At 39.1% G+C, this 144,179-nt stretch overlaps 5 protein-coding genes and 1 pseudogene across 12 annotated transcripts in view; 1 reads left to right on the top strand and 5 right to left on the bottom strand.

The window, feature by feature from the left end:
* The window catches only part of LOC117719593 (olfactory receptor 5B3-like), a 6,481-nt gene extending 232 nt beyond the window's left edge, over positions 1–6,249 (bottom strand). The window contains exons 1-3 of one of the 2 annotated variants that reach the window (XM_076918025.1): positions 5,716–6,249; positions 3,808–4,036; positions 1–3,064 (exon numbers count right to left, since the gene is read on the bottom strand). The exon at positions 1–3,064 is cut by the window's left edge and continues 232 nt beyond it. In XM_076918025.1, the coding sequence (XP_076774140.1) occupies positions 2,101–3,039 (939 nt within the window). In that variant the 5' untranslated portion in view covers positions 3,040–3,064; positions 3,808–4,036; positions 5,716–6,249 and the 3' untranslated portion in view covers positions 1–2,100. The remainder of the gene's footprint in view (positions 3,065–3,807; positions 4,037–5,715) is intronic. The other variant, XM_076918021.1, reaches the window with a different exon arrangement.
* A 7,975-nt stretch (positions 6,250–14,224) lies between these two features.
* On the bottom strand, positions 14,225–19,250 carry LOC117694115 (olfactory receptor 5B3-like). Its single transcript, XM_034484879.2, has 2 exons — positions 18,637–19,250; positions 14,225–15,632 (listed from the first exon to the last, which is right to left on the bottom strand). The coding sequence occupies exons 1-2, from the start codon at positions 18,798–18,800 to the stop codon at positions 14,666–14,668; spliced, it is 1,131 nt and encodes a 376-aa protein (XP_034340770.2). The 5' UTR covers positions 18,801–19,250; the 3' UTR covers positions 14,225–14,665.
* Positions 19,251–35,087: 15,837 nt separating this feature from the next.
* LOC117723317 (glycine N-acyltransferase) lies at positions 35,088–51,947 on the bottom strand. 2 transcript variants are annotated; one of them, XM_034522866.2, is made up of 6 exons: positions 51,737–51,947; positions 45,502–45,596; positions 42,472–42,579; positions 39,801–39,927; positions 36,765–36,936; positions 35,088–35,809 (listed from the first exon to the last, which is right to left on the bottom strand). In XM_034522866.2, the coding sequence occupies exons 2-6, from the start codon at positions 45,580–45,582 to the stop codon at positions 35,407–35,409; spliced, it is 891 nt and encodes a 296-aa protein (XP_034378757.1). In that variant the 5' UTR covers positions 45,583–45,596; positions 51,737–51,947; the 3' UTR covers positions 35,088–35,406. The 2 variants fall into 2 exon arrangements, with proteins under 2 accessions (XP_034378757.1, XP_076774125.1); XM_076918010.1 differs by lacking the exon at positions 51,737–51,947 and adding an exon at positions 50,038–50,240.
* Positions 51,948–57,395: 5,448 nt separating this feature from the next.
* LOC117695227 (glycine N-acyltransferase-like protein) lies at positions 57,396–83,747 on the bottom strand. The gene is made up of 6 exons (XM_034486079.2): positions 83,590–83,747; positions 78,567–78,662; positions 74,443–74,550; positions 69,396–69,522; positions 68,407–68,581; positions 57,396–58,794 (listed from the first exon to the last, which is right to left on the bottom strand). Exons 2-6 carry the CDS (start codon positions 78,642–78,644, stop codon positions 58,392–58,394), a joined length of 891 nt encoding a protein of 296 aa, XP_034341970.1. The 5' UTR covers positions 78,645–78,662; positions 83,590–83,747; the 3' UTR covers positions 57,396–58,391.
* A 9,972-nt stretch (positions 83,748–93,719) lies between these two features.
* Fam111a (FAM111 trypsin like peptidase A) lies at positions 93,720–112,159 on the bottom strand. Of its 6 annotated transcripts, none has more exons than XM_034497405.2 (4): positions 111,975–112,159; positions 111,742–111,835; positions 99,333–99,535; positions 93,720–96,681 (listed from the first exon to the last, which is right to left on the bottom strand). In XM_034497405.2, exons 3-4 carry the CDS (start codon positions 99,411–99,413, stop codon positions 94,921–94,923), a joined length of 1,842 nt encoding a protein of 613 aa, XP_034353296.1. In that variant the 5' UTR covers positions 99,414–99,535; positions 111,742–111,835; positions 111,975–112,159; the 3' UTR covers positions 93,720–94,920. The 6 variants fall into 6 exon arrangements, with proteins under 6 accessions (XP_034353296.1, XP_076774094.1, XP_076774097.1 ...); XM_076917979.1 differs by having other exon boundaries at positions 99,333–99,455; XM_076917982.1 differs by having other exon boundaries at positions 99,333–99,443.
* Positions 112,160–130,804: 18,645 nt separating this feature from the next.
* LOC117723683 (serine protease FAM111A pseudogene) lies at positions 130,805–132,532 on the top strand (annotated as a pseudogene).
* The last annotated feature ends 11,647 nt before the right edge of the window (positions 132,533–144,179 follow it).

Below are 144,179 nucleotides of genomic sequence, written 5' to 3'. Positions count from 1 at the left end.
ATGCTACCGTAGTCACTGTTGCTATGTACGTACATCAGTCCTGTCATGTCTAAAAGTTACCCATTACCTCTGGTTCTTGTAATATTTCCACTTCCTCTTCTACACAGATCTCTGAGCATTGAGGGAGGAGTGTGATGATGACATCCAATTTCAGACCAAGTGCTTCAAAGTCTTTCACACTCTGTGCATTGCTCAATTGTGGGTTTCTATAAGTTACCATTTACTACAAGAAGAAACTGTTCTGATGAGGGCCGAGCAAAGTACTGATCTACAGATATAGCAATATGTCATTGGCAATCATGTTATTGCTATGCTCCTTTAGCAGAATAATAATCCTTTCCCTCTAGACCCATGACCTATTTGGTCTCAGGTTCTTGGCCACTCAGCAATGCCAGGCATGGGTGACAAGCAGGCACACATAATTAAAATAGATCAAACTAATGCTCTTACGTAGATTTAGATTCCAGCTGAGGTGCTGACGAGCACTGTAAAGACAAGGCAGAGAGGAGGGACAGTGTACATGGGAGGGAGGGTAATGCCTGTCTTATATGGGAGTCATGGAAGTCTCCTAAGAGGGCTAGCATCTGTTTGAGCAAAGAACTTAATGTAGTGAAATAAATGTCCATGCAGGGGAGCAGCAAGCTCAAGTACCCTGAAGTGGGGACATGCTTGCAGCTGAGAAGAACATCAAGGGGATCAGTGTGAATGGGGTGAAGGGACAGACTGTGAGTGACAAGAGATGACGCACCTCTATTAGCAACAAATGAACATGGAGAACATGAATGACCCAGGGCATGTTCAAAGCAGTGCATATGAGGGTATTCATGTGCAATAAATCCCTTTGTTTTTACTCCACTTTCACTATGTTTTGTATAATGTTTCCTTTAGAAATATTTAACAAATACATTTCTATAAATTAGCTTCATCAAAAAGAAGTATTAATTCACTTAAGATACCCTTTTAAAAGCTAAATTTGTATAAAATACTTTGATCTCAATCACTCAATAACATACTCTTAGTGTTAAGAGTATGGACACATGTGTCTGAACCTGCATCCAGTTATGCAAACTAAATGAAAACAACCATAATTGATATTCCAGTACTCTGATGAACTTACTGTATCTTATTTTATTGAATACTAGCAGTGTGTCCTGGAATACAGATAAAAGGATACAGCACTTACCATGCAATCATGAAGACCAGAGTTGGAATAAATACCACAGATTCTCATAAATTTCCCTAAGTGTAGGAAACAAATATGACAAAGAAGGCAGGGCAGATAATGAATCTTGCATCTCACTGATGTAGCTATCAGAGCAAGAGAGAATCATGACTTCTGGATCATCACAGAAAAAGTGATGGACCACATAATGATGTAATGTCACAGAAATGATGGCATAGGGGTCCACCTGTAATACCAGCACTGAGACCATAGAGCTGCATCTGTAATGCCAGAACTCAGAAGATGGAGGTGGATCCCAGAGGAAAGACACTATCTAGACTAGCTATTTTGCCAGGTTGTGTTCACTTGCCTACTATGATAAATAATGTGGAGAACCATTGACAAAGATGTCCAGCCTCTGGCCCCTATATCTGTATCAGCATTCACACATACATCCTCACATATGAAAACATGCAAATATACAAGCACACTCATCACACACAGATGCAAAAAAGCAAGAAGAACAAGACACCCATAAAGTAGTATTTCTTTATGTTTGAATATTTTTCTACCTATGAATGTGTGCATGCCCATGAGTTCACAAGTAGATACTTCTTCTCATGGGCTTTTATTTTGCCCTTTGGTTGGCAAGTATGTTACTAGTAGCATGTAGAAACTGCTTGTACAAATGGTGAATAAATGGTCTGTTCCACGAATGTTTAGGAAAATATACCAACACATGCTAAACTTCATGTTAGCCATTCTAAAACAGATATTACATTTACAACACTGTTTCTATTTTCTAAAAAGCAAACATTTGAAAAATAAGAGTATTGATTCTTCTACTTAATATCAGTGTGACCTGAAATCTCACAAGGTACCTAGGGAAGATGTAATAGGCATGGAGCTGCACTACAGTGCACCATACAAAGTTAGACTCAAAATCCTAAAAAACAATTTGCTTTCTCCATAAATTTCTTGAATGCACTTTTCACCTCCTTGTTCCTCAGGCTGTAGACCACAGGGTTCAGCATGGGGATGACCATGGTGTAGAACACAGACACGATTTTGTCAGTGTCCATGGAGTGGCTGGAGCTGGGTTGTAAGTACATGAAAATGAGAGTGCCATAGAAAATGGAGACAGCAGTGAAGTGAGAAACACAGGTGGACATAGCCTTCTGGTATCCTGCAGCTGAGCGCATCTTGAAGATGGTGATGAAGATGAATATGTAAGATATCAAAATAACAAAGAGTGCAGAACAGATAACAAAGCTTGCTCCATATAGAAGGACCATCTCACTGATGTGTCTATCAGAGCAAGAGAGAACCATGACTGCTGGAACATCACAGAAAAAGTGATGAACCACATTGGACTTACAGAAGTAGAGTCTGAACGTATCCCCAGTGTGGATGGAGGAATTCAGGAAACCACCAGCATAGCAGGCCACAGTCAGACATGCACACATAGTTGGAGTCATGGTGGTGGTATAATGCAGGGGTTTGCACACTGCTGCATAGCGATCATAGGCCATTGCAGCCAGAAGAAAATTTTCTGCTGTAGCAAAGACAACAAATAAGAACATCTGAGCAGCACAAGCATTGTAGGAAATGGCTTGGTTTCCTACAAGAAGTCCAGCAACAGCTGTTGGGGTAACAGCAGAGGAGTAAAAGATGTCCACCAGAGATAAGTTACCAAGAAAAATGTACATGGGAGTGTGGAGTCGGGAGTCCCAGAGAATCAGTACAAGCATCCCCAAGTTTCCAGCCATGTTGATGAAGTAGATGAGAGTGAACATGATAAAGAGTGGGGTCTGTAGTTCTGGGGCATTGGTCAGACCTAGAAGGATGAACTCTGTCACCTCTGTCCTGTTCTCCATCACTGTTATTTTGGAATCAGTTGTCCTATTGTAAATAGAAGAAGGCCGTATTAAGTATAGATGAGATTACCAAGAAATCGATGTCTTCATACCAATGACAGGGATTAGTTCATAATAAGAAGCACATAATAACAGTATGTGCTTCAATTTTCTTTATAAGCAGACCCATTGAGATGAGTCAGTGGTTAAAAGTGCATGCCACAAAGCCTGATGACCCGAGTTCAATACTCAGATCTTACAATGTGAAAGGAGAGAACCAATTCTCAATAGATGTGTGCTGGCCTCTATGGATTGACCCATATACTTCATACACACACACACAGTCCTGATGAAAATGAAAGATTACCTATAACTAAAGCATAAGCTTAATACATTTTTTGTCGAAGTATTTCAGACAATTGAGTGAATTCTTTTTAGAGGATATCACTTCACTTAACTTAATGAATTACTCAACATTTCCAAAGGTTGTAAATCAGTCAGTCACTCACCTTTCCCCCATCCCCATGCATATACAGACTTCTCTGTGTGAGTAAATGTGCGAGGGACTGCTCTCTAGACACTTCTATACACATATTCCCATGTTTCTGATCAAATTTGAATAATGGACACTTTCTCTTAGATTTCGGAACATCAGAGACTAAGATTTATATATACTTGCTGATAGAACTAACTTGCAAGCCAAGACAAACTGATTATTGAGTCCAATAGTGTAACCTAAGTTTAAATCTAGTTGCAATTAATAATTAACCAGTGTCTTTGCTGGATCACCTCAGTCTTGGGGTTTCTCCCAGTGAACTCAGGGCATAACAGACATAACAAGATGACTGGAGCAGAAGGAGCTTCTGTAAAAGCAGAGACAATTATAATGAAGGTGGGCAGGATACCAGGCAGCACTGGGTAGAAAACACTTAGTTCTGGGGAGAATTGTATGTCAGCCTTACATTTGCAGCCTAAGAAACACTGCTCCTGGCTCAACTCTAAGCCATGCTTTCTATATCTGCAAAATAAAGATGATAATATGTTGAATGTTTAGATATTATTGTCCAAATTAAATGAGAAAATCTACTTTCTAAGTGCACAAAACACAGATGTTTAGCTGAGTTGAATGATTGCTACCTATAGCATCATCATCATTGTTGTCACCACCATCACCACCACCACCCTCATTATAACCAGGTATCAGAATCAAACTCTGCCCTTCCTCAAATCCTAGAAAAGTTTATGGCCACATATAGGGCATTAGGTGTGGATGAGTATTGAAGTCTAAAAATCTCATTCCCTTATTTCCTTTTCATGCAGTCATTCCTGTGCATCTGCCCACTGGATTGATTATTCTATGTAATCCATGTCAGCCACTCCTTTGTTTACTATTTCCTTGCAAGTCTTTATTTCAGCTTGAGTTCCTTTTCCTTCCTTTGCTTAGGGTTGCCCTAACTTGATTGAATCACAAACATCAGGAGTTGAAAGTTTGTGATTGTGAGCTATATTGAAATTCATAACTTGTTTGAGTGAAAAAAATCCACATTTGAAATTTTGTTTTAATCTTTTATAATATAAACACAGCATTTTAAAATAATTTCATTGGAATTTTAAGCCCTTAAAAGTATATCTACCTTTTACCAACTATGTCTTCTTAGATTTCTTTAGCCATTTCAGCATCTCCCCTGACAAGCCTAGACAATAAGGCTTTATGTAAACCTTAACACACATGACCACTTTAAAATATACTTGGTGCAGTGAATACCACAAGAGCCATGTGAAGAAGCATACGTGTGAGTGCATGTGTATGTAATTCTTCTTATATGTGGCTGAAACATATTACCACATTTTGTTTACTGTTTGTTGTTTCTGAAATTACCCAATAGCCTAGTTTCTCATAACTAGTTCAAACAGTGGTGATTCTGTATTTAAGCAGTTTTATCCATACTAAAAAGCTGTCATTTTTTTACTCAAATGAATTATCTATGAATAAATGTATGTGGTTAAATTTAAAATGAGAGTATGGGATTTAAGTGGGGATCACTAAAATAAAGATTAATTCTTTGTCTCACTAAGATATAATCATTTCCCAGCAGTGGTGGCACACACCTTTAATCCCAACACTTGGAAGGCAGAGGCAGGTGGATTTCTGAGTTCGAGGCAAGCTTGGTCTACAGAGTGAGTTCCAGGACAGCCAAGGTTATACAGAGAAACCCTGTCTTGAAAAACGAAAAAAAAATAAAAAAGATATTTTTTATTTTAAAAATATTACTTTTTTAAAATAAAAAATATCTTTTTTTATTTTAAAAATATTACTTTTTAAATAAAAAAGATATTTTTTATTTTAAAAAGATTTTTTTAGTTTAAAGAATGATCATCTTAGTTTATATTTTTTAAATTTTCAGTGAGTTACCAACAGATAATAAATAAAATCAAAATAATACCTGACCAGGCATTGCATCATGTCTACTGTTTGCTCTAGAATTCTTAGAAAGTAGGACATTGATTATTGTATAAACACCATTCTGATCTCCATTGACAAACTTTTAATATTTGCAAGACAGAATTAACTCTGCATTAAAAAAAGTTTCAAGACTTCAGACTCCATGCTCAAATGACTCACAGTGATTCTGCTAATGCTACCTTTCTGTGAGCTTTACTTTTCACTAAAAGCATATAGTGAATACAATACCTTACCTTGCTCTTTGAACAAGAGTGATAGTCAGTTCTGAACAGAGTTTGCAATAAGAAGTCCTCCCATGGAATAACACACAGTATCATCATAGGGTCTCTCTTGCAGGGAATAATTAAATAGTGTACAGCTTTCTAAAGCAACAAAAACACAGAAAAAAAGACACTCAAACATTAAAAAGGACACTCAAACATGTCCATCCATGAATTTACTGTGAACTCCCAGTGTCCTTAGAAGAGTCTCTTAGCTTCCTCCTTGCCTGTAAAAGAAAGATTATAGCATTGCCTCTCTCATATAATCCACAGAGAGGTATCTGTAGGGTGTAAGTGGAGGAAGGTACACAGGAAAGCTGACTAACTGGTCACTTCTCTGAGGTTGTTTAATACAGTTTTTGTCTTGGGTATGTTTTTCAACCATGGTTGAAGAATCTTAGGAAAATTTTCAGTTCAGAAGAAAACCAATGTGTATGGGAAAATATTAACATTCAGATGGCTCAGTGATGACCAAACATGATCGCTTTGCCATCAAGCTCTTCTAAAGTTATTAACTTTAAAGGGCAGTTCACAAGAGCTAGCCAGGTATTATGGAGTCATTGAGCTCTCTGGGGCTGGTCCCATGAGGGCAACTGTAGGTCCTCATTGTACCTTTCATAATGAAAAACCAAAGTCTCTCTGGGTCTAAGATAAATTGTTTAAATGTATTTGTATTATGTGTTATTTTCCTCTTTTATCCAATTTATGTTAACTTATAAACACCAATATTTTAGTATAAGTCTTTCACAGTTTGGCAAAGGTATATTCATGTTACCACTCCTATGATCATCCATCATTAACTTTTTTCAAGCTCTTGGAGGGTGAGCTATTCTTTCATACAATAGACCTTAAAAATACCAAACTTTTTTGTGGGTATAACTTTACCTTTGTGATAATGGCCAGCTGTGTTTCCATTTAATGAGACATTTCTATTCCATGATTTGTTTCTCATTAAGATGTCAATGAACAATTATGGAATTTGTTTATTTGTTTAATAAAGATGAATGAATCAATTAATGAATAAGAGACTGTGAATCTCAAATTTCTAAATAACCAGAAGAGGAGATCACAAATGGGAAAGAGTGAATTCAATGCATAGCTGAGTTAAAGCCAGATATTAGCATAAGTTTGTGTCTAGGTTAACATCTACAGGACCATGAGATACAGAAATAAGTATAGTTGTTTGTATAGACATATAAATATGCATAGTAAATTAATTAGAGACCAGTTTGCATTCCCACCAACAATGGAGGAGTGTTCCTCTTTCTCCACATCCTCGCCTGCATCTTCCATCACTTGAATTTTTATTTTAGACATTCTGACTGATGTGAGGTGGTATCTCAGGGTTGTTTTGATTTGCATTTCCCTGATGACTAAGGATGTTGAGCATTTCTTAAGGTGCTTCTTGGCCATTAGAATTTCCTCAGTTGAGAATTCTTTGTTTAGCTCTGTACCCCATTTTTAATAGGGTTATTTGGTTGTATGAAGTCTAATTTCTTGAGTTCTTTGTATATATTGGATATTAGCCCTCTATCAGATGTAGGATTGGTAATGATCTTTTACCAATCTGTTTTGTTGCTGGTTTGTCATATTGACATTGTCTTTTGCCTTGCAGAAGCTTGGCAATTTTATGAGGTCCTCTTTGTCAATTCTTGATCTTAGAGCATAAGCCATTGGTGTTCTGTTCAGGAACTTTTCCCCTGTGCCTAAGTATTCAAGGGTCTTCCCCACCTTCTCTTCTATTAGTTTCAGCATATCTGGTTTTATGTGAAGGTCCTTTATTCACTTGGACTTGAGCTTTGTACAAGGGGATAAGAATGGATTGATTTGCATTCTTCTACATGCTGACCTCCAGTTGACCCAGCACCATTTGTTGAAAATGCTGACCTTTTTCCACTGGATAGTTTTAGCTCCTTTGTCAAAGATCAAGTGACCATAGGTGTGTGGGTTCATTTCTGGATCTTCATTTCTATTCCACTTATCTTCCTGCCTGTCTCTGTACCAATACCATGCAGTTTTTATCACTACTGCTCTGTAGTACAGTTTGAGGTCAGGAATGGTGATTTCCCCCAGAAGTTCTTTTATTGTTGAGAATAGTTCTCTTGCTATCCTGGGTTTTTTGTTATTCCAAATGAATTTTCAAATTGCTCTTTCTATCTCTATGAAGAGTTGATTTGGAATTTTGATGGGGATTGTGTTGAATCTGTATATTGCTTTTGGCAAGATGGCCATTTTTACTAAGTTAATCCTGCCAATCCATGGGAGATCTTTCCATCTTCTGAGATCTTCTTCGATTTCTTTCATCAGAAACTTGAAGTTCTTGTCATACAGATCTTTCACTTGCTTGGTTAGATTCACTCCAAGATATTTTATATTATTTGTGGCTATTGTGAAGGGTGTCATTTCCCTAATTTCTTTTTCACCCTGTTTATTGTTTGAGTAGAGGAAGACTACTGATTTGTTTGAGTTGATTTTCTTTTTTTCTTTTTTTATTAGATATTTTATTTACACTTCAGATGCCATCTCCTTTCCCCATTCCCCCCACTTAGAAAATCCCTATCCCATGCCCCCTTTTCCTTTTTGCATTTATACATTTTTTAAAAAAAATGTTAATCATAGGCTTTGTAAGTTTGGTATTGTTCAATCAGAGGTGTAAACCCACTACCCAACCTAGATATAACAACTATTTTTGGCTGGTGGAGATACATGAACATCTGCCTCCCTGTCTCCCCCCTCTTTCTCTCTTTCATCACCTGGCTTCTCCTCTCCTTCTTCTTCTCCTCTTCTTACTCCTTTTCTTCCTCTCAGTACTCCTCCTACCTTAGCTCCTCCTACACATCACCCTTCCTGTTAAAATGAAACTTTTCTCTCAAAATACAATTAGAGCATAATTATGCCAATTTGTACCCATAAGGTACAAGATAGTCCTAATACCCAGTCCATCCTTTTGTTGACTAACCAGCACCTCTGTCATCTGATCAAAGTTTCCCAATTGAGTTGATTTTATATCCAGCCACTTTGCTAAAGTTGTTTATCAGGTTTAGGAGTTCTCTGGTGGAAGTTTTAGGGTCACTTAAGTATACTATCATATCATCTGCAAATAGTGAAATTTTGACTGCTTTGTTTCCTATTTGTATCCCTTTGACTTCCTTTAGTTGCCTAATTGCTCTGGCTAGGACTTCCAGTACTATATTGAATAGATAGGGTGAGAGTGGGCAGCCTTGTCTAGACCCTGATCTTAGTGGGATTGCTTCAAGTTTCTCTCCATTTAGTTTGATGTTGGCTACTGGCTTGTTGTATATTGCTTTTACTATGTTTAGGTATGTGCCTTGAATTCCTAATCTTTCCAAGACTTTTATCATGAAGAGATGTTGAATTTAGTCAAATGCTTTCTCAGCATCTAGTGAGATGATCATGTGGTTTTTTCTTTGACTTTATTTATGTAGTAGATTACATTGATGGATTTCCAAATATTGAACTATCCATGAATTCCTGGAATAAAGCCTACTTGATCATGGTGGATGATTGTTTTGATGTGTTGTTGGATTCGGTTTGTGAGAATTTTATTGAGTATTTTTGCATAAATATTAATAAGAGAGATTGGTCTGTAGTTCTCTTTCTTTGTTGGGTCTTTGTGAGGTTTAGGTATAAGCATAATTGTAGTTTCATAGAATGAATTGGGTAGTGTTCGTTCTGTTTCTATTCTGTGGAATAGTTTGAAGAGAATTGGTATTAGGTCTTCCTTGAAGGTCTGATAGAATTCTCCACTAAAACTGTCTGGTTCCAGACTTTTTTTGTTGGGGAGGCTTTTAATGACTGCTTCTATTACTTTAGGGGTTACGGGACTGTTTAGATGGTTTATCTGCTCCTCGTTTAACTTTGGTACCTGGTATCTGTCTAGAAATTTGTCCATTTCATCCAGATTTTCCAATTTTGTTGAGTATAGGCCTTTGTAGTAGGATATGATGATTTTTTAAATTTCCTCAGTTTCTGTTGTTATGTCTCCCTTTTCAGTTCTGATTTTATTAATTTGGATACTGTCTCTGTGCCCTTTAATTAGTCTGGCTAAGGGTTTTTCTATCTTGTTGATTTTCTCAAAGAACCAGCGCTTGGTTTTGTTGATATTTTGTATAGTTCTTTTGTTTATACTTGGTTGATTTCAGCTCTGAGTTTGATTATTTCCTGCCATCTACTCCTCTTGGGAATAATAGCTTCTTTTTGTTCTAGAGCTTTCAGGTGTGCTTTCAAGTTGTTAATGTATGTTTTCTTCAGTTTTTTTGTATGCACTTAGAGCTATGGGTTTTCCTATTAGTACTGCTTTCATGGAGTCCCACAAGTTTTGGTATGATGTGTCCTCCTTTTTATTAAATTCTAAAAAGTCTTTAATTTCTTTCTTTACTTTTTCCTTGACCAAGTCATCATTGAGTAGAGCGTTGTTCAGTTTCCAAGTGTATGTGGGCTTTCCATTGTTTTTCTTTTTATTAAAGACCAGCCTTAGTCCATGGTGGTCTAATAGGGTACAAGTGATTATTTCAATCTTTTTGTATCTGTTGAGGCCTGTTTTGTTACCAATTACATGGTCTATTTTGGAGAAGGTACTATGAGGTGCTGAGAAGAAGGTGTATTCTTTTGTTTTAGGATGAAATGTTCTATAAATATCAGTTAAATCCATTTGGTTCATAACTTCTGTTAGTTTCATTGTGTCTCGGTTTAGTTTTTTTTCCATGATCTGTCCATTGCTTAGAGTGAGGTGTTGAAACCTCCCACTATTATTGTGTTAGATGTAATATATGCTTTGAGCTTTAGTAAAGTTTCTATTATGTATGTGGGTGCCCTTGCATTTGGGGCATAGATGTTCAGAATTGAGAGTTCTTCTTGGTACATTTTTCCTTTGATGAGTATGTAGTGTCCTTCCTTATCTTTTTTGATTACTTCTGTTTAAAAATCAATTTTATTTGATATTAGAATGGCTACTCCAGCTTGTTTCTTGAGACTATTTTCTTGGAAGATTGTATTCTCACACTCTGAGGTAGTGTCTGTTTTTGTCAGAGAGGTGTATTTCCTGTATGCAGCAAAATTCTGGGTCCTGTTTATGTATCCAGTCTGATAGTCTACGTCTTTTTATTGGAGAATTGAGTCCATTGATATTAAGAGATATTAAGAAAAAATGATTGTTGCTTCCTGTTATTTTTGTTATTAGAAGTGGAATTATGTTTGTGTAACTATCTTCTTTTGGGGTTGTTGGAAGGCTACTTTCTTGCTTTTTCTTGGTTGTAGTTTCCCTCCTTGTGTTGGAGTTTTCCATCCATTATTCTTTGAAGTGCTGGATTTGTGGGAAGATATTGTGTAAATTTGGTTTTGTCATGGAATATCTTGGTTTCTCCATCAATAGTGATTGAGATTTTGCTGGTTATAGTTTTGCTGGCATTTGTGTTCTCTTAGGGCCTGTATGATATCAGTCCAGGATCTTCTGGCTTTTATAGTCTCTGGTGAGAAACCTGGTGTAATTCTTATGGGTCTGCCTTTATATGTTACTTTGTTTTTTTCTCTTACTGCTTTTAGTATCTTCTCTTTGTTTTGTATATTTGATGCTTTGATTATTATGTGACAGGAGGTATTTCTTTTTTGGTCTAGTCTATTTGGGGTTCTGTAGGCTTCTTGTATATTTAAGCACATCTCTTTCTTTAGGTTAGGGAAGTTTTCCTCTATAATTTGGTTGAAGATATTTACTGGCCTTTTTAAGTTGGGAGTCTTCACCTTCATCTATACCTATTATCCTTAGGTTTGGTCTTCTCATTGTGTCCTGGATTTCCTGGATGTTTTGGGTTAGGAGCTTTTTGCATTTTGCATTTTCTTTGACAGCTGTGTCAATGTTTTCCATGGTATCTTCTGCACATGAGATTCTCTCTTCTATCTCTTGTATTCTGTTGGTGATGCTTGTGTCTATGACTCGTGATCTTTTCCTAGGTTTTCTACCTCCAGGGTAGTCTCTCTAGAGATTTCTTTATTGTTTTTACTTCCATTTTTAGATCCTGAACGGTTTTGTGTAATTCCTTCACCTGTTTGGTCGTGTTTTCTTGCATTTCTTTAAGGGCTTCTACCTGTTTACCTGTGTTCTCCTCAAATTCTTTGAGAGTGTTGTTTATGTCCTTTTAAAAGTCCTCTATCATCATCATGAGAAGTGATTTTAATTCTGAATCCTACTTTTCCGGTGTGATGGGGTGTTCAGGACTTGCTATGGTGGGAGAACTGGGTTCTAGTGATGCCAAGTAACTTTGGTTTCTGTTGTTTACATTTTTATGCTTGCCTTTCACCATTTGGTTACCTCTAGTGCTACCTGCACTCACTGGTTCTGACTGGAGCCTGCCTTTCCAGTTATCTTGGTTGTGTCAGAACTCCTGGGGTCCGGATGTCTCTGTGATCCTGAGCTCCAGCTGTTCTGGGTACAGTGGCTCCTCTAGGATTTCTCACGATATGGTGTCTCCACAGTAGTAGAACAGCTAGGTGTTTGCTGCTCTGAGTGTAGTCATTCCTCTAGGATGCCTCAAGATATGGTGTCCCCTGCTCTGAGGTCAATGGCCTCTCTAGGATGTCCCCGGATGTGGTTTCTACAGCTCTGAGGGCAGTGGCCTCTCAAGGATGTCTGCAGCTCTGAGGGCAGTGGCCACTCTGGGATACCTCCGGACATGGTTTCCACAGGGGAGCAGATCAGCTGGGTGTCTGCTCTAGTCACTGCAGTTCTGTGAGCTGTGGCCTCTCTATGATGCCTCCGGACGCAGCTTCCACAGGGGAGCAGATCAGCTTGGCATCTGCTCCAGTCACCGGGATCCAGGCGAGGGGCATCTCCACTTTTTCAAATACATTACATGTCTACTATAAAACCTTATAAAGTTTTATGCTATGTTTATCACTATTAGTAATCTAAACATTTTATTATACATCTGGACTGAATTTTATTTATTTATTTATTCATTTAGTAAATAAGTATGGAGCATCTACAATGGGTCAAAATTGTATTCAAGTTCAAAGCAGTAGTGTGTAATTAAAGTAGATCAAGCTAATGCTCTTGCTTAGGTTGAGGTTCCAGCTGAAGTGCCAATGAGCAGTGTGAAGTCTGAGTAGAGTGGAGGGCCAGTGTACATGGGAAGGTAATGACTGTTTTATATGGGAGTCATGGAAGTCTCCTAAGAAGACTAGCATTTGTTTAAGCAGAGAACTGAATGTAGTGGAAGAAATATCCATGCAGGAGCAGCAAGTTCAAGTACCCTGACGTGGGGGACATGCTTGCAGCTGAGAAGAACATCAAGGGGGTCACTGTGAATGGGGTGAGGGGACAGACTGTGAGTGACAAGAGCTGATTCAAATACATTGAAGATAAATGGGCATCACTGAGTACTGAAAGCACTTGCAGATACAGTGCATGGAAAACATACATGGCCAGGACACCTTTAAAGTAGTGCATCTGGGGTTAGTCACAGGCAACGTGGATAAGTCCTTTGTTTTCACTCTACTTTTATGATACTCAGCATAATTTTACTTCTGAATCATATAAAACAAAAATTAACTCTCTATAAAATGACCCAGACATTTATAAATAAATATCAGTTCATTTAGGGTACTTTATCTGGAAACCTCTAAGTAAAATACCCAAAGAGAGTGAGGACATATTTAAACTTATATTGCTTGAAGCATCTGGAGTAGTATTTCAATTGGAGAGAAGTAAACATAAATTGATATTCTATTACCCCCAAATAAGTTATTTATATTACTTGTGGAAAATTAATGGTGGATTTAGGGAGGTGATCTAGTGGGTAAAATAAATATCATGCAAACATGAAAAAACAGAGTTGTGGATCCTCATAAATTCATAAATGTGAAGGCGATTTATAATTCCAGAATTGGGGAAATGAAAGCAAGGAATCACAAGAGAAAACTGACTAGCTAGACAAACTGATGGGAAAGATCTTGGTTTAATTGAAAGATCTATCCTCAATCAAAAATGTAAACAGCTAGTCATTAGGAAAGACTGCTATATCACTTGTAGGGGTCTGTACATAAACACAGACACAAACACACGTAAACACACATGTACCCAAACACATACAAACATTCTGTGTGTGTGTGTGTGTGTGTGTGTGTGTGTGTGTGTGTGTGTGTGTGTGTGCATGCGCACATGCATGCAGGGCATGGATCCATACACCTTCAAAAGGGAATACTAGCAGGATGCCATTGTACTCTGTATATAGTTCTACATCCAAATGTCTGTGCCCATGTTTGTCACAAGCAGAAACTTCTCATGGGCTTTTCTTTTTTATATATATAATTTATTTTTATTGGATATTATATTTACATTTCAGATTTTATTCCCTTACCTCCCCTCCCCCCACCACCCAGGGACCTTCTATCCCATCCCCCCTCCTCATGCTTCTATGAGGATGTGCCCCCACCTATTCCCCCCCACTCCCACCTTCCCACCCTCGAATTCCCCCCCACTCAGTGTTCATTCTTCATGGGACCAAGAATCTCCTCTCCCACCTATGCCCGACAAGGCCATCCTCCTTTTCATGTATAGGTGGAGGCATAGGTCCCTCCCTATGTGCTCCTCATGGGCTTTTCTTTGCCTCTTGTTTTAGATATGCACTGCTATTGGCATGTAGAAAATACTTGTAGAAATGGTGATTAAACAGTCTGGTCCACGAATGTTTAGAAAAACATACCTAACACATGCTAAACTCCATGTTAGCCATTCTAAAACATATATTGCATTTACAATATTGTTTCTATTTTCTAAAAAGCAAACATTTGAAAAGATAAAGGTATTGATTCTTTTACTTAATGTCAGTGTGACCTGAAATTTCCCAAGGTACCTAGGGAAAATGCAATAGGCATGGAGCTGATTACAGTGCACTATACAATGCTAGACTCAAAATCCTAAAAAATATTTTGTTTTTTCCATAAATTTCTTGAATGCACTTTTCACCTCCTTGTTCCTCAGGCTGTAGACCACAGGGTTCAGCATGGGGATGACCATGGTGTAGAACACAGACACAGTTTTGTCAGAGTCCATGGAATGGCTGGAGGTGGGTTGTAAGTACATGAAAATAACAGTCCCATAGAAAATGGAGACAGCAGTGAAATGAGAAACACAGGTGGACATAGCCTTCTGGTATCCCGCAGCTGAGCGCATCTTGAAGATGGTGATAAAAATGAATGTGTAGGATATCAAAATCAGTAGGAGTGCAGAACAGATAATGAAGCCTGCTCCATAAATGAGCACAATCTCACTAACATGTCTATCAGAGCAGGAGAGAGTCATGACTGCTGGAACATCACAGAAGAAGTGATGAACTTCATTGGACCCACAAAAAGACAGCCTGAATGTATCCCCAGTGTGGATGGAGGAATTCAGGAAACCACCAGTGTAGCAGGCCATGGTCAGACAAATACACACAATTGGAGTCATGGTGGTCGTATAATGCAGGGGTTTGCACACTGCTGCATAGCGATCATAGGCCATTGCAGCCAAAAGTAAATCTTCTGTAGTGACAAAGGCTGAAAATGAGAACATCTGAGCAATACAAGCATTGTAGGTGACAACTATGTTTCCTACAAGAAGACCAGCCAAAAGAGTTGGAGCAACAGCTGAGGAGTAAAAGATGTCAACCAGAGACAGGTTAGCAAGGAAATAATACATGGGAGTGTGGAGTCGAGAGTCCCAGAGAATCAGAACAATCATTCCTAAGTTTCCAATCACATTGGTGAAATAGATAAGGCTGATTATGATAAACAGAGGGGCCCTAAATTCTGGTGCATTTGTTAGTCCTAAGAGGATGAACCCTGTCTTCTCTGTCCTGTTCTCCATCAGTATTATTTGGGAATCAGAATATGCCCTGTGGGAAAAATAAGGAAAAAGAATATATCTAATGTAGAGAGATTGACAGGATATTGAAATGAGTTTGTACCACTATCAAGAATTATTTTATTATAATGAAAACCTAAATTCCAAGAATTCTTAATGCTTAGAGCCAGTGAGATGTTGCACTGGCTAATAGTACACTTCAATCTCAACTGACTTGACTTCAGTCCTAAGAATCCACAGTAAAAGGAGGAAAGTAACACATGCACTTTGTCCTCAGATATCCCCATAAATGCTATATCATGCATCAAACACACACACATACACACACACACACACACACACACACACACACACACCTTAATTATAGCAATACTAATAATAGAAGTAATACTAATTGTTTGAGGCCAGGTCTCAGTTTTGATCCCTGCTTGGCCTGAATCTTCTTAGGTAGGCCAGGCTTACCTGGAACTCCTTAAGATCTGTCTGCTTCTGCTCAGGGGTTAAAGGCATGTTCCATCATATCCATCAATGATTGAAGTTTTGTATATCAATTTTTGTAGGAATTCAGTCAATTGAGTGAAGCATTGTCAATGCTCACCACTCCAGTTTTTAAGTCTTACGTTTTTGTGAACTAATGTTTTGAAAATTTAATAATTTTCAAGGCTTGTTTTTATGTATATGTCTATTTCTGTGCGTGGTTATGTGCATGGGTGTGTTAGTTCTTGTGAATTTCAGAGTCTTCAGTGCCCCTGGAGCTGGAGACATAGGTGATTGTGAACAACCTGATGTGGGCACTGACATCAGAACTCACTTGCTCTACAAGAGCAGTATGTGCTCTTTATGGCTGAGCTATTTCTCCAGCACAATTTTGACATTTTAATGAAGTATCCAATGTATCACTTCTGAAACTAATAACTCAATTATTTTATCTTTTCCCATCCTCAGGCACTGGCACACTTCTGTGTGTGCATTGTACCACGGACTGCCCTGTGGAGGGGCTTGCATATATTTTCCCTGATTTCTCAACACATTCAAATAGCAGGTTCTTTTTCTTAGATGACAAAATGTCAGTGGATGAGTATTACAATTTTGTTTAAAAATACACTAATTTTCAAACCAAACTTTGGTCCCAGACAAAATTGTTATCAATAGTGTAACCTAAGTTTAGATCAAGTTGCAATTTATAATTAGCCATTCTCTTTGATGGATTACCTCAGTCTGAGGTTTCTTCCTGTGAGCTCATTGAGAGACACATGTCCAACAGATCTAGTAAGATGACTGAAGCAGAAGGAGCTTCTATAAATGCAGAGATTATTCTAATGAAGGAATCCAGAATACCAGGCAGCAACAGGCAGAGAACTTTGATTCTGGGAAGAATTGTATGTCAGCCTACATTTGCAGCCTAAGAAACACTGGCCCTGGCTTAACTCTCTCAAGACAGATTTTCTATATGTACAAAATAAAGGTGATAATGTGTTCAGTGTTGAGATACTGCTGTCTAAGTAAAATGGGTACATCTATTTTCTAAGTGCACAAAACACTATATGTAGCCAAGTTTCATGATTGGTAGCTGTGTCTTCGTCATTGTCATCATCATCATCATCATCACCACCACCACCACCAGAATGGAATTCTGCCCTTAAGATCTGAAGGAAGTTTGTGGCAACATGTAAGGCATCTGATGTGGATAAGTGTTGAACTCTGTAAATCTCATTCCCCAAGTTTTTCTACACATGTTCCTGTAGGTTTTTATGTGGCACCCAGTTACTCATATTCTGTTCATCTAGTTGTTTTATGTTTTCCATGTGGGTCACTCTTTTGTTTAAGCTCTTCTTGTGAATCTATATTTCAGCTTGGGTTCACTCTTTCTTTTGCTTATGTCTGCCATGACTTGATTGAAACATAAACTTCATCAAAACTTGAAAGTTCATAGATTGTGAGCTATACTTAAATTCATAAAGTGTTTTTATAAAAAATATGTGTTTGCAGTTTTTGTTTGAATCTTTCCTAAGGTAAACACGATACTTTGTAACACTTTTATTTGAATGTCAAGCTCTTCCATGTGTATCTCTCCTCTAACAAGCATGGCTTCTTGTTATTCCTCTCCTACACCTTTTAGTGGCTCACCTAACACATCTAGCCCTGGAGAGCTACATGTAAGACTAACAGTGCAATCACTTTCTGAATATAGCAGGGGATCCAAAATGTAATAAGGAATTGGTAGAAAGGTAACTTGTGAGCATGTGAGCATGCTTGTATATGCACAAAACTTATATTAGTATTCCTTATTTACCATGAAGGCAGTTGATTATTATGAAATTAAGTAACATTTCCACGGCTGTTCCAAAGTGCCAAGATTCAATATGAAAATCGCTTTCATCCTAATTGCTTTTATTTATATGGATGGTCTATGATAAATGAGTGAGAGAAGAGAGAAATAAAGCTATGCCATTAAAGAAAATCTTTTTAAAGTTAAAACGGAGGTCAAGCCTTTTGCTTATTCATGTGTAATCCGTTTTTTTAGATAGAAATATAATCATTTTATGTTCCTCTTTTATCTCCAATGTAGAGTTGGTACTGGAGAGATAACTCAGTGTTTAAGAGCACTGAATACTCTTCCAAGTGACCCGAATGCAAATCCCAGCACCTACATTGCAGCTCATAGTAATTTTTAACTCCAATTCCAAGTGGGGCTTTCCTGGCTTTGACCAGCACAAGCAAACTACCCATATACATAAAAATAAATAAATCTCCAAAAAGAAGTCTCCAATGACACAGATAACAAAATCAATTGAACACCCGATGAGGCAGGACATTATCTTTCTGTTTATTCTAGGATTCTTAGAAAGCAGGACATTGCTATTTCATAATCACTATGCAGCTCTCAAGTGACAAAATAGATTTAACCCTGCATTTTAGGAAAGAACTTAAGTCCTTGAGCTCTGTGCTCAAATGTCTCACAGTGGTTCTGCTAATGCTACGTTTGTATGAGCTGTACTTTTCACTACAAGCAGTTGGTGAATACAGAAACTTACCTTGCTCCTTGAACAAGGATGACAGTCAGTTCTGAATGGTATGTTTGCAATGAGAAGTCCTTCCATAGAGTAATAACTGGTTCATCAGAGGTGCTCTCTGACAGGGAATTATCAAAAGGTGTTGAGATTCCAACGCACCAAAAATCAAACCAAAACAACAACATCACAGAAAAAGACACTAAAACTGGCCAGCTATGAGATTACTGTCCATTTTCTATCTTTACAGAGCATTTTTATTTTATCCTTCCTTGTAAAGGAAAGATTATAATATTGCCCCTGCTATGTAATCCACAGTTTTGTGTCTGTGGAGCACAAATAAAGAAAAATATGTAGAATAGCTCTCAAACTAGTCGCTTTTCTGAGGTTCTTCAGTACTGGTTTTTATCCTGGCTGTTTTTCTCAAACATGTTTGTAGATTCCTAGTAAATCTCTAGATCAGAAGGTCAATGTGTATGCATGAATGTCAACATTTAGATGTCTGAATGACGACCAAAGATGGCCAGTGTGCAATCTGGTCCTGGTCTTTTAAGCTAATGTTGGACTTCAGAGAACAATGCATATGAACCAGCTTGGCATTATTGATTCTTTGAGCTCTCTGGAGATGTTCCCCATGAGGACATCTGTAGGTCCTCATTTCACCTTCCTAAGAAAGGAACAAACTCCCAGCTGGTACCAAGCTAGAGGATTTAAGTGTGTCTATGTCTACGCATGTTTGCATCATCTATTATTTTTCTTTTTTGCCTAATTAATGTATAAATTATAAACAGCCCAACTTTTTAAGTATAAAGACTATACAATTTGGTCAGAGGTATATTCATATTACCCTACCATGACTATCCTTACATGTTTTCAAAGTGGTCATGCTCTTCTACCTGCTCGGTCTGAAAAACACTAAACTCTTTTTGTCCATACAATTTAATTTTTGTTACATTGGCTTTACCCATATTCTAAAATATGGTAAGCCATAAACTAGAATATGTAACTGTTTGATTCAGTGTTTTCTCTTAGAATGTTATATTTCAAGTCTGTTTATATTTTTCTTTATCAGTAATAAAATCTGTTTTGTAATGAAGTTATACTTCATAATTTAAATTTGTATATTATTTCTTCCATTCAGCAGTTAAGAAACCTTTGTGCTTTCTCTCTCTCTCTCTCTCTCTCTCTCTCTCTCTCTCTCTCTCTCTCTCTGTGTGTGTGTGTGTGTGTGTGTGTGTGTGTATTTTGAATGACAGACTCTCTATAGCTCTGACCATCCTTACCCTTCTGAGTACTTGAACTACAGACATGTACCAGCTTTCTTACCTGTTTCCTATCTGTTGATTGAGAATGAAGCTAGCCTGATTTTACATCTCCTTTTTTTTTTAAATGAATACAGATACTACTAGGGACTCCTTCTTTTCTCATTTTATGATGTCAGAATTTCCTGATAAAACTCCAGTCAAAAATATGAGGGAAATCAAATTATAATCTCTCTTTAATATGTATTTAGCAACACAAAAATATAAAAATAAATTCACCAGTGCTTAAACACAGTTTCTTTGTTAATTTGAATGATAATGGTCCCTATAGGCTCTTTTATTTTAATGCTTAGTCACCACGTAGTGAAATTGTTTGGAAAGGATTAGGAGATATGGCCTTGTTGGAGAAGATGTGTCACTGGGAGTGGCCTTTGAGGTTTCAAAAGCCCAACCTCTCAGCTTCTGCTTCAGCACCATATCTGTCTGCTTCTTACCATGATGATCAGAGACTAACCCTATAAAGTTATAAGTCTCCAATTAAATGTTTTTTTATGAGACTTGCCTTGGTCGTGGTGTCTCTTCACAGCAATAAAACAATGACTAAGACTATTACAAATCACTAATTTGTATTCCAAGAAATGTATATGTACAGTAATATATAAAAAGCCAGTCATGTAACAATATAAATTAATATAATGTAGAGAGCTGCTATAACATATAAATAGCAGAGGACTACCTGGTCTGGCCTCAGTGAGAGAAGATGCACCTAACCCTTGAGAGACTTGAAGCCTCAGGGAGTGGTGAGGCCTGGTGGGGTGGAAGTGGTTGAGGTCATCCTCTTGGAGAAGAAGAAGAAAGGGATGAGGAACTGTCAGAGGGCAGACTGGGAGTGGATAACTATTGAACTGTAAAAAATGATTAAAGATAATTTAAAAAAAGAAAAAGTACAATAAACTTATTAAGGCATGATTGATATAAGCTATGAAAATATTTTTGTAAGATAAAGTTGGTCAGACAGCTAGTAATAAAAGTAAATTTTACAAATTATACAAACAATTATTAAATCTCATAGTTAATGTTACACTCAAGAGAGACCTTGGGTCCACTGCAAGTGCAGAATGTGCTGTTACCTACTGATCTATCTTTCTAGCTCCATTTAGAAAATTTAATGGATTATCCAGTGTGACATTTATGAAGCTAGTAAGAGGAAAAGGAAGACAGCCATTGTGTAAGTCTACCCACAAGATGAGATCTTTTGTTTTCATATGTTCTGCTCAAAACTCTTCCAGAAGCATCTATCCAGAGCAAGCCATCAAAAAAAATCAATTAAAAAGACACAATTAAGAAAGATTAAATGAAACTAAAGCTATTCTTAGATGACAAAATATTTCCCCCATGTTTTTATTGTTTGAGAATTTCATGTCCCGTGTTTTCATCAAATCCATCCCATTCCCCTGCCACTAAATCCTCTCCTGCCTCCTCCAACACTTTCCCTTTCCCCTCTCAACATCACATGCTTGGGTTGTTTGTTTTTTGTTTTGTTTTCCCGAGTACTGCCTATATGCCTATGTGCATGGGTGCAGGACCACCTACTGGAGCATGGGTAGCTTCTCAGGGCCACATCCCTGAGGATAACTGACTTTTCTCTCTCCCTTAGCAGTCATTAACTACCAATAGCTCCTCAGCTCTCCGTCGTCAGGGCTGGCATTCTTGCTGGCTTAATCTTGTGCAGGTCATGATCATGGAGACACAGATTCCGTTAGTTCCTCTGTGCAACAGTGCTGGCATGTCCAGAAAATGCTATTTTGTTTGCAGACATCAACTACCTCTGGTTCTTTAACCCTTCTCAAGCAATGTTTCCCAAGCCTTTAGGGAAAGGACTGTGATATAGATACTACATTTAGAGCTGAGAACTCAACTGTTTCTTATTCTTTACATGTTGACAGTTGTAAGTCTCTGTATTAATTTTACAACTACTGTGAAAAAAAGGTTCTTTGGCGATGTTTGAGAGATGCATTATTTTATTAGCATAAGCGTAAGAACTTGGCCAGGCATGCTAGTGCATGCCTCTGATCCCTGCACTTTAGAGGCAGAGGCAGAAAAATCTCTGTGAGTTCTAGCCAGCCTGATCTACATAGAGAGCTCCAGCACTTCAAGAACTACATAGATACACCCTGCCTCAAACAAACAAAAATAGCCGCTTTGAAGGCTATTTATTACTATGTCCATTTAATAGCATTAGGTTCCTCCACAATACTGGCTGTAATCTAGCCAGCTAGGTGTTTTAGAAATATTTACAAATACACAAAATATTTTAAAGTAAAATTTTAGAAATGGCACAATTTAAGACCCTCCACATAAACTCTTTCTCTCTACTCACATTAAATACTAAAAAAAAAAAAATGATTACATTATTCCATTTAAAGTGCTAACAATCTATTCCCAGTAGCCTACACATTTATACAGCAAGCAGAGACAGAGGTGGGTGATTCTCTATCAGTTCAAGGACGTGCTATATTGTGAGTTCCAAGATAGCCAGGCTTCCCAATGAGACCACGTTTCAAACAAAACAAAACACACACAAAAAACAAACAAAACCAAAGAAGATCAAATGGCCAAAGTTAATCAAATATTCAACCATAAACGTAGCCAAGCATCTATAAGACATATACTTGAAAACCTAAAAATGCTGATATAAAATGTCTTAATACATATAAAGGCATCTTTTATCCATGAATTGGAAAACTGAACACTGCTAAAAACAATGCATCCCATTGCATTCATGAACCAGCCATCAAAATGCCAGTGCCTGGCCTACAGGAACAACAAACAGGTATAAAAATGTATATTGAATTACAATGGGACCTTACTAGCCCAAATAATTTTGAAATGAAAGTAAAATAGGCTGGCCCATACTTCCCAGTTTTATAAACTATTATGAAGCTTAAGTATTCATGACAGTGTAAATCCAGACTAAGAACAGAGAAATAGACAATTGATCAGAACAATCTAAAAATAAGAACCCATGCACAGTTCTTATTCTTATTATTTTAAAGTTAATTTCTTATCTTTAAATTTTAACTTACATATTATACAAAGACAGCAAAAGTGAAAATGGAAAGAAGAAATCTAATTAAGGAGAGACTTGTATTAACATTTATTTTAAAATTAAAACAGGCTGGAGGCAAAGTCTTGTTAGTGAACTACTTGCGGTAAAAACATAGGTGTCTGAGTTCAGTTTCCAGCATCACCATAAACAAAACGCCAGGCTCTGGTGCTCCATGTTCATTATCCCAGCACAGAGGAGGTAGAATCTGATGCACCCCTGTAGCTCACAGGCCAGTCATCCTAGCACCATCAGCAAGTTCTAGGCCAGTGAGTAACCTTACCTCAAAACCAAAGTGAGTAGTGGAGTGAGGGGCAACATTCAAGGTTGAACTCTGACCCCTGGCCATGCATGCTTGCACAACAGCACACATGTGTTTGCAGGCAAATATGCAAATATGAAGACAAAAAACAGTCAAATGAAGTAAAAAGCACAAATGTCAATATACTAATAAATGTGGCATTTGAATGTTTCCATTATTCTAATGATTGACACAGTCCTACATTTTGAAATAATGTATAGCATAATTAACAAGGATTACTATTTTGTTGAACAATTTAAGGAATTTTTTAAAATTTGTCTACTCTTATTTATTTTATTTTATCTTTGAGATTATAATACACAGCATTTCTTCCTTCCCTCCCCTCCCTCTAAATCCTCCCATATACCTCTCCTTGCTCTTTTTCAAATTCATGACCTCTTTTCATTAATTGTTGTTATACGCATATATATATGCGTATAACAACATATATATTATATATATTATATATGTGTGTATAACAACAATTAATGAAAATAGGTCATGAATATATATATATATATATATATATATATATATATATATATATATTTGTAAATACAACCCAATCAGTCTGGATGATGTTACCTGTTGTTACCTGTACTTATGTTTTCAGGGCTGGCCATTTGGTGTGGAATAACCAATGAGTATGCTCTTCCCTGGACACTAATATTTCTCCCACTCTCAGCATTCCTTAGTTGTCTGTAGTTCTTTGTGCAGGATTAGGCTTTGTGCTCTGCACTTCGGCATATTTATCAGTATTGTCCTTGTTCAGCTAGTGTTTAGACAGTCATGCTGGTGAGATTGTGGATGAAGCTTCTGGCATTACTAGGAGACACAAACTCACAATAAATGTCCTGGTCCTCTGACTCTTTCGACCCATCTTCTGCAATGTTCCTTGAAACTTTAGGTGTGAGAGTTGTTTTCTAGATGCATCCACTGGAAGTGAAATCACAACTCTGTATTTTGATTGTTTGTGATTTTCTGTAATATTCTATAATTTGTGATATCATCTTGCAAAAAGAAGTTTCTTTGATGAGGCATGAGGACTACACTTATATCTAAAAATCTGGAGACAGGAATCTCCAATGAAAGAGAACACATGACTTTTCTGTTTCTGGGTCTGAGTTTTTTCTAGTTCTGTCTATATACCTGCAAAGGTCATGTTTTCATTTTTGTTTACATCTGAACAGTATTTCATTGTATATATTTACTACGTTTTCATTGTCCGTTACTCAGTTGATTCCATTTACTAGCTAGTGTGAATAGATGAGCATTAAACTTGGCTGAGCCAGTATATGTGAAGTAGGATGCCAAGTCCACTTCTACTCTCAGCAGAGGTATCATATCAGGCCAAATGTTGTACAGGGCCTGTGTATGCTGCCTCAGTCTCTGTGTTCATATGAGCTTCGATCACAATGATTTAGGAGACCTTGTTTTCTTAATGTTCTTGAAGACCTTCTGGCTCTAACACTCTTTCTGCCTATTCTTCCACAAGTTCCATGAGCCCTGTGAGTAGGAAATTGATGTAGATAACTAGTTTAAGATGTTTCAAGGTCTCTCACTCTTTGCACAAAACTTAGTTGTGGTTCTCTGTATGTATTACCATACACCACTGCAGGAGGAATCTTCCCTGATGATTGCTGAGTAAGACATTGGTCTGTGAGTATAGTGGAATGCTGTTAGGAATCTTTTTATTGTTAGGTTTCTTTAGCAAAACAATAGTATTTGGTTTTCCCTTAGGTCCCTGGCCTATCTAGTCTCAGGGTCTTGGCTGAGTAAATATTGTCAAGTATGAGTTCTAGCTCATGGAGTGAATTTTAAATACAATTAGATATCAGCTAGTCCAACAAGCTTTGTGCCATTACTGTACTAGTGCATCTTACGTGCAAGTCACTACTGTAGATCAAAGAGCAAAGGTTTAGTAGGTGGATTGGTGTTTATCCTTCTCCTTTGGTAGTATGCCAAGTACCTTCCAGTACTCCTAGTCAGTAAGAATGAAGGCTCTAGGTTGGCAACAGCATGGCTTCTCCAAGTTCAACATGTTATATAGGTGTTGTCTTCAGCAATACTGACATTACCATCAATTTGTGGAAAGGAGGCAGTAGCATTGTCAGCATAAGTTGTTGGGGGTTCCCATGGGGCCCCTTTGGCCAAACACTCAATTAGATGTAACCCATTCCTGGAACTGGTAGCTGCATTTGGTCACAAGAGATGTCCACTTGGGGATCCATCTCCCCTGATATTTGATTATTTCATTTAGCTCACTTTCATATATTAAGATACTTCTTTTGTATTAGGTTTCCATACAACCCCTAAAATGGCCCTTAGTTTTAGCTGTCCATCCCCATATTCTCTTCCTCATCCCCCTCTTCTTTTTCTTCCCTGTTTGATCCTCCTTTTCCAGTACCCCACTGTCAATCCATAATTATTTATTCAATTTCCCTTCCTAGAGTAAGCCAATCTTTTCTCTACTCCCTTACTGTATGCCTAACTTTTCTCCTTAGAGATCTTCTGGACATATTGGCCAGGGAATCAGGTAGGCAACTTTCATTCTCCTTTCTATCCTCCAATTCCAATTCACCAGTTTCATCCCCTTCCCTATAGCACACCACCTTCAGGGGCCTGTCTTCCCTTTTTTTTCTCTGTTCCCTATAGACGTCATAGTTCCTCATGGCCTACTCAACTTTTCTCCCTCCAATGGACCCTCTCAGCCCTCACCTTGCTTAGCCCACCCCTATTGCTGCATGTCAGCTTCCAATATGAAAAAACAAGTTCTACCTGGGACCCCAGTGGTCACACCTGCCATGGAATCAGAAGTAGCCTTACCAAAGAACCCATAGCCATCACATGGTCCTAAGATCCAGACAGGGCAACAGAAACTAAAGACCATAACCCTAGCTCCTACCAGAGAGGGGTATAGAGACTGAAGTGACCACCTCCTGTAGCCAGGCAGAATTTCCAGATGAGGGAGGGAGACATCATCATTCCACTCATAAAACCTTCAACCCTAAATTTGTCTTGTCTATAAGATATGCAGGGATAAATTTGGAGCAGATACTGAGGGAACAGCCAACTAATGGCTGCCTCAAATTAAGACCCATCCCATGTGAGAGAGCTAACCTCTGATACCATGGATGCTATCCTGTTATGCTTGCACACAGGAATCTAATATAACTTTCTCCTGAGAGGCTTCATCCATCAGTGGATGGAGGCAGATACAGGAGCCCACAGCCAAACATCAAGCAGAACTCAGAGTCTTATGGAAGAGTGGGGATAGAATTGAGCAATCTGCAGAGGTCAAGGAAACCACAAGAACCCACAGTGTCAACTAACTTGGGCCAATCGAGGCTCACAGAACCTGAGCTACCCACTAGGGAACATTCAGAAGCTGGACCTATGCCTTCTACACATGTGTAGCAGATGTGCAGCTTAGTTTTAATGTGGGTTCCCTAACAAGTGGTGAGGGTGCTGTCTTTGTCTTTGTTCTCTGCCATTGGATCTCTTTCCCCTACCTGGACTGCATGGTTTGGCTTCAGTGGGAGAGGATGTGTCTAGTCCTGTTGGGACTAGATATCCCAGGGTGGCACCCAAGGGATCTCCCCCTTCTTTGAGGAGAAGGAAGGAGACAATGGAAGGAGAAATTTGTAAGGTTGGGACTGGGAGGAGAGATGGAAGGCAGCTGTGATTGGTATGTAAATTGAATAAAAAATAAGTTTTTTTAAAAAAAATATAGCACATTTGGCAAGAGTTGAAGAAAAGAAGAGAGAGAGAGAGAGAGAGAGAGAGAGAGAGAGAGAGAGAGAAAGTCCAACAATAACCCCCTAGAGGCAAAAAGGCAAAGCCAGATAATGACACTGATAATGACACTGAGACAATCATCCCCAAACTAGATGTCTAGATGCAAGCATTAAAAACAGCCAATAACAGTGAGGACAATATGTCTCCACCAGAGCACAGTAACTCCACTACAGTAGGCCCTGAGAAATACAATAAGCACAAAGCCCTGAAGCTTAAAACAAGGACTTCAAAATAGTTATTAAGAATACACTCAAGGACTTTCAGGAGGATATGAATAATCCATTAATAAAATCTATATAAGCATAAACAGTGGAATGAAATAAAGAAAACTGTTCAAGATATGAAAGCCAAATAATATTAATAAAGAAAACTGAGAGAAAACTAAAAATTAAAAAACATGAACTTAAGGCAATCCTCACCAACAGAATACAAGAGATAGATAAGAGAATCTCAGGGACTGAAAACAAGGTGAAGAAAAATGTGAAATTTAAAAAACTCCAAGTACAAACCATCTGAAAACCTAGAACACTGAATAAAACAAATCTACAAATAAAGGAATAAAGGAAGGAGAAGAAACCCAGGTCAAAGACACAGAAAATATTTTCAAAAAAATTATAGAAGAACAATATTCTAATTGAAAGAAGGTGCCTATCAAGATATAAAAACCACACAGAATACCAAATCAACTGCAGCAGAAGAGAAATTTCCCAGAGCCCATAATAACCCAATCACTAAACATACAAAACAAAGAAAGAATATTAAAAGCTTCAAGGGGAAAAGCGCAGATAAAATAAAGGTGCACCTATTAGAGTAACATCTGACTTTTCTTTTTCCCCTTACATTAAAAATATCCTTTTCCCATACAATCTATCCTGATAATATTCTCCTTCCAATTCTTCCCCACCTCTTCTCCCATTCAGATCTATTCCCTTTCTGTCTTTCACTAGAAAAGAAGAGGCTTCTAAGAGATAACAACCAAACATAACAAAATAAAATAGAAGATAAAACTAAAATCTACCACATCAAAGTTGGACAATAACCTATTTTAATAAAAGGGAAAAATCCAAGTCTTTGAAAACTTAAGGAGAATGTGTTTATTGTTGGATCAGAAACACTGTCTCCTTGAGCACAGACTGAGGTAAATCATTCCCAGACAAAAATGGCCCATCTACTGCTTACCCAGTGTTTCAAAGATGTCTGTGGTGAGGATGGACACTGGAAATCCACACAGGAGAAGATTCTCCCTAGGACCCGCCTTACTGGCCAGACACTCCTGCTTGCATTTTGCCTTGTACTTATTAATCCAATCCAGGACTCAGATTTTTCTTGAGGGGCTGAACACTGATAATTTCACCATGCTTTAGTGAATATATGAGCAACATAAAATGGACTTGGTATTTTTCTTCTTTTGGGTGTGTTAGGGTGGGGAGGTGTGGGGTGGACTTGGGAAGACTGGGAAGTGAGTGTGACTAGGGTGCATTATATGAAATTCCAAAATAATCACTAAAAATATCATGCTATGATATTTTTTAGGATAAAAAAAATACTAAAAAATAAATTGAATCTCAAAAAAACCCTATCTCATGAGATAGGTTCTGTGGAAAACAACTGGGCAATTACTCACTAAGGTAAATTAAGATATCACAGAGGATGGCCTTGTCTGACATCAATGGGAGGGGTGGCCCTTGGTCCTGTGGAAACTTGATGCCCCAGCATAGGGGGATACTGGAGCAGTGGGGAGGGAGTGGGTGGGTGGGTGGAGGAGCACCCTCATAGAGGCAAAGTGGAGGGTACAGAGCAGTGGACATGGGAGGGGGATTTGTGGAGGGGTAACCAGGAAGGAGGATATTATTTGAGATGTAAATGAATGGAATGAGCCATAAAAAGGGAGATATTGCATAGTCCTGTCACTCCTTATTATATACCCAATGATTTAAAAATAATAATTCAAATGAAGTTTCTTTGTGATGATCATGATTATTCACCATCTCAAAAAGGCGTGTGAAGTCCACGTGTTATCATTTAACACCAAGACAGAAATAATAATTTACATAAGAAGCATTAACTATGTGATTCTCAGTAAAACATGTCCAAAAAAAGTATATTTTACTTGAAATGACACCCGCACTTGTTTTCAGATTGATTTTAATCAAAGAAACTAATGTTAAGAGAGCTAGAGAGATGACTCAGTGGTTCAGAGCCCATACTGCTCTTGCCGAGAACCTGAGTTTGTTTCTCAGCATGCATATTGGTGACTGACAGCTGCCTGTATATCCAGCGTCATGGGTTCTCATGCCTCTGACCTCCACAAGCACCCACACACTGCACACACACACACACACACACATGGGCACACACATGCACACACAGGTGCACACACATAGTTGTAAAAGTATTAAATAGTCATTTAAGAATGAATAAATAATAGATAAATATATTCTAGTATTTGATAGTACAATTAATATTCTTAAGTTATTTCTAATGCAAACCAGCTACTTCCATTTGTCTCTGACAAACTTCCCACATGCATGTGCCTCTGTTTTGGGTTTTGACAGAGGGCATGTTTGTATTGATGTGTGATAGAAAAAGATACAGGGGAACAAACTTATAAATCAAATGCAATCAGTAAGACTACTGACAAGGAGCATTTGCTTCATGGAACTACCATTGGGACATTACATATCTGGACATAAAATTTTTCTCTAGATGGCAAATTTTTGAATAGTAAGACTCTCAACATACGAATGTTTTAAAGTATTTTGGGACTTGAAGAGGAATTTGTTTCTTGAGGAAATTCTGAGCTAATTGAAATGAAGGTAGTGTGTACCCTATATGTTTATGAAGGTTTGTATATGCGTGGCCCAGGGAGTGGCACTATCCAAAGGTGTAGACATGTTGGAGTAGGTGTGTCATTGTGGGAGTGGGCTTTAAGACCCTTTTCCTGGCTGCCTGGAAGCCAGTATTCTGCTAGCAGCCTTCATATGAAGATGTAGAACTCTCAGCTCCTCCTGCACCATGCCTGCCTAGATGCTGTCATGTTCCCACCTTGATGATAATGGACTGAACTTCTGAACCTGTAAACCAGCCCCATTTAAATATTGTCTTTATAAGAGTTGCCTTGGTCAAGGTATCTGTTCACAGCAGTAAAACCCTAAGTAAGACAGAAGTTGGTACCAGGGACTAGGGTATTGCTGTGATAGGCCTGACCATATTTTGTTTGGAAGAATGCGTATTTGGAAACTTTGGATTTGGAAAGCAGTGGGATGTTTTAACTGGGGCTTAATGGGCTGTCCTAGTAGAAATATGGAAGACTTTGTTACTAAGAATGATTTGAATTGTGCAAACCTGGTCCAAGAGGTTTCAATGGAGAATTTCAGTATGTGGCCTAGAGACTGTTTTTGTAGTATTTTGGTAACGAATGTGACTACTTTTGCCCCTGTCTAAAGAGTCTGCCTAAGGCTAAGCTGAAGACACTCAGATTAATTGCATTGACAAAGGAAGTCCCAGAAATGCCCATTATATACTCACACCTAACCATTAATCTGATCAAGGGTTTCTAATGGAGAAGTTAGAGAGAAGACTGAAGGAGCTGAAAGGGTTGGTGGACCTATGAGGAGAGCAACAATACCAACCAACCAGAGTGCCCCAGGGTCTAAACCACCAGCCTAGGAGCACATAGGGAGGGCCCCATGACTCCAGCTGTATATGTAGGGGAGGATGGCCTTGTTGGGCATATGTGGGAGAGGAGATCTTTGGTCCCATGAAGGCTGAACACTGAGGGGGAAATATCATCTTTATAAGAGTTGCCTGAGTTTTAGAGTTTAGAATAGAAGGAATTACTGGGACAGTTGATGCTGGTTAGCTGGAGCTGAGAAATCATTGCTGATTAAGAAGAGACCAACATCACTGAATTGAAGACTTCTGGGAAGTGTTTTCTGAGAACCCAAAGAAGCTGTGTTCCAGAGATAGCCAAGGTTGTACCTCATGCTACAGCTGTATTTGGTAATGTGTAAGAATCACCCAGGTAGTACTAGTTTTGAAGGCATGAAGAGGTCATGAAGAACAGCTGAAGCTTGGCACTCATGGAGAAGCTGTGGAAGGCCATTGATGAAGGTTGTACTTGATGGCCAGTACTGAAGGGGTCATGGAAAGGCGTTGAGGCTTAGCACCATGAAGATAGCCTAAGAGAGGCTATTGGTAAAGCCTAGTTGCAGTGGAAGACTCCAGCATATTGGAGATTCCAGTATCATGGGATTATCACCAAGAACAACAGCAGCAGTGGAGTGGATCAACCTGAGCTTAGAGTGCTACAGAGGGCAAAGTGACACTGGAGAAGTGACCCAGCCCTTTGGAGGAGCCCAGAAGATCATGTGTGGATCCCAGACATTGAAACAAGAAGCTATAACTTTGAAATTGCTGTAGATACTCCAAGATGTTCAAGATGCCAGAGCCTTGGGCTATCTGTTGAGGAAAACTGCTAACAGGGAGTGGAACCAGCCCAGAAGAAAGAAGTTTATTATACTCAACAAAAATGAAAAAGGAGTTGGAGAACTGAAGACTGCTTTGACATCAGACATGGAGATGCAGTTTGGAGTTTGCCCAGCTGGTTTCCTGCCTTGCGTTGGGGATTACAGTTAAGCGATAGGATGAATCTCAGAAGAGACTTCGAACTTTGGACTTTTAACATTGTTGAGACTGCTACAGACTATGGGGCTTTGTAAGTTGGACATTTTTATTATGCAGTGGGTATATTTGGCCCCCCCATAGACTCATGTGTTTGAACAAGTCTATGGGGGCCAGGGAGTGGAATGTGATGTTTTATATATGCTTGGCCCAGGGAGTGGTGCTATTTGAAGGTGTGGACCTGTTGGAGTAGGTGTGGCCTTGTTGGAGTAGGTGTGCCACTGTGGGAGTGGGCTTTAAGACCCTCCTCCTGGCTGCCTGGAAGCCAGTATTCTGCTAGCAGCCTTCACATGAAGATGTAGAACTCTCAGCTCCTCCTGCACCGTGCATGCCTGGATGCTGTCATGTTCCCACCTTAATGATAATGGACTGAACCTCTGAACCTGTAAACCAGCCCCATTTAAATATTGAGTTTCCTTGGTCATGGTATTTGTTCACAGCAGTAAAACCCTGAGACAATGTTGTAATCATAATCCTGGAGACAGCTTTTACCTCCTGGACACTTAGAAAGCCTGTTTGTTAAGTTCAGACCACAGGAATGACTTATGAAGCAGCTTCCCAAGTCATTAATTTTGTATTTAAGTAAGTCACAGGGATAGGGAGTGACTCATCCAAAGTCACATGCCTATGTGTATGTGTGTATGTGTGTGTATGTGTGCAAATATGCATGTGTGTGAATGTGTATGAGTGTGTGTATATGTGTGCACACACACACACTTTATTGTTCTCCACTTTATTTCTTGAGACATGGTCTCTCAATAAACCTGAATGTAACTGACTTGGCTAGGGATGGCTAACAGCGAGTTACTTTTTCCTTCTCATTCTTTCCTCAGTGCTATGGTTACAGGTATACACAGCCATGCCAAGCTTTTACTTACTTGCCGGGGGATTTGATTCTAGGTCCTCTTGCTTTCAAAACCTCTCACTCACAGAGCCATTTACCTAGGTACTAACAAGAGTTTTAAGTCTCATAGCTTGTACTTCTATGTTATGTGCTAGGTAGTTAGTCATTTAATCCTCTAAAACCCATTAAATTGATTAGTCACTGGGTCCGTTTTTACATTAATTAATTTGTTAACAAAGAAATTGGAAAATTAATTCAGAATTATGCAGACTGCCAGACAGAACCAAACTTTAGATCTAATCAGGGTGTTATTCATCTTAAACAATGTTAATAAATTTGAGTCAAATTTTTTTATTCAAAAGTTGAATAACAAGTTTAATTAAAATTAAAAACAAAATTATTAATCATCAAAATTTATAGAATATAAATTTGGAAATAGTTCAGAATACTAATCTAGAATTAAAGCAAGAGTGTAATCTGAGGTGACACTTCAATAAGATGGACTTTTGGTACGTGGGTCATGATGGTTTATCAGTTCATGTCACAAGTGCAAATATTCTCATGAGCAAAGAGTAGGGCACCAAGTTTTTCAGTGTGTAAGAACAGACTTTCACATAACTCCTTCAAGAAGTTGAGTCGATTTTTTAATTTCACTTAATTATTGTCTCCATTTCCAAAGCTTGGTGCATGGGGTTGAATAGTAAGTAGAGCAATTACTTTAAAAATGAATGCCTAAAATAAGCAGTGGATAAAGGCTGCATTTCAGCAACACACAAATAGTGAAGCCAATTCTGAAGAAAATGTGTGGCTTTTGGCTTGAATCTAGGGTTTTGAGAACAACTGCATTCACACCAGTGTATACACAGACTCTTTTTCTTCCTTGGAGAAATTGGCTCCTTCTTTAAGCACCTTGCTTAAATACATCACCTTATGTTATCCACCAGCAAAATAAAGGCAGTCTGATACCTCCCTCCAGACCTTTCTATAAGTGTTATTAATAATGTATAACTAATATTGTAGTGTGTTCATCACAATGTCATCACATTGGGTTCATCACAATGTCAGCCAGTATTAGCTGTGGCACTGTTATGTAAACAAGAGTTCTGGGTAGATGCTACAGAAATATATGAGGATACAAAATAAAGATATTAATAGTGTGCAAATCAGGATAGTGAGCTTTAATAGCTCTCCTTTAAATTTATGGAATTATTAATGAAACAATAAAGAAATAAAAACAGCATAGTCTGTCAGTCCACTGGAGATAAATGTGGCAAACATGACTTCTGTTTTGGACCAAAAAAAAAAAAAAAAAAAAAAAAAAAAAAAAAAAAAGAAGCCTTCTCATAATGATAATGGATTGAACCTCTGAAACTGTAAGCCAGCCCCAATTTAAAGTTTTTCCACAGGGTCCCCATTGGGGTCTCCTAATGGAGGAGTTAGAGAAAGAACTAAAGGAGCTGAAGGGGTTTTCAACCCCATAGGAAGAACAACAATATCAACCAACCAGGACCCCCCCCCCCAGAGCTCCCAGGGACTAAACCACCACCAAGGAGCACACATGGAGGGACCCATGGCTCCAGCTACGCATGTAGCAGAGGATGGCCTTGTCAGGCATCAATGGGAGAAGCAGCCCTTGGTCCTGTGAAGGTTTGATGCCCCAATGTAGGGGAATTCAAGGGCAGGGAGGCGGGAGTAGGTGGGTGGGTTGGGGAACATCCTCATAGAAGCAGAGGAAGGGGTTTGGGACGGGGGTTTCGGGGAAGGGCAGACCAGGAAAGGGGATAACATTTGAAATGTAAATAAAGAAAATATCCAATAAAAAATTAAAAATAAAAGAGTTCATGGTGTCTCTTCACAGCAATAAAACCATAACTAAGATGTCCACCAACACACCTTCCCATGACACAACTCTGTGTTTAATGGAATTCAAGCATCAGAAGTAATGTGGCAAGAAGAGATGGGACAATAAATGCTCAGGCTTGTCTTCTCTGCCCTCAGCTCCTACCTTGATGCATCCATAATTTACTCTCTGTATCTCACCCCTTGCTCTCCTTAGCATAATCCATTTAGCTTATGATTGTGCAATCAACTGCAGACTCTATTTTCTCCTTTAGGGTGGCAAGAGGTTAGAAAGCCAAGCATTTGAAAGGCACATTGCATCATTTGCTCACGGCAAAAAGGCAGTGGATAACCAAAATTAGTTTGTTCCTTAGTGTCTTCCTTTGCTCTTTCACATATATTGTGTTTAACTTAATAAACTATGTGATCCATGTATAATGCATTTAATATATCTATGAAGCACCCAGGAAAGGAGCAGCTATTTTCTAAAGACCTGATAAGGAGAATCCATTTGCTGATCACTGAGGGGAAGGCAATAGACAGAGAGTAACAGGAACTATAGCCAGAAAATGTTCTCTCCCTATGACTAGCAAGAGTAGCAGAAGTCTTCAAGTTTTGCACTATGGTTTCTAGGAGGAGCCATTTGTAGCCTTTTGCAGTTGATAAAGGAGTGTCACATAAATCCCAGAAATGTGAAAGGGCCAAATTACATTGAAGTCACTATAGAAGGACATAGGCTGCTTCAAATTCAGGATCTTAAGGGGAGTCTAGGAGCAATTTGACAAAAGGGAGCTATGGCGATCTGTTGGCCGTTCACACTGCTTCCCCGGAGCACAGACAGCAGCTCTCTTTTGCAGCTGGTTGCCATTTATTCTATATTTTCAGTCACCTCCACTCTTTGTCCACTATCCAATTACATCCCCGGGCCCCACCCAACACCATCTTATGTTTGAGCCCAGCTTTACATAGGCACACACTTCCATTGGTTCCAGGCACAGGGCATGGGGAGATGTTGCAGCGAGTAACTCATTTTTTGCATAGCAATATTACTTTTGTCAGTGTGAGAATAAACAGGAAAGCCATGTTTCTTCATATTCTGTTCTTGTGAATAGACAACAAAGGAGACAAGACCTTGGGTCCGGTACTCAGGCAGGGTGCCTCCCATTCGCATCTCTCCAGTTTGGTCCATTAGAGTCCAAGATGCAGGGGTTCCCTCAGGCCCCAGGACACAGGAACTTGGAAAGTTCTTTATGCAGCGTTCAATGTATCTCTGACTCCTCTCGTTTCCACCAAAAAGCCAGAATTTATTCACCAAGGCAGCATGGGTAATATCCAAGGATGAAAGTTTAAACATGTCTTGATTGCTATAGAAGGCCCAAGAAGAAAAAGCAAAGTCTGTGAGTAGAAGGGTATATGTCTTCCTATCCCTACTATCTTGAGGGACAGAACATTGGAAGCAATAAGTGCAAAGTCCTGGAATATACATGGGTTTATGCTAGAGGGACAGAAAGGCCAGTGTGGTTGGAGGAAGTGAGTGAGAATAATAAAGGTCAGAGCAGTGGACAGAGGATTTTGCTCTTATAATGGTGTAAACAGAAAGGAATATGGTCTGACTTATACTTTTATAAATTATTCTGATAATTTTTCATTTCCCTCCTTTGATAATTAGGGTGGTGAGTACGAGGGTATGAATATAAACACACTGGAGATCAGAGCATGCGTGAGACATGGTTCTCTCCTTTCACCATGTTGGTCCCAGGAATTGAACTCAGTGGTCAACCTTGTCCATCAAAGCCCTTACTTGATGAACTGTCTTGCTGGCACTATTATAATTGCAACTTTTAAAAAGTTTAATGTGTGTGTGTGTGTGTGTGTGTGTGTGTGTGTGTGTGTGTGTGTATAATATGTTGGTCTTTAGACACTCTTAGTTACCTTCATTCTACTCTTCTTCCCACACTCTATTGGAAAGCTTCTCTCCTTTCATTTCTTGTGTGTGTGTGTGTGTGTGTGTGTGTGTGTGTGTGTGTGTGTGTATAATATGTTGGTCTTTAGACACTCTTAGTTACCTTCATTCTACTCTTCTTCCCACACTCTATTGGAAAGCTTCTCTCCTTTCATTTCTTGTGTGTGTGTGTGTGTGTGTGTGTAGTGTGTGTGTAGTGTGTGGGCAACTGAATTTAATTAGAGTTGCTTGCATGAGCATGGATGGGGATCATGTACTAGATCATGGGCAGCAAAGACTAGGGTAAAATTAGGGTCAGGCAGTGAGGTTGTAAGAGAACAATGTGAGGACTATACAGCAGGTTTTGTCAAACTCACATGGCCTTGGGCTTGCCACTTCCTGGTGATAAATTCTCTGTATCCGGCATGGAAGGGAAGAGTTTCTTGATTGTCTCTAATGTCACATAGAGGATGTTTTCTGAATGTTTGACTTGGAAAGATTGGACTCTTGCAAGATTTTGTATCATCTTATTCAGGTGGGACTGGGAACCTAGATGAGGTTATAAGGAAACACATAGTGAAATAATAGGGAGAGAAGTAATGGTTGGCACACCCAGTGGGCTCTCTAATGGGGTAGAAGTGTGAGATTTAAGATGGCATCTTGACTGTGACCGTGCTGCTGCTGCTGCAGGGAGAATGACCATATATAGTCATGGCTGACAGAACACTCCCTGTCTTACAAAAATGAAAACACAAAATGGAATGAGCCAATTCATAGTCATTTTGTGAGCAGGCAAAGGCTGAAATGACGTTTTTTAGCTACATAATTGTGTAGTCTTAAAAAATCAAAGAGGTTGAGTTTTAAAATATGATAGCCATCATCTTCAGAGTTATGCCCCCAATGTGACTGATTATTGAAGCAATGATTCAGAATTGAGCCATAATTCCTGGCATCTGTTTCCTGGTGTACTCTCTCCTTCTATATCTCATATGACCAATGGGAATAACAGACTTATGCAAGGAGAGGCTTAACAGTATTAGATCTTGGGCTTTTTTCTTTTTGATCCTATTACCTTAAGATCAGCTTCATTTAAACTAGCCTAGGCTAGCTAATAAGAGACACATTGTGTCATCATCACAACTAAGAGCTGTCACTGACTGGCAGCCAGAACAAACATCTAGACATGTGAATGAGTTTATGGTGAAGCAGCAAGTAAAGAGTCATCCAATCAGCATATGATACACATGAACAAATATACTAGAGACCATCAATTAACCGCCTGCAATGCCCAAAGTGGATTGCTGCTCCTTAGTATGAGTTTTCTTTTTACGGCAAACATTAACTGAACTATCCCCCTGTTCTAGTTTCATACTGTTGCTTTTATACAATACCATAATGAAACTCAATTCAGGTCAAAAGGGTTTATTTGGCTTATATTTCCAGGTCAGGATCCATCACTGCAGGAAGTCAGGGCAGGAATTCAAGGCAGGAACCACGGAAGAACTGCTTGCTGGCTCATACATATGCTCTCATTCAACTAGTTCCTTATACTCTTCAGGATCACCTGTCTGGGGATGGTACTACCCATAGTGGCCTGGGCACTCCTACATTAATTAACAATTAAAACAGTGCCCTAAAGACATGCTTACAAAGCCAATCTGATCTTGGCAATTACCCAAATGAGGCAACTCTTCCCAGGTGACTTTGGCTTGTATCAAGTTGGCAATTAGGGCAACCAGAACACCCAGCTCTTCCTATTCTTGTGTTTTGGAACTGTTATTACTCTGATATTTGCACACAAAGATACAATCTCAGAGTGGTCAAGGCGTAAGGATCAGATAGAGGGGATCAGATAGATACCAACTTAGAAAGTCTGACACTAAGAACATGCTTACCACCAGTACTGTTGTCATCGGTGACCGGAGAGGTGCCCTGTGATACCATGAACTGTCAATCTCACTACTGACATGGGTTTCAAAGGTAAAGCTGCACTGCTGCACCCACTTTACCTAAGGATTCTGGATACATATATAAAATATGCCACATATTTCTGGGAGTAGAAATTATTGTGATGGTTTGCCTCCGTTGTCAACTTGACAACATTTAGAACCACCTAAAAGATGGTTCCTCTGAAAGAGTCTGGAAGAGTATTAACTGGGGGAGGAAGACTAGTCCTCAAAGTGGTTTACACTTTTATGGATAGCCAGATGAAGAGAGGTCTCAGAAAACAAAACAAAACAATGTCTACTGTCTACCATTGTTGCTCTAGTCCTCTGCTGACATCAGACTTGGTCTCTTCAATCTTCCAAAGTGAACTCAATACCTTCCAATCTATCAGCACTGAATTGCAGTTGTCAAAGTCTGCAGCTTTGAGAATTGGGTAGCTATGGCACCATGAAGGTTAGCCTGGTTCCCAGTTGAGCTAAGGCTAGAAGCCCTGGAGACCCTGAAGGGACTGTAGACACTTCACCTATTCTTAGACACCAGGCCCCTATCACTAGCTGCAGCCCCCCATGGATTTGTGGCCATTGGTCATGTAAGGGCAATGCCCCAAGCCCCTCTACATGTAGAGGACATGACTTGTGGTCATGTAGGCTCAAGACAGATCTCCATTTTAGTGAGGTAGCTAAAGACCTGGAGGGCTTAGCCAATAAGCTTTTCTTCCCAAACATTCCTTCCTACAAAAAGGTATTTAATCTCAGGCTCACCTTGAGAAGTGGGTATGGTTTTACTCATCCACTTTCTGCCATGACAATAAATGCCTTAAAACCATCGACTGCCTCTTTCCATCGGGATCCGCTGTGGGGAGCCATGGAGAAGTCCTTCGCCTATAGACCAGCCATCTAACCCCCTGTAGAAGGCCTCTCTGCGCTCTCTGCCATGACTGCAACCAGCCAAGCCCAAGCCTGGATGTCTAAGATCCTGGGAACCCCACGACCTGGCCTCCTCTCAGGCCCGGGGACCCCAGAGACAACTCCAGCTATCCCGAGCCTCAGACTGCACTTCCCCACCCCCGGATCGATGTCCCCAGGTTCCCCTAAGTTCCAACACCTGCCTGGTGCATGGGGTAAGCCCAGTCAACTCCTGTGTCCTGCCTCCCCTAGCAGCCAGTGCCTTGTGGTGGAGTGGACACAGGACCCATAACCCTACGGGTAGCTACTGATTTCTCTGCCTCTCCAAGTACAGAAATCCATTATTGGACTACATAGTCTGTTTCATGTGAACCAAGCTAATAAGTTTCCTTTTACTGTATATAAATATAGATGTATTCAAGGTTCTGTTCCTCTAGAGAACCTTGTCTAGTAGTTTCCTTTTTACAAATCTGTCTGAGGACATGGACCTTGGTGAGGAAAGCATGGAAACCCTCTGAGACAAGACACAAAAGGGAATGACCCATTTCCCGTTGCTCATACTTTGAATCTGCAAATGCTGTTTCCAGTTAATGACTTCTGAGGAGTCCAGGAATTCCTGACAGCTCTCGGGGTCTTTGGAGTAGATTTGGTAAGTATTGGTGTAGTAATCAAGGTCATCTGCCATTTCCTATTATCACAGAGAAAGGAGAGATAACACGCATTGTTTATCATTTATGATTGCAGTGCTGGTTTCATTATACTTAAAAATTTTAAACTTCACTTTATTATTTTATGTGTATGGGTGCTTTGCTTGCAAGAGTGTCTGTGCAATTCGTGCATGCTTGTTATCAAGGAGGATAGAAGAGGGCATTGCATTTCCTGGAACAGCAGTTATACATGTAAGCCACCATGTGCATGCTGAGAATGAAATCAGCTTCCCTGTAAAAGCAGCCAGTGCTCCTAAGCACTGTGCTTCTCTGCTGTTCTGTACTGTAATGATTTTAAGTAACAAAAGGTCACTCCTTTCATTGGTACGATCTTATTATTTCTGAAGTAGTTAAATTGTGAGATCAAGATCAAAGGTTCAAATATTCAAATTAGGTTAGAACATTCCAGAATAATATTATCTGCTACAAATGTATTACATTAACATTTTAAAACAAGAGCACAGATATTTAAACTGTAGTTTTTGTTGCAAGATTGAAGGAGAGCTTCTGTTGTGAGATGAAGTTTTACCAGAAGTCAGATATCTTCAGAACATACAAATCTAAGCATTTTAGCCTTAAATTTGACACAGATAATTCTGAGTTAAAAAAAAAGTTTATATGTAATAAAACCAAAGAGGAGTAAAAAATAACAAAAACTTCCTTTACAAAGTCTAAAAGGTGGAAGAGGAAAATATTAAAACAATTAGGGTAGAATTAGAAAAAAAATATTTAAAGCAATAATTAAACTACAGAAGTAAAAACATATTTACAAGTCAGCAATAATATGATGTGCTTTGTTACTTAAGATCAGATATAAAATTAGTTTTACTTCAGTTTTGTTTTTTTTTTACTATTAATGCAAATTTCTTTTATTGTTGAATCTAGGTGCTTATCAATATTCTGCTTCATACTAAAGACATAATACATGTTTATATTTTATATTCTCTTCATCTGTATGTCATACACTTTTAATCTTGATGTTTTGAAATTATAGATCAAATTGTTTATGGCTTTTATGCACATCTTGAAGTATAGACAAACATTAAGATGGGCAATGTGTTCTGTAAAGGGAGGTGTCAGATACTTTTGTATGATGAGTAATGTAGTTTATGATTACAGGAACCAAATGGTTACAATGCTGTTGAGAGAGAGAGAGAGAAAGAGAGAGAGAGAGAGAGAGAGAGAGAGAGAGAATGTATGTGTGTGTGTGTGTGTGTGTGTGTGTGTGTGTGTTGTATACGTGTGTAGTTAAATGTGGAAAACAAATGAAAGCCTTGGGAGTCCTTCCTTAGGTGTCATCCATGTTTTTTCCCTGAGGTCTATCACTGGCCTAGAAAATACCTAGCAACTTATGTGGCTGCTTAGTAATCCACCTGTCTTGTCTCCCTAGCAATAGGGTTACAAGCACACATCCACACAGGATTTCTGAGTGGGTTCTGAGGCTCAACCTCTGGCCCTCATGCTTTCATAGCAAGCACTTTACCCATGAAGCTATCACCCTATCCTAGTCAAGGTACTTTGATTGGGCTATTGCCATACAATTGGTCTACCATATTCATTGCAGAACATATGGCTATATGTATATATACATTGTGACATATATACATTGTGATATATATACAGTTGTAAAATTTTGGTATAAATGCTTTACATCTTTCTCACCAGTTTCAGAATAAAATGTAACCAGTCAAAATGCTGTACAATAGATCTCTTCAACTTATTCTTCCCCGTTAACTGTAATTTTGTAACTTTTCATGAGTATTTTCCCAATTTCTAGTAGCACCTCAGTCTCTAGAAACTACTGTTATAATCTTATACCCTTGGCTTCTGTGGAATCAACTCTGTTTTCAAGATAATAATATAACTACATTTCTTCTCTTCTCTTCTCTTCTCTTCTCTTCTCTTCTCTTCTCTTCTCTTCTCTTCTTTTCTTCCAAGTCCTTTCATCTACTTCTTTTCATATTCATGGCCTCTTCTTTTCATTAATTTTTATTATACATACACATGTATATTTACATACATGTATATTCTTTTTTATTGGATATTTTATTTACATTTCAGATGCCATCCCCTTTCCCCATTCCCTCCCCCCAGAAAACCCCTATCCCATGCCCCTTTTTCCTTTTTGCTTTTATACACTTTTAAAAAAATGTTGATCAAAGGCTTTATAAGTTTGGTAATGCTCAATCAGAAGTGTAACCTAATATCAACTATCTTTGACTGGTGGAGACACATGAACAACTGCCTCCATATCCCCACCTCTCTTTCTGTCTCTTTCTCTCTCATCACCTAGCTTCTCCTCCTCTCCTTACTCCTTCTCTTCCTCTTGGTTCCCCTCCCACCTTAGCTCCTCCTACATATCACCCTTCCTGATAAAAAAAACCTTTCTCTCAAAATACAATTAGAGCATAATTATGCCAATTTGTACCAGTGATGTATATTCTTAAATATAACACATGAGAGGTTTCATTAAATTCTACTTGAATGACTACAAAAGTGTATTTGTTCCACACCTGTCACTTTACCTGTTCCTGAGGGCGGACAACCACTGTGTTAAAATCAGGCCACTTGTCGACTAGGGCTTTTAGGTTGAATGGGTTTCCATGGACCATGTGATAGACGGTCCCATAAACCTGCAAGGAGGTGAGATGACTTGTTGGTTGAGAGGAATGGAAAATCACCTTTTGTAATCAAGACAGAGTTATTCCTACGAAATGATGACAGTTAGTAATGACAAGAAGCTAAGGAAAAATCCAGGCTTAAACAACCTCATACATACATTATTTTTTTAACTTCAATTGATGAAAATTTTGTCTTAAAATATGAATCATAACATATATACTAAACTATTCAGACAAATAAAATGAACAATTTTTAAGAACAGCTTTCTATGTGGAAATTTCAAACTTCCATTAAGAGAAAGTGTGTGTGTATGACTATCAAGTGACTAAAGAATTAAGTGTTCCCTTATGAAATCCAAGAAACTAAAAAAGCCACCTTGTCAACAAAACCACTGAAAAACACCCAGAGTTGTCTCAAAATGTTTGACATTCACTTTTAACATAAGCAATGGAGAAGCTTACACTTTATAATTCTATATAACAAAGCATGTAAAAAAGATGGTTAACCTTCATAATTTCTGAAAATAGTTGTTTAGCATAAAAATATTTCATTAGTTGTCCATAGAATGTCAAATGATATAATTTCCAAGAAAAATTTGCCTTCTCTCTGGGATATTTCCTGACTTCTATGGATTGCCAAGGTATATAGAAGATCTTGGCTAATATCAGTGGGCTTTATTTACTAAAATTAGAAGTTTTGGTTTTAGTTTGACTTGACACAGATTTATTTAGGTAGTAAATAACAGGATTGGTTCTCTCGTTAGTCTATTGCTAGTAAATGAAAATTTTAAAAAGCAATCTACAAATAAGGAAATGCTAATACATTTCATCTTTATGAAAAGGCAGTGGCAAATCTGCTAGAGAAAGAGAGAACTGAATTTACTCATATTAGATGGATGCTTTTCATAGGAAATTTATCTTATAGAGTAGCACAAATCTGGAAATATTGTTTTCTTTAAGGCACACACATGCATGCATACAAAAGCAAACATTCATATGTTCACACACATACATGGGCACAAACACCCAGAAATATACATACAAATAAAATACACTTGACCTATCTTACACATGTATAAATGCTCACACAAGAATACACATGCAAACATACATACATACACACATACATCACATACACAAACACACACATATACATACACAGCACACACAAACACAGTTATACTGAAGCTTCACTGAAGTGAACTTCATTTCATAAACACAATCAAAGACCTGAACTCACCAGTAGGGAAATGTAAGCACTTCTATCTATCTATCTATCTATCTATCTATCTATCTATCTATCTATCTATCTATCTGAATTAGTCAACCCTAGGGTCTTGTAATGAGTTTTGAGTTGTAATGAGTTTTGAGTTGTAATGAGTTTTGAGGGTAAAAATAGGAGCCAACCCCCAAACAGATTGATATACATTAAGTTCAGAGCAGCAGAGTCAGTACTAACTTCAAACACACTCAAGATGCTTTACCTTTCACATGGCAAGCATTCTTCTGAAATGAATTTATTAAACATTAATATGTACCTTCAGTTGACTGAAGAGGAAATTACCAGAAAATCTCAAGGTCTGCTAAGGAAGGGATCTTGAGAAGAAGCAACAGGAAAATTTCAGTGAGCAGAGGGTAAAGTCCATGTGTGCACACAACTGTGCTACACCTCACCGCTGGTGAGACATGGTGCTGCCCCTTCTTATTCTTACATTTGGTTGATTGATTGATTGATTGATTGATTGGTGAGATATGGGTTTCTCACAGCATGTGTGTGGAGGTTAGATGATAACTCTTAGGAGTTACTTCTTTCCTTCTACCAAGTTGGATTTGGAGATAAGACTGAGATTGTCAGGCTTGTAGGCAATCACCAATCTCCCAAGAAGTCTTGCTTACCATAATATGCTAAATTGCTTATTTATATCTCCATATTCATTTTATGGAGTTAGGATTTCACTATGTATCCCTGGCTGACCTAGAACTCACTATGACATGATGGCCTTGAACTCACAGAGAGCCACATGTTTCTTGACTCAAAAGTGCTGAGATTAAAGGTATGTATTCTCACATCTGACTCTATCTCCAAATTCTTAACTAGTGACACAGATATAGTGGAAAACACATTGAAAACAAAAAAAGTAAATTAAATGAGAAAATTTTGAGATATGGGTTTGCTCAAAATATCTCATAGGGTCTGGGGAGATGGATTAGTAGATAAAGTACTCACCACCCAAGGGTGAGGACTAGAGTTCAGACTTCTAACTCCTGTACTCACATAAAAGCCTAGTAGTTCTGACAGCCTACTTGTAATCCCATTGCTTGGAAGGCACAGACAGAGAAATTTCCTGGACAACCTGACTAGCTATACTAGCTGATTGCTGACCTCCAGGTTCAACAAGAGATTCTGTCTCAATAAAAAGTGGAGAGTGATTAATGAAGATACTGGACATAAACCTTGGGACTCATGAACATATTTTTCCATGTATGTATATACCACACACATCAAGCACACCACACATGCATGTATGTACACACATATCAATCACACCATACATGCATGCATACACACATGCATAAGTCACACAGCACATGCATGCATACACAACACACACATCAATCACACTACATATGCATTCATACACACCACGCATATGCATCAATCACACCACAAATGCATTCATACACACACATACATAAGTCACACAGCACATACATGCATATGAACACATATTAGTCACACTACACATGCACACATATTCACACACATCAATCACACTACACATGTATGCATATTCACACACATCGATCATACCACACATGCATGCATACACACACACACACACACACACACACACACACACACAGTGAAACATAAATGTTAAGCTTCTTTCACATACTCTTTCTCTTTACTGAGCTTAACATTTTCTAAGTCACCTTTAAGGATTCAGGAAGGCACTTCCTCAAGGATTTCTCCAGCATTTGTAGCATCTGTGCACCTTGTAATAGAACAGTCATGAGGACACTTTAGCCTAAAGAAATAATAAATGGACATTTATTAATGATAGAAACAAAAGTTCTGTATAAATAGCCAAATCTCCTCTTCAATAACATTCTTACCAGCTCCAAGGAAGCTGGTAAAATCATAAGACTTTCAGGGAGCAGAGGAGTTTCTCTCTGACTTTTCAGTTCCCCCTTTTGCCCTTGAATTCATCATATATTGAACAAGTGCATTTTATTCTTTTGAGTTTCTGTTGCATCAGTGTCTCTCCTGGCATCTCTAGTAATGGTGTTACTTGGGAAGTTGTCTAGCCTCAGTGCCTTGATTTCATAAAAGGTAGATGGGATGATAGCTCATGTGGGTCACAGAATGTTTATGGGACTGAATTGATTAACTAACATACAGTGTATTCAGTAGAAAGTTGGTCATATAAGCAATGCTCAACTGTGTTATTTTATTACTAGTGTTTCTCTTCCTCCTCTTTCTTTTCTTCATGTGGGTTAATATTGCATGACATTTTGATGTAACTTTTAATGTAGGTTCTTTGACATGTTTTAGATACAAACAAGAAGCTTTTATAACTGTTGCATTCCAGCTGTCATTCACATCCCATCATTGTTCTGTGGTTTTCTTGTATAGTTCTTTCTCTAAGCCTCATCCTTGAATCTATGATATATGCTAGAAAATACTATGTAAAGGCTTGCAAGATGGCTCATTGAGAAGATGCTTACTGATGATTAAATTTTGATCCACAAGATCCACATAGTAGAAGAAAAGAGAACCAATTCCCATAAACAAGTTCTACTTTTACTTCAACTAGATGTTGGAGTGTGTCTCAGTCAAGGTTTCTATTCCCACACAAACACCATGACCAAGAAACAAGTTGGGGAGGAAAGGGTTTATTCAGCTTACACGTCCACGTTGCTGTTCATCACCAAAGGATGTCAGGACTGGAACTCAAACAGGTCAAGAAGCAGGAGCTGATGCAGAGGCCATGGGAGGATGTTCCTTACTGGCTTGCTTCCCCAGCCTTGCTCAACTTGCTTTCTTACAGAACCCAAGACAACCTACCAGCCAGGGATGGCACCACCCACAATTCCCCCACCCTTGATCACTAATTGAGAAAATGCCTTACAGCTGGATCTCATGGAGGCATTTCCTCAACTGAAGCTCCTTTCTCTGATAACTCCAACTTGTGTCAAGTTGACACAAAACCAGTCTGTACAGAGTGTGAATATCATCTACAATCAGTCAATCAACTAATTGATCAATCAATATTGACTCACCACATCATGTTGGTCCCATAGCAGCCTAACTATTTATAAAGGGAAGGAAGTCTATGTCACAATGTTCTGTAATGAAATAGTGATGTTTAGAATAAGTAAAAATAACTTCTTAGTGAAGGCAAGAGGAAAGTACACTGGAAAGAATTAGCATTGAAACCAGACATGCATGAACTATCCGGCTCCAGGCCAGAACAAGACAACCATGTGGGTTTTTCAAAACAGGTGAAAGGTTTTCTGCTTCTGAGCAATAGGATCTAGATTTATCTTTTTATCTGAAATACTCACAATTTAAATAATGTTCTAGTCTGATTTTGGTCATCATAATAAAACACACCAACCAAGTGCAATTTAAGCAATGAGCAGTTTTGTTTCAGTTTACAAGTTACTGTCAATAGCTGATGAAAGTCAGGGCACAAACTCAAGCAGGAGTTTGAAGCAGAAACCATGGAGAAATCCTAATTGCTGGCTTGCTAACAGGTCCATGCATTCTTATCCATTCCAGGACAATGCCTAGGGAATGGTGTGGCCCACAAAGAGGTGCCTTCCTGTATCAATTAATAGTAAACCTTATTTACCATAGACATGCTCACAAGCCAATCTGATCTGGGAAGTTTTCCCTTAGATGACTCTAGACTGTGTTGAAGGTTGGCACACAAGTTGCTAAATGGTATAGGATTATGATCTTGGAGAAAGGAAAATAACAAGAGGCTAGAAAAATGGTTCCCTTGCCAAGCTCCTTGTCTAGTATGTATCAGGCCCTGGACACTGCTCCCCACAACCAATTGCATCAGCTTAATTTTTAAAGAAGTTTACAGTTTCAGTCACTGGGTGATAAAAGAGGAAAGTGACAACTTGGGTATATGGAGATTGGAGTATGAGGTGAGTGTGTGTTTGTTTGTGTGTGTGTGTTTGTGTGTGTGTGTGTGTGTGTGTGTGAGAGAGAGAGAGAGAGAGAGAGAGAGAGAGAGAGAGAGAGAGAGAAACAAAGGAGGAAATAGAGACAGAGACAGGAGACAGGAGACAGAGAGACAGAAGAAAAAAGAAAAAAGATCATTAGCTAAAACAATAAATGAAAACAAAACCTAGAATAGAAATATTTTAAAGGACCAAGATAGAACTCATGAAAATGAAAACAATGGAACATTAACACATAATGGAACAAAAACACATAGCATGTGATCAGCAGCAAATTAGACAGTGACAGATAATGATCAATAAATTCAAAGACATTATTGAAAGTATCCACAGTGGAGCACAGAGGGGGAATTTGATATTCTTAATTGTGAAGATAAGGAAAGGAGAGAAGTTTCAGCACTTAAGCTTCTCCTCCAGAGAGCCCAAATTCAGTTTACAGCACTCATGTCAGTTCACATTTGCCTGTACCTCCAGCTCCAAGGGATCTGACACCTTCCTTTCACCTCCATGGGATCCACTCATGTGGCACATGCACAAATACATTTAAATAAAAAACAAAATAAAATGTTATTATCTACAAGTTGATCTAATCAATCATGGAAACCCCTCAGGTTCCATTTACATTTGTGGGATGGGACACAACTGCTGATGAAATTCATGTAAGTGCAAGCCTGACTAGTAATAGAAAACTGATGCTATCAAGACAGAGTACCTTGGCATAAGGATAAACAGGTTAATGCAGTAAAAGTCCAGAACAGGCTGCTTAGTTGTGAACAGAAGTTCTAGGAAAACACCACAAGAAGTTCCAAGAATACTCCACAAGGCTGGATCAGAACTCTGTGGTTGTGGAGAACTGAAATATTGTAAATTCAAAGCCAAAATTATATCTAGCTATCTTCAGAATCCTTACAGCCACACATTTCTCACCTTTGTCTCTGACCCAAGACTCTGTTGAAGTTTTAACTGTCAGGAAAACCTTTGGAAATATATTTAACTTAGAAGGCTCTGACATCTATTTTCTAACCTAAAGGCTATGATTGTCATCAGATAGCATCTGAGACCTATAGCAGAGATGTCTCCACTTTGCTGTGACCAAGCCTACATGATGTTTTCACCCACATACTTGGAAACTGCCTTGACCTATGGCCTTTATAGTTCTGTGACCGTAGAACTTCATGAAATGTTTTCTATGTCAGAACGTGTTATTTGGGGTAACCTGAATCTGTGTTCCCAGGTCGTGGACACATATTTGACTCAAGAATGAATTCTCTTTTACTCCCTTTGAGGTGACAGCTGTATTTTGCATGGTCGCTGTAATTGCTTGTCTTGTCTATGAAGACATCGAGGCAGTTTGGTGGAGGTATGACACTAGACTTTTCAACAGCGGATGCCAATTGCCATTGCTAAGTAGTCTGAGTGATTACTATTAGGTTTAGATAGTGATACATTTTCCACTGTGGGATTTAGGAGAAAGACTGAATCAATTTGCTCTTAAACTTGTTTTGGTCTTCCTGAGTCATTTATTTAAACAAAGCTTTCTATTCTATTTTCTGTAATTCATTGTCTTAGATTCTTCTTCAGTTGCTAGGATAAATTATCCCAACCAAATTAACTGAAAGAAAATGGCTTTGTTTTGGGTCACTGCTCAAGGTACAGTCCAACATGGTAGAGAAGTCACAGCAGTGGGAACCTGAAGCAATCGATCTCATTGTATCCACACTTAAGAAGCAGAGAAGGATAAATGCATGCACAGTGCTTAGCTCTTTTTCTATATGTACAACCCAGGATTCCCTGCCTGGGGAATGGTCTCACCCAGAGTTAGTTAACATAATCAAGATAATCCCCACAGGAATACTTCAAGATCTATCTTCCATGTGGTTCTAGTTTCTGCCAAGTTGACAACAGCAATCATCACGTTTAAGAATTTGGGAGAACAATGTTTTAACAGAAAAGTGACACCAGATAAGGCCATAAAGGAGTTAGACCAAGAACAGAACAATGAACCTCATATCCTATCTAATAATCAAGTTTCAGCAAAGACCAAAATAAATATCATCTGTAAATGTAACCAGTACCCCTGTCCCAGGCAACATAGTTAGTTCACATGCAGCTGTTACTTCTATACCCTCTGTGCTTCAGAAGAAAAGTATTAGAATCATGGAAATTATGACAGGACACAAGCTTGAGGCATAGTAGTCCACTTGAGTGCTTCCCCAAAGCACTCATCTCAAGGCCTACCCACATACTTGTTGAGAGTATACCATACTTCACCTGGTTTGCTGTTTCTCTTGCAGGGACAGAAAAGAAACCCATTTCATCAGATTGCAGTTACATTCCAGAAAGTCCAAGTCTAGACGTTTTCAACAGACTTAACCACTAAAGAATGAGGTCAGGCTGTTCACTTTGACTTCCCAAATCTCAGCATTGCCTCTTTCATGTGCTTCCTCAGCAACACTGGCTATAACAAGAGTTACATGAGACTAAGAGGCCAGTGTAGCTTTATGTTAAATCTTTGATGTGTCAAATCGCTGGGTTTTGCAAATAGTGTAATTTGGAACCAATTTTGAGGAAGTACCAAGCATGAAGCCAAGTAAACAGGGTGAATTCAGAGCTGCCAATAGTGATATTTCTCAAGAAGCCGAACACACGGTACCCAGTAGCACTGAGTAACTTATAAATGAACTCTGGAGTTGCTGACCCTGCTATGCCAGGAATGGAAATTAATATGATGAAAGAAATGTAAAAGAACAGAACAGTCCTAAACAGAATGTTATAAAGTTACACAGACAGAGGTATAAAACACAGCTGAATAAAATTCCAACTTTTAGATATAAGGGAAGCAAATCTAAAATACAAGCTAACAATGTACAACTCTAAAGCATTGACCCCCCCCCCACACACACACCCCCCACACACACACACGCTTGTGGGAATAATGTAGAGTGAATGCAGACATGGAGAAAGTATTAAAGTACAATCAAAAGATGCAGGAAAAGACATAAAATAGCTTCTAAATAATACACAAAACATGAGTTTCAAAGAAAACAGGTGAATTCAAAATTAGACTGTCTTCAGATGCAACCTTGAACATAAAGTTTGCTTGACATTTGATTAATAATTAAATCATTGAGGTGTGAGTTCTTCCTTTTTGACTTTGAGCTTAATAACCCTCTTGTCTGTCATGTGCACAGAAACCTACCTACCCTGTAATGAAAATGGAAGGAACAAGCACAGTGATATAGTACTTCCATACCATAGGTCCTATATTCACCCACTTCCAAAACCCACACAAATATTTCCACACTTAATTACACAAAAGAAGCATCTAAGAATTTTTCATTGCACTTGACAAAGTACCTTTTATAGAATACATGCATGCTACCTATTTCTTCAAGTGAAATTGCTAATTTTTCCCTTAGGCATATTTGGTACATATTCTGGGATTCACGTAGTGTGATCATTTTTTATATCATTCACTTGAGAGGCAGAAAATTTTAAAAAGCACCAATGGCCTTTTAAAAAACCCATTGCTTTGTGTGTGTGTGTGCTGTCAAAGTGAAGCAATTAATATTCATGATTTATGCAATAGATACTGAGAAACTTGTTTGTATGTTTGACTAGCACAGCTGACACCCTGGCCTGAGAAGATGGCTCAGCAGACAGAGGTACTTATGCACAAGATTGGTGATCCGAGTTTGATCTCCAAAGTCCACAAAAAGTTAGTAGGAGAGAATCAACTCTACAGAGTTGTCTGTGCACTATCCTTCACAGGTGGGGCTGTGGCACATGTGCCCCCAATAAAAATAAATAAGAGACAGACCGATAGATGACAACTATTTTTAAAGAACAGCTAAAATCTACCATTGCCTATGTGTCACACACAACCACTTTACGATCTAGAGTTCTCATGTGTTAATTTGACCTCCAGACATTCATCTTACAGATCTGCTACTCTGAGACAAATCCTCACCTGGAAAGCTGTCTCAATGGTCTTCGTAAAAATGGACTTCTGGGAGACGAAAGTCCCTTCCAACACAGCAGGCTCAGTGAGAACCTGAAGAGTGAGTGAGCTTTGGTGTCTCTCTTCCAGAAATTAACTGAGATGAGGCAGAAAATGTGGACTTTGCTCTAAGCACATTGACAAAATCTTCTGCTCGTCAGCTCTCCTGAAATCTAACCCTTCCCTCCTTCACTGGTCTCGTGTTGTAGGAATTGGCTCTGCAAGATGAGGTTGACATTTGCCCTCTCAAATAGTACCTTGCTCTTTGTTCCACTTGGCATTAATATGCAAACCAAAGGTACAATGACCAAGCAGGGTGGAAAGGAGCAGTTAGGTAAGCAATACCCCCTTCCTTCCCATTCTCATCATCAAATATCTGCACTAGCAACAAGGCAGGAGGCCTGATTCATAGAGCTCAACATTATATCTCTTTTTCTATGCATGCCAGAAAGGAACTTGTACAGTGTTGGCATAGTGAGAACCCCCTTTTCTCAGTGCAAAATGTAGTTCTGTTCTGCTCATTTTGAGGATATAGTTAAACTTCTAATGATCTGGTGTAGGACTTCCTAACTTTAAGACAAATTTACATCTATTTATTTTACATGATATGGGGCGGGCATGGGTCAACAATATGTGTAGAGAACAGAAAATGGTTTGTAGGAGTTGGTTCTCTCACTACACCGTTCCCTGGGTCCTGGGGAACCCAGCTCAGACTGTCAGGCTCACTGGCAAGCACCTTTACTCTCAGGCCAAACAACTAGCTCTTAATGGCACTTTTATGGAGACAGAAAACAAAGACCACTGTGGTGAAGATGGAAAGATATTTAGTCCACAGATCTTTTATTCTTTTAAAAATTCAACAAAGGGGCTTTTTTAAATTTCCATAAGGTGTAAGATACATTTTGACTTTCCACAATAGAAAATTATCTTCTATATTAGCCTCTCTATTACCCTTTCTTAACTTCTCCCCCTTTTCCTTCTCCAAATCTCCTACCACACCTCTGTTTTAGTCTCACTTATAGCTTCCAGATATGACAGAAAACATTTACCTTTAGGGATCTGCCTGTTTCATGGATGGTGTTCATCCAGTTCTGCACATTTTCTTATAAGCATAGTAATTGTGTTCTTATTACTAAATAATGCTCTGTTGTAAGTGTATATAACATATTCCCCTCATCCATTCAACTGTTGATGGCTACCTTGTCTATTAGGAATAATGTAGTGGTAAACATAGATATGTGGGAATCTCTCTAGTAAGCTCTGATTCTTTGGGTTTGTTCCCAAAAGTAGTATGAATAGAACATGTGGAGTTGTTTTTAATTTCCTTCAGAAACATCCATATTGAGTTCTATGGTGGCTGAACTAGTTTATACTGCCAGCAGCAGTGTATGAGTTCCTTGGTCACTTCATTTTTTGCTAGAAATATCGGTTTGAGTCCTTGATGTAGTCATTTTGACTGAAGTGAGATGGAATCTTGACATAATTTTGATTTACATTTTCCTGGTGATAAAGGATTTTTTAAAAAAAAATAAACTGTCAACACATATTAACACTTGCTCCATCTCTCTAAGAACAGACAAAGTCATTAAAAAGTTTTCGGTCCCAAATCTGCTATGTGAAACCACTATGGAGGGAAGTTTGACAGTCTAGGGTCTTTTTGATCAGGACCATTTTCCCAGCTGCTCAGGGTTTTTGCTAAGGAAAAAAGAGATGTTCAAACTAGAGGACCAGAGAAAGGGGTAGGTAGCTATTATCTACATAGATAGTCAAAAGAGCTTGTGTGTTTTTTCATTCAATGGACTGGCATTATGCAAGCTTACACATTTTTTTTTTTGTCTTTAAGAATCCTGAGTCTTCTAGGCACATCAATTCCCCTTTCCAACACTTATGATTTGAAGACATTATGATAGGCCTTGAATTTCTCCATAACAAAGCTACACTGAATTGTTTTGTTACCATTAATAGGGTAAACCCATCAATTATGAAAATCACAAAGACTGACTGCAACAAAGGAGTGGGGGTACAGTTTATCCCAATTTCAGAAGACCCTTCCTCTTCTATCTTCTTCAGCTCACTTACTTAAACATGTATCCAGTCAAAAAACAAGGAATGTCTCCACTCTCCTCTTCCTTTGGACATGTCTTTTAACTTCTCTGATGTTTGGGAGGCAGCTGTGTTGGGGAAATAAAGGCAGTTGGAGAGAGGGAGTTGGGGCAGATATTATCAATAAACATTGTACACATAAGTGAAAGTTTCAAAGAATAAAAAACCTGTTGGCTTGGGTATGGAAATGGAGAACTGTTCTGCATGGTTTGTAGGACTGCCGATTGGTACAGACATTATGGGAAATTATATGGGTACTTAAAAAGAGTTTACAAAACAGAATTACCAGAAGTTCTTTTATTGTACAGGATTGTTTTAAACTATGCTGGGTTTTTAATTTTGCCGTATGCAGTCAAAAATTGCCCTTTCAAGGTCTATAAAGAGTAGTGCTGGAATTTTGATGGGAATTGCATTGAATCTGTAGATTGCTTTGGGTAAGATAGCCATTTTTACTAAGTTAATCTTACTGATTCATAAGCATGGGAGCTCTTTTCATCTTCTGATATCTTCTTCAATTTATTTCTTCAGACATGGAAAGTTCTTGTTATACAGGTCTTTCACTTGCTTGGTTGGAGTTAAACCAAGATATTCTATATCATTTGAGGCTATTAGGAATGGTGTTTCCTCATTGTCCTAAATTTTTCTAATTTATTGCTCAGTTCATTTCTCATTTGAATAAAGGAAAGCTACTGATTTTTTTTAGTTAATTTTGTATCCAACCACTTTGCTGAAGGTGTTTATCAGCTGTAGTTCTTCTCTGGTAGAATTTTGTGGGTCAGTTATTTATACTATCATATCATCTACAAATAGCCAAACTTTGACTTCCTCCTTTCTAATTTCTATCCTCTTGATCTCCTTTAGTGGAAACATTACTTTATAGCAAAATAACTTCTAGAGGTATAATCCTCACTGGTTTCAAGCTATACTACAGAGAAATAGTAATTAAAATAACATGGTATTGGCATAAAAACAGACATATAATTCAATGGAATAGAATTGAAGACCCAGAAATAAATCCATACACCTATAGTCTCTTGATTTTTAACAAAGAAGCCAAAATAATCCAGTTGAAAAATGAAAGCATCATCAACAAATAGTGCTGGTTTAACTAACTGGATGTCTGCATGTATAAGAACACAAATAGATCCATATTTATCAACTGGCACAAAACTCAAGTCCAAGTGGATCAAGGATCTCAACACAAAACCAGATACACTAAATCTATTAGAAGAGAAAATGGGGAATAGCCTTCAACCACTGACTGGTACAGGAGACAATTTCCTGAACAAAACACCATTAATGGGTGAGGCACTAAGATCAATGATTGATAAATGGGACCTCATGAAACTGCAAAGTTTCAGTAAGGCAAAGGACACCATCAATAGGACAAATGGCAGGTTGTAGATTGGGAAAAGATGCTCCACCATACCCCAAGGATACTTGCTTCACTATGTACATAGCAGCTTTATGTGTAATAGCCAGAAACTGAAAACAACCCAAATGTCCCTCAACCAAAAAACAAACAAGGATAAAGAAAATATGGTATCCAACCAAAGAGTACACATGGAATGACCCATGGCTTCAGCTGCATATGAGGCAGAGGATGGCCTTGTCAGGCATCAATGGGAGGAGAGGCCCTTGGTCCTGTGAAGGCTCCATGCCCCAGTATAGGAGAATGCTAGGGCAGGGAGGCAGAATTGGATAGGTAAGTAGGGGAGCAGCCTCATGGAATCAGCGGCAGGAGGATGGAGGATGGGATAGGGGATTTCCAGAGGGGAAACCAGGAAAGGGGATAACATTTGAAATGCAAATACATAAAATATCCAGTAAAAAAGAAAATATGGTATGTCTACAAAATGGAATACTCAGTTTTTTGTGTTTTGTTTGTTTGGGTTTTTTTGGAGTTTTTTTTTTTTTTGTTGTTGTTGTTGTTATTTTTTTTGAGACAGGGTTTCTCTGTGTAGCTCTGGCTGTCCTGGAACTCACTCTGTAGACCAGGCTAGCCTCGAACTCAGAAATCCGCCTGCCTCTGCCTCCCAAGTGCTGGGATTAAAGGCGTGCGCCACCACCGCCCAGCGGAATACTCAGTTTTTAAGAACAAGAACATCATGAAATCTGCCGGCAAATGGATAGAACTAGAAAATATCATCCTGACTGAGGTAACCCAGACCCAGAAAGATGTGCATGGTATCTACTCACTTATAAGTGGGCATTAGCCATAAAGATCAGGATAATTATGCTACAATCCACAGGAGCTAAGTAACCTAAAGAAAACTCAAAGAAGCTAAGTAACAAGGAGTGTCCAAGGGAGGATGCTTGAAACTCACTCAGAAGGGGATATAATATAGATATCAGAAGTATATGAAAAGAGGGAACTAGGACTGGAGAAAGGGATTGGAGAGGAGAACTGGGATGTGGATCATGTGTGGGGACGGGGGTCGGGAGGGGTTTGGATAGATAGTGGAAATTGGTGGAAACATCTCTGGGACTAGCAAGTTACTTGGGATAGGAAGAGGCACCCAGGAGCCTATGTGATGTCCCTAGCTGAGATTTCTGTTAGCAGGGAATATAAAGACTAAAGTGGCCACCTCCTATAGCCAGGTGGGACTTTCAGTAGAGGAAATGGGACATCAACTCACCCACAAAACTTTTGACCCAGAATTTGCCTTACAAAATGTACAGGGATAAGGATGAAACAGAGTTTGAGGGAATGGACAATCAATGACTAACTCAACTTGAGACCCATTCCATGAGAGAAAGCCAACCCTTAACACTATTAATGATACCATAGCTATGCTTGCAGACAGGAGCCTAGCCTAAGTCTCTCCTGACAGGCTTCATTCAGCAATGAATGGAAACAGGCAGAGACCTACCTCCAAACCTCATGGAGAGCTTGTGTAGTCCTCTGGAAGGGTTGGGAGACATATTGAAGGAGCCAGAGAGGCGTAGGATATCACAAGAAGACCTACAGAGTCAACCAACCTGGGACCATGGGAAGTTCACAGAGACTGAACTACCAACCAAAGAGCTTGCAGAGGCTGGACCTAGACCCTCTACATATTTGTTGCATATGAGAACATGAATATGTTGGTCTTTATGTGGGTTCCCTAACAGTTGGAGTTGGTGCTGTCTCTGACACTATAGCCTTTGCATTCCTTTTTCCTAGCTAAGCTGCATTGTCTGGTCTCAGTGGGAGAGGATGCACTTAGTCCTGTTGTGACTTGATATGACAGGATGATTGGTACCCATGGGAGGTCCTCTCTTCTTTCAGGAGAAGGGGATGGGGGTTGGGGATGGAAGTGTGAGCGTGGGACTGGGGTCAGGATGTAAAGAGAATAAAAACAAATAAAGAAAAAAACAGCACTACCAAGTTATCTATGAATCCTTCTTTGGAATTTGTATGCAATGAAGACAATTATTTCATAAAGACAAACTCCTTGTGCTATCATTCATAAATTGCCAAGATAGGGAAGTAACCTAAATGTCTGCTGAGGAACAAATGGGTAAAGAAACTGTGGCATCAAAATTACATATCACAATGTAATAATATATTTTACAAGAACCAGTTTCTACTATTTTCCATAAAATGAATGAACTTGGATAATGAGACAAGCTATTTGAGATGAGCTCTATGAGACAAGCTAGGCAGATAAGAACCAATGCATAAATTCAACTATATATTGAATTTAAAACAACAAAATGCTAGTCACCAAGGTTAAGGATGAGGTGAAAGAATATGTGTATCAGAGAATTACAAAACGTAAGACATCTTAATAAGGAAATCTGGAGATCTACTTATAACATGAAAATCATAATAACATTGAACTATATGAGATTAATACTAAATGAGGTTTTAGCTACTCTTAATATCAAATCAAAATATGGTAAATATCTGACACGATGAATCTGTGAATTGGTTTCACTATAGAAAACATTTTCACTATCTACCCATACTCCCAAAGCCTCATGTCGTACACTTAACATGTACAACAAATTTTCTTAAAAATTAGTTTTCCAGGTATCATCCAACTACTATCATATATTTATTCATGCATTATTCTGCATGGTTATCAAACAGAGATCAAATGACTTTCAGTGAAGTTATCATTTCAAAGTACATGTTGATGAGAATTATCCTAGCTCCTAAACGAAGGAGTGCTGGGGAAGAGTACACTAGTTCCCCATCAGCACCACATCCCAACAAAACCGATCATGGGCAATGATCCACATGAGGATAGCAATGTGCAGTTGAATACATGTGTCTGATATCCAGAATGTAGAAAACTGAACAAAGACGGTGGCTCAGTGGAGAGGTCTGGGCATTACAGGTCTGCTGGATATAAAAGGTAATATGAGGTCAGGGACCATGCTATAGTGTTGGCCATTCACATTGCTCTCCCAGAGCCCAAGCAATGCCCATCCCTTTATTCTTTATTACAATCTGTATTTTCTCTGTGACCACTTTCCACTCCTCCAGATTTATTTTGGCCTACCCAACACAGCCTTATGTTGAGCACCAGAATCACAGAGGTGCACAGTTCCACTGATTCCAGTCACAGGGCATGGGGACGTGGTGCAGAGTATGACTCATCTTCTGCATGACTTTGTTCACTTGTTCTGTATGGTTATACACAGGGTAGCCACGTTTATCCATAACCAGTGTCTGAGCATAAATAATGTGAGAGATAAGGCCTTGTGCCCGGTAATCTGGCACTGTGCCCGCCATTCGAATTTCTCCGGTTTGGTCCATCAGAGCCCAGGACACAGGAGTCCCTTCAGGTCCCAGAAGACATGAGCTAGGAAAGATCCGGATACAGCGCTCAATGAATCTCTGGCTCTTCTCATTACCACCAAACTGCCAGAATTTATCCACCAAGGGAGCATGGATAACATCCAGTGATGAGAGTTTAAACATTTCTTGGTCTCTGAGGGGAAAAAGAAAAAAGAAAAACAGCAGCCCTAAATATTGTATACAGTGTGAAATATTTGTCCCTCCTCATAAAAGTCTATTGTGAGGCATGAGAGCACCATTAGTGTTATGCATTAGCTCAGCACTGTCTGGCTAGTCTTGTGAGATCAGGTAGCTAACCTAACTTACCTTTCTGCCTCCATGTTATTCTCTTTAGAAAGGATGGCTAATAGCCATTTTATCAAAAGACAGAAATTAATATTATAAAAGGTTTTGTCTTACAAGTATCCAAGACAGTGCCACAAAAGCAATTAAATATTTATAAAAACTTTGTGCTGTTCTCAATATTGTTCTGACCCACTTAATCCCCATAGGAAATATAATTGATGACATCATAAAGATAGGAAACATGGACAAATGGAGAATAAGTACTCAAAAGCACATACTAGTAATCAGTAAAGCAAGACTTTAGGATCATGAAATTATGTATATGTATGTGTGTGTGTGTGTGTGTGTGTGTGTGTGTGTGTGTGTGTGTGTGTGTGATGTTGGTAGCTTTTCTCAATCTTGTTCAGCCTCACTCACTAAAGCTGGAGTTCATCAATTTGTTAGCTTACCAGTGATCAGGGTGATCACTGGACAGCTACTCCACCACAGAAGCACTGGAAAAACCAACACACTATCATCTCTGGCTTTTTATGCATATTCAAAGGAATCTCAACTCAAATTTTCAGAATTGCATACCAGGTACTTTAACAGACTAAGCCTTCTCCCCAAACCACATAGCATGAAATCTTCAATACTTGTTTCTGAGAGTCCTTTGCCATATTGAATACAAGGCAAAGAAAAAGTCTAAACGGTCAACAACATGGTACACAGACAGCTCCTTTTATGTATATTAAAGGGAGAGAAGCCCTTCCGCCCCTCGCCTGGGCCTGCTGCCTTCAGCAGACACCCGCCTGGTCTGCTCCTGTGTAGATACTGGATACTGAGACATCCTAGAGGGACCACTGAACTCAGAGCAGCAGGTAAGAACACTCACACACTGCCCTAAGCCTGCCCCAGATCCATAACTGGGTGCAGGCAGCTCAGATTCCAGCAGATACCCAAACCCCACCCCTGTGGAATACCACACCCCTTCCGCCCCTGGCCTGGGCCTGCTGCCTTCAGCAGACACCCACCTGGTCTGCTCCTGTGTGGACACTGGATCCTGAGACATCCTACAGGGACTACTGAAGCCAGAATAGCAGGCAGCTCAGGTTCCAGCAGACACCCAAACCCTGCCACTATGGAATACAACTCCCCTTCTGCCCCTCTCCTGGGCCTGCTGCCTTGAACTGACACCTGCCAGGTCTGCTCCTGTGTGGACATTGGATACCAAGACATCCTAGAGGAGACACTGCACCCAGAGAAGTGGACACTTAGCTGGTCTGCCACCATGGAGACACCATATCCTGAGACATCCTAGAGGAGACACTGTACTCAGAGCAACTGGAGCTAAGGATTAAAAGATCACAGAGACATCCAGGCCCTGAGAAGTTCAGACACAAGCAAGATAACTGGAAAGGCAGGCTCCAGTCAGAGACAGTGAGTGTAGGCAACACTAGAGTTAACCAGATGGTGAAAGGCAAGAGAAAGAACATAAGCAAAAGAATCCAAAGTTACATGGCATCATCAGAACCCAGTTTTCCCATCATAGCAAGCCCTGAACACCCCATCACACCAGAAAAGCGAGATTCAGAATTAAAATCACTTCTCATGATGATGATAGAGGACTTTAAGAAGGACATAAATAACACTCTCAAAGAATTTAAGGAGAACACGGGTAGACAGGTAGAAGCCCTTAAAGAGGAAACACAAAAATCCCTTAAAGAATTGCAAGAAAAAACAACCAAACAGGTGAAAGAATTAAACAAAACCATCAAGGATCTAAAAATGGAAGTAGAGACAATAAAGAAATCACAAAGGGAGACTACCCTGGAGATAGAAAACCTAGGAAAAATATCAGGAGTCATAGATGCAAGCACCACCAACAGAATACAAGAGATAGAAGAGAGAATCTCATGTGCAGAAGATACCATGGAAAACATTGACACAATTGTCAAAGAAAATGCGAAATGCAAAAAGCTACTAACCCAAAACATCCAGGAAATCCAGGACACAATGAGAAGGCCAAATCTAAAGATAATAGATATAGATGAGAGTGAAGATTCCCAACTCAAAGGACCAGTAAATATCTTCAACAAAATTATAAAGGAAAACTTACCTAACCTACAGAAAGAGATGTCCATAAATATACAAGAAGCCTACAAAACTCCAAATAACCTAGACCAGAAAAGAAATACCTCCCACCACATAATAATCAAAACATCAAATGTACAAAACAAAGAAAAAATACTAAAAGCAGTAAGGGAAAAAAGGTAAAGTAACATATATAGGCCAACCTATAAGAATTACACCAGACTTCTCACCAGAGACTATAAAAGCCAGAAGATCCTGGACTGATATCAAACAGACCCTAAGAGAACATAAATGCCAGCCCAGATTACTAAACCCAGCAAAACTCTCAATCAATATTGATGGAGAAACCAAGATATTCCACGACAAAACCAAATTTACACAATATCTTACCACTAATCCAGCACTTCAAAGGATAATGGATGGAAAACTCCAATACAAGGAGGGATACTATAACCTAGAAAAAGCAAAGAAAGTAATCTTCTAGCAATCCCAAAAGAAGATAACTACACACACATAATTCTACCTCTAAAAACAAAAATAACAGGAAGCAATTTTCATTTTTCCTTAATATCTCTTAATATCAAGGGACTCAACTCTCCAATAAGAAGACATAGACTATCAAACTGGATACATAAACAGGACCCAGAATTTTGCTACATACAGGAAATGCACCTCTGTGAAAAAGACAGACACTACCTCAGAGTAAAAGGATGGAAAACAATCTTCCAAGCAAATGGTCCCAAGAAACAAGCTGGAGTAGAGATTCTAATATCAAATAAAATCAATTTTCAACCAACAGTAATCAAAAAAGATAAGGAAGGACACATCATATTCATTAAAGGAAAATCTACTAAGAGGAACTCTCAATTCTGAACATCTATGCCCCAAATGCAAGGGCACCCACATACATAAAAGAAACTTTACTAAAGCTTAAAGCATACATTGCACCTCACACATTAATAGTGAGAGATTTCAACACCCGACTCTCAGCAATGGACAGATTATGGAAAAAAAACTAAACCGAGACACAATGAAATTAATAGAAGTTATGAACCAATTGGACTTAACTGATATTTATAGAACATTTCATTCTAAAACAAAAGAATATACCTTTTTCTCAGCACCTCATGGTACTCTCCAAAATAGACCATATAATTGGTCACAAAACAGGCCTCAAAAGATGCGAAAAGATTGAAATAATTCCTTGTAACATATTAGACCACCATGGACTAAGGCTGGTCTTTAGTAATGACAAAAACAATGGAAAGCTCACATACATATGGAAACTGAACAATGATCTACTCAATGATGACTTGGTCAAGAAAGAAATAAAGAAATTAAAGACTTTTTAGAATTCAATGAAAATGGGGACACATCATACCAAAACTTGTGGGACTCCAAGGAAGCAGTACTAAGAGGAAAACTCATAGCTCTAAGTACCTACAAAAAGAAACTGGAAAGAGCATACATTAACAACTTGACAGAACACCTGAAGGATCTAGAACAAAAAGAAGCTAATATACCCAAGAGGAGCTGACGGCAGGAAAAAATCAAACTCAGAGCTGAAATCAACCAAGTAGAAACAAAAAGAACTATACAAAATATCAAAAAACCAGGAGCTGGTTCTTTGAGAAAATCAACAAGATAGATAAACCCTTAGCCAGACTAACCAAAGGGCACAGAGACAGTATCCAAATTAATAAAATCAGAAGAGAAAAGGGAGACATAACAACAGAAACTGAGGAAATTTAAAAAAATCATCATATCCTACTACAAAGGCCTATACTCAACAAAATTGGAAAATCTGGATGAAATGGACAATTTCCTAGACAGATACCAAGTATCAAAATTAAATCAGGAGCAGATAAACCATCTAAACAGTCCCATAACCCCTAAAGAAATAAAAGCAGTCATTAAAAGCCTTCCCAACAAAAAAAGTCCGGGACCAGACAGTTTTAGTGGAGAATTCTATCAGACCTTCAAGGAAGACCTAATACCAATTCTCTTCAAACTATTCCACAGAATAGAAACAGAATGAACACTACCCAATTCATTCTATGAAGCTCCAAATATGATCATACCTAAACCCCTCAAAGACCCAACAAAGAAAGAGAACTACAGACCAATCTCTCTTATGAATATTGATGCAAAAATACTCAATAAAATTCTCGAAAACCGAATCCAAGAACACATCAAAGCAATCATCCATCATGATCAAGTAGGATTTATCCCAGGAATGCAGGGATGGCTCAATATTTGGAAATCCATCAATGTAATTCACTACATATATAAACTCAAAGAAAAAACCACATGATTATCTCACTAGATGATGAGAAAGCATTCGACAAAATTCAACACCACTTCATGATAAAAGTCTTGGAAAGATCAGGAATTCAAGGCCCATACCTAAACATAGTAAAAGCAATATACAGCAAGCCAGTAGCCAACATCAAACTAAATGGGGAGAAACTTGAAGCAATCCCACTAAGATCAGGGACTAGAGAAGGCTGCCCACTCTCACCCTACCTATTCAATATAGTACTGGAAGTCCTAGCCAGAGCAATTAGACAACAAAAGGAAGTCAAAGGGATTCAAATAGGAAAAGAAGAAGTCAAATTTTCACTATTGGCAGATGATATGATAGTATACTTAAGTGGCCCTAAAACTTCCACCAGAGAACTCCTAAACCTGATAAACAACTTCAGTAAAGTGGCTGGATATAAAATCAACTTAAACAAATCAGTAGCCTTCCTCTACTCAAAGGATAAACAGTCTGAAAAAGAATTTAGGGATATGACACCCTTTACAATAGTCACAAATAATATAAAGTATCTTGGAGTGAATCTAACCAAGCAAGTGAAAGATCTGTATGACAAGAACTTCAAGTCTCTAAAGAAAGAAATTTAAGATCTTAGAAGATGGAAAGATCTCCCATGCTCCTGGATTGGTAGGATTAACTTAGTAAAAATGGCCATCTTGCCAAAAGCAATCTACAGGTTCAATGCAATCCCCATTAAAATTCCTAATCAATTCTTCCTAGAGATAGAAAGAGCAATTTGCAAACTCATTTAGAATAACAAAAAACCCAGGATAGGGAGAACCATTCTCAACAATAAAAGAACTTCTGGGTGAATCACCATCCCTGGCCTGAAACTGTACTACAGAGCAGTAGTGATAAAAACTGCATGGTATTGGTACAGAGACAGGCAAGAAGATCAATGGAATAGAATTGAAGATCCAGAAATGAATCCACACACTTATGGTCACTTGATCTTTGACAAAGGAGCTAAAACCTTTCAGTTGAAAAAGGACAGCATTTATATATATATATATATATATATATATATATATATATATATATATATATATATATAAAGATAAATGTGGCAGGGGTAGAACAGCTAGAAGAATTGTATCATGGATCCTATCATTTGGAGGGAAAAATGAATGCTTGGTCTCACTTCTACGAGATAAAATGGGGAATGATTTAATCATACAATGTTTAAATAAAGTTCTTAAACAAAAAAAGAAAAAGGACAGCATTTTCAACAAATGGTGCTGGCTCAACTGGAGGTCAGCATGTAGAAAAATGCAAATTAATCCATTCTTATCTCCTTGTACAAAGCTCAAGTCCAAGTGGCTAGATGACCTTCACATAAAACCAGATACACTGAAAGTAATAGAAGAGAAGGTGGGGAAGACCTTTAAATACCTAGGCACAGGGGAAAAGTTCCTGAACAGAACACCAAAGGCTTATGCTCTAAGATCAAGAATCGACAAATGGGACCTCATCAAATTGCAAAGCTTCTGTAAGGCAAAGGACATTGTCAATAAAACAAAACAGCAACCAACAGTTTGGGAAAAGATCTTTACCAATCCTACATCTGATAGAGGGCTAATATCCAATATATGAAAAGAACTCAAGAAATTAGACGCCAGACAACAAAATAACCCCATTAAAAATGGGGTAGAGAGCTAAACAAAGAATTCTCAACTGAAGAAACTCGAATGGCCAAGAAGCATCTTAAGAAATGCTCAACATCCTTAGTCATCAGAAAAATGCAAATCAAAACAACCCTGAGATACCACCTCCCACCAGTGAGAATGGCTAAGATCAAAAACTCAGGTGATAGTAGATGCTGGCGAGGATGTGGAGAAAGAGGAACACTCCTCCATTTTTGGTGGGATTGCAAGCTAGTACAATCATTCTGGAAATCAGTATGGCGCTTCCTCAGAAAATTGGACATAGCATTACCTGAGGATCCAGCTATACCACTCCTGGGCATATACCCAGAAGATGCTCCAACATATAACAAGGACATATGCTCCACTATATTCATAGCAGCCTTATTTATAATAGCCAGAAGCTGAAAAGAACCCAGATGTCCTTCAACAGAGGAATGGATACAAAAAATGTGATACATTTACACAATGGAGTATTACTCAGCTATTAAAAAAATGAATTCAAGAAATTCTTAAGTAAATGGATGGAACTAGAAATTATCATCCTGAGTGAGGTAACCCAATCACAAAAGAACACACATGGTATTTACTCATTGATAAGCAGATGTTAGCCCAAAATCTTGGAATAGCCAAGACTCAACACACAGACCACATGAAGCTCATGAAGAAGAAATACCAAGTGTGGATGCCTCAGTCCTACTTAGAAGGACTAACAAAATACTCAGGAGAGCAAATATGGAAACAAAGTGTGGGACAGAAAGTGAAGGAGGAGCCATCTGGAGACCATTCCACCTGCGTCTCCATTCTAAGTACAGTCACCAAAGGTAGACACTGATGTGGATGGCAGGAAGTGCATGCTGACAAGAGCCTGATATAGCTGTCTCCTTAGAGGTCTGCCAAAGGCTGACACATTCAGAGGCTGATGCTCATAGCTAACCATTGAACTGATCAAGGGGTTCCCAGTGGATAAGTTAGAGAGAAGACTGAAGGAGCAGAAAGGGTTTGTGGCCCTATGAGGAGAGCAACAATACTAACCAACCAGAGCTCCCCAAGGTCTAAACCACTAGCCTGGGAGCACACAGGGAGGGACCCATGACTCCATCTGTACATGAAGGGGAGGATGGCCTTGTCTGGCATAGGTGGGAGAGGAGATTCTTGGTCCCATGAAGGATGAACACCGAGGGGGGGGATTCAAGGGGGGGAAGTGGGAGTGGGGGGTAGGTGGAGGCACATCCTCATAGAAGCATGAGGAGGGTGGATGGGATAGGAGGTTCCTGGGTGGTTGGGGGAAGGGAGGTTAGGGGATAAAATCTGAAATGTAAATATAATATCCAATTAAAAAAGAAAGAAAAAAAGAAAGGGAGAGGACTCCTGCACTGAGGTAAATACTCAGGGTGCATAACCAGAAGATTCAGACCCTGGTCACAGTAACACCCTTCATCATCCTCATGATGAGCAGGCTACTCCACCATAAGAGCCTTCTTTCTGTTGTGAACCATAAAATAAAGTCAGATATTGCCTCACTATCCTTTGAGAAACGGACCCAGTGCTACTCTGAATGAGAAGGTGCTCTCTGGGCTGCCATGCCCTTCACAGTGTGAGCAAAGTTCTTCCAGGCACACTGAACCACAGGGCCCGTGGGATTGAGCATCTGTACATCAAGTTCCCATCATCAGATTTCAGTGTTGCTCTGTGCTATTCTAGAAATCAACAGGAAAAATACATACTTTGCCCAAATGTTTTTAACTGGAAATCATTTTCTCTGTGAAGTAGATCAATTAAACACATATTTATTAAGAACCAACATCAGTTGACATGCTAACATGGAAAGGGAAAAAGTTCATGGGCCTACAGGTAGCCAGGCATGGTGGCTGCACATCTTTAATCCCAAAACTTGTGAGGCAGAGGCAGGGAGATTTCTGTGAATTTGAGGCCAGTCTTGTCTACAAATCGAGTTCCAGGTACAGCCAGAACCAGTACACAGAGAAACCCGGTCTCAGGAAACAAACTATAGGCAACTAAGGAACACTAAGAGCAGTAGAGTCTTCCTGCTATTAAAAGGAATGCACCTCTTAATAGCAATATCTAATAGCGATTGGTCAGCTCTGAAATTACATCCATACAAGTAACACTGAACTGACTGAGCACATTGTGTATTTGTGTGTGTAATAGTAACAGTTAAAGAAAATGAATCCATAAATTTGAGAAGGAGCAAGTACAGAAGGAAAGGAGGGAAATTATTATATTGAGTTATTATATTGAGGACTTCTTCCTGAACAATACTAAAAGGATTCTTGCTCTTTAAAGAAATGACATTTATTTATTTATTGTTGGGGACACGTGTGTGGAGGTTAGAGGACAACTTGTGAGAGTAGGTTTTCTCCTTCTACCACGTGGGTCCCCTGAATTGAACTCAGGCCATCAGCTGCACAGCAAGTGCCTTTGCTGACACAATTTACTTACTTGAAACTCTTGACCTTAAGGAATTCTGAATATTGTGAGCAGCTTCTAGCAACACATAGGTAGATATATTTAAAAATTAGCTGTTTCTAGCTAATAAAAGTACAATAAAGGAAATAATAAGTCTCATAATAATTGTATCTTTTGATGGGGTTCTCTGAAAAAGAAGTAATGGAAATAAAATGAGACTATGAGAAACAATGGCCAGAAAAGGGAGAGGAAAATGCATTAATATTGGATGAGAGGACATTTCATACAAGCAGAAAAGCAAATGCACTCTTCCAGAGGCGTGTGTGAACATATGAGGATCAGGTTGCAGAAGGACAGTGCTTCTGGGAGGGGGATAGATGTCCAACAAGGGATTAGTCCTTGTCTTATGGTGACCAAAGTGAGTTAGAATTTCACTGAAATGTACTGAGTTAATTAGTGATAGGATTAGGCAATAGTTCAGTCAATTAAGTCCTTGCTGCATAGAGAACATGGGGTCCTCAATCTGATCCCCAGACTCATGTTTTTTAAAAACTAGGTATAAAAGTACAAGTCTGTAATCATAGCTCTAGGGAACTGAAGACCTGGGTATTCCTGGACCTGGGTGACCAGATAGCCTATCCAAACCACACGAATCCCAGTAAGTGTCCTTGACTCAGAAAAGCAAGGAAACAAAACCACAAAGCTGGATGGTGCTAAGGGAAACAACCCTTGAAATTGCCCATTGACTTCCACATGTATGTACACATACTTATAAACACATCAACACACACACATATGCACAAACCAAAAGAACAAATCCTGAAAACAAAGAACCTGAGAACAATTAAAGAACTGTTTGTGGCATTTGCAGAGACAGATCATGCCATCCGTGTTATTTTTTTTTTAAACAATCATGTTGGAATTGGGCTATGTAGGAAGAGAAGATAGGGAGCTACTTCTCTGGGAGGAACAAAGCATCTTCAATCCAACTCACATAGCCCGGGGTCTGCCAGATTTATGATCTAAGTGCTCTGCATCCTCCAACAGGAAAGGAACCAGTTTCTTTGCTGTCTCGGGCATCATGTAGAGAACGCACTGTGTTCTCTTGACCTTGACCATCTTACCAGCTGCTACGTTCATTATTGCTTCATTTAGGCCGGATTGTGAACCTAGGAGGGAGTGAAACAGGCAATAAGTAACCATCTATGTAGATCAAGAAGTGGTCCAAAAATGTATACAAGATTTAATCAGAAAACTTTGCCTCAATTGTAGCTCCTGTGTATCCATTCCTAACGTTATTCCCTGGACGTGTTTTCTCTCAGGTACTGCAGAATACTAAAAATACTATATCTCCATGAACAGGAGGAGCATATTCAAATAGTAGGCAATCTTGTTTGAATATGTTATATGTCCAGGCATTGGTCTTATGCCTCACTTAATCTTGTCATTGATTCTACATCTTAGGATCTTTTAATATCAGAATTATTTTTTACATATGAAGACACTGAGTAATGGAAATGCCATTTGCTCAAGAATCACAACTTGGGGGCAGAACCAGGAAGTCCCCTGTGGCTTTAACTTCAGAGGGCATGCTTGTAACCACATTAGATATAAACCCTGGTGACCTGGCAGGTACTCTGCGTCACAATAACCTACCATTCTTGTACCAGAAACATGTCAGAGGCCAAGCCCTGTCTTCTATCTAGTTGTCCTCAGAGTTCCTGAATACATCTTCAAAATACATTGTTAACCAAAATTTATCTAGTTCACTGTTTCTTCTAACAATGCCATAGTCTTCAATATTTGAAATTGATTCCACTGTAGAGGTGATGGAAAACAGTCCAAAGAATGTTCACTAGGTTAGGATTTGGAAGTTTGAAGAAACTAAGAAAGATTGCAGAGCGAGGTGCCAGGATAAAGAGTAATCCTACAGATGTGCACACAGAAGGTCACAGCAGCAAACACACATTCCAGTCTCCTTACTTTGGATCTGCAGATGCTGTTTCCAGTTGATGACATCTGGTGTGCCAAGGAATTCCAAACAGTGCTTAGGATCTTTAGAATAGATCTGGTAAGTGTTGGTGTGATGATCAAGGTCATCTGCCATCTCCTATTTGGTTGGTCAATATGGAATACATAATATTGGTTGTATTGTGTAATTTCATTTTTTAAAAAATTTCATTACACTCTTTGTCTTATTTTTAATAATTAAAATTTCAGGTATATATGTATATATATTGCATTTAGTCACATTTATCCCACTCTGTTGCTTCAACACCTCCAGACTCCTCCTGATATATTTCCTCTCCAAATTTACATATATTTTTTAAATGATCATTGAATCTAATTGGCACTGTCCAGTTGCTATGGATGGATGTGGGGTCACCTACAAGAACATGGACCTCCCCTTCTCTCAACAACCATTAGCTTCAGCTAGGGCTAGAACTGCTTTCCCATCTTTGCTGGAAATTTCTCTCATAAATCAAACCTAAACAGTGATGTTTTCTTCACATGCCAGCACCACTCCTCAATTGTTAATATCACTAAACTATGTCAAAATTCCACTCGATGTATGGTAATGATTTTATTAAACTTTATTACATTTTATATATAGGTACCATTGTGATTTACAATCCATTAAAGATGGTTTTTGAAACATCTTTCCTAAATCAGTAATACTCAGGAAAAGAAAAGTGAGAAGGTCAAAGGCCTTGAAAGAACAAGTCTTCTTGTTCTGAAGAACTTCAAGGTAATTGTGTGCTTTATCTCTCTCTGTGTTTGCAGCATGTGTGTGCAGGAATGTGGGGTGTGGATGGAGGTCAGAGGACATCTTTGAGGGCCACTTCTCACTGTCCACAATGAGACAGGGACATTTTTTTTTTTTTTTTTTTGCTGATGCCAATCTAAGTCTAGCATCCTGTCAATTCCAGAAATTCCCCTGTCTCCCAAGTTCCACCTCTTTGTAAGTATGTTGGGATACATGTAAGCATGTTGGGATTCTACACATACACTGCTGTGTAGAGCTTCATGGAGCTTCTAAGGATCTGAACCCAGGTCCTCAAACTGGCACAGCAAAGGGTGTACCCCTTAAGCCTTCTCTCCAACCCATACATATATTTTAACATGACAATAGTGAAACTGACAAGATGATCTTGTGTATGGACTTTTATACATCCACACTAAAGCCATTCACAAACAAAACATGATGTTTTTAAACTGTAAAGCCCAAAGCACCCTTTAAAAATGTGTATTTCTGGCAAAATCATAACATAATTTGTTCAAAAAGCTTTTCTCTAAGTTTATAAATGACAGCTGGAATTTTTGAACCTAAAGGAAGGGACTGAAGGACAAATATTCAGCTAGGGCAGGCTGGCCAAAAAATTGCACACAAATACCTTTGCAGCTAGGCAATACTACAATTGACAATCCATCTTGTCAACACAGTTGAAAAACAAATATTATTCCATTTTTATATTTTGAGTAAATTTAAATTTGCTTTATATTGTATGCTGTTTGATGAGTTTTTTCAAAACAATAAGGGCTATTGTATATGTTTAAGATACATGTGATATTATGAAAATATACATATGATAATAATGATAATAATAATGAGAAAATATTTACTATTATACTAAAGCCAATTAGCAGATCTATTGTCTCACATAATTATTATTCTTTCATTGGAAATAGTATCAAATTTAGCAGAAAATATAGTAAAATTTCATGTTCTATATTAGATCTTTATGCCTCTTTGATACCTTATGCATGTATCTCCTTGTTTATAACCATCAGTTACATAGTTCAATAACCCTTTTGTTTTCTATACATCTAACTTTTAAATTACTTTTGTTATTATTTATTTATTATTGTTAACATTAAGTGAGAGTATTATTTTTTTCTGTGACAGCCCATTTCACTTACCACAATGTCTTCCCAGTTAATCTGTATTTTAGAAAACAGTAAGACATCTTTTTTTATGCTAAGGAACATTTCATATAAAAATCAGTTTTGTATATTGGTATCTGTGCCCATTCATCTATCTCTGGGTTCCGTGATTATTTCTGCATTTTAGGTAATACAAATACTTCTACAATAAATGAAGCAGTATAGATACTTGCAGCGCTTCCTGACTTTATTTCACTTTTTTACATGCCCGGAAGAGGTATGACTAGGGCAAATGACAGTTCTACATTTGTGTTGGGGTACTTTCTTCCTATAGGTAGATTGTTAAGAAGTTTTGCCCAAAAGAGTAATAAATTTTGTCAAAATGTGTCTCTTCCACTGACGTGGCCATGTGATATTGTGATGGACTACATCGGTTCATTTGCATACACTATGCCAGCCTCACGAGATAGTTAATATTTTATCATATACTGCATTAATAAATATCCATAGAAAAAAGACCAGAAATTTTCTTGCCTTTTATAACTACAAAAGTGATAGTGCCCTCATAAAATATATGAAGAAGAATTCATCTAGGTCTATATTTTGTAATAAATAGTAATAAGTTAGGGATGGTATATGATGGTGCATGGCTGTAATCCCAGAACTTGTGAGGCTGATACTGGAGGAAGAAGAATTTAGAGACAGGCTTCAATGTACAATGAGTTCCAGACCACAGTGGGTTATATAGCAAGATATAAAAATGAGTCCTAGTGGTGACCCTTCTCGGACTGTTTGTAGTAATTAGCAGTAAACCATGTGCTGTTATACTGTGACTTGTTTAGGTTTTGTTGTTTCTGTTGTTTGTGATTTTTATATTTTTAAATTTTGTACATATAATATATTTTGATATTTTGTATATACTTTGTATATAGTCAAAATATTTATACAATATTATGTATTGAATCTATTCAAAATACAATATATTCTTTCTTCTCTCAGATTTTCCTCATGTCCTCACTCATCCAACTTTATTCTTTCTGCCTCTCTGTCTCTCTGTCTCTCAAAAAGCCACACAAAAGGATGAAAATCAAAACAAACAAATGAACAACAACAAAGAGAAAATGATGACCAAAACAAATCCAAAAAGCATACTAAAGAAAACAAAACATCCAATCTGTTTTGTATTGGGCAAGTATGAGAGCCATGGTCAGGAGTGTGGTTGATATAACATGCCATTAGAGAAAATAGGTTTTTCCCTTTCCCAGGAAGTATCAATTGTGAATAGATCCTTGATAAAGGGTGGGACTTTTGTCTGCTTTTCCTTCTCCATGCTGGGATTTTGTCTGGCTTAAACTTGTGCAGGTCTTGTGTATGCTGTCACAGTCTCTGTGAATTCTTATGAGTATCAGCCCTGTTGTTTCTGGAAGATGTTGTTTTAGGGGATCATCCACCACCTCTGTCTCTTACAATTTTTCTGCCTCCTCTTTGGAAATAGGTTTGGAGGTTTTTGTTGCCTTCTTCAGTTTCTATTTGTTATTGGTCTCTTCAGTCTTTCTGTTTGTTTTTCATTCAGTCTTTGTAGGATGTAACTTTCCAAACAATTTACATCCTTTGGATCACCCAGTGATGGGCATATAAATATTCATAAGAATGAGTTCATGTCTCAGTTCATTTACGATGTCTGCTGTAGTATCCTCACTTTCACTTCATTCAAATGTGTCTTCTCTCTTTTCTCCTCAAACTAGTAAAAAAAAAACTTGCCAAATTTTGGTTATATTTTCAGAAAAAAAATATTTTAAAAACATTCTCTCAGTAGATTTTGTATTCTCTTGTCTACATCTTTTCTGATCCTTGTTATTTTCCCCCAACCAATTGGGGTCTAATGTGTTCTTTTTCTAGAGTCTTGGGATGTAATGTTAACTATTTATTTGGGATCATTCTTTTCCATATAAAATTGTCAGGAACTTCCCCTTACAACTGTTTTTTTTAAATATCTATTTTCAGAACAGAATAGTCTGGAATGATTCTAAATATAATTTCAATTTAGTGTATGGAATAGTATGAAGAATATTTTTACATGTACCAGAGGAAATGTGTATTCTGTTGTTGTTGTTGAAAAGAAGTTTGGTGTGTGTTAAGTCTGCTTTGTCTAAAATTTAATCCAAATACAGTGTTCTTAGTCCCTTTATGCCTTGTTGACCTGTCTACTCCTTGTTGAATGTGATTTTATTGATGCATTTTACACTTATTGAATTGATATCTGTTATTCTTACTCTGTTAATATTTGCTTTATATGTTTCTAGTATTCATAAACTACGTTTTTTTATATCTGTCCATATCCACATGTATTTTTTTCTGAAAGTGAGTGTAGCCTCTTGTATGCACCCTATACCTGAGTCATGCATTTTTGATTTTTAACATCTACTCTTCATCTTTAGATTGAAATTTTTATTGCAATTGATTTTTAATTCTTCTCTCATATATTATAATATATCTCAGATATATAAATTATTTATCTGCAATTTTCCCTTACTCACTTTTCTACTCTCCCTGCAGGCTCTTCCCACCACCTGCCCTCTACCCCAGACTCACCTCTCTCTTCTGCCTCCCCTCATAAAAGATCAAGTTTCCCAAGGACATCAACCAAACTCTGCATAACAGGTTACAATAAGACAAGGCACATAACATCACATCAAAGTTGGACAAGGGAACCCAGTAGGAGGAAAAGCATTCTACAAGTAGGCAAAAGAGTCAGAGACAGCCATAACCTCACTTCCCACCACCAGGATTCTCAGAAACACCAAACTACTCAGCCATAACATATATGTAATGGACCTAGATCATACACCTAAAGACTCCTGGATCTTTGTGATTTACATTTGAGAATAAAATAAGAGCTTATTACTGACATTTTGAATTTATTTCTTCTTTTTTGTTTTTGATCTCAAATTTTTTTCTTTATCTCTTATTTCTCTTTGTGGTTTTTCAATTTAGAGTCTGTGTGCTAATCTTGTTTCTGTCTAGAGGGACCCTGGCATCATCAGGGGTTATCTTTGTTTCCTTGGCGTCTGAGCATTTCCAGGTTCATGTTAGACACACACCAATTGTAAACTTAGAGTTGTATTCATTCCACAATATAACTTACCTGCTCCTGAGGACGGACAATCACTGTGTTAAAATCAGGCCACTTGTCCACCAGAGCCTTGAGCTTGAATGGGTTTCCCTGGTTCATGTGGAAGACAGTTCCATAAACCTAAATATTTCAACAACTGAATGGTCAACTCATTACCAAGGAACAGTAAAAGCATTTCTTTTGTTACCAGAATGATGGTGATTTCCTTGAAATTAGTGGATGTAAATCATACAATATCTAGTTCAGTCTTCAAGTAATATTTTATTATTCCAAAGTAGATGGAAATTTCAAATAAAATCATGATACTATTATAATAGTTAAGTATGCAGATAAGTTAAATTATTAACTCCGTCTTTCATTATTTTTTCCTATAAATTTCTATTTTCTGCCATATAAATATATTCCCATATAAATTTATAAACAATACACTTTCCTAATGTGTATGAATTTTATGTATAATATACAAAGACACATTTTCATGTCAATAAACAGAAATTTATAGGTTTCCTTAATTGCCTAATATTTAATATTTAGAATGAATTGCAGTTGACATGTGTGTTAAACTATTCAATATTCACTGTTTACAAAGAGACTCTGTTGCTAGCTAAAATACATGTACATTTCTGCTACTTGAAACTTTAGTAATATTGATTAAAAAGGACTACAAAAATATTTGCTTCTCAACTTTACTCATTTTGTATGCAAGCATACTACCCCCTGACATTATTGAACTTCTGTAATATAGCCCAATGAACTTTTTGATCAAAAAATTTAAACCTGGATCATGTGATCTATCATTTTGATAGCTACCTTTCCTGTCTAATCAGAAGGAGTGGTGACTTGGAATGAATGAGAGCTATGCAGGTTTTCAGAGAGGCTGGGGAAGTAAATAGGATACTTTGCTATTCATATTTCTCATCCTCACACTCAGTGTAACAGTTGTATCAAACATACCTTCTTCCTGCTGTCCAGAAGAATCCAGGTATAGCAGTAGTTAACAAGAGAAAACATAAAACAAGAGCCTCTACCTAATGCTTTGCAAGGTTGATGTGTGGTGGAGATTTTTAGCTTTTTGTTTGTTTTGTGCTATTGTAAATGGTACTTATTTTAAATATTGGATTATAGTTATTCATTAATTGATAATGTATATAAATAGAATTGAATTATAGAACTTGGATATTGATCTTGAATCCTTTAATCTTGTCCAGAAAATTGTTTTGTAGACTCTTTAGATGATCATGACTTCTGAGAACACACTACACTTTACTTCCTTCCTCCCCCAATAGGTATTACTTTAATTTCTCTTTCTTGACTTATATGCTAGTTAGATTACTAATGTTTCATTAAATAAAATTAATGACAATGGATAACACAGCTTAATTACCCATGTTAAGCAAAAATATTCCATTTCTTTGCTATAGAGAAAGATCTTAACTGTACATCATGCCTATGTGCTTTTGTCAAATTCAACAAATTCTCTTTCTTCCTAGTTTTCAGAGTTTCATATTCAAGACTATTATATTTCGTCACATTTTTCTTTACCTATTAATAAAGATCAAGGTGTGGTGGTGCACACCTATAATCTAGGCACTCAGAGAGATGATGTGAAATGATGGTGATTTAAAGGCCAGCTTGGGTTACTTGGTGATATCTTGTCTCACCCAGTCATGGAGGTTTATATCAGTAATTGCAGCATTTTCGAATCTGAAGCAGACAACTGCCATGAGCTGAGGCCATCGTAAATTACTTGTAAGTTGTAGGCAGTCTAGGCTACATTGTGAAATTCTCAGAAAAAATAAACAAGAAAATGATCATATGATTTTTATTTAGTAGTATATGAACATGGTGATTTGTATTGATTAAGCATGAACCAGATCTATTATTTAAATATATCTTGTATTTTTGAGGACTTTTGTATTTACATTAATGATGAGTACATATCTATAGTTTTCTACTGATATACAATTTTGCTTTTGTTTTCAGGGTAACTCTGACTTCATAAAATGAATTTGGAAGTACTCCCTCCTCTGTTACATGCTGACTAGTGTTCTGTGTGGTTGGTATTATATATTTTCTATGAGTGTTATATAAATACCCTGTGAAGCCAGCTAGAGAAATCATTTCCTTTGTCACAATGTTTTCATATACATATGTAGGACTATTGAGATTGTATATTCTTCTTTAACAAACTTTTTAATTTGTGCTTTTCACATAACAACAGCATATCTGAAATCTATGAGTACATTGTCAATTACCCAACATTCCTGTTACGTTTATAATGTTTACTGGAATTTTAGTGATGTCTCATTCTGCATTTAGGAGATGTTTATCTTCTCTATTCTAGGTCAGTTTGATTATAACATTATTTTCTTAAGATTTTTTTATCACTCATATTCATTTCTTCCTGTTTGAATGTGTAGTTTTCCTTTTATTTTTTTTAAGTGTACACAGACCCAGTCAAACTTTTTTTTTCCCCATGAGACTCGGGCAGAGACAAACGGGACAGAGCAGGATTCGAACAGGCAGACAGAGAGAGACAGCACAGAGGGCCCGCGCCCTCTGCAGGCGGCCACCTTAGCCACTGCGCCACCACCGGTTCTCTTAGTTTTCCTTTTATGATTTGCTTTTTTCTGCTTGCTAGTGGGTTTATTTGTTCTATAATTTTTCTAGTTTCTGGGGTATGAACAAATCAATTAACTTAGTCTAAATTCCCTTTTACTTTAAGTACAGTTTATTTGTTATTGTTTTTCAATCATTTGCAGAAAATTTGCATGTACAATTTTCAATTTTAACCTTAACTCTTTGTGAGTGTACTTATGTACATATGTGTATGAATGTTTGTGTGTGTGTGATATGTGCAGACGTGCATGCTAATATGTCTGCAGAGGTGAGAGAACTGCAAGAGGACACTGAGTGTGCTGCACTATCACTCTCTACCTTGTCCCCTTGAGACAGGGTTTCTCACCGAATCTGAAGCTAGACTAGCAATTAATAAGTCCCCATCATCCTCCTGTCTCTACAGCACAGAGCCCTGGTGATATAGGTGTACATGGCCATGCCTGACCTTTTATTTGAGTGCTAGGGATTCCCTATGCTTATTCTTACATGCATAAAAAAGCACTCTTACTTACTGAGCCATCTCCACATTCCCCAAGTTCCATTACTTTTAAGAAAACATTTAATATGATTTGAATAATTTTAAACTCCTATTGTGTGGATGTGGGGGGTCTGTCTTGGACAACATCTTATGAATACTCGAATAGAATGGGGATTCTGCTGTTGTTAAGGAAAGTATTCTTTAAGTGGCAGTTAATACAATGAGCTCCTAATGTTTCTTGGGTTTTCACTCTGTTTATATCATTTTCATGACATTTATAAATGATGGAAGGAAGAATATTACCCTCAATTTTACCTGTAGTTTTATTTTTCTTTCAGTTTTACCACTTTGTTCTCATGTGCTGAATCTTCATTTCTATTTGTGTAATTTCTAGCAGGTTTTATGTCCTCTGAATAAATTAACATCTAAACTGTAATATAAAGATATTCCTTATCCCTAGTCATATTCTAGTCCATTTGTAATATATTTAAATAGTTATGGGGAAAGCTATCTTATACAAAGTTATTGATATATTCCTAAAACATAATTTTTGTTCAACCCAAATTATGTGTAATACTTTGAGAACTGGCAAAACAGGAATTGATTTATTAGTTCTGAGAAAAAAATTCATGTGGTTAACCTCCTGTCAGACATGTGATCAGTTAGGAAAATATTAAACACCAATGCACTTGCTTTTGTCAATTTGCAACTCTGAGAAATATCCAGTGTTATATAAAACAATTCCTGTGTGAGCACAAGAGAATGTATTTTAGTCAGCAAAGATCATCTAGGTCTAGGTAAAATCATCACATTGCCGTTCACTATGATGTGGTCTTGCTCTGTCATAACAGAGCTTTATTTTCTCTTTGGTTAAATGTGTACAGCATGCCGCCTTTGCCTTGGGGTGACATCAGCTAAATTTTAGGCCACAAAGTCAATACCTGACCCAGAACACAGTTCAGTAAATTTTCCTTCCCTTTTCCACCTTTTTAAAAAAAACACTTAATAGTCCATTTCCCTGAGAACATTCCACATTCACCTTTAAAGACTCAGGAAGATATTTCCTTAAGGAGCTCTCCAACATCTGGAGCATCTGTGAACTTCGCAAATAGAGCATCTTGATAGCTACCTTATCCTAAAAGAAGAATAAAGAAATGTTAAAAAAACATCTGCTATGAGACTGTGTCTTCCATGTATGTGGTGATAGGAATGAGAATGGCCAACTTAGGCTCATATTTTTGAATACTTAGTCATTAGAGAGTGGCACTATATAGAAAGATTAGGAGGTATAGCTTTATTGGAGGAAGTATGCCACTGGGGGTGGACTTCAAGGTTTCAGAAACCCAAGCCAAGCCTAGTGCCTTACTCCTATTATCCCTGCTGCCTGTAGAACTCTCAGCTACTCCTCCAGCACCATGTCTGACATGGTGTCTGACAGACACTATTTCATAATTTGTGGTAGATTCCTACTGTTTCATGGGTGCTTCCTCTACTAAACTTCTCACTCTGTGGAAGAAAGGGCAGGTACCCTTGTCTGAAGTGATCATCAACATCATGCTGCAATGCTCCCTGCCGTGATGACGTAGTCTAAATTTGTGGAACTGTAAGCAGGCCCCAATTAAATGCTTTTCCTTTATAAGTTTCAATGGTCATGGTGTCCCTTCACAGCAACAGAACACCGACTAAGACAATATATGAAAGAAGCTATACCTAGGAAATCTAAACAGTATGGTTACCAAAGCAAGACCTAAAAAAGATGGCAATCTCAACTGACATGCCAGTGTGACTGGAGGAATTCTCACAAGGAGTCTCCCTAGATGAAGTTCTACAGAAGATCAATGGCTGACGAGAAAGGAGGAATCAGTCTTCTCCAGTAATGAAGCCCCCGGATAGGTTACCCAATCCCAAGAGGTCAGCCCTAAACAAATGTGAACAACACTAAACAAATGCAGAAGGTTACGTTTATAAATTTCCATATATATGGTCAAGTCTGTGCATACACTTAATAATAATAAAAAGTAAGAGCCTGAGTTTGAGAAAGAGTTGGTGTAGGACCCAGGGACATGGGAAGAAGGAGGAGGAGAAGAGATACTTTTTAAATCATCAAATGCAAATTGTTTTTATATTTCATCAGTACATTTATCAATGGATAGTATTCATGTATGCATGAATCAGAGTTTTTTTATCCTATAATCTTCATATGGACACTTGGTCTGTTATGGTTTATAGGCCACCATTAGTAAAATTATCATGCTAGTGAGTATACACATTCATGAGATCATCTTTTATTTCTAGAGCTACGTCATACATATTTGACTTTGTAAGTGCTTATATTCTGTCCAAAGAGAATGCACAACCTTACATAATAACTTTATAATGCAAGAGTCTAATTGTCATTTCTCCAAAACGATCAACACATGTCAATGCATTCATAATCAGAAACCATCGATAAAGTAGTCTAAAGCCTCTGCTCTTCACAGTAAAACATACAAGGCTCATTACCAAGGTAGGTCAAACCGTTAAGGCCAACATATATTTTAACAGATCAACTTTTCAAGGGATTGGCTATGCTGAATTGTACCAAACACTGTGACTCAGCAGAAAAAGTAGTTTTAGTAGTCCTCATGAGGGTTCAGGTTAGTTGACTCTGCTGCTCCTCCTGGAAGACCAATAGAGTCAACTAACCTGGACTCTTGGGTCTCTCAGAGACTGAACCACAAATCAAAGAACATATACAGGCTGGACCTAGGTCTCCCCACACATATGTAAGGATGTACAGCTTGGTCTTTATATGGGTCCTAAACTGGAGTGGCAGCTATCTCAAAAGCTGTTGCCTGTCTGTTGGATATGTTCTTCTAGGGGGGATGCCTTGTCTGTCCTCAGTGGAAGATGGTGTGTCTACCCTTGCAGACTTGGTATGCCAGAGTGGAGAGATACCCTGGAGGATCCCACCTGCTCAGAGGAGAAGAGGAGAGGGGGATGGGGGAAAGACTATGGAATTGGGTGACCATGAGGAGAGCTGTGAGCAGATTGTACAGTGAATAAGTAAAAGAAATAAAAAAGTTAAAACAATATTTAAAAAAATAAAATGGGTTAAGTCTTTTAATCCCCATGGCCTTAAACCTCTGAGGAGAGGAATCAAACAAAAGTCACACAGATTAATCATGAAATGTTCATATAGTCTCCCCCCACATGCAAGTTATGCTGAGATTTAAAAGACACAAATGCAAGAGATGGGGAGATAGGGTATGCATGATGCCATCTTTGCTAATACCTTGCACACCTTTGTCTTATGAGCAAATTCATAATTGCCTGTGTGTAGTGGGATATATTCCCACTACATTTGTATAAAGTTTGGCAGTTGGGCTGTATGAGAGGTAGGCAAAGTGAGGAGTCAGGAGGAGAGAAGGAGAGGAAGGGGAGGAGACGAAGGAGGGAGGACAGAAGATGTCTGCAGATGTCTACGTGTCTCTAGCAGTTTCAGGTAGTTGTTCATATCTAGGTTAGTTAATTGGGTTGACAATTCTAATTGTGTGGACATCTTGTTAATTGAGCATTTCCAAATATATAAACCAATTGGATAACCATTAAGCTCTAAGAGTCTCATTCTACCTGGTACCATGTGCATGGTGGGTATTGTCTGGGGTTCAGTCAAGCTTTGTGGAGACAGTGTGGGGGATTGGCAGAGCGATCCCCCATGCTGGCATCTCGTGTGTGCCAGGGCCGGTGTTTCTAGCTAGCTGGAGCCGTGGTCCAGAGCTGGAGCCTCAGGAAAATGGTGGCTGTCTGGAAACAAGCTGGACCCAGCACCAATTTTTAAATATTGCTCGCCAACACCTGTATTTCTGTTCTCTTTAAGTTATATCATCTGTATGTTGTAAAGTAACTTCTTATCTCTGTCAAAATGAAGGAAGGAAGGAAGGAAGGAAGGAAGGAAGGAAGGAAGGAAGGAAGGAAGGAAGGAAGGAAGGAAGGAAAAAAGAAAGGAAGGAAAAAGGAGAGAGAGAGAGAGAGAGAGAGAGAGAGAGAGAGAGAGAGAGAGAGATCTCCTCACAACCCAATTTGTATTTGGTAAACAGCACAATACAAGGACCATCCTTCCCCTAGTCAAGTGGGTCTCTATGTGCCCTCCATGTTCACCTGGACAGAGATAATACAGACGCTCCAAAAACCTCATTCTTTGCTTCAAAAATGATGAGCTGAATTCATTAACCAATCAGAAACAAATTATTAATGAAACGTGTCAAATTCTCTACTTCCCCTGCTAAACATACAACACCCCTTTCCCCTAACAGATTCCAATAAAATAGGCAGAGCTCAGGGGATAATGTTCTCTGATCCATAACAGATGTGGCTGTGCTTTCCTGTAGAATGAGCTAATTTCTTGAGGTTGAACAAAACTGTTTTGAAAGTCCCTTTCTTCCACAAAGTTTTATATCTAGGGTGGACCACAGAGGAGGTTGTGTGTATGTATGTGCCTGTGCCTATGGAGACCGGATATTGATGTTGAGTCTCTTCTGCAGTTTTTCTCAATCTTACTTTCTTTCTCCCTCTCCCTCTCCCTCCCTCCCTCCCTCCCCCCCCCCGTGTGTATAGTGTTTATGTGTATGTTCACGTTCACATTTGTGTTTATGTATGTGAGTAAAAGTGTCTGTGAACACCAGAAGACAACCTTGTTTGAGGCAGGGTTTGTTGCTTCTTGCTGTTGTATCTGCAGGGCTAGCCTTGTGAGCTTCCAGGGTTTCTCTTGTCTCCACCTCTCATTTTCCCACTGGCATGCTAGGATTCCAACTGCTCTGTGAACAAAGATCTCACCCTGTTTTTTGATCTTTTTGCTTTAACATGTTGGGAAATGTGTGGACTAATGAGACTTCTCTGTGTGACCCTTTACCTATGTTTGTTCACCAAATACAATGGGCAATGACAGGTCTTTCACTGACCCTTGTACTTTCTATGTAGAAAACAGTCTTTCCTTTCTTTTTCTGTTTATTTTTTCTGCTCTCATATAATACATCCTAACCACAGAAAAAGTCATAGCCAGAAGTGCTAAAGCAGAGTGGGTTTAGAAAGTTCATTTGTATTCATTTTGTTTTGTTTTGTTTAAATTTGTACTCTTTTTCAGTGCTGGTAACAGAATCTCAGAAATTGTATGCAAATAAGAAGCAAGTTGAAGTCTGATACAAGTACTACAAGAATACTAGCAAGTATTCCTGAGTACATTTGGAACCAGCTCTGCATGTGTACACCCACGGCCTGAAACAGAAACATATTGTTTAAGTATTAGAGGAGAAAGGGAACAGAAACACACACTGGTGAGCTGCCAGTGATGGCCATGGGCAAAGTCCTCTTGTAAGTGGCATTTGGAGACTCTTTATGAAACCATTTCTGTGTTTGAAATTTATCCAAAGAACACAATTCATGGAAAAAAAGTTCTCTATGAAAAATTGTACATAGCAGAGACATGTCACCCTCTATCTACATTCATAGATATGATGGTAAATATTTTTAATTAGGAATCCTTAATAATAGAGTTGACGAGGGTTTTAAAATACGTACCGTTTATGGTTTGAGTAATCAATTCACATTTTCAAAGTGTTAGTATTTTTGTGATTGTTAAGTAGGGAGACTCATTTATACAGATATTAGTAATTCAAAAGATATCTATTTTAGTATGCTATAAAATATTTATACACACAAACACATGTTCTCAAACAAATATCACCTGAATTAGCATACTTCTTTCCAGCCTCAAATACATTTGCTGTCACAGATATACAAATAGCTGTTTTCAGTTTCTTCATATTTATTTATTAATGCATAATAAATCCTTCCTCCACTCAATTAAGAATTTCTCACAAATCCCAGCAGATTGCTCTGTATTTGACATTTTCCTAAATCTTACTAAATAAAAAACCTCCTTTCTTCCCTAACAAAATTTCCATAACCAGTGAGTTCTAACAACTTCTATCTGTATCCAACAGGAATATTTTGATTCATCCCCTTCAGTAGAAAGCCAAAAGGAGATGAGGAGTCCCCAAGTGTCAGTTTCTCCTGGTCCTCACCTGCAAAGCTGTCTCTCCCGTCAGTCTCTACAGAAGCCAGCTGGAGAAGCAGCAGCAATAGATTGTGGCGACGCAGCTTACCCTGAGAGTATGGGCACTAAGGAGTGCTTTGATCTGGCTTCTAGGAAACCGTTAAGCGGAAGTTCTTAGAACATGTGTACCAAGCTATGCAAACTCTAAACAGTGTCATATCAGGCCCCTCCCTCTGGGGTCCTTGTTCCAAGATCTGCTCTGTAACTAGGAAGTTAGCTTTATACATTTGGGGCTTTTTCCCAAAAGACTGGACAACTTTTTAATCCTAGAAATCCCACTGTCACTCAGAAACTGAGCTGTGAAACCAGATGACCAGGAATTAGGGGCTGTGTGGGTAGACATCTGATGGAGTATTATTTAGCCATAAAGGCATAAAAGTTTCCTATTTAAACTGGAAAAATCCAGATTACACTGTATTAAGTGAAATAAGCTAGACACACAGGAGAGAAATACCATGTGATCCCACTTAGGAGAGCAGTGTAGAGGAAGTAAATTCACAGACACAGAGGGTAGAACAGAGGTTGCAAAGAGCTGAGGAGGTTAGAAGTTATTGTTTAGTAGGCAAAGAGGTCACGTTAGAGAATGATGACATAGTTAGGGATAATTGCAAAAATCCTGTGAATATATTTAACACTACTACATTGCACACTTACAAGAATTAAAATGTTATGCAGACTTTACAAGAATATATCCTACATATCTGTATGGATATATGTGAATGTGTGTATATGTGTGCACATATACATATATTTGGGTATCTGTATCCATAGAAAACAAAGTATATCCCTTTTCTCAAGGATCAATATATATCCCTGTGAATCTCTATCAATTAGCCTCATATGAATACACTTTGTTTTTCTCAGAGTTGCTGAAGGTGATCATCCTTACTTAAATGTAAATAGGGGGTGTGCGCATGCTCACATGTTCTTCTGCATAGTGTGGAGTGCTCATGTCATTGTGTATACATATGGAAACCAGAAGTTAGGTGTCTTCCTCAATGGCTCTCTATCTTATTTTTTGAACCTAGAATTTTCCAATTTGGTGAGACTGGTGAGACTGGCTGGGCAGCAAGCCCAGGAGCTCCTCTTGTCTCCCTCTTCCCAGCGCTGGCATTAACAAGCGTGCTTAGCTGTGTCCCACACTTAAGTGTGGTGCTGGAGATCAGAATTTAAGTCCTCCTAATTACATGGCAGGCACTGTATCAGCAACCATGTCTCGTGTAAGCTCTTTTGTTTTTGTTTTTTTTTGTTTTTGTTTTTTGAGACAGGGTTTCTCTGTGTAGCCCTGGCTGTCCTGGAACTCACTCTATAGACCAGGCTGGCCTCGAACTCAGAAATCCGCCTGCCTCTGCCTCCCAAGTGCTGGGATTAAAGGCGTGCGCCACCACCGCCCGGCTCGTGTAAGCTCTTAACTAAGCAACTTTAGTCAATATTTTGCTGGTCAGTGATTTGAAATCTGCTCATTTTTGCCAGTGTCAGGTAGGATCCAGAAACCAAAGGGAACACAGCAACTCCCATACTTCACTTACCTTGTGATTCTTAGCAGAGCAAAGTCTGGATAGCTTTCCAGTTTTTCTTTTACACAGCATTATGAACACTATAAAAATCCCACTGAAGAACAAAAACCTTGAAATCAGTTCTCTGGGTTCAAAATTTGATGTTGACACCCCTTAAGTGAGTCCACTGAGTAATAGCATCTAGCAGGAAGTCTAGAAGGTATTGGGGTAACTGAAAACTTTGCAGCTTTGCAACTACATTGCAAAGGGAGTGTGGAGATGAAAGGGAAGGGAGAAAAAGGAGGAAGGGAAAAGAAAATTATTTTTTAGACTTAGCTTTAATACTTGCATAATGATCAGAATTTCAATACAGAAATTCATGATTTATTTAACCATTTTCTGCTTTTGAAATTTAGGACACCTCAAAACCTTACTGTTATTTTAAAAGAACAACACAAGAGGCATCTTTGTATATACGTCTCAGTTTTCATAGTTTTATTTTTTTTAAACAGTTTATTTTTAATTAATAATTAACACAGAGAATTAGGTTTTATTGTGCCACTTTCAGACATTTATTTTGTTGAATCGCCTCACCCCTCCCAGCCCCCCCTGCCCTAACCCCTTGCTGTAACTTACACACACCCTCCGTTTCCACATTCATCTCCTCTGTGCCAGCCCTCTGCTTCTGCAACATCTCCTTTCCCTCCTTGTGAGCTCTTTTCTGATTTCAGAGCCTACAATCACAGAATTGACCCCAACTTATATACAGACAGACTTTATAAGCGAGGGTCCTCATATGGGAGATGTGCTGTCTGTCTAAACCCTGAGGGTTTTTTTTTTTCTAATTCCCATATTCAATCATTTTCCTGTGAGTTACGTGATTTCGTTCTTTTTCTTGGCAGCTGAATATATTCCATTTATGTATGTGTCACGTTTTCCTTATCTGTTTATCTGTGGGCTCCGTCTGGGTTGCTTCCATTCCTTCACTATTGAGAACAGAGAACCAATAAACGTGGATGTGCAGGTATCTCTGTGGTAGAATATTACACACACACACACACATACACACACACACTCAGAATATATATGGACACATACTCAGAATTATATCTGGGTCATAGAGAAGTTCTGTTTTTTTTATTTTTTAGGAACATATACTAATTTATATACTGGCTGTACTAGGTTACATTAACTCCAACACAGACTAAGGATTCCTCTTTCCTCACATCCTCAACAGCACTGGTGGCTCTTTATCGTAGTAACTGTCACTGGGGTGAGGTGGAATCTAAAATGTAGCTTCAGTTTTCATTCCCTTGGTGACAAAGAATACAGAACGCCTTTTTAATCCTTGGTGTCCATTTGTGGTTCTACTTTTGTGAACCACGTCTTCTATTCATTGGCCAATTTATTGACTGGCCATTTTGGAGTTTAATTACTGCTGTTCTTTATATATTCTAGATGCCAAGCCCCTGTCTGGGGCATAGCTGGCAGAGACATTCTCCACTCTGTTGAAGAATGTTGCAGAACATTCTCTCTGTCCTGTACTCTGTGGACAAAGGGGGCAGCTTCTCTTCTAGGCCTACCAGAGCCCAATCCTGCCCCCTCTTCTCTCCACCACATCCAGGATTCTCCAGCTCTGGAATCCCTGGCTCCAATCTCTCTTCCCAGTAATTTTCCAGCACTTTTCACACATTAGACTGTAATTAGGGACTGGGAATCCCTATGGCTTCCCAAGTCTTACATCCAGGAGCTGTCAGTGGGAAGGCAGGGTCCATAGAAGAGGGCCAGAGTCGGCCAGCTTGAAGGGAGGGGGAGGTGTATGGTAGTCCCAAAGGTGCTTGAGGCAAAGCAGAGTCAGCTGAGGTTTGAGCAGTCAAAGAGCTTCATCAGTGTCTTGCTGAAGAGTCAGCACTTCCTTGGGGCTGCAAAGCCCTAGAGTTCCCATGCAAAGGGCCTCTAAGGGACTGGGGGTGGGGGGCATAAAGGGGTCACCTTTGGCTATGCTGAAGCTGGATTTACATAATCAAGACACTTTAAACTACTTGCAAGAACACTTACTTGGAGGTGATTCTGGGATCCTGTGAGGATCCAGGGAAGAGAAGCACCTGCTCTCAACATCTATAGTTCATGCCAGTAAGCAAAGCTGTCCACTGGGTGAGTCAATGGCGGACAGACCAGGGATGCGGATGGCTCACCCGTGCTTGGCGGAACTGGTTCATAGACTGCAGGTCGTTGACATTCCCCACCTGGCCCAGCACTACGCTGCCCCCGGCGCAGGGACCAGCGCACACCACCACCTTGAAGTGGTGGCTCACAACTGGGATGTAGGGACGCCAGCGGCCGTACTCGATCAGCCATTCCTACACCACTAGGGTCCAGGGCTGAGGTCTGGAGCATGAAGAGCACTGAGATGACCGCTTCCCCATCCCTGCACACCGGGCCTCCGGCGCCACCGCTTCCCGGAAAGCCTCAGCTGGACACCAGGGCCGCCCGCCTCCGACTGCGCTCCGCCGAGCTCCTCCGCCGCTGTCGCTGCCGCTGCCGCTGCTCCGAGGGGTCCAGCGGCTTCATGCAAAGGCCCGGCTCTGCGCACTCGCCTCCCCGCTTTGCAAAGCCACCCGGGGGCGCACGGCCGGAGCTCGACGCTGCACCCGCCTCGCACCAGTTGCGCCTGGGGCTCCGCGGGCGCCCGCGTGGATCGCGCCGCACGGTCACGCCCTCCGCCCTCTCTCCACACGGAGCACGGCGACCGCGGTGGCACAGCTCCCCCTCCCTGCGGCTCCTCTCAGTGCCTTCCAGAAGAAGTTGCCCCTCCCAGGCAGAGTGCCAAGGCGAGCTCGTGCCCGCGGAGGCTTCCCTAGTCTCCCGGTGCCGAGAGCACATGCGCCATCCCGGTTCCGAGGGCCACCGCCCGGACCCAGGTTTGCAGCCACTAACTTTTGTTTTCAGCTCAGGGCCATTGGTATACGCGGCCCGAGCTACTACACTTGTAACTCACCAGGGCGGTTGCTCGCACTGACGTACTCACACACGCAGGCACAGCCCCACGCCTTCTTCCTCTGGCCTCCTATTACCTCCTCCAGGCCTAAATCCCGGAGGTGTGTCAAATATGCAGAAGCCACGCCCTCTGTCAGCTTGCACCAGCTCCCTAGAGCTTTCATGCTCTCCACTGGTCAAATGCCACACAGTTGTGACCACTGAAAGCCAGTGCCAAGGGATGTATGCGTTTACGGTATAAACTTGATGTTGTCTATGTAGAAACCAGAGCAGGCTGAAATGTTGGACTGCCTTTTGAAAGTCAATACGAAACAAAGAAATAGACCCCTATATTCTGTACCCATTGGATGTTGTATAATATATGTACACATAAAATGGGTTTATGTAGAACTACCCCCAGACACTATTGACTATCAAATAAAAAGCCTAGTGCCAGATGTAGGCTACCTCTTTTAAAGCAGCTCTACACAACCCCCCCAAAGCATTACAGGCTATTTCACACCTCTTAGTTACTGTCTAGAACTTGATAAGGGTTTTTGATGTCCCATTTAGGGCTGAGAACTCCGTTTTATTCTCAACACTTTGACCAACTATGAGTCTCTGCGTTGATTAATACCCGGTTTTTAAAGGAAGCTTCTGCCTAGGTCTGTGAGCATACACATAAATATTTAGAAGGAATTTTGACCACAAGACTGTTTAAGAAATAGCAGTGGCATCTTCTACCCTAGGACGTAGGACCTCCCCAGCCATTGATTTGGGGTCAGTTTTCTAGTGTGGTTGTGTCGTTTCTTCCTTTCAACTAGCAATGTACTCAACCTCTAGTCTCTATCTCTCCTAAGTAAAATCTATCATCATCATCACCACCATCATCATCATCACCACCACCATCACCATCATCATCGTGAGGAGACACAAACTGTGGTGTGTATGGGGGGTGGGGGGAGGTCAGTTTTCTTATAACTGTGTGGGTCCTGGGCACTGAACTGAGGTTATTTGGTGTGTGGCAAGTTCTGTTAGCCACTGAGCCATTTTATGAATCCAATTACCAATATACTTTATTTTAGTGTTCCTAGTAGGGGTGCCATGATATTTCTTGAGCTTTTATTGTATGTGAACATACTGTGTGTTGGTGATAGTGATGTTTATTTAGTGTTTCCCTATGTGACTACTTGATTTCTGCATCTTCTTTGTGAAATGTTTGTTCATGTGTTTGGCTACTTTTTAAATGAAGTGAGAACATTAAAAGTATCCTCAATGAAAACCTTTGGATGCTTGACTTGAAAATATCTTCTATCAAGCTGGGGCCTCTTTTCATCCTTAACGGGGTTTTTGTTTTTCCACAACTTTCTGGCTTCCATTCTCTGTATTAAATGTAAGAATTGCTTGACTGTCTTTTAGATTTGATGACTTTTCTGTTGTCTTTATAAGGCTTATGATTTTACAATTTATATGTAGATCTATGGTACGTTTTAAATTAATTATCATGTGAAAAATGATCCCTCCCTGCCTTTTCCCTCTGTTGGGACTTTGAGGACTTATTGCTCCAGTGTGATTTATGGAAAAGTTTCATCTGAATTTCTTTGGTATCTTTATCAACGCCATCTGGAAATATTCCTGTGAGCCTATCCAGTTTCAATTTCCATATTCAATTCTATTGATATACGTGTTTGCCTCCCTCAGTAGTGTATACTGTTGACTCACAAGCTGTAATAATAAGTTATATTGGGTTGTTATAAATAGGACATATTTAGAGTAAAAAACATTGTTTTAAATGTCAAATTCCAATTGCTAATTGCTGGTAAATAAGAATTTTTTGTATTATCTGTTAACTCTACAGTTGCTCTTATATCCACTATGGGCTCAATATATATGTCCCGCTAGAACCCACATGTTGTTAAGTTTCCTAAGACTCCGTGGAATAAGATTAACAGGCAGAGCTGTAACGAGTGACATCACTTTCCATCCCTTTTGTCCTTCCACAGTCTGTCATCCAAGGATGCAACAAATGACATCATCTTGGAGGCAGTGACGTTTCCCAGATACAGAAGCCCTTAGATCTTGGACTTCCCACTCTCCGCAGATACATGTAACAAACTTCTACTTCTCAAAAATAACCCAGACCAGGGCTGGAGAGATGGCGGCCCCATCCCAATGTTTGTAAGTTCAGTTCCAAAGCATCTGACAACTTCCTCCTGGCTACATGGCACTAGACATGCATATAATACATAGACATATATGCAGGCAAAAGATACAGACCCATAAAAACAAGGAAGGGAAAAAATTAAAGTATGCCAGGCTCAAGTAGTTTGTTATAACATCAACAATGAACTAGATCATTCATTCATCAATCCCAGCAAGTTTTTGTGGCTGTTGTTCATTATTTAACTCTTTAAAAAGGCACATAGACAAAAATGTATTCTGCAAAGAGCCTTTCTCTTCCTTTTTAATCCACGTTACTTATTTCTTGTATTAAATCAACTAGGACTTCTAGTATTGAATCGGAGTGGTGACTGTAAACATCATTGCCTCGTGTTTGATCTTGGCAGGAATGTGTTTACGTCTCCTACCATTACATATCATAATAGATGTAGGGTTTTTAAAGCTCTTTATCATCCTGAGAAACTAAGCTCTGTTACTAGTTTGCCGAGAGTGCTTGTGAATTGTTTAATTTTGCCGAATGCTTTTCTGTATCCAGCGACATGATCACGTTTTTATCTCAGCTGCATCTCTCTGCTACTGTCCATCCCCCTCATCCATATCCAGCATCCGAGTCCAGCATCCGTATCCAACCCAGTGTTGGCATCTTCTATGGTGCCATGATCAAAATCTCCCTTCCTTGGCTGTCTGAGACCCGGTCTGCCATGCTTTCCTCGGGCTAGAGTGGATAAAACTGTCAGCGTGCCATCAAATATGGTCAAAGGAGTAACAGGAAAGGCTCAGATACATCATTTAAATGGTAACCACATTCCTGTCCTCCTTCACTGACCCAAAAGTCTGTCAGGTGGCACACATCCTTCTTTCTGGTAAGGTATGGAAGATTTGATAGTGTCCCTGGATTAATGGGACATCTCTGGATAAAGATCCTAGGATAACTCTGGTGTTCTATATGCTGATTATCCTTGGGTTTGATCTCTTTCCATATGAAATGTGTGTGTGCCAAGGTCCCTGTTTTGTTCTGTTCAGTGAATTCAGAGTGAAAAACTTGTAAATTGCCTTCAGCAAGGCTCTTGAGTTTTGTTTGTTTGGTTGGTTGTTTGGTTGGTTGGGTTTTGGTTAAATCAATAACACTAGGACTATGCAGGCTAAAGTCTTGGTTAAAACTATATATTTAAATGGCATACTTTCTTTGTTATTAAATATCATTGAGTCATCGCCCTAGGGATCTTGGCTGCCTGTTTGGAAGGAATGTACCTCCCAGCTCTGTCCAGTAGGTGGCAATGTTGTGTTAGGAAATGGTCTCTAAGCAGGCTTGCAGACTTGAGTCTCTCACCCCAGCTGGGCTTTCCCATCCTCCTTTGCAGCCTCAGATTTTGCTAGCCTACACACAGGCCCAGAGGGCAACCTACATGTCCAAGTGGAGCAGATGTCAAACAAGATGTCCCTTTCTGCATCAAGTCCTGAATCCATCCAAATGATGCTATTCTTCGGGTTCCCTTTATTTCCCTTCCCCATCAAAAATATGACTTAAGCTATTTGATGCTATTGCTTCCTTCCCACTAACAGAATCAAAATGAAAATCAGGGGCTTTTACTGTATACTCCTGTTCAGAAGCCTAGGAAATCAAAGACTCTGGTACAGGACAGCTAGAGTAGAGAAGAACAGCTGTGGGGAGAAAGAGAAGGGAAACTTGATTGTCAGCACCTTTTCACACCAGCATCCATCTCTCTCCACGTAACTCTCAATGCTACAGAATACTCAGGTCCAGGTGTCTGCCTCATGCACCATGCTTCCTCCCATTGGTTCTGTCAGACTGACCAGACTTTGATCTTGTTCACACTTTTTCCTTCTTGTTGGAAAGTGAGGGATAATGTGACTTAGTTGAATGAATCAAAATAATAATGTTGAGCCCCTCTCTGAATACTTCCCAACATGGGTATACAATTTTGCATGACCTCCAGAACCCCTCTGGGATAGAAGCCTCTCAGGGGTATGTTTTATTTGTTTCCTCCTAAAATTGCAGCTGAGGAGGAGATGGGCAAAGTGGGTTCAGAGTTAGAAAAAGAATCACCAACATGATTCTATCTTCGGTTTTGGATAACTGGCCTGTATTATACTGAATGGGCTTCTAATGATTTGGTTCGTCCAAAGCTATGTACCAAAGACGTCTCTTATTGATGACATGATTAATTTCCACACTAGTAAGTCATGTATCCCATAGCCATAGCTGCATTCCTCTTCTGCAGAGCCATGGAGCTTGCTTACCCACCGTGCCAGCCCATCCTTCTTTCCATTTGCAGAGAATAACTTGAGTAACAGTGAAGAACCATTTGGTTCGCTAGCTTCAACCTTATCTCATAATCAGACTAACATGTGTATCAGATATTAAGGAACGGTGACTGTTGCTTCCTGTTATTTTTGTTGTTAGAGGTGGAATTATGCTTGTGTGGCTACCTTCTTTTGGGTTTGTTGAAAGATTACTTTTTTTTTCTTTTCCTAGGCTGTAGTTTCCCTCCTTGTGTTGGATTTTTCCATCTATTATCTTTTGTAGTTCTGGATTTGTGGATATTTTGTAAATCTGGTTTTGTCATGGAATATCTTGGTTTCTCCATATATGGTAATTGAGAGTTTTGCTGGGTATAGTAGCCTGGGCTGGCATTTTTGTTCTCTTAGGGTCTCTGTGACATCTGCCCAGGATCTTCTGGCTTTTATAGTCTCTGTTGAGAAGTCTGGTGTAATTCTGATAGGTCTGCCTTTATATGTTACTTGACCTTTTTCCCTTACTGCATTTAATATTCTCATCAAACAACCTGGTGGTCCTTTGCTATTCTATTAGGAGCAGCAGCCACCTGAATTTGCCCCAGATCTTGAGAACTGTTTAGGCCCTAATCATGGTCTTTGTCTCTCAGAAAATAGAACTCATCCTTATTAAAAAAAAAAAAAAAAAAAAAAAGGCCCTATGTACTTTGCACCCTCCATCCTTAGGATTATTCAGTCTTCTTCCTATATAGGCCCTAGCTGTATATATTCAATATATATATAGAATAGATTCAATATATACTGTATGAATTCAATAGAACCTGTTCCTGATAACGGTCTGAGATACTTTTCTATAGTGGGGTATTTTGCAAGAGGACTTAAGTGTACATATTCCTAAGGCTTTGTTATGAGAATTGTCACATGGAAACTACTTTCCCAAAGTTGTACTGTGTCTAAATGTGTAAGAAAATTAAGCCATTTTCTCTAAATTTGATCTCCATCTGACTGCCACAATCCAGCTGCACCAGTTTGCATTCTAACTTCTTTGCAGTCCACTTCCCTGTCAGTCATGATATCTACAGGGACGGACCCCTCCTCCACTCCCAACAGAACCTAAAAATAATGAGGATCTTTTGGCTGGTAAGAGTTACTTATAAAATATAAACAAACAAACAAAACCAAAAATGCATAACCAGAGAAAACAGCTATGAAAACATTTATTACTTTATAATGTTGAGAATGAGTATTTGGACTAAAACAATGGAAATTCCATACAAATAATTTCTTTCATCTCATATTTAAAAACCCACCACAGATATTACACTGTTTTTTTTTAAGGTGATTCACCTGCATTTGCTTTGGGAAAAATACAGTAGGCAGGGGACACAACATATCTCACTACAGCACTAGGAGATGTCTGGAAAATAATGGGAGTTGTGGGTTGGATCATGTTAGGTCTAATACAGGACACAGGACTGATAGAGGGAAGAACTGAAGCAATTGTGGGATCTCTCAGCAACCTTCCCGAAGCATCTCATCTACTTCTTCCACTTTCCCTCAAATAATCCAAGACCTCTGGTCTTCTGAATGTAAGTTCTCATTGACTCTGGTTTTGATAAGATTACTTCTTGAACACAGCTTCCTTTCTCTCCAAGAGACCAGGACTTGAGTGTCACACTGCTGAGAATTGTCCAAGGCGGTGTCCAGTATCCTCCTAGCCCTTCTCCATTGTGAATCCTATGAAGTAAAAACCACCGATTCCAGTGTTTGCTCTCCATAACTCAAGTCCAGGAACTCTCAGGGGCACAATTCTATGGCAGAGAGCAGTTCCTTGCCTGCTCAATGATTCCCACACCATTCCTTGCAGGTTCATTTCAGATCCAAGTCTTAAGTCAAAAAGCCAAAGTGGAAGACAGTCAACTATGTTCAGGAACCTCTTAAGGGTGACGCAGGGTCCTGGGTGAGCTCTGAGCAGTAGAGAAGGAAGATATGGGTAGAACCAAATGAGTGAGTTTGAAATTGGTTCAAGTTTCCAGGATCTTGGTAGGCTTTTTTCTCAAGAATCTTTTGGTCCACAACTTCAGTTTCTATGCTCTGAGCTCTTTCACATCTTAGCATCTCCTGTCACTGGGATCTGAAACCACATTAGTACATAATCTTCTTTTTCATGTTATCTTATATAAATTATTCAGCTGATGGTTTTGGTATTTGTTTGTTTGTTTGTTTGTTTTAATAAACTGTAAAAATGCCTGAAACATAAGACATAATCTAGAACTACTATTATTGGGGGAAATTAATCATTTTGAAAGTTCAAAAACATTATTGTCTGCAGAAAAACACCATAGACAATTCCCTTAAAGTTGTAAAATAGGTTAAGCCCTTTCCAGGTCTCAGGAATCTGGGCTCATTTCTACATCTTGATCATTTAAAAAAATTTTATTATACCACTCTTCCTTTTGCTTAATATTATCAAGAATGGATTTCATAGTAGAACCAAACTCAATGATACTAGAAACTCCACTCTGGTATGCACAAGTGATGCCAGCAGCATGCATGGCCACCAATGAACCATTAGAATCAAACACTGGAGATCCAGAAGAACCACCAAAAAAAGCGGTGTCATAAGTAACCACATCAGAGTTGTGAAGCATTTCCTGGAAGCTTTTCTCCGTGAGCATATGGATAAAAGACATAGAAAAACAGTAGCCTGCCTCTTCTCTTTCTTGAAAATTTTCCTCACATTTTCTTTCTCTATCATCTTGAGGGACCACTGTACAGTCATCAATAGCCTTCTTTGCTCCCTCTGGATGGCCAATGATATAAATCAACCCATTATGTGGCACAGGTCCTATTCCATTGTACAGTCCAGCAGGTACTTCTTGTCCGTTTTCCTCCAGTTCCAGGACAGCGTAGTCAAGGTTTTCATCAGATATCTCAAACCAAGGTTTAACAACAAAAAACTTGTCTTCTATTAATGGGAACTCTTCGTAATCAAAGGCCACCTTCACACACTGACTAATTATGCTTGCCCACTTACTTGAATCTATGCTCGCACCCACAATGCTAGTTATCACATGCCGACAAGTCAAAATGTACAATCCTTTAAAAACAAAGCAGGTGGCACAGCCCTCATTTCCATTGTTGTTCCACCATAGAAACCCAACTGAGTCACTGACCCTCGAAAGATGTTTGTTCACTTTCACAGGAATAGAACTGTTTTTTATTTTCCCAAAGTGTTCCTTATGCACTTTGAATAAGGAACCTTTCTTCTTTCTTTTTTCACTTTCTTCCTTGATGTATCGTCTGAGGTTTTCTCCTTCTGTTTTCAATGCAGGATACTCATTCACAATGTAGTCTTCTATCTTACGAAAGTTTCTGTTCTCTAACTCAGAATTCTGAGTGACAGAGACTACCCTACGGTTCGTTGGTAGCTCAGTTGCAACCTGAAAGAGCTTGCCCTCTAACTCATCAACTGGCTGGGTGTTTTCTATGATGGTGTCATGGTCATTAATGAGTTGCCAATGGTCACTCTCTATGAAAGAACAGAACCTGCCATCCTTCCTCAGAGTGTCCCTGATGGTCTCTCCTTTGACACCATAGACACAGAGTTTGTTCCCTTTTTTGCGAAGTTTCCCACACTTCAGAATTGTTTTCTTCTCACTCCCAATTGCATGAATGTAAAATCGGACATAATTGGTAGATACTTGGTCCTGTGGTTCAAAGAATTGCTTATTTTCCTCTGTCTTACTTTTACATTGACAAAATGTAATGACCAAGTGGCTGCCTTCTGGTATACAGCAGAGGGGCATGCCAAGGTTTAAGTACCCTTCAATTCCTTCTTTGCCACACACCAGCATTTCTTTGCCCTGTTGACTTTCTATCTCATCTGTGACAGCACTGAGAGTGTTGAGTGCTGCATACAAGCTACTTGTCTCCCCATGAGTGAGCTCATATTTCATGTCTTTGTGTTTCCTAATGTTCACACCAAAGGTGATCTTAATTTTCTTATTTAGGGGAGGAGTCTGATCTTGTCGAATTTTCCCAGGTGAAAGTGGTCTTTGGCCCCTGGTGTTGGTTATGTCCCTTGGCATTTTTTTAGAGTCCATTTTTACGTGAGAAATACTGGGATCATTCTGCTCTTCTTTGGGAACCTAAAAGTAAATTGTAGATGTTTATAACTCTGACAGCTTTAGTCCTGTGTCCATTTTTAGTGTCAACACACAATTCATATGGAAAATTCAGTACCGATCTCAAAAGACCAATAAGTACAATTAAATCAAGGCTCATCTTTGGATCCAAAATACAACCTCAACGTATTACCAATTCAGAGAGAAAAGCTCCTTTTGTTACACATGGTGCACTTTTCTAAAAAAAAAAAACAAACAAACAAAGGAGTGCAGACACAAGTGTTATCCAGATACCCAAAAGTCTACCAGCTTCCCTGTATGGCATGTCAAGTCATTTTTATTATCTTTAATATACATTTTATCTTATCTAAGCATAAGGTGTGTTACAATAACACTTTATTGAGCTATTTATTTACCATTAATTTGCTTTTAAGATTTATTCATTTTACATATATGAATGCTTTACCTAATGTGTTTGTGTTCCATATGCATGCCTAGTGCCCACAGAGGTCTGAAGAAGACATCAGATCCCCTTGAACTGGAGTTACTAGTGTTTAGGAACCACCACATATGTGCTCGAAATCAAACTGAATTCCTCTGCAGCAGCAACAGGCGCTCAATAATCTGTAATTTATTTAGTCATTTGGGAAACAGAATCCTGCTATGCAATTAATAATTCCATGGGATTCATTATTCAGCCCAGTTTGTCTTCGAACTCACAATTTTTATATCTCCTTAATAAAATGGTGATTCAGGCAACATGTATCATAAAACACATGCAAGCTATTTTCTTTATTACATAAATTCCCACTAAATTAATATAATCACATACATGCTTGGTTACATGCTATTTAGATAGATACAAATACATGGTGTATTATAATACAAGATCTCATTTTTTGTATTGGACTACACAGCTTTATTTGTAAATTTTCATCATCTCCTATTTTATAAGACTTTATGTTAAGAATCAAAAAAGGGGAAAATGGGAGAACATAAGTCAAATTCCAGAAATAGGAAAGTCTCAATGAAAACTAAAAACTGTTTATGGCAGTTATTGTTAACTGTCTGCTTGAGAGTACCTAAGTTATCTGGGATATGGGTCTCTGGGAATATCTGTGGGGTGTTTCTTCATCAATCCTGGTAAAAAAAAAAAAAAAAAAAAAAAAAACAGCCTAAAAACTTGCTGGTGACATTCCCTAGGTTGGATCCTGGACTGTTTAAGTTGATAATGGGAGAAGTGAGCACTGTTCTCTACTCTTGACTGCAGATACAACACAGCCTACTCTCTCAAGGTCTTGCTGCTATGACTTCCTTCCTGTGATGAGCTGTAACAAACTGTGAGCCAAACAAGCCCTTCCTAGTTCGATTTGCTTTTCTCCAGTTATTTTATTACAGTGACAGAAAAAGAAACTAAGCCAGAAATTGTCTTAGTTTGCCTGAAAGACTCATTAACCCCAAGTCATATTCATCATGAGAAGCTAGCAAAGTCTCTCACTGGTAATAGGAGTAGCAATGTAGGAGCTTGGTTAAAAATTAAGCCTGTCATCATTTGTAATGACACCAACATTCTCAGTTAAACATAAAAAAGAATGCAAAGCAATATAAATCTATTCTATCCGGGCATAGAGGCTCTCAAAATGCATCTCTGCAGTTTATATTTGGTCAGACTTTTTCTGTAGTCTAGATTTGGTCAGAAACATCCTTTTTGCACACCTGGCAATACTGTAATAGCCCTCCATATATTTAAATGTTTCTAGATAGATATGGGCTTTTATTTGATGTTTCCTTCCCTTTTGAGGTATTATACATTTCACTCTTCTATTCTCTGACTTGGAATGCTGTGATTACAGTATTGTGCCAGCAGCCCTCATCTGACATGTTTGAAAGGAAAAGAGATCATATGTGTTCCTAGAGCTTCCTATTATGGAATAGGACAGAAATAAACAGATATCAGCTTGTCGTAGATCTTCTAGCTATTTGGATGCCTTGCCTTCAAAAACCTGAACACAAAGAAACAAAGAAAAGGCTTTGACACCGCACCTCAAATGCCTGACCCTTCTCAGCTGTCTTGATGTAATAAAGGAACATGTTAGTCTCAGAGGACAAAATCATTTGTCTTGACAGAGCCTGAGAGTATCAGGCTCTGACTATCTCAGTAAACTTGCCCAAGTCTTCATCTCAGGCCCAATAAACTCCATTCTCTCTTTCTTCTTCATAAACAAAACCTTCCTCACTTGCCTATAAGGTTTATGCTAAAAATATACAATTTATAGTTTTGTAAACTGGAAAGTACTAAACAAATACAGGTTATTATGACTAAAGAGGTCAATCATAAAACATTTTGATGCTAGTAACAGTATTAATTTTGTTTGTTTCACAGGTTGGTATGACATACTACATTTAATCAGTTTTACTAATGTTTTAGACATAATTGCAATAGGTATTTTTTTATTAAACACTAATTTGATAGGGCTGAAAGCTGTAATACAATTCCCTATTTTCTTTTATGCCATTCAACAAACTAAATGAAGTAGGTGAGAAAGATCTAGAGTGTATCATTGTCCCAATCAACAATGAAGCAGTTTTTTGGGCAATAGATCCTATGTGACCTAGGACCCATTGTGGCAAAGACAGCTATTAGTATATCCCGCTAGCAACATTTGTAGACATACCTGAGAGAAATAGTCGTTGATTTTTTTATTTTTCCTTGTATTAAATGGAATCTTCAGAGATTTGCGCTTCTTACAGCTCATGGTGGCTTAGAGATGAAATAGATGGCTCAGCTGAAACACAAACTCCAAAATGGTTCAAGTTGGGGTGGGAATTAGGTTCAGTGGCAGACTAGCAAGTATAAGGCTCAAGCTTTGTCCTCGGCCTCCAAAATACAAAAAAAAAAAAAAAAAAAATGGTTCAAGTTATGGAAATATCTGCATACAAAGTAAAAGATGAACTGGGTGGCAACAGCCCCAACTTTTACCTCTTACCTCAGCTACATATTCTGGCTCACAATCTTTCCCAGATGTACTTAGTAGAGACCCCATGTAAAACACCACCCAATGGCCTCTAACTCTCCTTAGAGACAGCTTAACATGTCCACACTGTACTCATCCCCTGGGATCCATATTCCAGCCCACAACTGCAACTGTGTTTCCAGACACTCCCAGGTAAGACACTTTCCTCTGCCTGTAAACTCCCCTTAAAGCACACCCAATAGTTCTAAACTGTACCCTATCACCTGGGATCCATGTTATGTCCCACAACTTTGGAAGAAGACTTCTGCCTTACTGGAGGCCAAAAAGTACTAAGAACCCCAGAGATCAAGCAGGTACCCAGAACCCCAAAGATTAATCAGTACTTGAAATCCTAAAGGCAACATTGGCACCCGAAACCACAGAAGTCATACAGGTCTCAAAAACCGAAGCAGAGGTACCCTACTGGACCTGAAGACTTGCTCATCACCAGAACCCCACTCCACTCAGTTCAGAAGACCAGAGAAGAAACAGAGACCAAAGGAGTAAAAACATCCAAAGACACCCATTGAACAAAGATAAACTCAGAAATCAGCACGTAAACTTATAAAACCCTAAACCCAAATGACTAGAGGCCACTGTAAGAATACAATCAACAAGAACCAGAGATGTATGGCACCCCCAGACTCCAGCTATCCCTACTACCTTAAGCCCTGCATATTTCAACACAGCTGAAGCATAGGAAATGACCTTAAATCCAACCTTATGGAAGATCATAGAGTCTTTTAAAGAGGAAATGAAAAAAATCCAGAAAAACACAAATAGGTGAAGAAATGAATAAAACTTTTCAAGACCTGAAAATGGAAATAGAAGCAATAAATACACACACACACACACACACACACACACACACACACACACACTGAAGGAATCCTGGAGATGGAAAATCTAGTTAAGAGAATCGAAACTATAGACACAAGCATCACCAACAGAATACAAGAGATGAAAGAGCGATGCTCAGGATCACTCTTTTCTTTGTATTGTATTGCCATACAATAATCAAAACACTAAATGTACAGAATAAAAAAAATTAAAACCTGTAAGATAAAAAGGCCATGGAACATATAAAAGCAGACCTGTTAGATAAAAGATATGATAAAAAGATATAATAGAAGAAATTGATATGATATATCAGTCAAAGAAAATGTCAAATCTAAAAAGTTCCTGACACAAAATATCCAGGAAATCTGGGACACTAGGAGAAGACCAAACCTAAGAATACTATGAGTAAAAGAAAGAGAAGATTCTGAGCATAAAAGACTAGAAAATATTTTTTTTATTTTTCCCCACCCCTAGAAAATATTTTCAACAAATCGTCATAGAAGAAAATTTCTTCAACCTAGAGAAAAGGATTCTTATAAATGCACAAGAACCTTCCGGTCTGGGCCAGAACACTGAGCAGATCTTGGGTGGCAGCTCTGCCCCCAACATCCAAGAACTCAGAGGAAGCAGGGATCCCAGGTGCTCGAACTCAGGCAGTATCTTAGAATACACAGCCTTGGTGTATCTACTCATCAAGCATACTGAGCAGACCTGCCCAAACCTCTGATGTCCTGGAATTCCATCTGGATTCAGTGAAGACACAGCATCAGAGGCTTATCAACTTACTCTCCCCCCCAGCCCTCTTCTAAAATCTCAACGCCCTTAATCAGCTTGAAGAAGTTAAAGAAGAGTCAGCGCCCCTATTCCCTGAGCTTGGGGACTAATGTGGTTAATAATGGTCTGTCTTTCTAGGGACAAGTAGTGGTTTTGTTGGAACAGGGGGGATTAGCTAGGACTTACTGCATAGCCATAACCTACTGGTAGAAATCTGTATAATTATTATCAAGATGAAGTTATAAATTCTTAAATGGTACAAAATTTACTTTGATTTCAATTTTAAGGTTTTCATTGGTACGAGCCTCTTATTAATATAAAAATGAGATGAATATTGATACACTCATGGGCATTGTGCCTGTATAACACATTTAGGAATACAATGCCTAGACCCAGCCCTTTTTTAACTTTTTTAACTGATTTGGGACGGTTAACCTATGAGTTAAGGGACTATAGCAAATTCATATTTTTGAGTTTATTGTTAGGGTGCTTTCCATATTTTACTTAGAAATAGCTGAGAGGAGTTAACAGAAAACAGTCCAAGTTACCTTACATGGATAGTTGGTTTTCAAAACATCAGAAGTCCATAGAACTGATGCTACAAATATTTATATATTAATGTTCATATTGATTAGAGACCTGTCTGCTCTTGACAGCTTCCTGTCGTGGATTCTAAGAAGAAATTGAGCATCTTTGGAGTTACTCCAGTTGTGTGGTAACAGCCACTAGGCAAGAATTGCCTCTCTCCATCTACAGACAAATTACTGTCCAGAAAAGGACACACATGCAGAATAGTCGACTGATTATATCTGCCTAGACAGAGTAATCAGTCCTTAATAATCCTGCATCACCAAGGTCTGTCAGATGATTCTGGGCCAGAAGGCTGAAGATTTGATGCTCCAATGTTCGGTAGTATAGGGGCTTTTCAGGTGTTCAGAGGTCTCTATAAATTGGCTAAGTTTTAGAAGCTATGCTTTGTGCTTCCCACAATTATAGTTAACTCAGTCATTCTGGATTTCTGACGGGGTTGAAAACTTATAGCTATTTACCGTAAGAGAAAAGATTTGAGTGGATGGTCGTCAGCTGACATTCATCCTAAAGCCAGGTTCAGAAGTAAATGTTTTAGTTAGGATAGATGACAGAGGTGCTGGTTAGTCAACAAAATGATGGACTGGGTATTAGGACTATCTTGTACCTCACTGGTACAAATTGGCATAATTATGCTCTAATTGTATTTTGAGAGAAAACTTTCATTTTAACAGGAAGGGTGATGTGTAGGAGGAGCTAAGGTAGGAGGAGTACTGAGAGGAAGAAAAGGAGTAAGAAGAGGAGGAGAAGAAGGATAGGAGAAGCTAGGTGATGAAAGAGAGAAAGAGGGGGGAGACAGGGAGGCAGATATTCATGTATCTCCACCAGTCAAAGATAGTTGTTATATCTAGGTTGGTCAGTGGGTTACACCTCTGATTGAACAATTCCAAACTTATAACGCTTATGATTAACATTATTTTAAAAAATGTATATATGCAAAAAGGAAAAGGGGGCATGGTATAGGGGTTTTCTAAGGGGGGGGAATGGGGAAAGGGGATGGCATCTGAAGTGTAAATAAAATATCTAATAAAAAAAAGAAAAAAAAATCTTGCCCAGAGGCCGAGGGGGGTCTATATTTCAGAGTCCCTTCCCTATATCAGCTGTAAGTGAGATGTTGCATCCTCTCTATCCTCATGATTTTCGTGGCAAGAAACAAGGCTAAAATGAATATTGAAAATAAATTGATGAACTGTAAGTTTTATAAAAAAAAAATGCACAAGAAGCTTACAAAACACCAAATAAGTTGGACCAAAAAAGAAAGCACCCTCTGCCACACAATAATCAAAGCACTAAGTGTACAGAATAAAGAAAATTAAAACCTGTAAGATAAAAAGGCCATGGAACATATAAAAGCAGACCTGTTAGAATTACACTCAACATTTCAAGAGAGACTTTAAAAGCTAAAGGGCCTGGGCAGTTGCCTTGCAAACTCTAAAAGACCACAGGTGCCAGCCCAAATTACTATACTGAGCAAAACCTTCAATGATCATAGTTGGAGAAAACAAAATACTTCAAGAAAAAAACAAATTTAAACAATATCTATTCACAAATCTACCCTATAAATATACTAGAAAGAAATAATGGAACTAAAATGCATTGTGACTCAAATGGACCTAAGAGATATATACAGAACATTTCACCCAAACACAAAATATGCCCTCTTCTCAGCAGCTCCAAATTGACTAAGTCACAAAGCAAATCTCAACAGATACAAAAAAATTGAAATAACCCTCTGTATTCAAACAGAACATCATGGGTTAAAGTCAGACTTCAGCAATGACAGAAACAACAGAAAGCCTACAACTCATAGAAACTGAACAACTTTCTACTGAATGATCACTGGGTCAAGAAAAAAAATAAAGAAATAGAAGAGCTCCTAGAAGTCAATGAAAATGAATGCACAATATACTCAAAGTTATGGGACAAAATGAAGCCAGTTCTAAGAGGAAAGTTCATAGCACTTAGTGCCTTCATAAAAAAAAAAAATTAAAAAGATCTCGAACTAGCAACTCAAAGGCACACCTGAAAGCTCTAGAACAAAAAGAAGCAAATACACTCAAGACAAGTAGATGTTAGAAAGTAATCAAACTCAGGGCTGAAATCAATAAAATAAAACCAGAGAGAACAATACAAAAAAATCAGTGAAAGAAGAAGTTGCTCTTTGATAAAATAAGCAAGACAAATCCTTATTCAGCCTAACTAAAGGTCAGAGAGAGAATATCTAAATTACAAAATTAGAAATAAAAAGAGGACATAACAACAGACACTGAGGAAATCCAAAGAATCACTGGGTCTTATTTCAAAAACCTGTACTCCGCAAAATTGGAAAAATCTCAAAGAAAAGGACCATCTATCTGTTCTTAATAGATATCACTTACCACAGTGAAACAATTTAAATACACCTATAACCCCTAAGGAAATAGAAGCTGAAACAGGAGATATTTAGAAAACGGCATTCTGTCCAGCTTGTTCTCAGGCAGCCACCATGTTCCCTCTGCTCTGACCATGGCTCCAGCTATCTAGAAGCACCGGCCCTGGCACCCATGAGATGCCAGGCTCTGCCACTCTGCCAGGCTGTCTCCACAAAGCTTGGCTGAACCCCAGACAACCAGCCATGCACGTGGTATCCAGTAGAAATGAGACTCTAAAGCTTAATTATTATCCAAAGGCTTTATATATTTAGAAATGCTCAATTAACAATTTGCCCACACAATTAGAGTTGTTTCCCAATATCTAATCTTAAGATATAAATCGTTACTCAGGACTGTTCTGGACCCATTCATGGTTCTCCATGGCTGCTACATCTCTCTCCTCTCTCCTAGCTCCTCCTCTTGCTCCTTTTCTTCCTCTCCTTCTCTCTCCTCACTCCTCCCACATTAGCTCCTCCCAAATTACCGAGCTTTCTTGTAAATGTAGCAAGAGAAATATCCTGCTACACATATACCCAAAGGACATACCACCATACCACAAGGACACTTGCTTTGCTCAACTATGTTCATAACAGCTTTATTCATAATAACCAGAAACTGGAAACAACCTAGATGTCACACAACTGAAAAAATAGATAAAAAGCAGTACATTTACATAATGGGGTATTGGATGGAATCTAATAGGGTCAGAATCAGGATGGGTCAATCAGGTCAGGGAAAGACAGAGGGAGGGAGTATTGGGAGAGAGAGTTAGAATTGGAAGTGGAACTCTGGGATTAGCTAAAAACGTACAACAATCGAACATCCCTGGAATCTATGAGGGTGACCCGAGCGAAGACTCTAGGTCAGAATAATGCTTAGCACATGGCAGATCCTAACACTTCAGTTACATAGATACATTCAAGGAATGAGTGGTGTAGGCAGTGACTTGATTTCCATAAGCTGCATCTCATAGTTCTCCAAAACACTGTTTAAAATGTTTGAGTTCTTTCTACAGAGCTCAAACTTTTATTCAAAAATCACAAAACCCCAGTGAGCATATTGTAGGGAATTTATATGTATATTATTTTCTAACTGAAACGACAAGAAAGAGGTGAAAACAGGTCCTTCCGGTCTAGGCTCGAGCACTGAGCAGATCCAAGGCAGCAGCTATACTCCCAATCTCACAGAACACAGAGGAATCGGGCCTCCCAGGAGCTCTAACCCAGACAGTATCTTAGGTAAGGAGACAGCAACACCCACCCCAAACAGGGAGTAACTGGGACCCACTAGGACCCAGGAAGTCACTCCTGGCCAGGAGCACTGGTTCCTTCCTGTCTGTGCCTGAGCACTGAGCAGATCTTGGGCCACAGCTCTAACCCCAGTAGTAACACTCACTCCAAACAGTTCTGATACAACAGATAATAAGAAAGACAGGCTCCAGTCAGAGACAGGGCAGGTAGCACTAAGGAGATGGAGATGGTGAAAGGCAAGCATAAGAACATAAGCATAAGCAACCCAGGGTACTTGGGATCATTAGAACCTAGTTCTCCCACACAAGAAAGTTCTAAATTCCCCATATCACTAGGAAACAAAGATTCAGATTTAAAATCACTTCTAATGATGATGATAGAGGACATTAAGAAGGTCATAAATAACACTCTCAAGGAATTTGAGGAGAACACAGGTAAACATGTAGAAGCCTTAAAGAGGAAACACAAAATTTCCTTAGAGAATTACAAGAGAACACAATCAAACAGGTGAAGGAATTAAACAAAACCATCCAGGATATAAAAATGGAAGTAGAAACAATCAAGAAATCTCAAAGGGAGACTACCCTGGATATAGAAAACCTAGGAAAGAAATCAGGAGTCATAGATGCAAGCATCACCAACAGAATACAAGAGATAGAAGAGAGAATCTCAGGTGCAGAAGATACCATAGAAAATATTGACACAACTGTCAAAGAAAACACAAAATGCAAAAAGTCCTTAACCCAAAACATCCAGGAAATCCAGGACACAATGAGAAGACCAAACCTAAGGATAGTAGGTATAAATGAGAGTGAAGATTCCCAACTTAAAGGGCAAATAAATATATTCAACAAAATTATAGAAGAAAACTTCCCTAAAGAACGAGATGCTCATAAACATACAAGAAGCCTATAGAACGCCAAATAGACTAGACCAGAAAAGAAATACCTCCCATCACATAATAATCAAAACACCAAGTGCACAAAACAAAGAAAGAATATTAAATGCAGTAAGGGAAAAAGGCCACCAAGTAACATATAAAGGCAGACCTATCAGAATTACACCAGACTTCTCACCAGATACTATAAAAGCTAGAAGATGCTGGACAGATGTCATACAGACCCTAAGAGAACACAAATGCCAGCTCAGGCTACTATACCCAGCAAAACTCTCAATTACCATAAATGGAGAAACCAAGATATTCCACGACAAAACCAAAATTGCATAATATCTTTCCACAAGTCTAGCATTACGAAGGATAATAGCGAGAAAGCTCCAATACAAGGAGGGAAATTATACCCTAGAAAGAGCAAGAAAGTAATCCTCTTCCAACAAATCCAAAAGAAGATAGCCACACAAAGATAATTCCACCTGTAATAACAAAAATATCAGGAGGCAACAATCACTGTTCCTTAATATCTCCTAACATCAATGGACTCAGTTCCCCAATTAAAAGACATAGGCTAATAGACTGGATATGTAAACAGGACCCAGCAATTTGCTGCATACAGGAAACCCACCTCAGTGACAAAGACAGACTCTACCTTAGAGTAAAAGGTTGGAAAACAATTTTTCAAGCAAATGGTCCTAAGAAACAAGCTGGAGTAGCCATTCTAAAATCTCCAGCCCGAGAACACAAAGGGAGGGACTCATGGTTCCAATTGTATAGGTAGTTGAGGGTGGTCTTGCCAGGCATCAGTGGAAGTGGACAGCCTTGGTGCCTGAAAGTTTAGATTTCCTAGTGTTGGGGAATTTTGAGAGCAGGGAGGCGGGAATGGGAGGATCGTGGGAGCACACCCTCATAGAAACTCCCAGAATTATATGGATTAGACATGACAGAGGCAGGCCTCCAGAAGACTAGATTCCAAAATTCAAACAAAAAAATTATCTTGATACTAAAATTTGTTTTGAGAATTGTATAATGCAGAATACTCAGCCTTGGTGTATCTATTCATCAAGCAAGCTGAGCAGACCTGCTCGAACCTCTGATGTCCTGGAATTCCAGCTTGATGCAGTGAAGACACAGTGTCAGAGGCTTATCAATTTATTCTTCCCCGGACCCCTCTTCTAATATCTCAACACCCATAATCAGCTTGAAGAAGTTAATGAAGAGTCAGCGCCCCTATTCCCTGGGCTTGGGGACTGAGGTGGTTAATATTGGGCTGTCTTTCTAGTAAAAAGTAGTAGTATATTTTTGTTTTTGTTTTTGTGGTTTTTTTTTTTTTTTTTTTTTTTTTTTGGAACAGGGAGGATTAGGTAGGGTTTATTGCATAGCCTTAACCTATTGGTAGAAATAAGTATAATTGTTATTAAGATGAAGTTATAATTTCTTAAATGGTACAAAATTTACTTTGATTTCAAACTTAAGGTTTTCATTGGTATGAGCTTCTTATTGATATAAAAGTGAGATTAATATTGTTACTCTCATAGGCATTGTGCCTATGTAACACATTTAGGAATACAAGGCTTAGACCCAGTCCTTCTTTAACTTTTCTAACTGATTTGAGATGGATGGCCTGTGAGTTAAGGGCCTATAGCAAATTCATGGCTCTGAGTTTATTGTTAGGGTGTTTTCTATATTTTATTTAGAGATAGCTGAGAGGAGTTAACAGACAACAGTCCAGATTGCCTTACATGAATAGTTGGTTTTCAAAACATCAGAAATCCACAGAATTGACATGACAAACATTTCTATATTAATGTTCATTTTGATTAGAGACCTGTCTGCTCCTGACAGCTTCTTGTCTTGGATTCTAAGAAGAAATTGAGCATCCTTGGAGTTACTCCAGTTGTGGTGAGACAGCCACTAGGCAAGAATTACCTCTTTCCATCTACAGACAAATTACTGTCCAGAAAATGACACACTTGCAGAATAGTCGACTGATTATATCTGCCTAGACAGAGTAATCAGCCCCTAAAAACTCTGCATCACTAAGGTCTGTCAGATGATTCTGGGCCAGAAGGCTGAAGATTTGATGCTCCAACCTTATGTAGTATAGGGAGTGTCCAGGTGTTCAGCGGTCTCTATAAATTGGCTAAGTTTTAGAAGCTATGCTTTGTGCTTCCCATAATTTCAGTTAACTCGGTCATTCTGGATTTCTGATGGGATTGAAGACTTATAGTCTCATAGCCAATCCCAGCTATTTACTTTGAGAGAAAAGCTTTGAGAGGATGGTTTTCAGCTGACATTCATTCTAAAGCCAAGAATAAAAGCCAGGTTCAGGACTAAATCTTTTAGTTAGGAGAGATGACAGATGTTCTGGTTAGTCAACAAAATGATAGACTGGGTATTAGGTCTATCTTGTACCTTACTAACACAAATTGGCATAGTTATGCTCTAATTGTATTTTAAGAGAAAAATTTTATTTTAACAGGAAGGGTGATATGTAGGAGGAGCTAAGGTGGGAGGATTAAGGAGAGTAAGAGGAGGAGTAAGGAGAAGAGGAGGACAAGAGGAAGAGCTAGGTGATGAGAGAGACGGGGGTGGGGGGGTGGGGGGGAACATGGAGGCAGATGTTCGAATGTTTCCACTAGTCAAAGATAGTTGATATATCTAGGTTGGGTATTGGGTTACACTTCTGATTGTATGAGCATCTTGTTATTGAGCATTACCAAACTTACAAAGCCTTTGATTAACATTTTAAAAATTGTATAAAAGCAAAAAGAAAAAGGGGGCATGGGATAGGGGTTTTCGGGGGGGGAGATGGGGAAAGGGGATGGCATTTGAAATGTAAATAAAATATCCAATAAAATAATAAATAAATAAAATGAAAAAAGAGGTGGAAACAGAAGACGATCATATAACGAACTTTCAACTACCTATCATATAGCAAATAATTTTTGTTTGTAAGGTTTTTTTCTCGTGTGTGTGTGTGTGTGTGTGTGTGTGTGCACGCGCGCATACATATAAGAATATATATTCTCATTTTTCTGAGACAGTGTCTCATGTAACTCAAGCTGGTTATGAACTTTTGAACTCCTGATCCTCTTGCCGCCACCTTTCAAAAGTCTGGATTATAGATATGTACATCACACCTGGCATAAGTGGTACAGAGACTCAAATCCAGGGCTTTGTGCATAAAGGGTGATTGCTCTTACAGCTGGGCCATATCTCCAACCCTATAGTGTGTTTTTAACTAGTAGATGACAGACACATCATAAGATTTTCAACTCTAAGTCACTTTCTTGACAAGTTAGGAATGTTTTCTTGTACACTTACGATGCCAATCTATTCACATCAAAATGCAACTAAGATAACAGACATCACCTTTACATTTTTTTCCTTTAAAACATGTCTCGTTTTGTAGCCCAAGATGACCTCAAACTCTCCATCCTCCAGCCTCACCCTCCTCATAGCTAGGATGTAAGTGAGCACACCATACCCAACTTAATTATGCATTTTAACTGTGTTTCCATCCACGTAGAAAGTGATCAGAAGAAAACAGAAAGGTTGTCTGCAGACAGCCACCGCCTGGCTTGATTCTTTACTTTATGTGTAATTGAAGCACCTACTCAGTGGGAGCCATCTAAAGACTGTGTCCATGATCTTAACCCCTCCATGTGGAACCCAAGTCCTAGATTTCCCCCAGTTAACTGCTGCTAATGAGCTAGGAAGGAAGTCTACTAGCCTCCCTGGACCTAGTTTCTTGTTTGTTCAGGCAGGGATGTCCTATGAGAACTTGCACAGCAGTGAGTGCCATGAGTCTGGGCTCAGCTCAGGCAGCTTCTCGGGAACTGCATGGACCTGGGCATCCTGGCTACTTTCTGCCTCTTCCTCACCCTAAAAGGAATGGCGGAGACATCCTCAACTGCTGTGAAGACTGAAGAATATGTAATGCAAGTAAAGTCTTCAGACAATGGCCATGTGTGAAAGATTGCTCAGAGAACGTTCCTGCTAGTGCTGGGATGGAGGCCAATTCTTAACCACGGGGATGTGGACAGTAGAAAATGAAAGTGCATGAGTACTTGAGGAACCGGTCTGGACTGTCTGATCTCAGCAGGCAGAAATTACCGTTCAACCAGAAAAACAATTTGAGGTTCCCTATCGATGGTTCATATTATAAAATATAAAAGTGAGCAGAAAGAATATGAATTTTGCAGTCCACCAGCACATGTTTAAACAATTCTGAATCATTCCATATGTACAACACACAAACGATTTTCAAGATCCATGCTGGGTCATATTTTATTAAAGTGTGGAGGAGGATCAGGAGTTCAAATGTCCACAGCCAGCCTGTGTTACATGAGACTTTGTCTCAAAAAAAAAAAAAAAAAAAAAAAAAAAAAAAAAAAAAAAAAAAAAAAAAAAAAAAAAAAAAAAACCCAAGATATATAAATTGGAGGGAAAATCTCCTAAAACAGAATTATTTGTTACAATGATAGGTATTTGGAAGTTCGTTGTATGATCTCCTCCCGCCTCCACTCCTTCTTGCCTTTTCCGTTAGAATGATGTGAACACCAATTCCTCGGACTATACCGACCCACATTATAGTTTGAAAAGACAAAGTCCACTGAGCTAATTACATTTGCGAGCTTTCTTCAGCAGAGCAACAAACCAATATAGCCTGTATGAAATCCTATCCTCAGCTTCCCTGAAATTGCTTTCTCCAACTTCCTCCTTTCTCTTGCCTCCTTTTTCTTTCCCCTGGCCTTTCTCACTCTCCCTTCCTATTTCTAAATAACTCCCCAACCCGCCCCACCCTGCCCCTTAAAGCCTCTTTCTGGCTTTCGCGGTCACATGCGCGCGCACATCCCTCCATCCTATTGCCTAATAACTTCCTCTCCAGCCACTTGTCTCCCTCTCTCCGCAACCTTCACTTCTCCTTCTCTTACAGGCTCTTTTTTATTTTTCCTGGCTAGCAATGTGCATATTCTGTCCATTTACTTTTTTCTCAAAAAGGCTTTCCAGAGGCAAACCCCACAGCTGATCTAAGCCTTTTCCTACACTACCATGTCATTAACACCAGCATTCTGAGGCAAGAAGTAGCCACAGAAGAAAACTACCCTGGGCTCCCTGGGTCCTTCAGATAGGTAGCACTTCTTTTGCCTCTGCCCCGAGGGCTTTGCAGCGCTAAAAGTTCCCCCACGCCACCAGTGTGCCTGAAATTTCACCCACCCTTTAGAGTATCAGTTTCTTTATAGACCTGCCACCTTCCCTCACACCGGGGACCAGCTACACTTGAACCCAACATCCTCAGCAAAACATACTGGTTTATGTTGATGGAAACAGCAGACAAGTCAGGTTGATGAAGTAACCACCTATTTGAGTATGGATAGCTTCCACTCCACACACTAGGCAAACCTGAGAAAGAAACCAGTATTTGTTACTTTGTGTATTTTTGTTCCAAGATGAAACAGACTTGCTAAATATATTGGTGAATATTTGCTGCACACAACATTCTGACAGGAAGAAATTAATCTTCTAGGGGCTTTTTACTTACCAGATCTTTTCACTCTGTGGCGCCTTCTCTCCAGCCGCTGGAATCCCGGGTCTTTCTGGAAAAAGAGAACCAGACTATCCTTTGACGTCTTTGTTCAGGGGGTGGAGAGACTGTGGATTGGTCCTTTCACTGAACAGCAACCAGCTGTGCTTCAGTCCATTGGCTGCATTCAAAGCGCGGGCTCAGAACAGAGCAAGCTCTGAGTGCAACCGCTCTGGTCTCTAGGGGCTGCTTAGTCAACCAGTACCGCCCAACGAGTGGGCGTGGACCTCTACTCTCCAGGGATCTCCTCTTGGAGCCAAGTCAAAGGAAGTGTGCCAACGGGACTCAGCGGGAAGTAGAAGAATCAGGACTGGATGGGGGTTCCCGCCTGGCTTCAGGCAGGTCCAGGTATTTTCTGCCACTTGAACTAAGCAAGAAACCAGGCAGCAGGTTAGTTCTGTGCCCTCTAGCTGCAGGCATAAAGGATGAGCTAGGAAGAGGAAGGCTGGAGGACTCAGGGCCTTTCTAGGGGTAACATCCCTACAGGGGACCAGCTTCAGTACTTGAACAAATGAGGAAGAAGCTGCAAATCTTGTCAAAGACTAATTTTTCTAAAATGTATAAATTTATTATTTATTTGTGTATATTATGTGTATGTGTGTGCATGGCACATGTCACAACTTTCAGGAATTCAGGTTCTTACCTACCATGTGAGTCTCATGGTTCAAACTCAGTCAGATTGGGTACCAGATGCTAAGTCATTTCAATGACCTAATAAATTGATTTTCCAGATGTGCATCATTGACAGTAAATATTTTCCACTCATAAAGAAAATGTTCACTCCAGAAATAGGAGATGCGATTAAAAAGGAGAAAGAAGAGGAGGGAGGGAGCCAGGCAGGGAGGGGGAGACAACTGTTATGGGCAAGAGAGAGGATGCTTAGGACATGCTAAAGAACTAGGGCAGTGGAAACTCCCAGGAATTTATGAGGGTGACCCTAGTAATGGGGGATACAGAGTGAACCAGCCATCTTCCGTAACTGGGCAAGACTTCCAGTGGACAGGTTGGGACCTAGCCCAGACACAGAGCATTCTACCTATAATTTGCCCTGCCTACAGGATAGGCTTGGGTAAAGATGATGCAGAAATTGTGGGAATTGCCAGGCAATGACTGGTCCATTTTGAGACCCATATCATGTGAGGGAGCCCAGCCCTGACACTACTAATGATACTCTGTTACACTTGCAGACAGAAGCCTAACATAATCATTGCTTTACCCAGCAATGAATGGAAACACAGATGCAGAAACCCACAGTCAAACATTAGGCAGAGCTTGGGCAATCCTACAGAAGAAAGGGAGGAAGGAGTGTAGGAGTCAGAGAGGTCAAGCACACCACAGTAGGAGAAAACCTACAGAGTCAACTAACCTGTTTCCATAGGAGCTCACAGAAAGTGAGCAGATTGTAGCTATTTCTACCACCTTGGAAAACCCCAACATAAAACCCAAGACGGATATCTAGCTATCTGCTCTTTTCCACATCTACCACACCCCAGAGTTTGCAGTTCACATAGCTGCCAGGTTGATTTTTAACAACGTCAGTCAGTTTACATCATTACTGAGCCTCACAGTCTCCCTCTAGAATAGATTTTACATATACGTGACAAAATCCAAATTTTTCATCTGTGGCCTATTAAATGATTAGCACATGTATGTGCTAATACTGCTGTGGCATGGTTCTTTCCAGGGTGCATTTTATGTCCAGAAGTGAGATAATTTTAAAAACATTGTCTGCTAAGAAGAAGAGAGTTTGTACAATATTCACTCCTGGATAGTTTCTTCATGTTATTATGTAACTGATGCAGAGAGTCAAATGGGAGCCATCTGAAGACTGTTTATGTTTTAAACCCACCCACCCCCCACGATGGAGGAAGATTCCAAACTTTCTACTCAGAACTAGTAATGATCCACTAAGAAACTCTACTCAGCCTCCATGACTTCAGTTTCCTGCTTGTGGAAGAATCTAGCTGAGATGATGCAATGGCATCCTATGAAAACATGCACATCTGTGTGAGTGTTGATGAGACCCAGCTCTGCTCAGACTCCCATTCACCAGCTGCATGCCCTTGACACAAGCCCCAGGTTCTATCTCTAATACTGTACAAACTGGACATGGCGGCCTACACCTTCACTTTGACTGCTGTAAGGATTAAAAATATATCAAGTACGTAAACTCTTCAGGTAATGGCCACCTATGACACACTGCCCAGTGAACATTACAGCTGGTGCTGTTATCAATATCAATATTTAACCATAGAGTATGACATTCTTTAGGTTGTAGAGACCTGGGAAAAATGAAAGCAAGAAAATGAGAAACTAGACTGTGGTGTTTACATCTCTGAAGGTGGAAATTCATACTTGTGTCAGTCAGAACACATATCACTTAGTCTATGGGCACTTAAAATAAAGTGATCAGAAAGAAATAGAAACCGTGCAACTCGCAGGCTTGTATACAAATGGAAAGGACCAAGAGGTTAAGAAAACATTCCATCTCTCTCACATCCATCCCAGCATCTGTTCTGAATCACATTATATTAAAATATGATGTGAAGCCTGACCAGCCCATTTTACAGATGCATTTCAGAGATGCTACTGATGCAAAACCGATGCTACTGATTTGAATGAAGTACTTGCTTTTCCCACTCCATTTTTCTCTTCCTCTGCTTCTCCTTTCCCACTTCTTGCTCATTCCCGCATTTTTCTTTCCTCCCCATTTATCCCCACCTCCTTTATGTCTTATCCTCTCTTAAGTTAAATTTTGCTTTACCTATCCAGCTTCCTCCCATTTTATGGATTTCTTCAGTTAGCCTTGACAGAAGCCAGTATCACAGTTGACCTAAGCCTGTTTCCAGCCTATCACCTGGCTGTCTCCAACACACAACAGGACAAGAAGCAGCTACTGCTATAAACTTGTATAAGTGGGCTATCTGGATGGGTGGTGGTGTATCCATGGTAGACAGAGAACAATATAAATCAATGAAAGTCACATTAAGAATCCATTGTTTGCTAGCCGACGACAGCAAGTTTCTAGTCCCTGCTAGAACATTCTTGGGAGAGTACATTTATGGATGGGTAAACTTCCTTCTCCTAGCTCATCCTCTATCTGCCTGCAGCCACAGAAGGCACTGCAGCATTTGCTGCCTGGGCTCTCCTGTCTAGTCAATCCCTGGACCAGCCTGAAGCCAGGCAAGAACCCTCCACTGAGTCTAGCTACTCTGGGATAAATGTCTCAGCAATGCAAAATGCTGGCCCTGCCTGTAAAAGAAATTAGTATTGTCATGCTGTATATTTTCATTCTGAAATAAAGCACATTTGTGAATATTTGCTGCACACAACATTAGAACACAGGGAAATGAATTTGCAGTGTTTCTCATAAAGTTAGTGAGAGGAATTTGATCACTTGTGGACAAACACATGTTGATGGTCATGTGGGGATCACCAGGTGTGCTTTTCTAAACTTACCACAAAACACACAGTGAAGCTACCATGTGGTTTAACTTCTAGTCACTCTTCAGGGTTGGGAGAGAGTAACTATAGAACTGTAATTGTCAAAATAATACAGTAATGTTAAAAAAATAAAATAAGATGGCAGGAATTGTAATAATTTTCTAAACTAAATGTTATTTCTAAAATCTGAGACAGCAACCAGAATTTCCTTATGAATGAAGTGGTCCATAAATAAGAAGAAATAATCCCTGGGTTTCTGACTTCAGCAACTGGAGTTATAAAGATTCCATTGATTATTTTACAAAGTGTGCAGAAGTAACTGATGTGTGCACATGTGCGCATGCATGTATATGTAATATATGTTTTATATGAAATCTATATTTTAATCACTTTCATCTAAAAGATAAAGGCTGAGGTGGAAAGATTCACTTTCAGTAGATAATGGTGAATGATGTGTATCCAGGGAGGTTCAAACAGAGACATCCTCTCCATTGTCATGTTAGTCATCAGGGAACAAATTAGTCATAGAGTCAGCCTTTGGTTGCAGTAATTTTCACCCCTAATAAACCTGTATAAAAACACACACTCCAGTTGCTGTATTTATAAGCTATAAGCCTAGATTGGGCAGTTCTATCACCACATCAACCTATCCCCCAGCTATGATACCCTTGCTACTTGCAGTTTCTCTCAGTCAAGTGGTTCTGCTCCATCTTTTCTTCCTCCCCCTCTCCTCCTCCCTCTCTTCCTCTTTTCTTCTCTCTTAAACCTCCTGTTCCACCTTTTCCTCCCCTGCCCAATCACAGGCTCTAGCCTTTATTTGATGAGTAAAAATGATCAAAAGATGCACACAATATCACCTGCTGCCAAATCTGACCTGAGTTCAATCCATGAGACAGACCCACATAGTAGGAAAGAGCCAATTCCTTAAAGCTGTGACACGTCATGCTCACACATACATACAATACACATAAATGAATAATAAATAAACGTAATACACTTCTAAAGATTAAGGGACCCATCTTTCCCCATCTTTCGTAAAGATTTACAGCTTCTTCCTGACTCCTTCAAGTACTAAAGCTGGTCGGCTCAGGAATGTTGCCCCCTAGAAAGGCCCTGAGTCTTTCAGCCTTCCTCATCCACTTCCTACTTGCCCGGCAGAGGGCACTGCAGTCCTGACACAACATTCTGGGTTCTGTTGCCTGCTAGTCCAGATGGCGATGGTGGGAAATTTCTGGACTAGCACACCTCTCTGAAGCTAAGTGGGAACTCTCCACTGCGTCTGACTCCTCCGATAGTCCAAACACCTCATTTGACCGCTCTAAGAGGAGATTCCTGTAGAGGTCCACATCCACTTAATGGGTGGCCTGGTTGCTTTGACCAAATGTCCACCAAGAACGAAGGCAGAAGCACTCCCTTAGGTCCTCGCCTGCCCTCTGAGATCACCGTAGGTGGACTGATCTATATCTGCTTATGGTCAGTAAAAAGACCAATCTGGAATCTCTCTGCCCCATGAACAAAAATACCAGTAACAGTCACATTCTGTTTCCTCAAAAAGGCAGGAATTCCAGCTGCTGGAAGGAAGGTCTCACAGTGAAGAACAGTGAGTAAAAAGAAAAAGACCTTTTTTTATTATTATTATTAATTTCTGGGTATTCGATTTGATTCCATTGATCAACCTGTCTATTGCTATATACAATTACCATTTTTTTTTTTATTACTATAGCCCACAGCACAGCTTGAAATCAGGGACAGTGACACCTCTGGATGTTCTTTATTGTACAGGATTTAGTTATTCTGAGGCTTTTTTTTCCACATTAGGTTGAGTATTGTTCTTTTACATTTTGTCCTAATACATGTTGTTCTAATACATTCTGTTAAGCCATCCCTGGGAAACTTGCTCTTTTGGGAGGTGGTGATGGTGGAGGAGGAGAACTGGAAATGGGAGAGAAGAAAGGTGGAAAGAAGGATTGGGAGGAATGGATGGAGGGGAAACTGCTGTCAGTTGGGATGTAATATATGATAGAAGAATAAAAAAGAGTAAAAAAAAATTATTTTCTTTGCACCAGAATGTTGTGTGCAGCAAATATTTACAAATACATTTCTTTACTCTGTTTCTTTTTAGAATAAAAATACACAGTATAAGTGATAAATACTAATTTCTTTCTCAGGCATGCCTAGCAGGTAGTGTGGAAGCCATAGCTGGCTACTATTACATTGACCTGACTCTTTAGTCCGTTGTTTCTATATTAGTATACACAAATTTACTAAACCAAAATGATCTGCCTAGGACTAGGAAGTAGCAGTACTTACCCACTTTTATTTACTATAGTTCAAGGAGTGTTCTTGTGGTTAAGTATTGGTATTGACAGCGCACTAGCAGTAATGTTCACCAACCAACTTACTGCATATGGCCATTGTCTGAAGACTTTACCTGCATTACATATTATTTTAATCTTCATAACAGTCAAGGATGATTTTGCCACTCTTAGGGTGAGCAATATGCAGAAAATCGCTCATGTGCCCAGGGTCATGAAGCTGGTGAGTGGCTATCTGAACTGACCCAGACTTTCAGCATTTACTCTGCTGTGCAAGTTTTCATGTAACATTCTTATTTTATTTACAGTTGTTGTTGCTTCTCACTAACTGGATTCTGGGTCCGGAGAGGCTAGGAGATTTCCATGATAGCTCATTAGCAGTACTTCTCTAGGTCTCTGGTTCTACAACAGAGGGATTAAGATCATGGATACAGTCTTTAGATGGCCTCCTTAATAACTCTGCATCACTAAGGTCTGTCAGATGATCCTGGGCCAGAAGGCTGAAGATCAGATGTCCCAGCATTTTGTAATATAGGGATTGTCCAGGTGTTCATCTGTATCTATAAATTGGCTAAGTTTTAGAAGCCATGCTTTGTGCTTCCCATAATTTTAGTTAACTCAGTCATTCTGGATTTCTGATAGGTTGAAGACTTATAGTCTCATAGCCAGTCCCTGCCATTTACTTTGAGAGAAAAGGTTTGAGAGGATGGTCTTTAGCTGACATTCATTCTAAAGCCAAGAAAAAAACCCAGGTTCAGAATTAAGTCTTTTAGTTAGTAGAGACGACAGAGGTTCTGTTTAGTCAACAAAATGATGGACTGGGTATTATGTCTATCTTGTATCTTACTGACACAAATTGATATAGTTATGCTCTAATTGTATTCTAAGAGAAAAGTTTTAACAGGAAGGGTGATATGTATGAGGAGCTAAGGTGGGAGGAGTAAGGAGAGGAGGAGAAGGAGAGGAGGAGCTAGGTGACAAGAGTTGGGGGACATGGAGGTAGATGTTTGCGTGTCCCCACCAGTTAAAGATAGTTAATATATCTAGGTTGAGTATTGGGTTACACTTCTGATTGATATTGAGCATTACCAAACTTATAAAACCTTTGGTTAACATTAAAAAACAGTATAAAAGCAAAAGTGGGGATGGGACAGGGGTTTTCTAGGGAGGAGAAATGCGGAAAGGGGATGGCATCTGAAATGTAAATAAAATATCCAATAAAGATTTTCACATAAAGAAAATGGAGCAGATGCTGAAGGAAAGGGCACCCAGTGACCAGCTCAACTTGGGATCCATCCCATGCATGTACCCCAAGTCCTGACACTATTACTAAAGCCATGTTGTGTGTGCAGACAAGAGCCTGACATGGCTGCCCTCCAAAGGGCTCTACCAGCAAGTGATTAAGACAAATGCAGATGCTTATACCCAATCATTGAATTGAGGCCAGGCACCAATATGGAAGAGTTAGGGAAAGGACTGAGGGAGCTGAAGGGGATGGCAACCCCATAGGAAGAATAACAGTGTCAACTAACCTGGACCCCTCAGAGCCGCCAGAGACTGAGCCAAAACCCAAGGAGCATGCATGGGCTGGTTCATTGTCCTGGGCACATATGTAGAAGACTGTCTTGTATGGCTTCAATAGGAGAGGATGTGCTTAGTCCTGTGGAAACTTGATGCCCCAGGGAAGAGGGATGCTGGTAGGGATGAGATGGGGTGGGTGGGAAGTACCCTCTCAGAGACTGGGGCGATGAGATGAAAGGCTCAGGGAGAGGGAACCAAGAAAGGGGACAGCTTTTGGAATGTAAATAAATAAAATAATTTAATTTTTAAAATGCCAAAGGATGTAACAAACACCAAGGTCCAAAGATCACTTTCACCTGAGAAAATTTGGCAAGATCAGATTCCTTCCCAAAATATAAAAATCATAGTCACCTTTGGTGTGGACCATAGGAAACATAAAAACATGAAATATGTGCTCATTCGTGGGGAGACTAGTAGCTTGTATGCAGCACTCAACACTCTCAGTGCTGTCACAGACGAGATAGAAAGTCAACAGGGTAAAGAAATGCTGGTGTGTGGCAAAGAAGGAATTGAAGGGTACTTAAACCTTGGCATGCCCTTCTGTTGTTTTCTAGATGGCAGCTACATGGTCATTACATTTTGTCAATGTAAAAGTAAGACAGAGGAAAAGAAATGATTGTTTGAACCACAGGACCAAGCATCTATCAATTGTGTCCAATTTTACATTCATGCAGTTTGGAAGAAAAAGAAAAGGATACTGAAATATAGAAAAATTCACAAAGAGGAGACCAAACTATGTGAGTATGGCTTCAAGGGAGAGATCATCAGGGGCACTCTGAGGAAGAATGGCACGTGTTGTTCTTTCATAGAGAGTGAGCACTGGAAACACATTTAAAAAACAAGACACCATCTTAGAAAACACTTAGCAATATCAGGCTCCTGTCAGAAAGCCCTTCCCCAGAGCTCTCGGAGATTAAACCACCACCAAGAGTACATATGAAAGGGACCCAGGGCTCCAGCTGCACATATAACAGAGTTCTGTGATATTGAACAAAAGACTTACCTATAAGGAGGACTGATAATACCTTCTGTTGGGACTGAATAAATTATGCAAGTCCATTCATATGAAAAGTACTTAAAATGTGCCATAGAATAGCCCATACAAACCCTATTCACTAATGGATTATGTGTTCTTAAAAATGTTTTTTATTGAGTCCAAGAGAATACTATAACTGATGTCATGCCCCAGGCACTGGCTAGATGCTGAGAAATTGAAGACAAGCATTTCTCCTATGCTCAAATGGTGTTTATTTTTGTAGTGGTATTCGGCACTGTTAAAACTTAGGATATTTTACTTAAATTGGCCATTTGCTTTAAAGGTACCAAGAAAATACTCTTCAAACAAAAAACCCCCATTAGTAACCTAATTATCATGTTGGATTCCTAATCATTATTTGGGATAAGCTTTCTTGATTTCTTTTTTACATTTGTTTCAGACTTCTTTTGTTTCCAAGGCTTCCCTAACTGTTTTCCTACCTGTATCCATGCAAGTTTATCATCCCTCACCGCTGCCTCAAAGGAGGTCGAGATTATTGGATCAAGTTAAACAGGATGTACTTTTCAATTCTTCAACTGCAAGGACCTTTACTAATGTTCACATTTGAATTCTCTCTGTGTTCCAAGCTGTGAGCTTGGCTACATCAAGTCCTTAGACAGAGAGTTTCACATAAAGCTAAATCTAGATAGGACATGCTTTCCACAGCAGCTGTGGAAGTTACCAATCAGAGATAGTTTCTGATAAGAATTTGGTACTATGCAAACATATAAAACCTCAGGGCTCTTGAGCTTCCTGCTACTTGGAGTCTTCTCCAGGCCTGTGGAGTGTATTCCCTGCTTTTACTTTCATTATTAAAATAATATAGCACTTAGACTTTTACTACTTCTGCTCCCGTGTCTTGTTCGGTTCAGTGCTTGAGACATGAAACATCCCTGGACATTCTACCACAGGACACAGAGAGACAACTCCTTGGTACCATGGGTGGCACTGTTTAGAGGTTCTGAAATGGTGCCTTTAAGAGGTCAGAGCTTGGGAGAATTCCTTAGGCCTTTACAGGTGTTCCCTCCTGGTGGCTTGTGGGAGTCTGAGCTGTGATTTAATGATTTGGCTCCATCATGCAGTGTTGTATTTAGGGGCTGCACCCCAACAATTAACAGAAGTGCTGAATCATGCAGCTCTTAAATACTTAAATACATAAATACCTTTAAAATTCCTTTTTGAGAATTTCATATATGAGCATTGTATTTACATAATTTTTTTCTTTCTCTCCTTCCTCCCACTCTTCCCAACCCCCAATACTTTTCAAATATATCTTATTTAATTATTGTTCATATATGTATGTATATATGTATACATGTATAAGTATGTATGTATATATAAATACTGATAAATAAAGTGTTTGGGGAAAAGTATTAAATATAAAAAAAATACCTTTAAAACTATGAACAAAAATAAGCATTTTGTCCATATAAGGAATTATCCTAAATGTTTCATTACAGTGATAACAATCTGACTTTCATAAGCCCTAAGTAAGGGAGGCAGTTGCTTCCTGAGTATTGTACTTGATTCATCAGTGAACTTTGGACTGTTCTAGTCTGACTTCAGGAGAACCATTCCCAGCTTTCTATGAGCCTCAGGAATAGTCTCCTCTCACTTTTCTGGGGGATTCTTTCCTGCTTTATCACAGTTATCAGTTAGTTAACATTCCAAGAACTATCCACTGAAGACCTTCCAGGCTCTGCTGGTAGGAGTAGCTCTCTCTGCTTCACTACCCTCCATCTGCACCTTGGGTCCCCAATGCAGGCGCAGTGCAGGCTCTGCCTCTTTACTTTTCTCAGATGTACATGGAAACTCTGTGCAGTGAGCTAGACAGCAATTGAAATGTACTCATGTCTTTTCTCGCTTGGGGATCAGAGGCAACTGTTTTGTGCTCTTGGTTGTCTAGAGTTCGGCCATTGTTGTTTCCTGGATCTTGCTTCTCTTTTTAACTATTTGTGATGTGAGAGAAAAAGATTTTCTTATATCCATTTTGGCCATAGAAATTAATTCTATTTTAGTAATGTTCCTGAAAGTTTCTATAATTCCTTTTGGACTATACTATAACCTCATTTTTGGTCAAGAGCATGGAATCTGAGCCTATCTCTGGTTCTGCAAGGAAACAGGACATCCTAAAATCTATAAAGAATTATAAAATTATAAAGATTATATAAGTACTAAAGATTCGCCTCATCCAATTGACCTGTAAATCACCTCAAAATAAAATGTTCCTCATGAAGTTGTAACTTCAGAGCCACAATACAAGACATGTCATAAAGATGGAAAGAATATCTAACCCTTTAAGGAAATATGTACCTATAGACCCTAGAAAGCCGCCCCCGGATGCACTTGTTTACTGCTAAGCCTACCCACTTTTCTGAGTTCTGACACAGAACACTCCCCAACCCTCCCCTTTTTCAGACACAAAGCCACATCCTGCAGGCCAGCTTGCTCTGGCACTCTCAGCACGATTTTCCCTAAGGGCCCACAAGCAAATGCAGCTGCTCTTAGACTTTTATTGCTGATCCAGGCTACTTTCTTGGCCTTTCACTCAGAAAACACAACTTCCTCTCTTCCCCATGATCATTCTCTGACTGGCAGCCGCTCACTCTTAAGTTCACTTCCTTTGCTTGGAAAGAAAGAAAGAAAGAGAGAGAGAGAGAGAGAGAGAGAGAGAGAGAGAGAGAGAGAGAGAGAGAGAGAACATGCACACTAAATGAAGCAGAAAGGATTTACATCTCAACTTTATTTTTGTTTTCAGCTTTTTATGGTTTTTTAGACAAAATTTCTCTATATAAGAATTACTTAATAGATAAATTGTTACATAAAAGGGGAAACAGAAGGATTTCAATAGTAGTTCAAAAAGGTGTTTCTTTCTATTAGCTCATTAGAAGTTCAAAGCAGCACCTGAGGTTTCATGCTTGAACCTGACCTAGAATGAATGTTTTTCCTTGCTCATAAACCTGCCCAAAACTTATCAGCTAGCCTGTGCTGACCTCTTTGGCTATTTAACAGTGGTGGAGGCCACTGGTTTTAGCTTTCCCAAGATTTTACATGCTTCTCCTTCCAAAGCCTGGCTGAAAAGCCCCTTCTCTTTCCCTGGGTCTCCTTTTCCTCCTAGGAACCGGAAGTCCCAGCTGTCTCTTCTTCCACAACAATTGGATCCCAGCATCCTTTATTGACCAAATCAAGAACCAATTGAGGAACCAGACTAGAATCAGCACCTCCCCCTATACAAGCTTATTCCTTTTCTTAGTGTAATTTATGAAAGCTCATTGTATTCTTTATTATGCAGCCTTTATTTACTATTCTATGAAGGGAGAGTATATTTTATTCTTGATTCTACTTTATTACATCTTTCTGGCAAAACAACTAAAACCATCTCCTTAAACTTTCTCCCTAAAATTATTTGAATCAAACTATGAATTCTATAAAGTCTTTAATTTATCTAAACAGCATTAATTCACAAAAGTTCATCTTCATGTTCATCTGCATGAAATTTGCCCAATAGGTGGTCTAACACCCAGGAATTAATCACAGCAGGCTACATGCAGTGAGGGTCTCCTGATGTCCATTCACATCAAGCCAGATAAATGAGGAGTATGGCAATGACAAACAAGTGAAAGCACATCAGTAGCAAGAAGCAATCCTGGGACAAAGTCTCTGGGGGGCTGCACCTCACCAGAGCTCACCCATCACACCCAAGCATGATGATGGGCATCTCCAGGGAGCTCACTTGCCAGATGTAGTTCTGCCTGCTTGACATCTGCCAGACACTGAGAGCATACCATTTTTGATATATTAATGAAAGTTGTATTTTTCTGTGATGTTCTACCAGAGCTCAGTACTGTTCCTGTAGTGGGAATTCTTTTATTTTTCTTCTTTAAACAGTCCCAACTAAAATGTCATAGTTGGCCACATGAACAACATACTTTTCTTCTTCCTCTTTGGGTGTAGTTTTCCCAACCTTTTGAAACTTGAGTGGTAGTCTGTCCCTAGAAGGCTGCTGCAATAGCTACTTCTTGTGAATAGGAAGGTGTGACCTCGGAATATACTCTAAGAAATTCATTAAGATCTGATTCTAATTGGTCTTAGCAGAGTCTGGCAAGCAGAGTTTGTGTTTTCAAAAGGCAATTGTTTAATAGTAATGTGTGCAGCTTCATCTTGAGAAACCATTTTATTTATGGTTTCCATTAGTTGGGATAAGAAAGCTTCAAAAGGTTCATCAGCCTTTTGTCTAAATTTAGTTAATCCTATTGTCTTAGCATTTACAGTGATAGCTGAGCACTGAGTAAGAACCTCTTTAGTAAGCTTCTTCAGTCTCTTTGTCATCAAAAATAACTGGAAAACAGTCAAGCTATTCTCCTAACTGATGGGCATGTTCAAGAGTCCCCCCTCCAGGATCCCAGTAAAGGGACTGAGATTTCGCCCTTTCTAGACATGCTAGAATGTGGTTGAGCCTTAGATATTGAAGGAGGCCAATCAGGATTATGCCTCTTCCTCTAAATCTGTCTCTTCTTTAGGAGAGAGTGGATCATCCTTGTCTTTATCACTCTCAATCTTAAAAGCCTTATGAGAAGCAGGGAATATATTGGGGAATATATTTTTAAGCTATGATCTAATGATGGAGTGTTTTCTCCATCATCTTGCCCTGCTGAAGGGCAGAACAAACTATCTTTCTCTTGAGGCACACCAGTATTTAAAGCTTGCCTCAAAATGCTCCAAATAGAGAAAGCCTCAACAGGCATATTTTCAGGTCTATTATTCTGATACCAAACTTTTCTAGTCTGTCTCAAGTTTCTATTCCAAAGTCCCATGGTCCAGGAACCAAAGACTACATTGCTGTGCAAATTTTAAGAAAGCAGTCAATTGGTAAGTGCTAACTTTTATTCCCCTTTTCTTTAAAGTATGTTGTATTATATCTATAAAGAATCTTTTTTTATTTAGATTTTTTATGGCTCATGACTTATTTATAGTTCTTGCCTCTTCACCCTTCTGTATCTTGTCTATTTCTTACCCAGGAGTTTGCAAAGCCATTCTATTCTTACCATAAGTAGACTTACCTCTGGGTCTCTGGGCATCAGATGTCAGGGGGTGCTTCCCCAGCAGAGGGGGTTGTTGCTAGCAGGGCAGCTGGCAGAGGAGATAAGGAGTCCTCAAGGGGAGGAACGAGTGAGTCAGAGATGGTGTTCAGGAGGATCTTGAAGTTCTGACAGACTAGCAACCAAGTGCTTCTTTATTTATAAAGGTTTCACAGAACCAAGAGAGACTAATGATAATCCAAGAAGTAGAGATAATGTATTTGATTTTTCATTACTTGTCCAGGGTTACAATTAGAAAATATAAGCAGAACATATTTTATTTTTATTATTAGCCATATAACTCCAATTTTAAGAATCTAAAGTACATTTCCTCTAAAGCAAACACATCTATTAGATGACTGCTTTTAGGCTGGCAGCATTTGCTGTTTGAAATCACACAGAAAATATCTGAACCAGTCTTTTTTTTTAAAACATAGTAAATACTAATAGCTTCTTTTAGTATATGTTTCATCATCTACACTATAAAGTAGAAAAAGTTTCTTTAGTCTATTTTTTTTTTACTGACTTCTATTCCTCCAGTGATATACCCTGCATGACCCTATGTCTTTAAAGTACATCCAGAGAACAGGCGTATTTTAAAGGGAGACATTGAATCTCTGACCTTTTCTCCTGGCTAGTCAGTTTGTCGACTGTCTCTGTTGACCCTTTTCCAATTATATTGTTTGAGTCAGCCGGGGGGAATATACCCCAAAAAGATCCCTGGACTAATGCCCTTATCTAGCTATGTGTTTATCTGTTCTTAATTATCTTCAGGGCATAAAGAAAACTTCTAAAGAGTGGCCAGATAAAGTTAATTTTAGAATTTTTCTAAAAAGACTCAGACATACTTTTCTCAGAAAAAGACTTAAAATGAATCACAATACAGACAGCACCCAAGAATGCAACAGGCAGAGACCAAAACCCAAAAGTTAGAGACAGACCAATAGCAATACACTCAACTTTGCTGGAACTATGTCAAGCAGCTGTGCCGGCTTTATGACTCTTGCCATTTCCAGTGAATATACCTTTGCCTGTTTGCAAAGAGAAAGAGGACAGTGCTAACTGTGCAATACATATTTGGTGTTTCACAATACTCTCCTCTGTCTTTTCTATCAGAAAACATTCTGTTTTATGGCTGAGGTAGGACTAATATTATTCATCTCACAAAGTTGCAAGAGCTGTGTGAAGTAGTTGGGGAGAAGGCTTTAGAACATGACCCAGCACAACACAGGTCCACCCATCTATTCTGTGAATGTATTTTATGAATGTGGCAGAGGGATCTGCCTTATGACCAGCATTGTTCAAATGGTGAGGTAATGTGTGTGTGTGTGTGTATAGAGAGAGAGAGAGAGAGAGAGAGAGAGAGAGAGAACCCAAAGAAAGCAAAGATGGCCACAGCTGCTGGCATCTACCACAGATCTCTGAGGGGAGATCATGGAGACTCTGAAAGGTGATGCCCCAACAGAAAACCGCTGCAGCTGCTTGCCCCTCTGGGAGACAGAGTGTGGAACAGTGGTGCTGCCAGCAGCTTTCAAGCACAAATGTTGAAGCCTGTGAGCCTCATGGCAGCCAGGAGCTCCCATGTAACCTGCCCCTGGATGCCCCACCTGGCTCTAAGATCTTCCTGGTTCTGGGCAACACCAGGATATCCAAGACAGGTCACAGCAATAGTGAAGTATTTATGGTGCTTCAGAAATCAGAAACCCTGAATCAGACCAATGACTTCTTCCAATGAATATTTACATGTAAAGCTGTTTGGGAAAAAAAATAATAATATTATGTGACATAGTTTCCAGTACAACTATGACAAACAAATATGCGACAGAGAGGTGGGAAAGAAGGAGGACTGGAGTGGGGAGTGAGGGTGGATGGAGGCAGATGTAGAGATGAGATGGCAGTGACGGGTATGAGAGAAGGCTGTGGTAGTGGGGGAACATGGCATTGCTGAGTCGGGCAGAGAGGGTGGTGTGCAGCATGGAATTTGCACAGACACAGCCCCTGAATGCCAGCTGCACAATCTCCATGGCTCTGAGGAAATATAAGATGTCTGAGATAAAGAACTGTTCTTTTTCTGGATTGGATCTCCTCAAATGACCTCTACCATCCATATTGCCCCTGAAGGCCATGTTGGTATCTGTGGCTGACTGCTACAGGCCGTGTTGAAACCTGAGGTTCACGTGGTCGTTCGTGGTCCTTGCATCCACTAGAGATTATGTGCAGGTCCACGGTCTGTGCTGCCCATAGAGGCTGTGTGTGTGTGTGTGTGTGTGTGTGTGTGTGTGTGTGTGTCCATGGTCTGTGCTCCTGCAGAAGGCCATGTTGATGTCTGTCAGTGTTACCACTCCAGGCCATGTGGATATCAGTGGTTTGTGCTGCCGCCTGAAGCCATGTAGATGTTCATCTGCTGAGTTGCCACCAGGGACCATATTGTTGTCTGTGGTCTATGTTGTCCCAGGGGCCATGCTGATGTTCTTGGCCTGTGCTGCCACCATAGGCATCATAATGGTGTCCATGGCTCATGCCACAGCAGAGGATTATGTTGATGTGCCTGATCTTTACTGCCACCAGAGGTCATACTGAGGTCTGTGGCATATGCTGCCTCTGGAGACCATGTGGATCAGACCATGGTTAGTACTGTCACCAGAAACTCATGTTCATGATCCCTGCTCCCAGGTAAAGAACAAGGAAGCTACTTTTACAGTGGTATTGATGAGTGCAGACTCACAGTTGAGAGAGACATAGAAGGTTTCTGTGAAAATCTCTACTTTCACATTGCCCCAAAAGTAACAGCATAGACAAGTACTCTTAAAAATTATAATTAGGATGCTGAAGTGTAGTTGTTCTCAACTTCTGGAGGGGTTGCCCGTGGGCTACTTATTCCTCTGCAAATTCTCCACTGCCCCACTACCTCCACCTTAAAGGAAAACTGGGACTTAACATCAAGGTAAGTATAGCACTTTGAATTCCTGGACTGCAAGCTCCTAGGTGGAAAGGTTCTGTCTGTATTTGAATTCCATCTCTGCTTTGGATTCTCGGCTTGGGCCTGTCATGTCTCTTGTCAGTGGTATGCTTTCCAACAAACAAAATCCAGCTGCCGTGAAAAAAAAGATTGCTTTTCATGGCAGTTATGGGGCTAACAATTAGAGGTCATTTCTGTTAAATTTTTAGGATAGTACTTGATATATAATGCTCCCTTTCTGTTGTTGGGGTGATTGTGTTTGGTGGATAAACTAGCTGCTTGTTAATTTAGCATACTGGGGCAAACACAGCCAGAGCTGAATTGGGATCTGGGACACCAATTAATCATTTCCTCCTCACAGTATATGATAGCTGAATAGATTCGGCCACAAATTGAATCATTTTGAAATTAGTGTTTCAGGTGAACCATCTAATTCATCTTTAAGCTACTATGAGCTGTGAGGCAAGTAGGTCATGGAGGACCTTTGTGATATAAAGACAAATGTGTAAACCCTGTACCATTTTTCTCAGTTATGTCTCTATATCCTGCTATGAAATATACACATAACAGACTTGGCCATCCTTGGTCGAAATTGCATAGTTCTTCCTGCCAGGAAGCCGCTTCCTTGTATATTATGAAATCATTCCCATTTGCATGATTCTTCCTATTTGAGTGGATGGGATTGTGGAAGGGTTTGTATTTCAAGTTTAAGTCACACTAAAGTAGCCTTTTATTGACGGTAAACTATTGTAATTTTATCTAAAACAATCACAATAGTGATAATAAAAACGTCAGATGCAATCTAGCAAGAGAAACTGGAAAACGAAACCAATACTTTTTAATAGCAAGAAAAAAATCCTGAGGTTAGATGATCTATTCAATCAGAACAACTATATTCTTCTAGTACTTACGTTTATAAAATTATATTTTTATATATTGATTCTTACTATGTGGCCTTGTTAGGCAGGTAAGGAAGACTGTTTTTTTGTTTGTTTTGGAGAGAGAAGAGAGAAAGGAATTCCTGGAGAACTGAAGACTTGGGTAAGTTTGATGAAATTAAAGCTCTTTCTACCCTCCAGGCTCAGTTATAGAAATGACCCTTTTCTGAAACCACAAAGGACGGTCCTTGAACACATCAGGAAGGTTGAATGTTAACAGGCATTTGAGAATGCCAGTTCAAAGCCTCTGACTTGTTTCTTCCTATCCAACTTCCATAAAACTAGAAAACCTGAATAGCAAAAAAAAAAAAAAAAAAAAAAAAAAAAAAAACCAAAAAAAACAAAAAAAAAAAAAAAAAAAAAAAACCCTATGCCAAGCCTAGATCTGTCTTTGTATTACTCTAGCACTCTAAGTAGGAGGAGATTTTTATCTTCCTGCTGAATAAGGGCTTCATGTTGCAGGAAACAACAATAACCACAACACCTCTACACACACACACACACACACACACACACACACACAGACAGAGAGACAGAGACAGAGACAGAGAGACAGAGAAAGAGAGAGACAGAGACAGAGAAAGAGAGAGACAGAGACAGATCTAAATTGTTCCAACTGTCTTTAAATAGTTGAAAATTATTTACAGCACTCCACACGGCATGGCAAGGTTGCTGCTGGTGAAAGCATTTGGACTGCAGACATGCTTTACAGGACTTTCCAAGCATGGCCAGAGTAAAAGTATATTATCTTACATTATTCTTAATCTCTACATCTGAAAATATTAGAGTTATTTCAAATGGTAACAGGTTTAATCTTTACCATTGTCTGTCATTGCTATCTTTATTCCCACTGTGTAACATTGCTGGAATATGAACCCATGACTGTTGGCATCATTTTCATAATGACATGAAAAATAAACAGTTAAAAGAAGACATGAAACTGAGGTAGATCAGGGTCCTAGAAAAGTTGAAAATAATAAGCAAGAATTAAAATACTCCATCAGGAAGTTGGTAGATTTTAAACTATCTGGATAACCCCTCCATTTTTTCTCTTTTTTGTTGGGAAATGACCATACACAACATGAGCTTTTCTAACTGGTTTGATAGGAAGCTGAGCTTACATTTTTGGATCCCAAGTTAAACTCTGATTAATTATATGCACTGATCTTTTGAGGTTGGTACTGAGTTTTCCACAGGAATTTTGTGAATTTCTCATTAAAAAATAGAAACATTGGACTATATATCATTTTTTAGGTCCCCAAAGAAAAGCAGAGTGATTGCAATATTTATCAAATTAAGATGAAATCTAGAAAAAGAACAAGTGAGGTAACAAACCTGCAGGACCAATGAACATATTCACTCAAGAGATGCCGGCAAGATCAGACATATAAGACAATTATCATCACCTTAGGTGGAAATCACTGAAAAACTGGAAAAATGAAATATATGCTCACACATAAGAATACAAATAGCGTGTATGCAGCACTCAACACTCTCAGTGCTATCAAAGATGAGATAGAAAGTCAACAGGGCAAAGAAATGCTGGTGTGTGGCAAAGAAGGAATTGAAGGGTATGTAAACCCTGGCATGCCCCTCTGCTATTTTCCAGAAAACAGCCATGTGGTCATTACATTTTCTAAAACAGAAAAAGAACAGAGAGAAGATGAGCCAGTGTATGGTTGGCAGGACCATGTGTGTATTGACTACGTGAAATTTTATATTCATGCAGTTGGGAAGAGGAATGAAAGAATTCTCAAGTTTAGAGAACTTCACCAAGAGGGGAACAAACTCTGTGTGTATGGCTTCAAGGGAGACACCATTAAAGAAACTCTGAGGAAGGATGGCAGATTTTACTCCTTTGTAGAGAGTGACCATTGAAAGCTCATTAAAGACTTGGACTCCATCATAGAAAACACCCAGCCAATTGATGAATTAGAGGGCGAGCTCTTTCAGGTGGAGCTTGAGAGAATAAAATGTCCTCAGGCAGCAGACTCCACTGATTGAGAGAAGCCATCTTGCCGGGCGGTGGTGGCGCACGCCTTTAATCCCAGCACTTGGGAGGCAGAGGCAGGCGGATTTCTGAGTTCGAGGCCAGCCTGGTCTACAGAGTGAGTTCCAGGACATCCAGGACTACACAGAGAAACCCTGTCTCAAAAAAAAAAAAAAAAAAAAAAAAAAAAAAAAAAAAAAAAAAAAAAAGGGAGGGAGGGAGGGAGGGAGGGAGAGAGAGAGAGAAGCCATCTTATAGGAAGCTGAAGGAATACATTGTAGATGAGTACCCCATATCGAGGAGAGAGTGTGAAAAACTCAGCGTACATCAAGGAAGAAAGTAAAGGAACTTCCTCATTTGAAATACATTAAGAAAACTTCAGGAAACTGACCAAAAACTCCACCCCAACTAAAGTGCTCAAACTTCTTTCACAGTCCAGTGACTCGGTTGAGCTCATTGTTTGGAACAACAAGGGAAATGAAGGTTGTGCTACCTGCTTTGTTTTAACAGGGCTGTACATTTTCACTTGCTGGCATGTGATCAATGACATCATGGGTGAAAGGATAGAGCAAAGTAAGTGGGCAGATAAAACTAGTCAATGTGTGAAAGTCACGTTTGATTATGAAGAGTTCCTGACAAAAGAAGACAACTCCTTTTTCGTTGAACCCTGGTTTGAGATGTCTGATTACATCATTGACTATGCTGTCCTGAAACTGAAGAAAAATGGGCAAGAACCTTCAGAGTTGTATAATGGAATGGCTCCTGTACCATCCAGTGGGTTGATATACATCATTGGTCATCCTGATGTCAAACAGCTTAGTGATGGCTGTGTTGTGATTTCTCAAGATGAGCACATTCAGGAAAGAGAGGTAGTAGAGGGCAGTAATACTATGCAATATATCTGTATGTACACCCAAAGGAGTTTCCAAGAAACAGGTCATGAACCTGGTGTGGTTACCTGTGACAACACTTTTTACTGTGGGTCTTCTGGATCCCCTATATTTGATTCTAACGGGCCACTGGTAGCCATGCACACTGCTGTCTTCATTTGTGAGTATGAAAGTGGCGTTTCCAGTATCTCAGCATTTGGCTCTTCTATAAAATGCATCCTAAGTGATATTAAACAAAAGATAAAACCTGGTGTGATGAGGAATGTGTACATCGGCAGGATGTAGAAATGAGTAGTCAAGATTGTTGGGGAGTGGAGAGAATCTAATCTATTTTCTTTTACCTTTTTAAAAAAATTTTATTGGATATTTTATTTACATTTCAGATGTAATCCCCTTTCCCCATTCCTCCCCCACCCAGAAACCCCCATCCCATCCCCCCTCCTTCTGTTTCTATGAGGATATGACCCCACCCACCCTCCCACCTCCCCACTCACAATTTCCTCCCACACTGGGGTGTCCACCCTTCACTGGCCCAAGGACTTCCTCACCCACTTATGCCTGACCATTTTTTCTTAAAAAAAGAAAATAACATTCTTATTCTATAAAAGTCTCACACATTTATACAATCTATATTGAACATACTCATCTACTGCCACCTTCTTTCAACTTTTCTAGGACCCCGATCTACCTCAGTTTCATGTCTTCTTTTAACTGTCTATTTTTCATAACTTCCTGAATTCAATTAGTACTGCTCATATGCCCATAAATATATGGCCACTCACTAGTACATGAACACCTACCAGCAGTCATGTTCCCAAAGGAGTGTGACGTCCCTTGCATCAGCCAATAGATCCTCAACAAGGGATAGTGTCCTGGAGGCCCCAGCTCACCTTTGCAGGAATTTTGATGGGCTTGATCTTGTTTGGACAACCATTGCTTCTGTGAATAGATGTCTGCTCCATCCCTGTCATGTCTAGAAGACAGTACACCACAGCTCTCCTCTTCCCTCTGCCTATTACATTCTTTGTGGCCCCCTGTCTATCTAGTTCCCTGAGATGATCCCTGAGAGGTTAATACAAATCACTCATCCACATCTGAATACTCAGTTATTTATACTCAGCACTTGAACATTGTTTTAAGTTTTCTCTGATCAATATTAAGTATGGCACAAATCTCCCCATGTCTGTAGCCTATTTTCTTCTGCTTTTAAAAAAATAGATGTGCATTAGTTCTTTTAAGATATAAGACATGCATACACAATATATTTTGATCATATTCACCTTTGTGTTCCTCTTCCTAACTCCTCCCCATTCTACCCCATCTCTCTTCCAACTCAGCATCCTTCGTTTTTTGTTTCTTTTTAAATTGACATGAGTCCAATTTGTGGTACCCATATACTAATGTATGTTGGGGCATATACTGGAGCATATTTGAATTACTAGAGCCCAAACACTTAAGAAAACTGACTTTTCCTTCCCAAGTAGGCTTCAACTGCCAGAAACCCTGAGCTAAGGGTTGGAGTTCATAAGCCCCTTCCCTACCCATTTCAACTGAAATTCCGATGGTAACTATCTCTTCTTACAATTAATCTAACTTAAAGAGCCTGTGATTTTATTTGGAGTTCATTAGCTTATAGCAAATGTCTCCCTTTCTATTCCCAGATTCGATCTATATTTACATTTAGGTATCATGTCTCCTTTAGGTTCCTGAAGGCTGTGACAGTTTTTTGGAGCTGTTGGTTTTGATGACCCTGACAGTAGGAAGAACAGTGGTCAGCAGCTTTTAGGATGTGCCTCTATTGGGGTTTGCCTGATGACTTTCCAATGACTAGACTGAATTATGAGTTCTGAGGGTGATCACAGTCAGGAATCATTGTCATGCTGTCAATCCAGTTTATTTAGTCACATGAGATTTCTATTTAATGCTACGGACGCATGTCACCTGCTGAAGTGGTATTTGCCAGATTTCTCCATTGTGAAGCTATGCTTCTTCTCCTCCTCTTTTCACTTTCTGTTTTGTACCCATGGAAGGAAGTCACTATGCACGGTCCTTGTTTAAAGAGTTAGGACTTACGTTCCTTCTTCCTGGAGTAGATATTCCTAGAGTAGCTACATAACTCATTAGGATTATTCTGAAATTGGAATTTCTTTCTTCTTATTGACTTTTTTATTCAATTCTTCAGGAATAGCAGTAAAGGCACTGACGCTGTGCCCCATTGTCCTATGCTCATGTGTCCTGCCCCCAGCTCTGCTCACTTTTGTGCACCCATGCTTACCTCTAGTAATGCACTGTGCTCACCAAATTCCAAAACCTCTTTGCAGAAATTTGAACACAGAGCTTTATGAATCCTAAGCACATCTGTAGTACTGAGCAACCCTGCTAGCTCCTGAGAATTTTAAGTAACCTATTCTTTTCTTTTGTATCTATGTCTCCTGTAATCATGGGAGGAGTGCTTTCCATCTTAAAAATACTGAATTAAAATACAGCAAAAAAAATGTGTGTATGTAGTAACCTGCATAGATAGATCCATAAATATTTGCACCCATAACCATTTATATCTACAGTAAATTACAGAATTATAGTACATGTCATCAAATCTGATTCATAACTACATAGAACATTTCAGCCTCTTCTCACGCATCTCTATAAATTCTCATTCCAACTTTGGGAAATATAGGTTTGTTTGGTTTTTTTCACATCTCAGTCATTTAGTTAGCTGATTAATCAGAATATAAATATATAAAAATATAGATATACATACAGACATACAAGTATAGATACATAGATAATAGCTATTTAAATAACTGCATGGATACATAGGTAATAAATGCATACATAGATATATACATTAATACATATACACATGATGATATACATAAACATATAAATGATATATGCATAGATAAATACATATATATACATCCATAGATAAATATCTGATATAAATAAAATGCATAGATATAGATACAGAGACATAGATTCATAGACATACATATTATAAAGACATATAATAGATATTTTATAAATATATGGATATATGCCTAAATATATAGAAGATAATATATAGCAGTAGCATACATGGCAACATTTTTTATCTGTTCTTAGATGAGAAATAATGTTTTATCAGCTAAACAATGCTCCTGTGCAATTTCTTTTGCTTTTATCTGACATATGCCAGTCCTTTCTAAAGTCCAATGAAGGCTTTCACCCACCCCACACACATCCCAATTGAGTGAGTCTTTAAACATTTGGAATGGTTACACAAATAATAAATTCTCTTAGGATAACCCACATTCATGCTGTCTTCTGAGCCTTTGAGTTTCTAAATGATTTTGTAAATTTATATAATTTAAAGTTCACTGTGTGACATTTACTGGATTTAGGAGATATGTAATGTCATTTGTCTATTAAAGTATCTACTGTAAATGTAACTTTTATTCGCCTGATATAACTGTTAAATCTCAGACTTACTGCCTCAATCTGCTAACCTATGCCTAGTCTTGGAAGCTTCTAGCCTCCATATAAGTCTAGAAAGTTTTCAGCCTTTGAGACTTACTGATAAATAAGCTCACCCTTTTTTGTACTTTCTGATCTCTGGCTGACTGGTTCAACTCAGCTTTTCTGGTTCAGAACTCCTATCCAAGCTGACTGATTCAGTCTGGCTTCTCTTAGTTTCTTACTGAATTGTTCTGCTTGGTCTCATACTAACTCTAGTAACTAATCTGTTTTAATCTTCTACCTCCTTCCTGTTCTCTGGCTCATTCTGTCTTCACCTTTGTCTATCTTGTTCTCTCTGCAACCTGTGTGATCAAATATCCTGCAACAATCTACAGAGTAGTTTGGCTGTTCTATCAAGTACCCATTCTGTCCTTTCTTCTTTCTGAATGCTGGTTACAATCCATCTTCTTAGGGTCCTCATAGTTTTACCTTCTCCAGAATGTCACATAACCACTTATGTCATATGGCATGTACCTTTCAAGACTGCCAATAAACCATTAATGTTCATTGTATATTTTGTGGATTGATAGCTCATTTCTATTCATCACTGCATAGTGATATATAGATTTGCTACAATTTATTTACTCTCTTTTTCAAGAGATCTTAGTTGCTCCCAGTGTTTAGTGAACAATGAATAAAACTGCTACAAAACTCTGCTTTGGTTTTTGTGTGACATACATTTTCAACAATGTTGGCCAAATACCAACCAAAGAGAATAATTGGAGTCTGTACTGTTCAGCTTTGTAAAAATCTGTCAAAATTCTCCAAAAGTAATTACTATTTTGCATGTTCCAACAATAACAAATGAGAGGTCTTATCCCGAACACCAACATGCAGCATCATCTGCTTCTATGTTGTGGTTTATTGGATTTGGATTTGAGGCTTAGTATTGGGATGACTGGAGATCTTCTGAGGAGTACAAGATTTATTAAAGAAGTGAAAGCTAGTTAAGGGAAGCTAGAATATAATGGACTTAAGAATAAGAGGGTCTTGGTGTATGAGAGGAGAAGGAGAAGATATCTTCTATAAAATTTCAGCTAAAGGATATCAACCCAAAGCCTTAGAGCAAGGAGAAAACCTGCCGAGAGAGGTGATGTGCCAGTGCTGGGTGCCAGCCCTAGCAAGGGATTAGGAACTGAGGAGGGACACAGCATCAGAATAAGGCCAATAACTCATGGTCTCTGGCCTTGTGATTCTCTCTTACTGTTCTGGGGGTCAGAAGCTGATGGCCTTTGGAAATGTAACTCTCTTTTGCCATTCTGTCACTAAAATCTGCTTACTTCTGGTAATTTGACTCAAACTGGTAACAGCAAGGGAATTAGAAAAAGGTTTCATTTCTCTGTGGTTCAAGGGCCCCTCCCTAGCCAGGCAAGAAGCTTAGAGCTCATTATCTCTTTGTGAACCAGAGAAAAAAGAGAAGGAAGAAAGGGATAAATCAGGCACACACATAGACACACGCAGACACCCATTTTTTGTCTGGCTTGACCACAGACTACCTGTCTCAAAAATTCCACAAGTGTTCATGCATACTTACATACATATACGTACACATGTATATATGTGCATACATTTAGACAAATAGCCATATATGTACACACATATATAACACACACATGTACATACATACATACATACATACATACACACACACACACACATATATATATATAATTTGGTAGATGAGACAAGTCCCACAAAGCCACACATATGCATTTGGTGCACAGGGCAGAGCCCCAGATGCTACACATTTTATTTCTTTTCTCTGGCAATTTATACCTTCTTAGACAAAAGCTTTTAATAAAATTACCTCATAGATAAAATATTGCACAAAAGGGGAGTTACTGAAGGATGCCAACAGTAAGTTCAAAGCAGTGTTACATTCTATGTAAGCCCATTATAAGTTCAAAGCAACAGTTACACATTGCCTTGCTTTATCATAATGTACACCTGTGGCTTCATCTTTGGCCCTGACTTAGAATGAATGTTTTTTTCTTGATCAGAAATTTGTTTCAAGCCTGCTTTCATATCCTAGTGCAATTCGCCTGTAACACATGAAGGTTTACACAGCCTTATTTGCACCTTTATTCTATAGAGAGCTTGAAATTACTTGTACAAATTTAGGAATTCTATAAACCATTATCAGGAATTATGAAATCATCAATTTGTCTACACAGCATTACTACATGAAGTACATCTTTATATTGATTCTGCAGTAAATCTTCCCAATAGGGTGGGCTGATGCCCAGGGATCATTCAACTATGTAATAGTGACAGGAAAGGCATATCAGCAACAAGAAGTAATCCTGAGATGAAGTGTCTGGTGACCTTGCATCTTGGAGCTCACCCCATGCAAACTGGTGGGCCATCTCCAGAAAACTCATTTGCATTCCTTAGTCTTTCCTAGATGACTTCTGACAGTGAAGATGTCTAAGTGGATGTCATGTCTTGTTGCCATAACACTATTGGTAATTTATAGAGAAATTACAAAGCCACCAAATGAGACCCAACTTACAAGTCAGATATTGCAAACACCTATCTGCCCTTCTTCCATAATCTTCCAAGGAATAATTGGTTTATACCTTCCATATGTCTTTTCTTTTTTAAAAAAGTTAAGGTTTAACTTGTTTTTTTTGAGGGTTTCACACACAGAGATGGTGTATTTTGATTACATCTACACTCACATGTCTCTTTAACTCCATCTGGATTTCTTCCATTTTATTAACGTTATGTCTTCTTTTTCTCCTTCTTCCACTCTTCCTCCACCTCTTCTTCTTTTGTGTTTTTTTCATAACCCTCTGAGTCTAAAAGTAGTACTACCAAGATATACGTGGATGTGAGACTATCCACTAGGTCAGCTGTTCTCAACCTTCCCAATGCTGTGACCCTTTAAAACAGTTCCTCATGTTGAAGTGACCAACTATAAAATTATTTCATGGCTACTTCGTAACTGCAATTTTGTTACTGTCATGAATCAAAATGTAAATATCTGATATGCAGGATGTATGACAGGTGACCTCTGTGAAAGCATTGCTCAACCATCACGACCCAGAAGTTAAGAACAACTGCACTAGAGCGTTGTTAACCTACCTGAGGCTACATAACTGGAAAAAAAATGTGTCTCTTGTTTCTCTTTCAACCCCCTTTCCTGAATCCTGTTGATGATCACCCTTTTATTTTATTGTCTTTATAGTTTTACCTTTTCCAGAATGCCATATCACTCAAGCATATGGCATGCACTCCCTCAGTCACCACCAACTGGGGTAACAGTTTCTCAACCACTGGGGAAGGCCTCCTCTCTCTCTCTCTCTCTCTCTCTCTCTCTCTCTCTCTCTCTCTCTCTCTCTCTCTCTCTCTCTCTCTCTCTCTCTCTGATGCTGCAATGGGGACTGGCCGGAACTTGTGCTGGTCTGTGAAAGCATTCAATACAGTTGCCATGGCATTTTCAGAAGACAGTGTGTCACAGCAGTCCTCTCTGACCCTGGGCATTTAAGCCTATATCCTCCTCTTGCACAGTATCCCCTGAGCTTTGGGGCAGGGCATATAATATAGATGTCCCGCTGGTGGATGAGCACTGCACATCCAGAGATCTGTTCTCTGCACCTTGACAAGCTGCAAGTCTCTGCAGTAACTGCTGCACACTGTCAAAAGGAGCTTCTCTGACAGGAATTGACAGTTGGTTTTATCTACGGGCATAGAGGTAAGTTTTCAGAAGACCGTTTGATACTATATCAATTTAGTAAAATAACAGTACTAGGTTTAAGGCATACGAGTTTCTCAGCCACAGGTTCTTGGTCAGATTTACAGTGCCAGGCACAAGTTTCCTCCTGTGAAATGGGTCTTCAGCCAACCCAGAAACCAGTCGGTGACTCTTACAACATTTATACGATCATCGCACACATGGGCATGTCTTATCTGGCCAATGGTTATTGCAACTCACAAGGTTCACACCCAAATAAGACTGTTGCTGACTTTCCCTCCAGAAGCCTGAATGTCACTTTCTGGCACTAGGAGAGCTAACCAGCAAGGGGTAAGCTTTCAGGTTGAAACTAGTTTGTTTCCTTCATGTCCTATGGACAAGATATATTGTGTCTTTAATAGTAGAGTCTCGTCATGCTTTTGTAGGTAACCAAGAACAATGTTCAAAGCCTGTATTGCCTTGAGGGTGTCTCTGGGAACCAACAGCTTGAAGGGAGGTATTTCACACCTGGCACCGGAAGTTTTCTTTGACACACTATAGTCCCCATGTAGACTGACTCCACTTAAACTCTCTCTCTCTCTCTCTCTCTCTCTCTCTCTCTCTCTCTCTCTCTCTCTCTCTGTATGTGTGTATGTCTGTATGTGCTGTCTCTCCATATATATATGAATTTAAATATATATATGTGGATGAATGTGTGTGTGTGTGTGTGTGTGTGTGTGTGTGTGTGTGTGTGAAAGATGATATAATAATAATGAAGGCATAGGTTCAAATGGGAAGGGCAATAGAGAGGTAGGGCAGACAGAGAGAGGACTAAATAAGACTAAGGATGTTTAAAAATACCAAAGGGAAGCCGGGCAGTGGTGGCACACGCCTTTAATCTCAGCACTTGGGAGGCAGAGGCAGGCAGATTTCTGAGTTCAAGGCCAGCCTGGTCTACAGAGTGAGTTCCAGGACAGCCAGGACTACACAGAGAAACCCTGTATCAAAAAAAAGATACCAAAGGGAAACATCATCCTATAATTAAAATATAATATATATATATATATATATATATGTGTGTGTGTGTGTGTGTGTGTGTGTGTGTGTGTGTGTGTGTATTTCTTCCTTTCTTTTATTGAAATGGCACATAGCCTACTTATTTTCCACCTTTGATTAGTTTCTACATAAATATTTTAAGTGAACTCTAACAGCTTTTTAATTTTATTTTCTATCACTCAGTTTAATTTATTTGTGTGTTATGTGGTACATGACTGAAGGCAGAAGTCTGCTTCCAGCATCTTCCTCGATCACTCTTTACCTTATTTGCTGGAGGCAAGATCCCTCACTGAGCCAGGACACTGATCATTTTGCTAGACCGACTGGCCAGCAGGCTACGAGGACCTTTCCAGCAGGCTTCGAAGCACTTAGATTACATGCAAACTTGGAGGCATCTAGCATTTGTTTGTTTGTTGTTTGCTAAGTGGGAGTTCCGGTGCATTGAAGCTGTCTTCATGTTTACACTACAAGGGTGGACAAACTGAGTGTCTCCCCAGCTCCTGAACTTCCAGCCTTTCTGCTTCCTCTCCACTGGTACTTGAACTTCTGATCCTCCTGCCTCCACCTCCCAAGTGCTGGGACTAGGCCAGAAGATTGTGCTATCAGACATAGTTTATGACGTGCTGGGGATCAAATCCAGGGCTTCACACATGCTAGACAAGCACACTCCCAACCGAGCTACATCTCCGACTGTCTCCAGAGGCCTACCCACCCCCACCCCCATTCCTTACCTCTCCCCTCTCCCTGCTTTTTCTTTTCTTCCTTCCTTCTTTTCTTCTACATACGAAGTTTTGGTTTGTTTACCCCTACACCCCTTATTCTGCCTATCCCTATACACTTTTCATACTGAGTCACAAGCTTAACTATTTTGCCAAATTTCCTTATCTTTATACATTAGAAAAAAATATTTATTTACATCCCAAATGCTGACCCTCCTCTGGGTCACCCCTCACAGGGTCCTTCTCCCCATCCCCATCCCCATCCCCATCCCCTTCTATGAGAGGGTGCCCCACCCTGTATGCTCCCACCCTGGCACATCAAGTCGAGGCCAGACAAGGCAGCCCAGCTGGGGAGTGAATTCCTCAGTCAGGCTGCAGCTTTAAGAACAGCGCCCTCTAAGTTTTAGAAGCTACGTTTAGTGCTTCCCATAACTTCAGTTAACTCAGTCATTCCGGATTTCTATGAAACCCATAGAAATATGGGTTGAAGACCCATAGTCTCATAGCCAATCCTGGCTATTTACTTTGACAGAAAAGATCTGAGTAGATAGTTTTCAGCTGACATTCATTCTAAAGCCAAAAAAAAAAAAAAAAAAAAAAAAAAAAAAAAAAAAAAAAAAAAAAAAAAAAAGCCAGGATCAAAAGTAAGTGTTTTAGTTAGATGACAGAGGTTCTGGTTAGTCAACAAAATGATGGACTGGGTATTATGACTATCTTGTACCTCACTGGTACAATTAGGAATAAGTATGCTCTAACTGTATTTTGAGAGAAAAGTTTTACTTTAACAGGAAGAGTGATATGTAGGAGGAGCTAACTGGGAAGGAGTATTGAGAGGAAGAGATGGAATAAGGAGAGAAGATGAAGGAGAGGAGAAGCTAGGTGATGAGAGAGAGAAAGAGAGAGGGGGCATGGAGGCAGATGTTCACGTGTCTCCACCAGTCAAAGATAGTTTTTATATCTAGGTTGGGTATTGGGTTACGCTTCCGATTGAGCATTACCAAACTTATAAATCCTTTGATTAACATTTTTAAAAAATTGTATAAAAGCAAAAAGGAAAGGGGGGACATGGGACAGGGGTTTTCTAGGGAGGGGAAATGGGGAAAGTGGATGGCATCTTAAATGTAAATAAAATAAGAAAAAAATTAAATTAAATTAAATTAAATTAAAAATAAAAAAAGAATAGCGCCCTCTCCAGTTGCTGGGGAACCAACATGGAGCCTGAACTGCATAAGTGCCAGGGCCTCGGTCCAGTCCATGTGACCTTGTACATTTTTAAGATAATCAGAAAAAATGAATTTCAGATTTAGAAATCAATCCCAATCTATACATCCCACAGTACTTAAAACTTTTATCGGTCAAAAAAATTTTTTTAAATGAAAAAATAAAAATAAATTAAAAAAAAAAAAACCCTTGTATCTGTCATTTACAAACAAAATCAACTAAAACAAAATTTAAAAAGCCAACCCGTGGAACTTGTTCATAGGATAGGTACTTTTTTTTTTTTTTAAGTTCTTTACATGTTGCAACTTGAAGTCCTCAGGGGTGTGCTCCTCAGAAGTCTGGTTTCCTTCAGGAGGAAGGAAGCAATAACCTCACAACAATAAAAATGTATCACAAAGTACATTCGTTCACATTGAGGGAAGCTATATGTCTAAAAACAGAAAGTTGAGGAGTGGGTGTGCAAGGGTGTATGTAGCATGGCAGTAGGAGATAAAACTCACTAGCAGTTACAAGTGAAGAGAAACCTTTCCCACAATTCTCTTTATTTTCTAAATATCAGACAAAGTATGATGAGATGCTTCTCCTGCTCTTTATTATGACCCAAGGATATATTCTTGAAGCACAATTCAAATACAGTGTAGCCACTGTGGCAATTCAAATACAGTGTAGCCACTGTGGCAATTCAAATACAGTGTAGCCACTGTGGCAATTCACCAAATGTAAGATAAAGCCCAGTAAGTAACTTATCTTCAATCCCATATTTTCTCCCCAACATAATAATTTTTATTTACTCTTTGGGAATTTTACACCATGCACCCCCAAATTTACTTATTTCCTAAGATTGATGTTAACTAATTAGCTAAACTCCCTAAAATCACCCAAATCAAATCCTCCTTTTGGTGTTTTCTCCTCATTTGCAACTTTACACATAGAACTGAAGACTGCATTAGGCAATGCAGTGCAGACGGAGCAAGACCTCCTTCTAACTTCTCAGCCTTCATATCATGTGCAACTCTCCTCCTTGTAGATTTAATGCCACATTCTTTGCATTTTTGTGGTGTTTTTATTGATGATTTTTTCTGTGTAAGTGGCTTCCATGAATAATCCTGAAACTGCTGTTATCTACCTCAAAGGGAAATATATATGTTGAAATAAGAATGTACACTTAACATATTTTCTCATACACACCCATTCCCATATGTATACACATGGTTAAAAAGAAAGTAAATCTCAGTATATATGTAAGTATATATACTTATATATGAATATGTGTATGAGTCAAGAGAGTAGGAAGAAGGGGGTTGTATTGTGTTGAATCCCACCCCTTCTGAGGCTTTTCAGAGTATTAACCCAGGACATTTATGTAAAGTGAGCTTATCTGGATAAAAGAACTTTGTAGTTATGATTGGGGATCTAGAAATGAGATCACCATGTATTAATTATGTAGCTCTAAATCTAACTACACGTATCCTCTCAAGTACAGGAAAAACTAAAAACAAAAAAGAGGAAGTTAATGAGAATGTAGCTAGAGGTGGAGTTACATCATGATTATTCTGACAATAATTGAGAATATTGAAAGTCCAACATGCATGATGGTGATTGGGTGCCAATTCTAGAGCAAGGAGCTAAAAGAAGCCTTCTGTCCCTCTCTGCTATCCATACTGATGCGCTCTAGCTCTGCGGTGCCAGCATCTCCGTATTCCCGGGCTCCTGTGCAGGAGTATTGTTCTAAGCTTCTGATCTTCCCAGTGATCGAGTTGGG

The sequence above is a fragment of the Arvicanthis niloticus genome, chromosome 1 (genome assembly GCF_011762505.2).
Source record: "Arvicanthis niloticus isolate mArvNil1 chromosome 1, mArvNil1.pat.X, whole genome shotgun sequence".
NCBI classification, from domain to species: Eukaryota; Metazoa; Chordata; class Mammalia; order Rodentia; family Muridae; genus Arvicanthis; species Arvicanthis niloticus.
This window is presented reverse-complemented; position numbering and strand designations above follow the sequence as displayed.

Bases quoted from the DNA above. Each gene is read 5' to 3' on its own strand.
- LOC117723317 (XM_034522866.2), bottom strand. From the start codon at position 45,582: ATGACTGTTCTATTACAAGGTGCACAGATGCTACAAATGCTGGAGAAA. The intron at 39,928-42,471 runs GTAAAGTGACAG...CTGTGATAATAG, and splicing joins TTGTCCGCCCTCAGGAACAG to GAAATGGCAGATGACCTTGA. The intron at 36,937-39,800 runs GTATGAGCAACG...AACCTCATCTAG, and splicing joins ACAGCATTTGCAGATTCAAA to GTTCCCAGTCCCACCTGAAT.
- LOC117694115 (XM_034484879.2), bottom strand. From the start codon at position 18,800: ATGTTGTTGTTTTGGTTTGATTTTTGGTGCGTTGGAATCTCAACACCT. The intron at 15,633-18,636 runs GTAAGTTTCTGT...TTTTTCCCACAG, and splicing joins ATCCTTGTTCAAGGAGCAAG to GGCATATTCTGATTCCCAAA.
- Fam111a (XM_034497405.2), bottom strand. From the start codon at position 99,413: ATGAGCTGTAAGAAGCGCAAATCTCTGAAGATTCCATTTAATACAAGG. The intron at 96,682-99,332 runs GTATGTCTACAA...ATTTACTTTTAG, and splicing joins TCAACGACTATTTCTCTCAG to GTTCCCAAAGAAGAGCAGAA.
- LOC117695227 (XM_034486079.2), bottom strand. From the start codon at position 78,644: ATGCTCTATTTGCGAAGTTCACAGATGCTCCAGATGTTGGAGAGCTCC. The intron at 74,551-78,566 runs GTGAATGTGGAA...TGAAATATTTAG, and splicing joins ATCTTCCTGAGTCTTTAAAG to GTTTATGGAACTGTCTTCCA. The intron at 58,795-68,406 runs GTGAGTTGGATT...TTTTCCCCTCAG, and splicing joins TCTGGCAGACCCCGGGCTAT to AGACCAAGAAATGTTTAAAC.